A 142,650-nucleotide genomic window follows, 5' to 3' on the forward strand; every position below is an offset into this window, starting at 1 on the left:
ATTTCCACCTCTTTTCTTTCTTTTTTGTTTATTTATTTTACACCACATGATAATCATATATCGCTGGCACAACCAGCTGATATGGATCAAATAACTTCCATTTTACAACTTGTTTAAGTTCATGATAATCTCTTATTTCGGCTGCAATTTCTTGTTTTATATATATATATATATATATATATATATATATATATATATATAGATATATGTGTGTGTGTTGCGTGTTGCCCATCCGTGTTGTTTTTCTTCGCTCAATATATATATAATTGCTCATTGAGTTGATAGCATTACGTATCTTCGACCTCCTAACCGCTCCTTCAAATATTCGATTTCGGATAACTTCTCTTCGTGTAAAATATATATTTCTTCATCACATGGTTCCCTCCATTAAAATCTCGTGGTGTATAAATCTCCTTTCAAATCTTGACTTTATAACAAAAAATCAAAGAAATCAATCAATCTAAACGCTTCAAATCAATATAGAAGTTATCGTCTTAATAGTGTTAGCAAAATATTTCAATAAAAATATAAAAAACGAAATGAGAATATATTGATTGTTGAATCCAAAAAAAAAAAGATACTTTATAGCATAGCAAGTTCATCCATCGAGGACCACACATGTGTGAACTATGTATGCTATTTTCCATTACGTCCTCATGCCGGAATCTTATGTTGACAAGACATGTTCTTGACAGATAATTAGAATTAACATCTAACAGCCCGGCCGGGAAGCCACCATGCTGTATATGGTCCCCGACACCTTTCCACACCATCAAAATTAAGGTCACTGTTCGTCATTTTCAATATTTACGAAAGCCAGCATAATATGAACCCGAAATAAATCGTAATTATTTCTTTATTGTGTTTCATTAGACCCATTAAGTTTAAAGAATCCTAAGTTTATTGATATAATAAATAAAAAAATGTGGCTTCGAGTCTTTTAATCTTTTCTTCCCTCGTACGTAGATTCTTATTGATAAAATAAAAATACATAAATAATTCGTTGCCAAAATTTTCATAGTCATGGGATGTTCATAATATAGTCAGATTCTTGTTTTTTTTTTTTTTTTTTTTTTTTTTAACTCCAGGCCCATGAGTTTATACAAACTTGAGAGGTTCAAGCTGGGATCAAGTGTGTAGTGATTCAAACTCGAATACTCAAAACCTGAGATGATCCAACCCAAACCTGTCCAATTCAATATGATTATTACAAGGTCTAACCTTATTAATTTGTGTGGAGGGACTCAAAATCTATTGCAAAATTAAAATGGGAGACTTTATAGTTAAAACTCAAGGGCTACGTGGGGTTATTTTTACCCAAGAATCCTATGCTGTTTTCCATCAAATTAATTACGGTAGGTCGCAACTAATTACTAGATGGGTCACTACTTATTTGACCTCATAAATGGGCTGCCCTAACTAACTAGTGGTTCGATTATTTTTCTTGATAATGAACCAGTGTTTTAATTTAATTCAACATTTCCCAGGATCATTTCAAGAGATAAGCTTAGAGCGTGGGTTTCTCATTTTTAATTTGGTAGGACTTTGGATAAATTATTTGATTATGGCAAAGTTTGTCAAAACGGTATTGGTCGGCAGCAAAACTAGCTTCTTGTGCCCACGTGGCTCCACGAGTTCCACGGTTTTGTCCCCGTGAGGTTGAATTTGGACTGCAAATGGTATTTCTTTTATCTTATTTTAAATGCTCAGCATTTCCGTCCAAGTACAAGACACGCAAATTAAATAAAAAAAAATTATTTGCTAAAAAAAACCCTATAATTTTTTATATTAATTTCATGATTTAATGTGTATTTATCACTGTAGTAATTTTTATAATCATATTTTAATAAAAAAGTAACACTTTAATATTTTCAAAGCTATATTTTAAAATATAATAAGGTTTTAACTTAGCCACAAAAATAAGGTTTTAAATAAAAAGTACACTTTAATATTTTCAAATGATTTACATGATTAAAGGGTGTTTGAGAATGAAATTCAACATGTTTTTTTTTATAAATTAACATTTTAAAATTGTTTTTTATTTGATATATATTAATGTTAAAAATAAATTATAAAAAATAAAAATATATTATTTTAAATAAAAAATATTTTTAAAAATAATTATTACCATCCTATCAATCACTATTCAGAGGTCAATGACAGGAGCAAGATTAAGTAGGGATATCTTAGTCATTTCATACTCAATATAGCCGAATTCCCACTGAATTCCAAAAATTGCACCAAAAGCAAAATGTGACCTACATGGGCCCAACTTATTATCCCCATCGTCGCCATCTACAACTAGCTGTTGCCCCTTGCTTAGGGTGTCGATCATATTTTGCTTTCATATTTATAACTATTTTATTTTGTATTATTTCTAATTTAATTTTCTTTTCTAATAATTCTCTAATTTTATTTATTTATACGCTTCTCTCTCTATACATGTGTATATATGGAGAGAAAGCCCATTTCACTGCGTTCCTTTTAACCTGCTAAATGAAAAGATTACTGAAGATTCCGCAGCTTAATACTTTAGGAGAAAAAAAAAAACTACTCCCAATATTCACTTTTTTTTAATGTAGATTGACAGAGCGATCCCACCCAATTAAAATAAACAAATTAACCACAGAATATCTTCATAAAATCCTCACAAGAATTCACCTTCTTTCCTATATTTTCCACCCCACTTTTCTTTTATTTCAGATAGCTGTGATTGCTAGGAGATCACTCCATGATCGGTGATTCAAGTGTGCAAGCAACCTCTAGTGATGTTGCGGCCACAGAGACCAGGGTCGCCACTGAAGGTGGCGAGGGTGGTGGTGGAGGTGGTTTTGGTTCAAATTCAGCTGAAGAAGATAAGACTATGGGGGTTGATCATGAAGGTAACCGGATGAATTATGGTGCAAACCGGTGGCCTAGGCAAGAGACTTTGGCCTTACTGAAGGTAAGGTCCGATATGGATGCAGTGTTTCGTGACTCAGGTCTAAAAGGTCCGTTATGGGAAGAGGTTTCCAGGTGATGACTTGTTTCTCTTTTCTCTTTTCCTTTTTCAAAGTGTCTGGTTAAAGCATAAGTTTAAAACTGTTGTTTAATCAGTTCGTGCATGGAGATCTGTGAAGTAACTTTTCGCTAAATTCTGTGCACTCTCTTGGATCCTTCGCACAATGACATCTTACAGTTTCTCTTGGTATTTGGATTTAGATTGATAATGTTGGTTGGTTCACTTTGAGGGAATTCAGTATCAAGAAGAGGAAAAACTAATGTTAATTCTGATGCTCTACGAAGAAATTCTTTGCAGTTAATAATAATACACAGTTCAAGGTTTCTTTAGTTAATATAGGTTTTTTGTTCTTTCAACCGTTCTCAAAAACTAGGAAATCGACCTATTCAATTCCAACATGGTAAGTGTGATTCCCTGTCGTCATGGTTTGTTAGAATTTCTCTCATATATGTTGGGCTTTTCTCTTCTTCCTTCATCTTAGTTTTGCTTCTTCTTTTTTTCTATCTATAATATGCTAATTTCATGTGTCAACGCATTTTTAGATCTTGTAATTCTATGATAAATTCAGAAGATGAAGTTCTTGAAATCTTCTTAATTATCAGGAAACTAGCAGAGCTTGGTTATCATCGGAGTGCCAAGAAATGCAAGGAGAAATTCGAGAACGTGTACAAATACCACAAGCGAACCAAAGAAGGCCGAACAGGTAAATCCGAAGGAAAATCTTACAAGTTTTTTGATGAATTAGAAGCTTTCCAAAATCATCCTTCAACACAACCGCCAACATTGACGCCGCCGCCGCCGCCACCAAAAGCTCAAACTGCATCTGCACCAATTACCACATTGCCATGGACTAATAACACCGCTATCGTCTCTCATGCTACTGTTCCATCAAGAACAAACCCTATGGATATCGTGTCACAAAGCATTGCTACACCAACCAACAACCATACAATTAGTCCGATGCCAATATCTTCAAATCCCATAAATCCTTCTCAAAATGCTTACCCATCTTCTTTGCAAAACCTCACTACACATCTTTTGGCTAGTTCCAGTCCATCATCAACAGCATCAGATGAAGAGTTCGAAGTAAGTTATAAGAAGAGAAAGAGAGAGAGCAACTGGAAGGACTTTTTTGAGAGGCTAACGAGGGATGTCATCAAGAAGCAAGAGGATTTGCAGGAGAAATTCTTGGAAACGATTGAGAAATACGAGCATGAAAGAATGGCACGCGAAGAGGCATGGAGAATGCAAGAGATGGCAAGAATCAATAGAGAACATGAAACTTTAATCCAAGAACGATCCACGGCAGCAGCAAAAGATGCTGCAGTTGTTGCCTTCTTGCAAAAGATATCGGGACAGCAAAACTCAGTTCAAACACAAGAAATCCCACAACCAACAACAACTCCAACAGCACCTCCACCACAGCCGTTACAGCTTAGGCCACCACCCACCAGTCTCGCACCGGTTATAAAATTGGAGGTTCCAAAGAGGGATAATGGAGATAATTTTACTGTATCAAGCTCTTCTAGATGGCCAAAAGTAGAAGTTGAAGCTCTTATTAATCTCAGAGCCAATCTTGATATTAAGTATCAAGAAAATGGAGCTAAAGGGCCTTTATGGGAGGATATTTCAGCTGGAATGCAAAAGCTTGGATATAATAGGAGTGCAAAGAGATGCAAAGAGAAATGGGAGAATATAAACAAGTACTTCAAGAAAGTAAAAGAGAGCAACAAGAAGAGGCCTGAAGATTCAAAAACATGTCCATACTTCGACCAGCTCGATGCTCTATACAAGGAGAAAAATAAAATGGAAATTACAGTCAACTCAGATTATGCTGTCAAGCCCACTAGCACAATGGAGCCACTAATGGTACGACCGGAACAACAATGGCCTTTTCAACAAGCAACCCAGCCTCAGACAATCATTGAAGATAACGAAAGAAATATTAACATCGATCACAATATTGAAGATGATGATGATGATGTTGTTGTTGATGATGATGATGTAGATACTGATGAAGAGGATGAGGCTGGTGGCTTTGAGGTAGTAGCAAACAAATCAGCTCCATTGGTCAATGGTGAGTAATTCATTGTCATGGTTCATACAAAAGGTATAAAATTCTCAAATTCAAATATTTACTGGAGATGAATCAGACTTAACCAGTACTAGTCAATTAACCTGGTAGATCATTCAGAACTGAATTAAGGTGCAGCAGAAGAATTGGTGCTCATGACCGATCGATGAGAATACAGGTTATCTAGTTGCCATATGAATGGTGCCTACTTTTTATTTTATTTTTGCCCATATATGTACACATGGATTCCATTTTATAGTGGGAAGACATTTTTCTTCCTTTTTTTTTTTATTATTCAAGTTATAAATAATTAACATTTTTAGATGGGCTGGCTGCAAAGAATAGATATTTTACGTGATGTTCGTCAGCATAGCTAGCTGGGTAGATCGATAGAGAGCTTCGTGCACAAAGCAAATATTTCGTTCTGTTGATTGGTTGTAAATGAAAGAAATCATAAACACAGTACTAATGGAGTCTGTGACTTCGGATATGATATGATATTCTCATAAAACCACTCTCAAACTTTAGCCAACAACATGAGAATGAGAAAGCATTCGTCTGGTGCTGTTGAGGGGCTAATAATTAATCAGTGCAAGAGACCATAATATAGAGGAGGACAATTAATCGCCTTATCTTTTGCGAATTAGGGCCCTCCCTAACATGCCTACATCACATGAAGGTCCTGGTAAGGTCCTACCAGAAGGAATCTAAGTTATCTCTTCGTGTATAGTATTGTTAATGTATCGATCCCCATGTGTTGACTTTAATTCCACCAAGTCATCATATCTATTATACAGTTCTAGATGATCAACCATACCTTATCATTGATCAGAAAGTTGAACATTATACGGTAGATGGATGTTGTAGTAATTATTTCCCATTTACCATGGTCCATTTCCTTTTTTACCTGTGCACGCATCATGATTTTTTTGCCCAGTTTCTTTGGATCGGAGGATGGATTATTGCACTGCCCATTAAAGGTGAGGGTCCACAAATTGAGTGGTCATGATCTGTATGAATTTAGATGTTAGGGCATTTAGATTTAAAAGCTCCTGTAGCTATCATTGCATAGGCACAAGACACAAGTCTATCTTTATCCTCTGTAACATCGATCTTCATGGATTGGATAAGAATCTAGCTAACTGAACCCACCATCGTTTGGTGCTGTGAAGTTGCAACTATGCTGGTGCTTTGCTAGTTTAATTAATTATTCACACCTTATTCAAATGGATCTTTTTAGCCTCTTTTTCCAAAAAAAAAAAAAAAAGGACCTTTAACCTTTCCCCGACCAATAGAATATTGGTGTCAGATTGACCGCATAGGGATGTAATTCTCAGGTATAAACTTAAGAGTTCATGGTAAAAACGTAAGCCGATCTTAGGCGTCGAATCCATTGGCCAGCTAGCTAGGTATAATATAATCTCCTCTAATTTTATGTGTTAACTAGGACAAGGACATGTCTTGGGGAAGTCAATATGCAAGTTTCGTTTATATATATGTCTTATATGTTATTACAGTACAGGTATATAGTCTTGCCCCGTGGCAAAATTCTTGCATTAGAGATGCCGGCAACATATATGTATATATGTCTGCCCTAGGTACATGTTTGAACACCCCCGCAAAAACTATCAGAATGAAATCCTCTACCTTTATCCCTAAAAGAAAATCCAATTCTCACCCACCGAAATTCAAAGCATCTGCTTTCTCAAATGAAAGCACTTTTATTTGGTCTAAATTAGCCTTTGAGCCTTTGTCTCGGACGATGACAATGGCAAGTGTTCAATTACTGGTAGCAACATCAGTTCTGGCTGTCCAACAGAAAACAGGAGAGAATATTTCAGCATGAATGTTATGGAAGAAGAGATGAGAATAAGAGAGAAGCTAGCAAGGGAGATCGAGACAGAACTCGAACGAGAAATTATGGAAGGCATACTTCTTTTGGTTCGCCGGCTAAGTATTCTCAGGGCAAAACAAATAAATAGGGCTTTAGAAGACTTGAATTTGGATCAGTACTTGAGTGAAATATGCAATTCATGTAACCTGTGTAACGCCGACGTCGGAGATAATGTCAGTCGATGGCATTCAAGGGTTCAGTCACCAGCAAGTGAAAAACCTCGCGTGCTGCCGATGACTTTGCCAGAGAACGGCTATATAAAAAAGTGTTCGGAGATGGAATCATAAATCAATGGTAAATGGCATTGGTTAGAGGATATCGTGCTGGAAAGAGAAGTGTTGGAATTAAGATTATGGCAACAGGCACTTAACAGCTTGATTTTGTGTTTTTACGAGTTTCCAATTTAATCATGATTTAATTTATAATTATCTAATATAATTTTAGATGATTTGCAAGCACAGATGGTAATAGATGGAATTGAAATGGGTTTTTCCTAATCGTAAGCAAAGTACCATAATATTATGAATTAATGTGTTTAATGATTTGATCAATCAGGAAATGTCTGATGATTTTCAGTTATATATATAATGATGGGTGGTTTTTTCCCAGCTTGCTTGATATTCTTTTTTTTTTTTTATGTAAATGAATTTTGTTCATTAATATATTATTATTGGTTATGAACAGTTTTTTTCTTTTTTTTTAACACTGGCAATGAGATTTTTTTTAAAGCCAATATACATTATTGGTGCAATTTAAAAAAAAAAAAACATTTGATATATATTAATGTTTATTTGTTGAAATTATAAAAGAGGGGAATAATACAACATATATGAACTAACCAAACTAGGAATCAAATGAAATATGAAAACAGAATTCACGAAAAGGCCTAACAAGAACCCTAGAAACTCTACTTTTCTTCCCAGATAAAATTTTTGTGTCAATATCTATCTACTGTAGTTTAAATAAATCTATCTCTCGTCTACGGAATATAAAGAAGTTCAGTTCCTCCGGTTGATAGAAATCAAAAGTCTACAGTGGGCTATTTTAATATATTTTTAAATAAAAAATAATTATTATAAAACTTACCATGAAATTCAGAATGGAGTATACACTAGTACACTTGTAAATTGACTTGGAAACTGTCCTAGGCTACTGTGCGCAAGACGCATGTACAGTGTATGGAAATAGCCATGTCCTCCCGACCCCACAATCTTGAATTCCGACTAATTATTGGCAATTGGGTTCATAAGAACCTCACATCCGGTGATTTTCTATTTTTCTTTGGCCTATGGACCACATCACGAGAAATTATTATACGAAGTAAATTTATCAATGATTAGTTTAATAATAAATACAAAGTGTATAGATAAAACACCTAATGATCATACATGTATTTTCACATAATCTTATCTATTTGTTGATCTAATCTATGAATAACATAATAAATTTAATTTATATAATAATTTATCTCACATCACAGCCTTTAATTTGAATTAAAGCGAATTAAAGAAGAACAACTAGGGTTTAAAACCTAGCTATATATAGTTCGAAGACTAAGCAACCAAACAAATTAAGAAATTAAAAGATCACACCAAATGGTCGTTGTTTTTTCATTTCACAATTAATGACCAAATCTTATACACCGACTGATCGATTCTCCTACCGTTTGCATGCTAAGTTATAATAAATTGTTCTATATATATGTGTGTGTACGTGTATGTGTGGGTGTTTAAATAGAGAATACATTGAATGATGCTGGATGTTTTTTTTTAATGATTTAGATGTGTGAAGATATATTAATCGATTATAAAAAAAATGCAATAAATAAAATTAACTGTTTTTTCAATAAATAAAAAAGCATCTTTCAAGTATACACAAAGCAATGAAATGTCACCTGAACCTTAATTAACAGTACTTCACGAATATATTGCTGCGTGGTGTGTTCTACGCGTCTTCAACATTTTTTTATCCTGGCTAGCTAGTTTCTGCAGAACTCGTCATACCATGTTCTTGTGTGCTGTGAAGCTCCGATGTGTGATCGCAATCAAAATATATGGTCGAATTTCCTTCTAAATGTCTGACAAGACTTTTCATTTATTTGGACTCAATATTGGTGATAAGTTCAGCTGATGCAGTCCACCGTGTGTACCTCAGAGGAAGAAAAAAAACAAAACAAAAAAAGGCTACGATGTGATGGCAAAAGGAGCTTTTACTGTCTTAAACTGTAACTGTATAACAGAAAACCAGCTCCTATAAATAAATAAATATCTAGACCAATCAATACGTGGGGGCACATCTTTAATGGACACCATTTGCTGCATTTTTTTTTGCATCTAGCTGGACAAAATTGTAGGGCATGCTTACAAGTCAAAAAGAAACGCATCATAGTGCCAAAGAACAGCAATGCTTTGCTTTAGAATACACATATTGTGCCCATTATTTCAGAATCAAAATTATTGCCGTGCTATCGGACAGCCACTCATAAAATAACGATCACAAAAGCGCTAAGATTATAGTGCTAATAGTAGCACACAGCACATCTGCCTCCACATGCATGCCAAGAAGAAACAAGAGGTGCCCTTCAGTGATTAGCAGCAGTAATGCATTATTTTAACCCCCTCGCGTTGTGTTCTTGACTTGCTTATGTCTGCTGATGGTTTTATAAAATGGTCGAACGCTATGAAGTCACGACCATTACTTATATGGTCTGCTCCATAACCTTTGGTTTTGAAATGGAATGTGGATCGGTCTTCTCTTGGTAAACCAGGTCCTGCAGGTATTGGAGGTGTTCTACGACGTGATCATAATGGATTGCTGCTAAGACTCTTTTCAATCCCTGTTGGAATAAAAGATTCTAATGTATGAGGCAGAATTATTAGCTGTTGTTAAAGCCCTGGATTTATCAACATTGAAGGAAGATATGTTTGGAAAAGAAGTGATGGTGGAATCGGATTCTAGAAGTGTAGTCAATTGGATGACAAAGAAGTCTATCAGACCATGGTTTTACCAAAATCTCTTCACCTTGCTTCACGATTCTCATCATGTTTGGGTCCTGTAACTTATATTCATACTCTGCGAGAACCTAATCATAATCTTGCGAAACAAGGTGTCAGTAGGTATGGTGAACTATTACCATGGTTGTGATTATTTGTTGCTCAATGCTCAAAACTTAAGAACAGACATCAGACTTTCAACTTCATTGGTGGAACTGGCACTTGCCCAACATCACCTCATGGAAATCCCTTCTGCAAAAGGTGGAAGATAGTGGTATAACTCTCAAAGAAGTTGACTGATGCTGGGGTCCAGAGATTGCTACGGTAGGGTCAGGTTCTTTGATTACTTTTTCTCTTGTGCTATCCAGGGCCTTGTGTGCATGGTTCGTGTAGTTTCTTGCTCTTTTTGGCTTACAGACCCTTGTGGTTTCTTGTTTGCCTTTTACAGGCTTATTCTGCTTATCCAAAAAAAAAAAATGTCATAACTTTTTTCCTTGGATAAAGAAGAAAAAAGCATGGCGAATTAAAAGCTGCTACAGCTTTACAATGGGCTAATCCGTTGACGGTAATTTGAAGGAAAATCATTGTGTAAAACAAAATAAAAGAGGAAAAGAAGGATTGAAACATTTCAGTTTTGGATAACATAAAAAAAATCATTTATATAAAATGATTAATGGATTCTGAAATTAGAGAATGGTTAATTATATAGTAAAAATTTAAGGTACGGATGCTTGTTTAAAGTAAAATTAATCATTTTATTTACAGATGTTATAATAATATGCTAATATTTTTTATTTAAGAAAAAAATGTGATCGACATATGATTGGTAATTGCCTAATATCGATTAGTTTCAGCAATGGACGGAGTTCTTAGTGCTAAAATTATTACGTCGTATTTGACATATTTTCTCTATTTTATATTTTGTTTTAATTTATTGATATTGGGTGATTCTATTTGTAGTTAATCCAATGTCGGGGACATGTAGGGTTCAGATTTTACCGGATTGAGGAGGGATATTGCAAGCATGTTATCATAATAATGTTCATACTTTTCAAACCTAGGTATTCGATCGGTAAATTAAACACCATTCAAGGTTTATACATGGCTTCTCTCTATATTTGAACAGCTAGAATTTTTTATTTTTTTCATTTTGCAGCTACAAAGTAACAATAAACAATCATTCCTGGTCGTTTTATGGGCACTGACTTCAATGAAATAACGGGAACCGAACAAGTTCAGAGAGATTAAGAACTGTGCATTACGTTATTTCCTTGGATTAACAACTTAGAAGATTCCTCTCAGTGGACCCTGTGGAAGGTCCACGAGCAGCATGACAGCGGGTGATGTTGGCATGTTGTGGGAAGGGTCCCCAGTCGGAGCCAGGGGCTTCGTTTTCTTCTCCTCCATGGCTCCATTTTTAGGTTGGTTCTTGTCCATGCCCTTATCCTCTTATTCAATCTGCCAACAAGCATATGCTGAGCAGTAGAGGTTTTTATTTATTTATTTAACAGACGTGATTAAATAGGGAATTTATTTCCCTTCATTGGTTTTGGAGGAATATTACAATATCTATTAATTTACACGCACGAAGGTGTAATGATTTCTTCATATCCAAGTATTTCTATCAATAAAAAGTCCTATATATCTTTTGATAAAGTTTTTTTTTTTTTTTTGCCCTTCTCGATGATCAAATAGCACACATATCTTGGTGAAAAACCTGAAAATAAAGCAAACTCCTGTTACCATTTCTGACATTTACACTACCATGAACATGAACAAAGCTACAACAGTACTGGTCTCTTTTATTTATTCTTTGGAAGCTGAACCTATCTCTCTTCTTCTTTCCCACTCCCTAGCCTTATTAATATTTCAAAAAAATTAATAAATTATAAAAATAATTAAACATATGATCCCACGACTATATTCTACAACCCTCCCCGCCCCTCAACTCATCATGTGTCCTCGGTTACAAATTAATTCAGGCTTCAGAGCCCGCCATTCCGATTCAAGGACGCCAGAATCCGACGCTCTTGCCAGTATTCCTCTGAATACTCAAAGAGTTAATTTGCTTCTGTGGACTTAAAACTCTCACCCGGCTGTGTTCATTGATGTTTGTTTGTTTGCTACAATTTCATAGCCACTAGCTTCATCTTCATCTTCATCATCCAAACACTTATCATCTTCGTCCTCCTGATTTTGATTATCCTCACTTTCTAAATCCTCCGTCACTGAATCAGGTCTATGTTCTTGTTGAGGGGGAGGCCATTGTTGCTCAGGGAGTACCATCAAAGGCACTGAATTTTGAGGTTTCATATGATGAGTACTATTGGACGGACCATCAATCTTGTTTTTCTCCTTGTATAAAGCATCAAGTTGGTGAAAGTACGGACATGTTTTCGAATCCTCAGGCCTTTTCTTGTTACTCTCTTTCACTTTCTTGAAGTACTTATTGATATTCTCCCACTTCTCTTTGCATCGTTTTGCATTGCGATTGTAACCGAGCTTTCTCATCCCAGCTGAGATCTCCTCCCATAGTGGCCCTTTGGGTCCATTTTCTTGGTACTTGCAATCAAGATTAGTCCTTAGCCCGATCAAAGCTTCAACTTCTACTTTAGGCCATCTTGAAGAGCTTGCTGACATAAAATTCTGATCCCCATTATCTGATTTCATCATGTCCGGATTGGCCACCGGTTGAGGTGGTGGAAATTGTGCCACTGGCGGTGGCGGCGGTGGCGTAGGTGTTGGTGTTTGCTGTGATATCGGAGGGAGCGCTGGTGGCGGCTGTGTTGGGGGTGGATTATTTTGTACTTGACCCGGATTTTGTTGTTCAGATAATTTTTGCAAAAATGCCATTACTGCAGCATCTTTAGTTGCTGCTATGGATCTTTCCTGGGCTGAGATCTCGCGCTCTCTATTGATTCTGGCCATTTCTTGCATTCTCCAGGATTCTTCTCTGACCATTCTTTCGTTTTCGCGTTTCTCAATTGCTTCCAAGAACTTATTCTGCGTCTCCTCTTGCTTCTGGATCACTTCCGTCATTAGCCTTCCAAAAAAGTCCTTCCATTTCCTTTTCCTCTTACGACGCCCTTGCAGTTCCACGTCCGAGGATGTTGATGAAGAAGTGGAATTGGAGTTGAGATCTGAGGAAAATTTTGGAAAAGAAGATGGAATATTAGTTTGAGGATGATTTGTAGGGTTTGTTGCTTGTGACGGGGGGCAGATTGTAGGGTTTGTTGAAGGAAATGGAGGAACTGCAAGATTTATAGCTGAAGTGACAACGCCTTGAGACGTCTTTGTAGCGAGGGTGGCAGCTGCTGTTGATGGAACAGTATTGTGAGAAGTCCCAACAGCATTAGGAGAGGGATTAACCACAGGCATTGCTATTGTGTTGGCTGGTGGAATTTGAGGCTTGGTTGGTTGTGGCGGCAGCGGCAGCGGCGATGATAGTGAAGGGGGGTGACTTTCGAAAGCTTCTAATTGATCAAAAAATCTGTAAGTCTTGCCTTCTTGTTTACCACTTCGGCCATCTTTGGTTCTCTTGTGGTACTTGTACACGTTCTCGAATTTCTCTTTGCACTTCTTGGCACTTCGATTATAACCAAGCTCTGCTAGCTTCCTGATATATAACAACAGTTGCAACAAAAGCATATATAACTCCAATTCTTGTTTTATCCCATCTTGAATTCAGTAATTAAAAACAAAAGATCTTGAAGAATATTCATACATAAAATAAACATGAAAATTAAAACAGCAAAACAACAGCATAAATCGAGCGAATTTACAAGTGTCAGAAATTTAAATTCTGAAACACTTAATTGTTATTGCAGTGTGCACTAAAACGAAGCAAAAAAAAAAATCACAAATACAGTCTTCAAGATTTAAACTGCAAATTAAGAACTACTAAAAGAAAACTAACAAAAAAAAGGAAAAAAGAACACAAAAAAAGAAAATTGAACTCGCACAGACCTCTATCAATGAACTCCAAAAGCAAAAAAAAAAAAAAAAAAAAAAAAAAAACACCACCGTGTATAGTTCCCCTCATCACAAAAAGATAAAATTGTAATTATTCTAATGATCACCTGGAAACATCCTCCCATAAAGGGCCTTTAACACTAGCATCACGAAACGCAACATCCATATCAGACCGTATTTTTAAGAGTGCCATAGTCTCTTGTCTTGGCCACCGGTTACCTCCGAAACCCCGGGGACCTTCAATAGCTCCTTTATCATCTTCACCTCCAACATCAATGTTGCTGCCTTCATGATGGCCACCGGTTATCGGAGGAGCTTCCCTGTTACCTACTCCTCCACCACCACTAGGAGCAAGGGTTGTTGTTGTGGTTGCTAGCACACTACTTGAGTCCCCTAGCATAGGACTCGCTTTCTTTCCTTTCTAACTCTCAATATTACAGCTCCTTGAAAAAATATACGGGCTAAAAAAATAGAAGAAAAAAAAATATCATCAAGGCAAAAGAGAAGGTGAATTCTCTTAAGGGTTTTATGGTAGATGGTTTGTATGGTATGGTGAATTTATTAATTATTTCTGTGGGATCTGCTTGTCAATGTCAAGAGGTTGTTTCTTTTTCTTTCTTTTTTTAATACAAGTAATTAATTTTTTTTTCTTGCTTTTCTTCTTTTTAGCTATGGACTGGAATCTTTGAGGTTTTCTTTTTTTTCTTTTTTCTTTTTTCTTTTGTTTTTTAAGCCAATGTGGGGTGGTAGGGTTAGTTGGCTAGAAGGTGTAACTTGGTTCTCTAGCAGTAATAACGAAGATGGCACAGAAAGATATACATTATATATAGTGCTACAGGAAGAGATAATAAATATTATTACTGGAATTCATCAACAGCTGCCCATAGAGACGACGGCGATGATTCGTGGGTTCTTGTCTGTAATTTAGCTAAATTTAGTTAAAAGCCGGCACATGTAGGTCAGCTTTTTTTTTCGTTTTTATCCCATTCATTCTTTCTGTAATTAGTGAATCACAGCTACGTGGGTATTTATTATTTATTTCTCTATTATACCTTTGTTGTTGTTTTATGGGTGTACTGAGAAAAATATCAGCTTTGCTTTTTGGAGGGTGTTTCGGTGATCAGTGCCCGGTGGCTAAGATTTGACGTGGAATTGCTAGGATTGGCCTTAAAATGGATCCCATTGACCTTTAATCATTGAAGGGCTGGTTAATTTTTCAAATTTTTTATTCGATCACCTGATTTGTGATCTGAGTTTGTCTCTGTAATTCAGGATTTTCTACACCGGATGGTGGGATTTTTGCTGTGATGCCAGAAACGCCCTGGGTTTAAAAATCCATGTTCAACTTTTGTTGGCCGAGACTGTGCGTGATACAGTGCACTTCCTGTGGCGTAAGGGACCTACTGTTAATTGTGATAATGACGAGTGTAGTTTGACAAATTCTAGTTTTCATAATTGATAAAAGAAAATGTTGCCCCTAAACTTATCTTAAGAAAAAGGGACGTTATGAAGTGGGATCCACTGTTGAATTAAACTCGTCGATGGAGGTCGTATTACTAGGCCAGGCCATTTATGAATTGAAGTAAATGGTGGACATTTCAGTTAGGTCTGCAACCAACCCTATTAATTGGGAGGCAAGGATTTTAATGGCTGTGATCATACAAAATCACCCAAAACAACTGGCTTGGTTCATTTTGGGACCTTTTGCCTCTCTGTTGATCTGTGCTTTAATTGCCTAATTCTGGTCTCTAGCATGGTACTGTCTTACGGCCATGTTGCTGTTATGAAGCTGCAGTAAGATCACGCTCTGTGCTTATTTTTTCTCGTTTTAAAACCGCATTTTAGATTATATCCTTAGGATCTCTATCTAACATGTACTCGAATCAAAACGAATGGAAGAGGGATTGTTTATTTATTATCGAATTAGCAGCCACAAATGATCTTCAGAGTCGTGGTCTCACGGGCTTTTTTCTTACCAGTATTGATGATTTCGAGGGAAGAAGTTCTTCAGGGTCAAACCCAAGAGAAGTACTTCTGTGTGTTATAATTAAAGCCAGTAAACAGGGTAGGATTAATCACCAAGAAAATTGGGGGAGACACGAGAGATATTTCTTCCTCTTCCTCTTCCTCTTCCTCTTCCTCTTCTACATATCATATCTAACTCAGCAACTCAATTATTGAGTCAAAAGAAACAAGCGATGCCCCAAGACATAATGCAAGAGGTGGGTCCGATTAATCAATTGGCCATTAAATGCAAAAAATAATAATCTGAGATAATAATCTCTTACAAAGAAAGTACTCCAATATCATTACGTGTGCACAAATCAAGTGATAGGGATGTGGTAATTGATAAATGGTAGTTGTAATAGTAAAGGAAACACAAGGGGCTGTGAGTTAATAAGGAAAGAAGGAGGGGAAAACGGGGCTAATATGATAGGTAGGTAAGACATGCATCGAAATGAAATGGCACCGTTTCATTTGATAATTTATATTCTAGAGATCTTCATGATAAATGACAATGAGAGTTGCACACAAGTCTTTAGGATTTGTTTTTGCTTTTCACACTGGCCTTTTCGCCTTCAATTGATTATATATAACACTATATTATTATTCTTCGTATACTTTGCTTCCAAAAGTAGGAATTCTATTCCTTCATCCAATGGTGTTCCAAAAAGTGAGAATTGTAATTATATATTATATTCTTTTCCTTGCCACATGCAAACTCAAGAAAATAAAGTCTTCCAAGATAGTTTTTATATTAAAAAAAATATCATTTTAATATTTTTTCAGTTAAATATATTTTTAAAACATGTTTAAACACGGACTCAACCTAAAAGACGACGAGCAAGGTTTGAGACCTATTCATGAGATTTTTATCCGTTAACGAAGCATCATGTTTATAATTATAAGACAGATTGTAAAAACGGGCTCTATAATTAATAATTAGCGGTAGCTGAATTTGTACAGAGAAATTATAATATATTTGTATCTTTTTTCATGGTGGGTGCGTATTGTTTTATGAGTTTTTTTTTGCTTATCTCTCAAGATAGACTTTATACTTACTGGTTTTGTTTTCTTGCAATTGCTTCGCTGGCAAGAACTTCTCTAGCTCGGATGGTATGGATTGATGGATAGATAATAAGATTTAGATGCCTTGTAGAGCTTCACTAGCTGGATAGATGCCTCCCACTATGTTTGCCCCCCCTGGCTATTATTTACAGCCTAAAATCCACTGCTCTCTCTATATATATATATATAAGGTACTGTGGCAGGCTACCGCATCTTGTAATTGTTAGGGAAATAAAAAAAAGAACCACATGGTACAAAAGTGGAGCTTGTGATTTAGAACTTAATGAAAGTCGAGCTAGCTAGAGGGGCGACATCTGATCGATCGATGTTGTCTTAAGCAGGGGAATATATATATGTGTGTGTGTGTGTGTGTGTGTGTGATGTTTGTGTTTGTATATGTGGTGCAAAATGTTTGGAGATGCTGCTGTTTTTATGTTTGAATATGAAGGGAAGATTAATTATATGGTAATTAATTAGTTCATATTTAAACTAGTTACTTGATGCTATATTAATCAAGGCACGATTTTTTTTCAAAACTCAACACTAGGAAAGGAAGGGAAATGTACATGTAGCCTAGTTTTTGTTGCTTCCATCAGATTCTATCCTCACTGAAACGTAGCAAAATTCAATCACTCACCTAGTCCACACAAATTCTTTTATAAGACGGGACAAGAGGAAAAAATCTTGAATAAAAAAAGAAAAAGAATTGATAAGTTTTTCACTTCAATTAGTGAGATGGGGTAAAAACACTTAATACATTAAAAATTATCTACATAGAAAAGAGAAAGAGAGAGAGTAGGGATAATAATTTAATCCGAATATATATATATATATATATGTGTGTGTGTGTGTTAATATTAGCATAAAATACATATATTTGTATAATATTTATTGTTTAATATACATATTTATACTTCAAATATATATTCATACTATTTTATTTTTTATTGATTAATAAATAATAGTAAATAATAACCGATTAATAAATTATAAGAATTGAAACGTTTTTATGAAATTGATAATGAACCGAACACAGATATTAAGAAATGGGATAGAGATGGCTAACTTTAATTTACTGGCCCATATGAAAAAGTTACAAGTAGACAAAAGGTTTACTTCACATGGGTAGGCATGTGATGTGAATGTACACTCACATCTTCTGTCTGTCTACCATGTGGATTCACCTCTCCATTTATCTGTCACCAGCTCAGCAACCACCAAGTTGATTCTTTTTTGGCGCGCTCCCTTCCCTTTTCTCCTTCATTGCAATTAGTAATGTAATCCACGTCACATATTCTCACGGGGAGAATTTTCACATTTTTACAACTTTTTCCTCCTTTTAATAGGCCAATATTCACCCCTTGAATGACACCCGACAACCTCTAAAATAATGCCACAATGGCTCCTCTACCCGTCATGATACTTGTCACTTCTGTACTGCCCTGGTTTACTTGTGTTTTTTTTTTTAAAATAAATAAATAGAACATTACAATGATTATATTCATTAGTGATTGATTATATTCATTAATGATTATATTCATCTTCGTTAATTAACTTGCTGATTATTGTTATTTAATCACCATTAATCGAACCTTCTAACATGTTCATCTACCTCTTTCCATTATTTATTTTCCCCTCTCACTCCAAGAAAACCCCCCAAGCCCCAAGGGCTCTCCTGTATTAAATCTCAACATTAAAATAGTGTTTTGTAATTAAAAAAATAATAAATTTAGTTAAAAATATATTCAGACTGTAAGAACAAACACAACCCTCGATAAAGAGGAGTGGAGGAGTAAAATACAAGCAATATTCACGACCATGTGCAAAGATATTCATCGTGGTTAACAATAATGCGTCAGTGCTTGACGCCACTTAAGTAGAATCATTGGAACATGAAAGCATGTGCATCTGCTGGTAAAACCTGAATGATCCCAAGGCCAATAATAATAATATAAATAAAAGCATTAATTATTAGCATGGTTATTAACCCAAAAAAAAAAGAAATTAAATTAACCAGAAAAGTAGACATTTGTTTTGTAAAAGAAGTCACTGTGGATGGGCCCCATGAAGGCAAAAAGAAAGCACTCAAAAAGCCCTTACCAGGGTGGAGGCCCCATGTGCCCACAAACGACCTCCAATGGGGAGGAAGAAGGGGAAGAGTACGAGCACAAAAAAACACGTTCCTCCGACGTCCACTTCTCTCTGACGTGACACAGAACAAATTGGATAACAGGATAAGCCTTGGCTCCGCTAAAGGACTTCTGTGTTTTGTAATTCTCTGTGGGTATACTTCCAAACGGCTCGCAATCAAGCCGAGATATTATCCTAGCTAGTAGCCACCACTCCATCAATTTCAAAAGCGAGCACTAACGCTCTACCATTAATTATTTGGCACAGTAAAAGGTGCCAGATGGTGTTGCAGATACTAGCTAGTACTAGGAATGATTCGTACTGAGAAAAAAAGGGAGGAAAAATGGGTTCTTCAGCTGCGCCATGAATGCAAGATTATCCGAGCTCTTTTTGCCGATGTGACGGAAGACTCCATGTAAACAACTTACCTCGAGAGCCTACATTTACATCGACCTAATTTATCATCCCCGTTGCACGCTGCCGTCAGCCTTTTCTGTTTCATGGACAATACGATTACCATTTGCTGAATCTGCTGCGCATCTCTCCGTTTTTGTTCTTTTTTTCTTCTACTTGTATTTCCAACCATATATATATATATATATTATCTATATTCTTACAGATATATCTAATTTAAAATATGTTTTAAGGTCTACTATTATTCATGATATGGTAAATTTTTAACTATGGATAATATAGGAAGTCAAGCAGGAGAGTACAAACTGGTTGCAGATTAGGTGTGTTAAGGTGTAACTGCTTGGCAACAATTTTATCTTCGTCGTTCAATAATACGATCTTCTTCAAGAAATCGACTCCATTTGATAGGTTTTAGTTCAAACGGGTGATCTGTAGCTACCAAAAAGCCTATTCCCTACATGCTTTCTTTGCACCTCCAACCCCCACAACCGCTGTTGATGTTGAACATGAGGCCCCAATCCAGGATCACAAACTCCAAAGCATTCACACTTGTTTGCAGCTCTGCACCCCAAAGAGAAATGAAAGACTACAGAAAACATTGCAGCCCAAGAGCTTGGCTTTTTTCAGGGCACCGAGTGATCAAGTAAGCTCCTCAAAGATGGTTGCGTGCCATATCCCAGAACCAGACCAATACCCTTCGTTATACTCTCCACACAGGAATGATTGGAGAACACCATGATGCCTTTAAAATCTCCATAAATTCATGCGAGGAGAAATGTTGCAGTGGTGATTTATATAGAAAGGCACTTTAAGACACGCACAATAATGAAATAGATTGTAAGCATCATAAGCTCTGCAGAAAATTTTGAAGAAAGGCAGAGCTTGGCTGCCATGCTTAGAACACTGCTATTCATTTTCATCTGTTTACAACTCATTCAGACGTGCATCTCCATGTCATTTCCATCTTTAAGCCATGAAAAGACCATACAACTACCAGTTGCAGTTCGTAGCAAAACAGTAGTGGGTCATAGTAGTAATGTTTCCCGGGTGAACATTTGAAACAGCTACATGAAAGCTGCAGTTAAGGGTCTATCGTTGCATTGGCCTAGTCGAATACTGCCATTAAACTTCCATTTAGAAAAAGGCCTTGAAACTAATTCTATTTGCAAAGCAACCAATACCCTGCCATAGTTTAGCATTGAAAAAAATCCAAGTTTGAAAGATCTGGCGAAGAAAAAAACATCAAGATTCAAGGTCCTAAAGGGACTCTAGTATCGAAGCATTTGAAAGCCTCAAGCCATTCCAAAATATCCTTTCCTCTAAATGGAAAGGCACTACCTTGGAAAGAAGGCACGCGGCACCTGATGTGGATAAGAAAATGTTAATCATTAGAAATAAAAATGTGGCGAGAACAAGATTTTACTTGATAATCCTCCAGAATCATTTGACGTATCTTCCTTGCAAGCACTTGGTGAACCATTAAAGCATAATCTGCAGGTATCAAGCAAGACTAGACACCAACTGCTGTATAAATAAATAAATAAACTAAGCAAATTTAGATACCATGAATGAACAATTTATCTTGTACTAATAACCAGTTGAGCTGCAGCTATTTGCCAACTACTCACCAACAAGGTCAAGCCCCGCACCCTCTGGCTTCTCCCAGAGTGAAAAGTCTTCTCTCTCTCTAAGCCTGAAGAAGATAAAGTGCATGCTCTACATGATGGATGAAACTTCATTAGATATGATTAAAGAAGGATAAATCCAGCCAGAGGTCAATACTTTAATTCACAAACTGAGATTCTAACTAAGAATTTAAACACTGAAGTTTCCAGCATTCGCTGAAACAGAAAATGTATCATCTTAATATTGAAGTCCCGTTTTCAGAATCAGGTCCCATGTGGAATACTAAGCAATTTCGCCATCCACTAATCTGGCATGATTCTTACTGTTACTCAACTGCATGTGTCATATACTACCCAAAAAGCAACCTAAAGGGCACACCAGAGCACCTTCACCAATTGCAGCTCACTAATTTAAACATACTTTGTTAAAATCATTCAATCATCAAATCAGAAATGATCACCATTTCAGGCAGTATCTGAACTAAATTGTGTGCATACTTGGGTCGCCTTTTAAACCACATGTTTAAACAATAAAACCATCCAATACTAACCATTTCGTTCAAACAGAACGACCTACAAAACTCTGTGGGTGCTCTCTCACTTATGAAAGGTCATGTTCAAAATCAGCAATTTTCAGTTCTCTATCATTCAAACAAAAATTCACGGCGGCGAAATACAATCTACCACTGCCCTTTTATTTTGACAGTTTCACCTGCATTAAAAGAGTATGGCAACACCATTACAGAAGATTACACCTTACGTTGTGATTTTTAGACTCCAAGTTGGAATTTGCATGCTTGCAGACACACATAGATAAGAAACTAAATTTTATCAAGTCACAGAAAGAAACACAGCAGCCTCCAAATCAATATGAATAAGCATTTCATCACATTGAGATGTATTAAACCACCTTTTGAGGAATATTGGTCATTTCAGCATATCCAGTCAGGTTTTACGTACATAAATATTCCTCATCAAACAAAGGATGTGCGCATTTATTTCTTGACGTGCAGCGTGTTACAACTATATTTATGAACTAAATAAAAACCAAGTTCGAAGAGAAATCCACGAAGAAACCCATACGCATGAAGCTTAAAGCTGTTGTTTTAATTATTTTTTTAGTTAATTTTGAATTTTAATCATTATTTTTTTAATTAGTATTTAGGAATCCTAATGCTACATAAATTCTATTAATTAAATAAATTTTAATTAGGAATCATTTTCTATAAAGAATTTTAAAACTAATATAAATAGAAGTATCTAGTTTATTTGAAGAATATAATCATTATTAAAACTTTTAATAAAATATAAGAGAGTTATCTTTAAATTTCTCTACTGTTTAGGTCTATAACACACCCACCTTGTCAGCTCCCTGCCAGGAAGCTATGAAAACAGAATTGTTTTAGAACATGAACTTTTACTAGAAATTAATCCAAAGAAAATTCTTCTCACTGAACACTGTTATTACTTGGAAGGACATTGTGTTTAAAAGGCAATCACATTACAGCTATGGTCCTACCTTCAAGATTTTTGCATCGAGTGGCTGTCCCTGAAACGCAGACCTGCATTCGTATGGTAGCAAACTCAAGACTTTTTACCATTACCAAACAATGGTCCCTAGTTTATAATGTTCACTTAGAATTCTCAGGAACCCAAGAGCTTCATTTGTAGAATGAGAGTTAATCATACTACACGTGTTAAAAACTTCTGGTTCTTCTGTCCATAAAAAGACGCTGTTTCTAATGCAATAGCAAGATTTTTAGCTTAATGATATTAAACTGAAACTTGATAGCTGATATTCTTAAACACCATGTTAATAAACAACATTTATAATAGCCTAAATGTCTAAGAACATGAACTCAAAACAGCAACAGCAAAAGTGATGGTAATGATGATGTTCAAATATTGTATTCCACCATCACGCACAAAAAATGACTATTTTGTGAGCAGTTTAAAAAGTAAAAACAGCCTCGTGGTAGCCAAAATTTCCACCATTCAACTATCTGTCTAATCCCACCAAAATCCCAAATAATTGCATACTTACAGCACAGATGCCTTCTTATTTATAGCTATCAGTTGCAAACTCTGTTATTATCTCTCAGAAGATTTAGGGTAGCATATGAAAGGATAAGTTGCTGAACTAAAATAAAAATACTAGACAGCACAATGTTGTTGTCTCACAGAAGTTAATACAACCATTAAACAAATCACTGGAAAAACCCTAACTGACAAGATCTGCCCCAGCAAGCTGAGAAAATATTTTTAAGAGGGGAGGCAGGACATGTCACATCTAGTGAATGACAACTACTTGTATATCTCCCATGATGAAAGGACCTTAAAGAACTTGTCCATCATAATGAGAACCAGAGAAGAGAAGTGTAGTTGAACAGGAAAAAAAGGAAACACAGTTATTGAAGTAAAAACCCGCTACAACCAAGCCTCTGACCCTGGGATTGTGAACAAAACTCTGGGAATTTAGACTTCACTGAACACGGTTTGCAACAATCATTAGCCAATACTCAAAGGTAAACACTTGAAGCAAAAATATGTTGCTGGATCATCAAGCTGATACTAGATATTCAAACTTCAACTATGAAAAATACATGACAGGGGAAAAAAATATTGCCACAATATCTTTAACCATAGGCAACGATAATTCTACAGTGTCAAAACAAAGCGATGGGGGACATTATTGTGACTATCCTAAGTTTACACAATATATGCAGACAGAGTAACAATTTCTCAATAGATACCCCTCCTAAATGATACACCAGTTCCAGAAGCAGCTTACCATAAACACAAAATTGATTTGCTTGCAAGTCCAGTTGTTATGATGAACGAAAGCAACAGGACCAGACAATCAATTAAAATCAGCACCCATTTCCTTGCGTTTCAACTCTAATGCCATCTGCTCATTCTCAAGTTTCATCCTCTCATTTTCCATCCTCAACTTTTCTAGTTCACGGTCTCTTTTCTTGCTAAATCTTTGCCACTTAAATCGCTGTTTTTCCAACTCCAACATCTCTTGTTGAATTTGCAGCTTCCGTTCTTCTAACTGAAGAGTGCGGGATTCCATCCACTGCTTCTGCAACCAAACTGCTCTTGAACTTTCAGTTGAGACTTGATTCATATCAACCTGGGCAGCCTGTGGATGATAAGAAGAAGACCCTTTATTAGGCTCCTGAGATGAATTCCCAAAACAAGCATCTTCATGGCCCTGGCCTTGTCTGGGCCTCTTTGCAGAACCCCCTAACACCCCATGTATGCCCCTGCAATCCCCATGTGAAGCATGATTCTCCTCAAATTCATCATGATCATCAGTTTCAATCTCTTGATCATCTTCATCAGGATCATCATGTTGGTGCCTCCTTGCATCATCATTATCATGATCATCTCTACTTCTTAGAGCCAACTGTAAGGAACGCTGCAAAGCTGGATCATGAGGCAGGTGCAACCTATTTCCATTGTGATAGGAACACATTTCTTCATAGAAAAGATGCTTTGAGTTTAATATCTTCCTAACATCATCTTTCTCCTTTTCTGTTAAATAATCTATAACATCCAAAAGTGCAGGGTTTTCCACAACCTGACAAGAAGTGCCCCTCCCAAGCATATCATTGAGCCTTTTATACCTTTTATTAAGGTCATTGAATTTATCCTCACACTGCTGTGGAGAAACATGGAAGCCCCTTTCAGCCATGACTTTTGAAACTGATTTCCACTTTCCCTTTTTCTGCAAAACTGTGAATTTCCTACGCATCCCACCACCACAATCTGAAGTCCCGTCCTCACCTATATAAGACACGGCAGTTATCAAGAGCCTAACCATCTTATCAGTCCACTTGACACGCTGCCACGGCGTCCCCTTTTTCCCTGTGATTGCATCATTGTGACCATCAGCTCCTTCTTCAGTATAGCTTGGCTCATCTTCATCACTGACTGAATTTTTTCCCCTATCTCCTTTATTGTAATCAGTCATGGAAATGTTTTGATCAGAGTTGTGCATGAACCCCATCGTGAGTGGAAAACCTTCTTCAACTGACGTGAGGGTCGAAGATCCTTGCCGATGGAGAGGGTGCTGGTGGTGGTGTATAGTGTGTGGATGCTGTGATTGATGATGAACTCTCATTGATCCTTGCAAGTCAAGGCCTCCAAAAGGAGCCCCGCCTGGAATCATACCTCCTTGTGACAAATTCCCTTCCATGTTTTTTTCGACAACAATTTAGATCGCACCTATAAACCCATTGCCCCCTTTTGAATCACCACCTTGGCTATGCAAAAAAAACAATTGATAACAGTATATGGTTTTCACCTCGAGGAAGCTAAAATAAAGCAAACCCAATTCTTATTTTTTTTCCTTCTTTAACTACCTAGATCATCAAGCACGAATCTTCAATTCGCAGAAGCCAAACAGAATCGTAAACCCATCTCCAGAACTCAAAAACTTCAGAAAAAAAACTGAAATATTCACCAAGATAACCACTTCCAAAATTCAAAATAATGAAATAAAAAAGCACCGGGGCATTCAAGAACAACAAAACAAAACAAAAAAGAAAGCCATGCTTAAGTTTTATCAGAAGCAAAGCCACTTATCTGCGATAAGGAAAAAAAAAAAAAAAACCCGTGAAGCAACAGAGTATGCTGTCCCAAAACCAAGTCGAGAATCCAGGACTTTAGATCTCAGAAGCCTCTCTCCTGTCTTTCTCGGAGTGTCATTGTTTACGATGCTACTACTATGCGTCCAGTTTGCACACAAAAAGTTTTAAGCAGGTTCAAAGAACTCAATTATACTTTGGGTATTATTTATTCGTGTCACAGTCAGCAATGTTCCTTATATATATATATATATATATATATATATATATATATATATATATATATATATATATATATATATTGTTTTTGTTACTTGTCCATCAAATACGTGTTTATATAATATATTTTTTCTTATAATTAAACCCAAAACGATAAAGTAGAAACAAAATATAAGATGATCGATGCCATAACCATGTGTCCTTTTTTATATTTTTTTTAAAAAGAGAGAGTAGAGCCAACAAAATTGTAAGCCATGCCACATAATTGGATCCTAAATATTTTAATCACAATTGGACATGCAACTTGGAGAAATTCATGGGCAGCCTCTTCTTTTTTAATACGAAATGACACAAAAGTGTTGAAAGATTGATGATTATACTCTTGTCTTCAGATGAATTACCAGTGGTCCAGTACCAAGGGAGGGAGGGACCGATTTGTGGGTGGTTCCTTTGTATTTTTCTTAACAATAAGAAAATAGATATAAGATCAAAATACGTTACTTTCGCTGGAAAAAAAAAATGTAAGAATACATAGAGGTCTTCTCAATAATCCTGTAGCTTGTGATTGACCATTCTTTTCTACTATTTGGAAAGGTGGAAGATAGCTGTTATTAGTATCTTTGAAAATTTTAAATTTCTTTTATTTTTTTATTTCAAATTATTATTATTATTATGTTTTTAAATAGTTTTGATGGGATAATGATATTAAAAATAATTTTTTAAAAAATAATATATAAATATATATTTGATTCAAATACATTTTAATTTATTAAAGTTACACAAATCTTCATATCTCATCCACATTTATTGGACGTACGAGAGACTTATGCATCCAGTTTTTTAAGATCAACTCATGAACAATATATGTAAAGAAAAAAAATAGAGTTTCGCAAATAGTTTCTTAGATATACTATTTATTTATGTCGTCATAAAGTAGTTATGGTATAATTCAAAACACCTGGTTTTTGCCCCACGCTAGTACGAAGGTCACATCAAGAAAAGTTTGAAGGTGAGAATATTGTTTATGCTGCAATAAGCTATTTGCTAATTTTATTAAATTCGATCTTGATTTTTTTTTTGACTTGGCTTGTTATTAAATAAGCTATTTGCTATTTGTATAGAATGTTTTTACATGACATAATTGACTTTATATGTCCAGATATTAGTGGGATAATTAATAAAATACATAATTTAATTTTTAAAAAATACATAATAACATTGCTTTTTTAATAAAACTAGTGACATATTATATTAACTTGATTTTCATAGTTTAAACCATCACACTTGTTAGTTGGATCATGGGTTCTATAAGGTTTGGACAAATTTATTTTTTTTAACTATGTTTTACTTAATAATATAATAACAATAATAGACACTCGTAAAATTACATATCAATCAAATATTATGATGTGTTATTTGAAAACTACAATAATCTTGTCAAAAATTAAAATAAATTATAAAACTCAATTCAAAATTAATCAAATGTTGAAGGATAAATTTTTTAAAAAAATCAAATAGAATTCAATAAAAAAAAGAGAGAGGAAGATGAAGTTTTAAAATAAAGAAATTATCCACATATTGTTATTAAACTCAACTCAACAAGTCAAACTTTAAATCTTTCAACTTGATTCCTTACCTAATCCGAGTTTAGAATTAATCATGTAGGATTTGCCCCTATATAACATTGCAAGTCTAAAAGCAACCTAGACCATCGGTAGAAGTATGGTTTGGTTCTAAAAAAATTCAAGATGGTTTTTTTTCTTCAAATATTAAGAAAATAACATTATATCAACTCAAACTTCGAGGTATTACTCATCAAACTTGCAATCCTAACCATGGACTCTATTGATCTTAATTACTTTATTTACTAAACTATTTTTTTTCTAATGATATGATAACAAAAACAAATTCTTGTTAAATTAAGCATCAATTAAATACCATGATATTTGTTTGAGACTGCAATAACCTTATAAAAAATAAATTAAAATAAATTATAACAATTGATTCAAAATTAATAAAATATTAGTGAATGAAGTTGAAAGGAAAAAAATTAAAAGCATTTAATGGAGAGAATAGAAATCTAGAGAATATAATTTTAAAAAAATAAAAAAAATAAAATTTTATCCACAGATAAAGACAAAAAAGAGAGAGAGAGGAGAGAAGTCCACCTCCCATCAACAACGATGTTGGTGGGAAAAACCCAGCTTTTTTAAGTCCAGTTTGTTTTTATTTTTGTTGTTGAAAGTGTTTTTATAAAAAAAAATGTTTAATCTTGTTTTATATTATTTTTTAATATTTTTATATTGTTTTTACATGCTAATATAAAAAATAAAATTTTAAAAATAATAAAATATATATTATTTTAATACATTTACAAGTAAAAAATATTTTAAAAAACATATGTTACCATAACATGACTCTTAAATGGTTTATTACGAACAATGAAGTTGGTGGGAAAACCCAACCTTTTCAAGCCCATTTGTTTTTTGTTGTTGAAAAAAAATATTTTTTATTTTAATTTTTTTAAAAAAATTTAGATATTTTGATGTGATGATATTAAAAATAATTTTTAAAAAAATAAAAAATATTTTAATTTATTTATAAGTGAAAAATACTTTAAAAAACAACCAATATCACAATGTAAAACTCTCTTTAATATAGCTATTAATAATTATTTTAGCACAGCAGATAATTTTTAATTCAATTGCAATCTTTTTTTCATACAATTAGGTTTAAAAATATCAAAACAAAAGGGAAAAAAGTTGGCTTGTTTTTTTTTAAAAAAAAGAGTTAAAAAGGCACCAAAGTAGAAAGAGAAAGAAATCGAAGGATCATTTTTTTTATATAAAAAATCAACAGAAAAATATGAGGTATTTCATTGTTCATATAAAAATTTTGCATAAAAAAAGGGTAAAGGGATCTCAAAATTATTAGGGTTACTCCTTGAATAATTCTTCTTCTTGTTAATTTCTTCATTCCAATTCAGCTGCTATTATTGGAACGAGAATTCAACGTCCCAGCATTTTTACTCGGGAATAAAACAACAACAGCAGCATTTTTCTTTTGCAGTAACGATGTCAAACAAGGCATGCAAAACCCCTCGCGTTTTTTTCAAGCCAGCAGCCAAAGTTTAATAGTTTTCTTGTCAAAATAACTTTTCCAATACTACAAGCATGCTTTAGCAGCAAGGAAAAAAAAACAAGCGGCAATTTTTATTTTTTAAAAAATTAATTTTTATTTTTATTTTATTATTTTGATGTGTTGATATTAAAAATAAATTTAAAAAATAAAAAAATATTATTTTAATATATTTTAAAATAAAATATACTTTAAAAATAACAACTACCAAAATATCAAATTCTATTGAAAACATTTCAATTTGTCACCTTATTTTTCTATTTCTTCTTCTTCTTTTTTTTTTTTCTTTTAAAAATAAAAAAATTACTTACGAGGATACTGGGCCCGATTTGTAAGGCAATAAGCCCAAAAAGGAGATCGAGAAACCTGGAAGCATAGTGGGTGAAGGGCCGAAAGGCTACCCAATGAAACCCCAGAGAAAGAAGGATTAAAATCCTTTCAAAGAAAAAAACGGGCAGGCGCCCAAACATTAATTGGAGCGCTAGACCTAAAAAAAACACAGAGCGAGCTAGAAAGAAAAAGAATGGCAAGCGAAGAAGAGAGTGCGGTAAAAGAGCCATTGGATCTCATCAGACTTAGCCTGGACGAGCGTATCTACGTCAAGCTCCGCTCTGATCGTGAACTTCGCGGAAAACTCCACGTATGAGTCTCTGCTCTCTTCTACATGTACCCCCATTTCTTTTTATTTATTTATTTATTTATATACAACAATGTCGTTTTGGAGAATTTAATTACAAGAAACATAGATTCTCGATTCTTTTTAACGCCAACGGCATATTCTCAATTCTCGTTGTGTTGCTGCGTGGACTGTGGTGTTTCTCTTAGGGTTTTAGCTACATGTTGTAATCTGATTTTGCAGGCGTATGATCAGCATTTGAATATGATTCTTGGGGATGTTGAAGAAATTGTTACTACAGTAGAAATCGACGATGAAACATATGAAGAGATTGTTCGGGTATGTTATGATTTCACTTTTAAAAGCTTTTTTTCCCCTTAATGTTTGCTAGGTAGTAAACGCAGAACCTGCATGCCTCAGTGTCTAATATTGAATAAGTGGAAGGGATCTTATTATGGTGAGCATTGGAAACTCGAATTGTTAACTCTAGGAATTTTATGGGAAGCAGCTATTATAGCGTAAAGATGATAGGATTCACTTAATATGTGATAGGATTCAAGATAATATTGACAGATTGTATAGCTAGAATCAAGGCAGTAGAATAGCTAATGCTTAGGCTATAAATCAGGAAATTGATATGTATAACGTCTTTGTGATTTACATGACACTATAATATAAATACATCAAATCCAACCCTTAAGTGGTTGAGAGATTCTTCTGCTAAACCCTTTTCTTCTCTATTTCTCTACAATATTTTCTCCACTCTTTCATGGTATCAGAGCAAGACTGCGTATTCACCAATTAATTAACATCTCCCTCTTACAAAATGACCACTCCAGCGTCATCATCGTCCTCTGTCTCTCTCACTTCTTCCAATCTTCCCATCTCACTTGCTGCGTTAACAAACAATTTCTCAACCCATCTCAATTCTGATAATTATTTGCTCTGGCGAGATCAAATCACTCCTCTTCTCATCTGCAACGATCTCTATGGCCATATTGATGGCTCTGATCCGCCACCTTCAAAAACAATTATTAATGAGGGCGTCGTTACCCCAAATCCTGATTATACCCGTTGGTTCAAAATAGACCAACTTGTTGTGGGAGGAATCAAGAATACGCTGTCTTCAACCGCTTGCGCGGAGGTCCTCGGTAAACACGTTGCCAAAGATGTTTGGGACACACTTGAAACACTCTTTCATCAGCAAACTCTCTCTCGTGCTGATATTCTACATGATACTCTTCTTGATACATATAAGAATGATATGTCCATTGAAGCCTACCTTGCCAAAATCAAAGGCATCGCAGACCAACTTGCTGCCATCAGCCAGCCTGTTCCAGACAGTGAACTGGTGAAAAGAACACTGCGTGGTCTCCCTCACACACTGGAATACCAGCCATTTGCCCAGGGTATTGCCAACAGACACACTCCAATCACCTTCACAGAGCTTCGTGCGCGACTTCTTGTTCATGAACAAGAGCTTGAGCGTATTCGTGGACGTGTAGCTCCACCACTGTCCTCACCCTCACATCATGCTTTTGTTACACAACAGCACTATCAGCAGTCCAGTAATCCTCACCATGGAAACTATCGTCGATTTAATCGACCAAAACAAGGTACTGTGTCTCAAAATTTTGGGAATTCCTCTGCTAGCATACTTGGTCAGTACCCCACTCAAAATTCTCCCTCTTTTGCTGATTTCTCTAATAAATCATTCAATAATAATGGGCAACATGGTAGAAATCGTTTCCAGAATGGAAACAATTATGGGAATCGACCCCAATTTGGCAGATCACGCTATCGTGGTCGCTGCCAAATATGCAAACAGGAGGGACACTCAGCCTCCAATTGCAATTATCGTTACACACGGTCTGATTCCACCAATTCTGATAATTTATCTGCTCAGTTTGCTGGTGTTCATGTTTCTGACTTGACAACACCAACAGAGGGCACTCTTGATTGTGTATCTCCACACTGGCTTGGAGATACCGGTGCCACAAATCATATGGCATCTAACACTGATTTGGTGCAGCAGCCTCTCCCCTTTAATGGCACTTCAGGTGTGTATGTTGGTAATGGTGCTTCTCTTTCTATTTCACATATCGGTAACTCATCAATTAATCTGGGTTCAAAATCATTATCTCTAAAGGATATTCTTGTGGTGCCGCAATTAAAGGAAAATCTTATATCTATTGCCAAACTCACCAAAGATAATTACTGTGTTTTTGCTTGCTTTCCATGGGGCTTTGTTATAAAGGATTTGGCAACCGGGGTGATACTCTTGAAGGGGCCAGTTAAAGACAATCTTTATCCAATACCAGCTCATGCACTGTCTGCAGCCTTTCGCAAATTATCATGCCATAGCGCAATTGCTCGCACTGCTAAAATTGCTCCGTGTTCAACATGGCACCGTCGACTTGGACATCCGGGTTCGAAGATATTGCAACAGTTGGTTACCAATAATTTAATTTTTACTTCGGATAAACTTTCTTCTATGATGTTTTGTGATGCTTGTCAAGCTGGTAAAAGCAAACATTTACCCTTTCATTTATCTGGAAGAATTTCTAGTCATGTTTTGGAATTGGTACATTGTGATATTTGGGGACCCTCTCCTGTTATTACTGCATCTGGTTATCGGTATTACATTATTTTTGTTGATGACTACAGCAGATTTTGTTGGCTTTATCCCTTGAAACAACGCTCGGATAGTCTTGCTTGTTTCACCAATTTCAAAAATATGGGTGAGAATCAATTTAATCAGCGTTTAAAATTATTCCAATGTGATGGTGCTAAGGAATTGATTGAAGGACAGTTTCGTTCCTTCCTGGATGCTAATGGTATTTCTCTAAGGGTGTCTTGTCCTCATACTTCGCAACAGAACGGTATAGCCGAAAGAAAACATCGGCACATTCGGGAAATTGGCTTGTCTCTCTTGCATCAGGCATTTCTGCCAAAAAGCCTCTGGCTTGAAGCCTTTTCTACTGCTATATTCCTCATTAACAGGCTGCCAACTCCAGTTCTTTCAGGAATATCCCCTTATGAGGCTTTATTTGGTACTCGCCCAGACTATACATTGCTCAGGACTTTTGGTTCCTCATGCTACCCTTTTCTTGGTGATTACGGTCAAGACAAATTAAGTCCTAAGTCCCGTCGCTGTGTTTTTATTGGATATAGCACTATCCATAGAGGCTATCGATGTTTAGACTCTACTAGTGGCCGTGTCTTCATCTCTCGGCATGTTGTTTTCAATGAAGCCGAATTTCCTTATGAATTGAAGTCTGTCATGCCGTCTGTTGCTTCACAACCAGCTGCCACTCCATCTCTTGCTGCAACCAAGACTCCTTTGGCTATAGTTTTTGAACCTCTGCTCAGTCATTCATCATCAATGAATGACTCTCCTACTACATCCACATGCCAAATGGCACCCTCATCTTCTGCAACTCCAACTACTTCGACTGCTGATTTTTCACCCGTTCTCTCATCAACTGCTTGTGCTCCACCCGATCAGCCTACACTTCCATCTACTGCCTGTGTTCCCACTCCTCCACCAGCTGCAATTACTTCAAATAATCACCCCATGATCACTCGTGCCAAAGATGGAATTCGCAAACCTCGTGCTCTTTGTGTAAGTAATTATCCACTACCTAACAAATATATAGCACTGCTTGCTACTTCAATTTCCCGTGAGCCTGCTTCTTTCAAGGCTGCCAGCCTTGATTCCAACTGGATTGCTGCCATGAAGGATGAATACCGTGCACTCATTGATAACCAGACATGGTCCTTAGTACCCCGTTCACCTTCAATGAATGTTGTGGGATGTCGTTGGGTTTATAAACTCAAAGAACGTGTTGATGGTTCCATTGAACGACACAAGGCACGCCTTGTTGCAAAGGGGTTCAACCAAGAACAAGGCGTTGATTTCACAAACACCTTCAGTCCAGTGGCAAAAGCAACAACAGTTCGTATCCTTCTCTCTCTTGGTCTTTCTCGGCAATGGAGTATTCGTCAACTTGATGTCAAAAACGCCTTCCTTCATGGTGCTCTAGCCGAAGAGGTTTACATGTCACAACCGCCTGGGTTCATTGACTCTTCATGTCCTGACTATGTTTGCAAACTACATCGTTCCATCTATGGCCTGCGTCAAGCTCCAAGAGTATGGTTTCAAAGTTTCAGTCAAGCACTACTCTCCCTTGGCTTTCAATCTAGCCAGGCCGACAACTCCCTCTTCACACTACATTCATCTGCTGGTTCAGTGTTACTACTTGTTTACGTTGACGATATTATTATTACAGGTTCCACAGATTCCCTCATTAATCACATTGTCAATCAACTTTCTCGGCGCTTCCATATGAAGGATCTCGGTGATCTACATTACTTCCTTGGCCTTGAAGTTCATCGGTCTTCTGGTCACCTTCGGCTCACACAAACTAAGTATCTACTTTCTATACTTAGTTCTGCCAATATGCTTGACTGCAAACCTCAGCCCACTCCTGTCACCTCTGGTCGCAAACTCTCCATGTCTGATGGTCTTTTGTTACCTAACCCGCATGAATATCGTCGGCTTGTTGGGGCTCTTCAATATCTGACATTCACAAGACCAGATATCTCCTATTCTGTGCAACAAGTCTGCCAATTCATGCACTCTCCACGTGATGCTCATCTACAAGCTGTCAAACGTATTTTGCGTTACCTCAAAGGAACACCTGGTCTTGGCATCAACTTCTCTGCCAACTCTCCTTCCACTTTATCCTGTTTTGTTGATGCTGATTGGGCAGGATGCCCTGATACTCGTCGCTCCACAATGGGACACTGTGTCTTTATTGGCCACAATCTCATCTCTTGGAGTGCAAAGAAACAGATTACAGCTGCGCTTTCTAGTACTGAGTCCGAATACAAGGCACTCTCTCATGCTTCTGCCGATCTCTTATGGATTTCTTATCTTCTTCGTGACATTGGCTTTCCTGCACCTCTGCCTTGCAATCTTTTCTCGGATAACATGGGTGCTACTCAGCTGGCTCACAATCCTGTCTTCCATGCTCGCACCAAGCATGTTGAATTATCTTATCACTTTGTACGTGAACTTGTCTCCAAAGGCTTTCTTCAGGTCTCCTTCGTTCGCTCTAGCAATCAACTTGCTGACATCTTTACCAAAGGATTACCTTCGTCCCAATTCTGCTACTTTCGTGACAAGTTGATGTGGCATCCTCCCCATCACCTTGCGGGGGGATGATAGGATTCAAGATAATATTGACAGATTGTATAGCTAGAATCAAGGCAGTAGAATAGCTAATGCTTAGGCTATAAATCAGGAAATTGATATGTATAACGTCTTTGTGATTTACATGACACTATAATATAAATACATCAAATCCAACCCTTAAGTGGTTGAGAGATTCTTCTGCTAAACCCTTTTCTTCTCTATTTCTCTACAATATTTTCTCCACTCTTTCAATATGAATGATGATGGCTTGGCTAAGTGGCGGCGACGGCTAATATTTCGAAGGCTTGCAAGTTGTATAGGGTACTGGCTGTTTATCGATGTCTGTTGGTGCCTTTACATCAAATAATAAAGCTTTCCTTCGAATCACATCTTTTCATTGAAGATTGGAGGCTTGTACCTGTATATCATAAATGTTTACATGCATTATCGGATTTGTGAGAAGGCAGATATGAAATGGATCTTATAGTTACAGATTCATATTGTAGGAAGAATTGTTATTAGTATTTGGAGGACGCCTGCAAATTCTTCATCAGAAGGCATCTCATATTTTCTGTTCTACTATGCACAGGCACTTTGATACCACTTTATTAGCTTTTACAGCTCACTGGTATTCTTAATAGCTATCATACAAAGCAACCTTTGGGTAATCGTAGAAACACCATGTCTCCATGAGGCGCACATTCCAAAGAAGTGGAAAAAGTCAACTTTTGAATGAAAAATTGTAGGAACTACGCTAAAGATTGGAATATCTTAAAGAAAACAAAAGATGTAGAAACAGGGTTGGTTCAAAGGAAATTAAGCGATACTCGGAGCTCCGAAGTTCAAAATAAAAATGATATTACAATTTCATACGAAGATTCTGTTTATAAAATGAAGTATAACTAAGCAATGAGGGGCCACTACTTCTGACTGCTAGTAATCTATTTGCTATTATAATACTTATTCAGGTGCCTGCCTTTTTTCTTTTATCTTCTGTTTCAGGCTACAAGGCGCACAGTGCCTTTCCTATTCGTTAGAGGAGATGGTGTCATATTGGTCTCTCCTCCATTGAGGACAGCTTAACTTCGAGGATGAAATTCAATGTGCAATCTTCAGGAAGAGAAATCTACCTTCTTCATCTGTTGAATACACTGCCATTGCTGTACTTTAGAACCTGCCCAAGCTTAGTTTGCATCATATTATTAACGTAGTTTGGGGTAAAGATCGCGGAATAGCCTACAATTTTAGATCGTTTTGTAATTGACATGACTTATAAATTTGGACTGATTTGTACGAGTTGACAAGCTGAAACTTTATTCTAGGGAAATATATATTATGGAGCAACTTTGTCAGAATCTAGCTACTCTGTTTTAACTTCATTGACTCGAAGCTGATTTGACCATCATTCAGTGGATCTGACGAGCATACTGGCTACCAAGATTTAGGAATAGGGCCGCAACAGTACTTCAGGTAGACTGAATGAATCAGATGCTCCAAGTTTGGTCTTCTTTCTTCTGTTCCTGTTTATGGTCTCGGTTTTGCAGTTATTTTAGGTAGAATCTGATGGCAGTAACCTTTTAAAACCTGGATTTTTAAGCCAAGTAGAGGTGATGATTGTTTTGTAAATTATTTTTTATTTAAAAATATATTAAAATAATATATATTTTTATTTTTTATAATTTATTCTGTTAATATTAAAATACTACAAAAAATAAAATTATGAAAAGCATGGTTGGAACAAGAAGATAAACGGTCCCCGCCAGTGCTGCTGCGTCCATTTATTTTCAAATGCAAGATCCTCAGGTTTTTGTTGAATGGAGCTTGAACTGGATTTTTCTAGATCCACTGCGATGACAGTGATTGTGTCAACAACAATAAGGTCTATTCAAGGAGTATTATAGATACAAAACCGACAATCAATCCTTAGTTTGATTCCCTGTCGGGACACCTTTATGATCCGGTTGATAACAATATCCACTCCGAATATTCGATCCTGGCACACAATGGGGATCATATCCAACCTGTTTTCTTCTTCACTTTAAGATAATTCGTGGAGGATTTTGACACGTGGTTCTTGAAGGCTCCGAGTTTCAGTCATTGGTGGCAATTTAAAAGAATTCAATCGAGATAAGAGAATGGCAACAGGGCTTATTTTACTATCTTGCAAGCCAGGGATGAAACAATCAACGAAAAAGGAAAATAAAGGAATAGAAGGAAAGGAAAGGAAAGGAAGGGTAGAAAAGACATTCAGTTTCTGGCTTATTTTACTATCTTGCAAGCCAGGGGAAGAAAAGACATTCCACAATCAACCAAAAAGGAAAATAAAGGAAAGAAAGGGTAGAAAAGACATTCAGTTTCAGGCTCCAGCCACCTTTCTAAACACCCGTCCTCCGTTAAAAACGTTAAGTTCTGCAGTCAAGTAGCAATAACCATGGTTTTATTCCAATAGTAGTAAAGAATCATAATCCAAAACTTAACTAGGAGTTGCGAAATGTCAGAAAATTCACGGAGCAATACAATCCGACCCCACCCCACCCCACCCCAGAAATAAAGAAGAAAATGAGAAAGACAAGCTCATGATGAGGAACTTACAAATGGAAAGAATAAGGGTTTCTCTCTACTAAATATATTACAACTACAATACATCAATTGCACATGCACAGAAAATTTGAAAAACAAAACTTGCAATCACCAACCACTCCTGACTAGGTCATCGACGTCTGTGGCGAGAGAAACCAGGGGAACCCATTGCTTGTGAGCCTCTATAGTTTCTTCCGGGGGAATCCATGTAGCTTCTGGGGGAATCCATTGATCCTCTATAGGCATAAGCAGCTTTAGCTGATTCTGGTACCGAGTCCAGGGGAATCGACTCGATAAAACATGCTGTGTTAATACGAGTCCTCTCAAGCTCCGATTGAAGCAACTCGGAGCTGCACTGCTCAGCAAGAGCCTAAAACCCAAAAAGAAAATAGAAGAGTTTAACTGAATGAGCAAAATATAACAGACTGGATGACTAGGGTTCCCACAGTGAGGATCCTATAGTGCCAATTTCCTAGTCTGCATATACACCTTTTCCATTGAAATGAAATATAATTGCTCCATTGCTCTTCGCTCTAGAGCTTTCAAACATCAGCACATCACTTTATCATGCCAAATCAATACCAATAAGCATTACAATGCACTCAAATGATTCGGGGTAATTTCAAAAGTTAGACTCGCAAAACACACTGCATAAAAGGTACAACGAAAAATACAGTTCTTACAATGAGGTCATCTGGGGACACAGTCATTCCTTGCAGCCTATCATCTGCAAGTGCATCTTCACTCCCACGAGTTGGTCTGCGTTGATGCCCTGGATTTTCGACAGCTTCAGTAACATTCTCAGTGGCTTTCTCCAGCAACACCCCTTGTAAGGACTTAAGAGACTCCCTTGCATCGGGTGTGAGATAGGGATTTAATATGGTCTCGAAATATTCCAGCTGCCAGAGAAACATGTCAAAGAAACAAATGTTTACTCAGTTGTGCAAGACATGACATCTAGATGAGAAAGCTGCAGCCAGTAGATTTACTAAGCAATTCTATTGTCTATCCTAAAACTGTCACCAAAAAAATTACAACTCCAACCATCAATTTTTTCTATTTTTATACACATGTACCTATGCGATTTTTTAGTCCTTTTTCCCTTTTGGGATGGAAGGCATTATGGGGCCAGCAAGATGATTATAGGTATTATATATGGTGTCTCTGAATGCGTTAGAGGAGGAGAAAAGCTCAACAAATAAAAGCCACAAGGGAACTTGGAAGGAAATATCATTCATTACACAGCATAAAACTGCAAAAATTATATGGTTTCAAGAGAAAGTTGCTGGATTCAAGAATTTGCCATTGGGAAAAATAAACTATGCTTTACCTCAAGCATGAGCTGACAGAAGCCATTTGCATCAAGTGACCGAAGATCCTTGCTTTTGTTTTCATGGAAAAGGCTCAGAAAAGTATCGATAAGACCTTCAACAAGAATACCAAGCGTCTTGTCCAAGAGGGGCTTAGCACCAGCAAAAACCTGAGATGAGCAAATTAATACATCTCAGGATACATTTGATTGGGCAATAACAATGAAGGTTAGTTATCAAGAACAAGACCGTTCCCTAAACCTTATCAACACAAAATGCAGTCCTGGGTGCAAAGAACATGATTCTAAAGCAGTCAACTTGTCATGATTTCGTGGAAGTGTAGCCCCTCAACACGGTTGAATTTAAATGAGCAATTTTAAAAAACCCATAAACTCAATTTCAATGATCCAGCTAGAAAAATATGAACAAGATTGATGCACATATAAAGCATATATACTCCAGGGATAAAGATGATGTACCTCTGAGTGCACAGCTACTAAAGTGTGCAATAACTCCACAGCCGCATCACGTATACCCTGCAAGGGATTAGTATTCCATGTATTGTTGTTACAAAATTGTTCTCCCTGGAGCTATCTTGGAAAGCAGCGAAGCGAATAACCAATTATAAAATCCATAAATTCTTACTTTAACTGCAGGTGCTGCTCCCCATTGAACACCAGAGTTCAGCAAATAGTTCATAGCTGCTGTTCTGATCAAATTTGCCTGGCAGAAGACACAAAATTACCTATTTATCAAGCCAAAACAAATGATAGTACTTGCACTCACATTTAGAGTCAATTCCATAAAGTACCACCAAACATATATACATCCACTCTTGGAAGTCCCAAGTACATATATTTCGACTGTACTAAGTACTAACCACCTAAAAGGTAACTGGTCCAGCAAAAGGCCCACAGGGAAAAAAAAGTAGGAGATACTCCCAAATCAATTTCCTCACACTAGCATAGCTATGAAGTACTCTACTTGTGTTTGTATACTAACCAAATAATAGGTGATTCTGGTCCAGAAAAAGACACAGAGGAAGAGTAAGCTAGAGCTAACTTCTATATCAATATCCTTGCAGCAGCATAGCTACATGTTCTAATCTCCTTGTGCTCGTGTATGAACAAATACTAAATTAAAACCATGCTAAGTTATACCTTTGCAAATGTATACTGGGCAAGGACCTTCTCTTCGAGTCCAGAGAAAGACATTACAAGATCTTGAATATCACTGCCCTCTTCATCCTTTTCCCTAGATTAGAAAATAAAAGATAGAACCTTCATAATAGTAAGCAACAAGTGGCATAAAAGAATGCATATGCACTTTCAAACATACATGATATTTCTGACTTTTGAGGAAGAGAGAAAAAGAGGTCACTACCTGGACTGCAACCAAATGGTTTTATACTTGTTGAACAACTCATATGAAAGTTCATCTTTGCAAAATCCAATGTTGCTCAACACTAACAGCAATTGTTGATGTGAATCAACAACACTTCCTTGGAGATTAGATGATATCATTTCTTCTGATTCATGAGAATATCCATTCTGTAAATGCAAACTTTCCTTGCTTGATTTGTTTTGGGCAAGCTCACTCCCAATTTGTTCCAAATGGCCTGGCCAATGAGGGGCACAGACAAAGCATCATAAATTAATAACTAGATTAGTCCTACTTCCAAATATAAAATTGGAATAAGTTATTCATTTTACCAGCAAAATCTAGGAAACAGTTTAAGAAGGCAAGTCGAACAGATTCTTGAATTTCTTGTAGCAGAGCAAACATATCTTCTGACCTTCCAGCCTCACTCCTTAAGGATTGAATCATTCTGCAAAGAAATATTCCCAAGAGTCAAAAACAATTCAAAAGCCGTATATTAAGAACACAAGATAGTTTAAAGCGCGGAGCATTCAAAAGTATTAAACCTATATATATCCTTAAAAAAAAATAAGGAAAAGCAAGAATTCAGAGAGGCAGAAGCAGAAGGTACTTAATAGCATGAATTACAATAAATATGATTGATAGACAATGTGGCTCTCACACCCAAAACATGTTACCACTGTCCACAAATTACAGGATTTCAGCAATCAAGCTCTGCAAAAGGGTTAAACCATTTTTCAACTTTTATCTAGCAATAAAATAGTGTGAAACACCTACACTAAAAATATGACATGATACACGAGACGTTCTTAACTTCAAACCTTACATTGAGGCTATTGGCAAGCTCCATAAGTTTCTGCTAGCCTATGAATCAATTCCAAAGGCAATAACTAATTCTTTGTAAAGGTAAGCTCTCACGACTTACTGACTGATTTGATCCATTGCAGAGGCAATAACTGAGCGGAATGCTAGAGGCAAGAAAGAAATTGTGTAAGGAGATTTATTCCTTTCAAGAATAGATACTGGAATCCAAGTTTCTTCTTTTGATATCTCTTCTGTCATTGCCCGCATCCAAGAGCAAAGCCTAATTATGTAAATCTTTGTAATCTCTGCCTGAAGGGTTCTAAGTGCCATCACTGTCACAAAAAGATGAAACACTCAGAATTTGGAAACTGAAGAAATGATTGTTAATGATAGAGATTACACACCAGCAGTAGGTGGAGCTGATTCTTTCACTTCAAAAGCTTGGCAGGCTTTAGATATTTCCTTTATAGCATCACTCATATAAGACTGGAGAATGTTTGATTCCTCAAGATCATGAAATGTGTTATGGACCTGCAACAGAAGGAAAGTCATTTGGAATGACCTGCCAAACTAACTGTCTAAATTGACAAAATCAAGAAAAAGGTCAAAATTGCCAAGCAGATGCATTATCAATGCCTCATTTGATTATCTGCCAAAGATAATTTCAGCAGTATCATTAAAACACAGGTCATAAAACTTTCAAAAATAAAGTCTTTCCAGCAAACCAAGGTTATCAAAACCTAACCAGACTTGCTTTAAACATGATCATCTGGGAACACGTCTGGATACAGGCATACAGCCTCACTGACCCCTCAAACCCAGAGGTGGTCAGGCACATGACCAGCTGGGAACACGTCTGGATACAGGCATACAGCCCGACTGACCCCTCAAACCCAGAGGTGGTCAGGCACATTCAAGAACCAGTTAACCTGATTGAAAAAGACACAACAGGCCGTGATCTGGTTAAAGATCGATAAGTGATCTGTTTGTGAAGTTACAGTTTGGATTAACTATGAAAAGTTTCTCCACTTAAATCCCTCATTGCTTGCACTTTGATCCTCAGTTACCTCTAAAAGCTTAAGAAGCCCTCTCTGTTTTTTTTCTTCTGATTTTATAGAACATTCACTATATTTATACATTTTACTTAGCAATCCTGATTTAAGTTCAGTTGAACCTTCAATCTTAATCTGCTCCCTTCTCAAATTCCATAGCTGAGACAAATTTGAAACCTTGCTTCCATCAGATTAGAAAAACAAATGACTTCCATAAAACGCAAACCACTTCTATCTGAATTAAAAAGGTTTAAAGAAACAATGTCCAACCATAAATTAAATGAATGCATGATGCATACTCACCTTAGTTTCATATGCAGATATGGTACCTCGTATCATACCAGCAACTTCATCGAGAGAATGAGTAGAGTACCTCCCATCTCCCACCTTTTCCTCGCTTTTAGTTGCTGAAGCATTAACATTTGATTCAGCAGAAACTTGGGAAGACTGGAAAAGTAAGATCCACAAGATCAAAACCAAGGCTGAAATTAACTTTTACCGAAGAAACGAACAGATCTTCATATGATATCAGAACTGGCTTTAAAAGATAGAAAAACCAACACAATTATTTTAATGCATGGCTTGGAGAAGAGGTTGCCACTGCATTTATCAAGGCTAAGAGATAACAAAATTATCATTTTGCTCCTTTGTTTTACATTTTTAAGAGCTTCAAAGCCAATCAATTATAGCAAGCAATTCCAATAGGAGGGGGATGCCACTGCCTGAATCTTAGCAACAAAACCACTATTGTCTTAGTAGCAGTAGAATTATTAGATTCTGCTTCATGTCTTCTTTCTTACTTTCCCTGAGCATAGGCACTCTTGTCGTGTTAGAGGGACTTGAACCCTCGCAATTTATAACGTTCATGGATTTTCTTAACTATAAATTTCTTTGTTGCCAAATATCGCTTATTTTGGTGTATCAATGGTGCTATACAATACATGCAAAGGGTCCTGTACCCATGTTTCAAAATTTCCTTACTAAGCTTGAAAAAGATTTCAAGAATGAATTCTCAAATAAAACATCAAATGACGTTTGACTTCGGATTGGATTTACATATGGGTAAGAGAAATCAAGGTTGTCAAGGAAGAATACTATAATGGTGTAATGTTCAGTGAGACTCTAAAAGAAGGCTACTTTCTGTTTAGAGTGACTCCTCAATGTCATCTGATTATTATAATTTCTTGAAATAACATCGATGCTACAACATAAATTGCTGCTATTAATGGTGGATCTGCACACTCTGAATATAAGGTTGCAAAGAGCCTAACGACACTGTCAAGGACTATATGTCATAACCAAAAATTTTAACCCAAATATTGGCTTATTCAGCTTCTCCCTGTCCATACAAATGGCCAGTAGATGATACGTTAGAATATCTAAATCGATTCTTCATGATAATGGTACCAAAAAAAGTACACAAAACTGAGAGATGTTAAAAGTAAAAGTGTAGACGGCAGAATGTAAGTGTCAGCATGAAACAGATGTCATAAAAGCTCGATGTGCCATTTTTTTATTAATTTTAAAAAGAATTCATCAAAGACAATTAAAGTCCATGGATACAAGTTCGTATCTAAGAAGAAAGACAATATCCAAAATACCTTTGCAAATTTCCCACTGAAAACAGACAGAGCAACTTTCCAGAAGGCTGGTATGTGATGTGTAAGCACAGCAGTCAACCTTCTGATGTACTTTCCTCTAAGAGCATCAACTTCTTCACCACTCAAATCTACTGGTGGAGGGATGTTCCCCAGCGTAAGAGAATGGTCATCATCTGACTGCCAGTAATAAGAGATAATACAAAGTAAAATCATTGTTCAGCACCAACCCATGAATGCACAAATGTAACAGAATAATATCTGATGAATGCACGTACAGAGTGATTCAGATTTTGTTGAATTTGCCTCCACTTTGCATCAGAAAGAGCTCTTTCACGCATCTCATTAAGCAAGGTTTCCATTCTTGCTTCATGATCTAAGGTGCACTTCTCAAGCAATCCACGAATTCGGTGATTCTGCCAAAGGGACAAAGCTTGAGAATCCATAAATTGGCCTTTCAATTGTGTTTAAATTAGAAGTTACAAAACCTGTATATTTCTGTTAATCGGACTTCTCAATTACATGCATTGCATGTCATATGAGGATTGGTTTATGGATTCACTAACCTGCACATTCAAATAATGCCACACGGGATCTGACTCAGGTTCCAGCTCCAACAACAGCCTCACTGTGTTTTCAAGCTAAATAAACAAGACAAATACTTCAGTAACCACAAAAATAAAATAGGAATAATTAATTTCATACAACCAGAAGTTCCACTCGGGCACAACATAGTCTGTTTACTGGTTATGCATAACCAGACCAGACATACCACCCAACCACGTACATTGGTATCCACAGCTAAGGCAACATATCCGCTTGGGTTGTTTCACTTAAATGAATTTCTATTAAAGCACATATAGTACAGTCCGTAAGCTTAGTGGTCAAGGGTGTGATCATCACTGTGTACTAGATTATAATGTGATTTGCTATTGCACAATGGTTTTTCCAATATGTGATTGTTACCACGGTGAGCCACCAAAGCAAACAAACTATCCAGTATATAATTATACTTTTCCTCTACTCAAACCGAAAAACAAACAACAAACCATGATCTTATGCATCGATATGAAAAGGTTTATATTAGTGGGTCATCCCATTACCGTATTACTGTATCAATAAACTAGAACAAGCAAAGCCTTGGATCAGTGTTGATTTTGTAATTTCCTGTACAAAAGATGACTTTGCACTGTAAAGTTAGTAACCTTACGTTTGTAAGATCTATTTGTGGATCTTCCATGGACTTGTAAAGTGTTCCTTTGAACTCATTCATCACCTTTTCAACCTCTTCTAGAACACGTTTTAGTATGTTCACCTGAAATTGACATAAAACAGTAAGAATTTGTAAGGGAAAAAAAAGCAAGAAGGAAAAGAACAATGTTCTATAACTGATTCAAAAGAATAGGACATTCAGACATTGTTTTAAAGATGTTCTGTCAAAAAACACATGCTATGGGAATTAGCTGTATCTAAGATCTTTAGATGATGCAAAATAGAACTATGTAAGGACATACTTAGATATAATGGAGTAAGGTACTGTTATTTATGTGAAAAATCCACAGGAGAGGACATTTCATGTTTAAACATGGATGTCAACAACAGTCTCACCAAATTCATTTCATTTTCTCACCCAGAAGATGCTCAACCTTATAGACCCTATCCCACAAAAAGGACCTCCCATAACTAAGGCCACAGCTCTCAGATATCAGATAGTTCTTACAGTTTATCAAGCAGATCAAATGATGAAATGATAAGCCCAAGAATACTCATTCATCTTTCACAAATGACCAAAACTTCCTGATTTTGCTTCATAGTTCATAACAAATCAAGTTTGGAATGAAATGCAGCATGAAGATTATGGCTAGGATGACTATGCTCTACCATACCTAATGGGAAAATACAATGACTGGCAATTGCAAGAGGAGTGTACGATGATCAATGCATTAACAATAACTGAGATTACGCATGTCAAATTAGATATAAATGGTAGAACATGCTCCAAACAGAAGTCTTTTAACAGTAAAGCTTTCAGCATTACCATAAATCAGGAGAACAATAAACGTGTACAAGAAAAGTTCAACAGTAAAACCCTTGAAGCCTAAAGATTATACTTTGATGCATCTGCCTCAACCAAACAATATAACAGTAAATTAACTTTGGATTCTTGCATACATGAGAGGGTAGAGCAATTGACTTCGCCTTCTTGTATTCCCGAACTGCTAGGTCATATTCACCCTTACCAATGCTTCCACGAATTGTACTAGGCAAGTTAAACAGTGTTCGAAATCTCTGAAGCATTCCTTGCACAGATCTTATCTTCTCAGCTTGGGCCTAGTTTTAGAAACAAAAGAAGCTAAGTGACCTGTGATGCATCAAAAGGTATCAAATTCAACCAAATTATAAATGTTATTTCTCACAAACCTGTCTCTCAAATAGAGGCTCAAAAGCACGATTAGCAAGTGAGCTTACTCCTTGCATGCAGTTATACAGGTGAGAAGTCCCAGAACCTTCAGGATCTTCTTCAATCCGTCTCAATTTTGATTCTATATCTGTAAATGAATTAACGATTCCAACATCAAGATCAATACAGCACTCAGCATATCATTACAGGATAACCTTGCATAGCAAAAACCATGCCCACTCAAAGCTGGGTGTAAACAAAAAATCTGCAGCTCACTTGACATGGGTAAGAGTCAATCTAGCAAGCAATGCAACATGATGATTGCATACCATCAATTGTAGTCTTGCAAGAGACAAAGCAGTCAAAATTGTCTTTAACCAACTGCTTTCTCTGTTGGGTCCGTCCTTTGAGATCAGTTTTTAAAGCAAGCGCACCAGCCTCCAACTCTGCTGCACTTGTATCTTGATGTATTCGGGATAGGAATAGCTTTGCATCAAAGTTTTCAGAGAAATACAACAACTTCTCTGCAAATATAAACATTAAAAAGATGTAGCCGGACATCATAACCACTAAAATAAATAGCCTAAAAAATAAACATCTATTGCTGCCCTGTGAATTAAATCTATCAAGTTCTCAAAAAGGCTTATGCATAATTTATAGCAAAAGTTTCGTGGAAGACAAAAAGGCAAGCAGCTAATACACCCATTGATTAATTCGATAGGAATATCACTGCTGAAGGATAAATTCTATCAACGAAACTCTAAGGATCTTAAGACCTTGCCCCTTCTCTCATGGCTTTGAGAATGTCATTTCATTTATTGATTGCTGATAAGTGGAAAACATGAAGATCAGCGCAGAATTTAAATAACTTATTTTGATGATAGTACATGATACTATAATGAGAGAACAAATTATTTGGTGATGCGGAAATGTATATTATTGAGAGCAATGATGTGTAGTTATATAAAATGAACCAAATAGGTAAGATGAATGGAGGAAAAGTGAGAGAAAGGGAAAAGAGGAATACCACGAAGGATATTGTCCAGGTGATCTCTATCAGATTTTGATGGAGAGCTTTCTGATGAATCAGTGATCAACCTTAATGATTTGTTATCTATAATCCTGTAAGTTCACAACAAACTCGGGATAACACTTAGCATAAGTGACTTTGAAAGGTAAAATATAAAGGAAACCTATACTTCAGTCTCCTAAAGGATAAAATTTTATAGTTCTATGTTTGAAAGGGAATCCATTAGCATTTCCACTTTTGAAATATCATAAGCTCTTGTTCTTCAAGCTTTGACAAATGTCTAGAAATTTGGAATCCTCAAAATAATCAACTAGCGCAATCCATGAGCCAAAACAAGCCTCAGAAACTGAAAAATGTTGCTTATCAATGAAAATTGCATGCGAGAAGCTTACCCTAATCCAAGTGGATCAATGCATTCCATGCCACGGGGAAATGATTGCAGAGTGTTGAGCCCCTTTCTAGCCAACGCTGAAGGCTTCCGCTCAAACTTTTGAGCCACTGGTGCAGTTCTCGACTCTCGCATGTCACGAACCCTACGAGCAAGCTGTCATAAGAGCACAGCTTCAGCACCTTCAATAAACTAACCATTTTAAACTAAATTTCACATATTATGATTCTTCCTGCATCATCAGTAATGCCTAACATATCATTCTCCAAAACAAAGAATCAAATCAACACTGTGTAGTTACCAAGGGTTTCTATAATCATTCACATCTATGATTCAAAATATAGATACATTGATAAAAATTGAAGAGAGTTCTGTGTGTACCTCAGCTTCGTCAACTCTTTTCCAACAATCAGGCTCTTCGCCATCCCACCCTCTCTCCTCCTCCCTCCCTCCGGCGCCACGTCCACCTCTCCCTCTCGCTGCCGCACCTCCTCCACCGCCACGGTCCTTACTAACCTCCTCATCACCGCTCGATATGCTCAGCATTTCCACCTCCGAATCATCATCATCCTCCACTGCTATCCTATTCTTCGTCTGATTCGCCATGTTCTTCGTCGGCGCCGGCCTCTGCGGGGGAGGCGGTTGCCTTGGCTGCTGGACGAAATTGACAACCGGCTTGCGCTGATTCGACGGCGGGCGCTGGTAGTTGAGATCGCGTTGAGATTGTTCCTTTAATGCCATCTGGAGAAGCTCGTCTTCATCGTCGCTATCGCTTGACATTTTCGTAATTTAATGGAGTTTTAGGGGTTTTTTGTTTGGGGGTAGATCTGGTCTGCTATAACTGATTATTTGGTATTAATTGAACGTTCGAGGTGGGGAGAGAAGGAGAAGAGGAGAATATATCTGGTGTAGTTTACGGCTTGGTATGAGTGAGTGGATTTTAAGACAAGTGGCGCTTGAGAAGGAAAGGTGCGTAGGAGGACCGTTCCTATTTGGCAGCTCCTTTTCTTTTCCTTCTTCTTGGTGTTCTATAATTGTAGATGATTAACTAAAATTATTTAATTTTTGTAATGCATTTTTTTCATTTTTTGAATTTTTTAAGTGTGGAGTTATGATGATGGTTAAAAGTTTGTTAGGAAAGGATAGCTCTTTTGGAGGGAGTAATTGTGATCATGTAAACATTTTTATTTTTCCTTTTCTTTTCCTTTGTGCGCGTAGGGGTGTGGTAAAAAGAGATTGAGAAAAATTAAAGTGCCGACAGTAAACTTCTAGACGTTCGAGCTAGCAAGTAAACTCGCGTTCTCCGAGAGTTCTAAACATTGTTGTTGCTAGGAAAATTCAAAGAAAAAGTTTGCTTTTTCTACGAGCTTTTGTAATCGCGACTATGGTGTTCGGAAGACTTATAATATTTGTAGTTTAAAATATATTTTTTTTATTTTAAAATATATTAAAATAATATTTTTTATTTTTTAAAAATCATTTTAAATAATAATACATCAAAATAATTTTAAAAACATAAAAAACTTAATTTTAAATTAAAAAAATTAACATTTTTAAAAAATATGGTGTGAACCATGTTCCCGAACACTGCTTTCCTTTATGATAAATCTTTTTATCCCGCAAGAAGCATTATCATGCATTGAACATGGAAAAGAACTCATGTAACGCAGTTTGCTCGACCAAACGTCAAGAAAAAGGGTTTAAAATTAGCATTATTGCAGATTTTTGTCATCATTGAAACGAATGTGAAACAGATAACTTCGGCAAGATGAAATAATATATAAAAAAGACCAATCAAATGAACCATGCAGTGATAGCAAAGGGCCATTGCAAGATGCGCAACATGGCATCTGGAGTATTTGAAACTTTGAATTAGAAAATGATAAGAAACACTCATGGAAGCACAAAAAGGAAAAAAACAAACAATTGCCCTGGAAGTAAAGCGAAATCACTCCGTGCCATGATGTGGTGCAGCGCCGTACCAGATATAGCCACATTATCGGTGTTTACTCTTTCTTCTCCTCAGCATTATAGAGTGCTTTGATTTCCTCGACGTCATCATAGCTGCCAAGAAATATAGGAGAGCGCTCGTGTATCTTCGTTGGAACTAAATCCAGTGCCTGCCGAGGAAAATGATTACATCAGACGCTATAGAAAAGGAACTTCAATCACCCCGGTCATTCTTTTTTTTCCCAATTACTATTAACTATTTTTTTTTCCTTTTGTTTTTTTATTGAAATGGCGGAAGCTAGCTTGGATCGTGCTACTGCATATTAACATATGAAATTAATATATTACCAATTCCATGCAGCTTCAACTATAAACTACGTACCATGTCACCTTATACAAGTTCAAAAAACAATGCATCAAATTTAGAGCAATATAATTAATATAGTCTATGGTCCCTTTACATGAGGGCAGGACAAACAAGCAAGGAAACAGCTTGCTAACTTTAAATAGAAGCAAATTTTTAAATAATAATAATGGTGGTGGTGTGGGTGGTTGTTGAAGCACAATGAATACTAAGTTTCATAAATCTGAGTAGCGAAACAGCTCAACAACAAAAACAACGAAGTTAGTACCCGTTGCTTGCCAGTAAAAGCCTGCCCTCCTGCTTGTTCCATCAAAAAGGACATTGGGAAGACTTCATATAGAACACTAGTTTACACAAATATATCCACAATGAGTCCCAAATTAGAACAGGTAGAGACGAAAGGACATTATACCAGAGGCTTCATCAAACATTTTAGGAGAAATACCAGCACCAAGAGTACATAAACGTACCGCAGTTTCCCATTGGGGCTCTTCTTATCCGCAAGGTACAAAAATATACCCCCATAAAGTAACGTGCGATGGACATCAGCTACCATGCTGTGTATCATACGAAAATGTCATAAAAAAACTATGAATCTCAAATTGAAGACAGCAAAGCCATATGAAAAGAGACAGATATTGTCGGTTTTCTATATGCAGAAAATAGTCACACTGGAATATTTGATTTCATGACGAACAGTAGCAGTCGTCAACTGAGTATCAATACTCCTGTAAAAATAAACTGGAATATATGACCAAATAATGAATTGTTCATGAAGTAATTCAAAAAACAAAATAATTAGTTAGTTGGAGTTGAGGCTTTGCTAATAAAACATCTTCGATATGCTAACTTTTGACTGTATCCAAACAGAACGATGAAATGGGTGATGTTCTCAGAAGTTAGATACAATAATCTGAAGAGAGGCTGGAGCTGTAGCCATAACCTAAATACTGAGACTACAATATTTTCTAACTTCAATCCTGTTCCTTACAACTTTGAATGCACCAGAATGGGATAAAATTCAGATTCCAGTTGGACTGAAAAGATTTCTAGGTAGAAAGGCATATTGTGATTCATTTTACTTATATTTTTCGTTCAACAATCAAGTGTGTATTTTGTTGGGAGTAGATAGCCTCAAAAGGTAACTGCAGTAATTAAATGACAATGACTGATCAAAAGAACATAAAATTGTAGTTGCTAGAAAGAGAATCAAGGATACCTTCCAACGTATCTTAGAGATTTTGCTGAGGATCCATCCTCGGGGAACTTGCATTTTTCAACATACCTAGAGTTGTAAAATACCGGTAAACTACAGCAAATAATCACCGGAAATGTAATAGATGATCATAATGAATACTGCATACTTACTTGGCTGTTGGACCATCCCAATTAATTGCATTTCCTTCATTCACTGAATAAATCTTTCCTTTCTTTGGAATCTGTCCATAAAGAAATGTGAGAAACAATTAATATTTCTTTCCACCTGTTTTCTTTTGTGTTGCAAAAACAATTTTTAAAAAAAAAAAAAAAAATTTTTTTATTAATTTTAAATTAATAATTTTTTGTATTTTCAAATTATTTTAATGTGATGATGTCAAAAATAATTTTTAAAAAATAAAAAAATATTATTGGCATTCATTTTAACACGAAAAGTTATTTAAAAAAATAATTGCAACCACATTCCCTAACAAACTTAATCAGTTTTATTTAAATAGTAGCTATTTAAAAAGAAGATATACAGTATCCATGAGCCTGCAAAGAATTTGAGTTTGGTTGTTATTTCATTGTAAAAATAGTTTATTGAAAAGACAGCTGAATAATTTTAAAGTGGATTTGACTTCAAAAAAAATATTTATAAATAAAAATAATTAATATTATAATTTTAAAATCTGATTCGAGAGTTTTCAGGCCATGGATTGACAAAAAAAAAAAAAAAAAAAAAAAAAAAAAACTCTTAAAAAAAATAAGTTTCTTTTAACTCTTGTTTTATCCCGGGGTGCAGATTGACTCGGGTTTTTTACCTAGTAGGTGAGGTCAATCCTACCTTTATTTTTTTTAAACCTAAGCTAATTCAGGTTTCGAGTCAACTCATCAGAGCAGTCCACATTTTATAACAAGGGTTATTATATTTTAACACTTAATATAAATTAAAATTAAAAAAAAAATCTAATTATTTTTTAAAAATAGGTAAACTTGATTGTAATATATATTAAAGATAAAATAAACTTTTTTATATTTTATTTTATTTTGTATATTATAATCAAATATGATACAAAATAATCACTTTATTTTATACACCATTATTAAATATAATTTGTATCTTCATCTTCTATTTATCATGTATCTTCTATCTTTCCCATCTCTTTTATAATTTCTGTCTCTTTTATTCTATAACCATAATCAAACACTACCTAAAACACACTTAACTGCCGTCTGCAGTTTTGGTCAAGGATAAACATGCGGTTCTTGCAAATAAAGAGGATGGATTGAACTCCTCGTATGTGCAGCTAACTACAACACGTAATCACACAATTAAACTGATTGCAATTCCGCAATTTACTGATGAAAGTATGATTTACCTTTATTTCAGGGTGAGTAAGTATGAACTCCCCAAGGGATGGATCCAGGGAGAAACCATTAACACCAGATCCGGTGCTCAAAACAAGCTGCCAAATCATACGATGATTAATCAGTAGATGTCATAACAAAGTGCAAGTCATGGTGGTGGCAGACAAAGAACCTCGTGAACCATCATCATCGTACCCTAATCAAAAGAATTCAAATTTCTAATTATACATACAGACACTTCTCAAATCAATAGGGTGATGTAAAGGGATATACGACCTGTCATCTTGACAATCCCAAATGATATTTAGGTTATGATTGTTTTTTAAAAATTATTTTTTAAATTTTTTAATATTTATTTATTATTAAAAAAATTAATCAACATAAAATACTTTTTAATTAACAAAAAGTACTTTTTGGTTAAAAAAAAATTAGTTTGGTTTTTAAAAAAATATTTTCCTTTTATTTTAGACAAAAAACACTTTCTGAAAGTTGTGAAAAATTTAGAGATATCATATTATTTTCTGATTATATCAAATTTGGTCCTCAAACATTTTATTGTTATATATATTTTGTTTTGAATATTTTTTTTTTCAATTTCATCCTCTTAGAATTTAATTTTTATATTAATTTTTGTCTTTATTTTTATAATTATTATTTGTTTTTTCCCTTATTATTTTTTAATTGAAATTTTTTATCTATCAAATTTTATTCTCATTCTTTTTATTTTGATTGTTACTTATTTTATTTGAAGTAATTTATGAAATGTTAATTATTATCGTTTTAATTTCTTCATCTTTTAATTTTTTTTTATTTTTTAGATATGATTTCTATTATTTTGATTATTATTTATTTTATTTAAGATAATTTATGAAATTTTTTAAAATTTTTTTATTATTATTGAACTTTTTAATTTGTAAGATTTGTTCTTCGTTATTTTAATAAATTTTAAAAAAATTAAACATTAATAAGTTATTTTTCCAGCATATTTTTCATGACACAACTAAATACTAGAAAGTATTTTTCAATTTATTTTTTATTACACTATCAAAAAAAATAATTTACTTTTTTAAAATTCACTTTCTCAAAATTTACTTTTCAAAAAAAAAAACTATTTTCACAAATAAATAGGCCTTTAAAAAAAAACAAAAAAGAAGAAGAAGGAGGAGGATAGCCTTTATACGAAAGGTGATTTATCATACCATGCAAGAGCTTCCATACATGCAATAGCCAGCTGCAAGCATATTCTTCCCAGGTTGCAACACATCATTTAGAGTTGGTTCATGGCCATCTTTCACCATGTAAATCCCAAAAATCTAGATGAAGGAGAAGGCATTCAAAATGTAACTGCAATATCAAGTTATTCTGTAACAACAATCACTCCTCGTCTTGTCAGTTAAGTGTTTGAATTTAAAAAATAGAACAACGTCATGTTTCAGAATTAGACATGATACCGTTCCAATAGAAACACCACAATCAATGTTGGAGGATCCATCCAATGGATCAAATACAACACAGTACCTGCTCATATATCAAAACCGATACCATGTGTTAGTCTAACAATCCAAAACAGACCCGGCTGTAACAAATAGCGAAGAAAGGAGAATAGCAGCATACCTCCCGCGCCCGGAAGGCTCCACAAATGTTGCTTCATCATCTTCTTCCGAGACAAGGATGCACTGCCCCAAGATCCAAAATCTTACACGAATTCCAACAAATTCAGTTCATAGATACAAATAGATTACTCCATTACTTACTGTTCGGCCACTGCTTACTAGGGCCTTAATGAACACTTCATTTGACAGAACATCAAGCTTCTTTTGCTCTTCACCCTTTTTCCAAAAAAGTGAAATATAATCGAATTAGCCATTGTATTTATATAACAATAAATAGCTTGGAGTTTGGACCCGGCCCTCGACAACTTGCCTGAACATTGGTCTCCCCAGCAAGTCCAATAAGTTTGGCTAGACCCGCCTGCACGAGTAAAAAAATGGAGACGAATAAATCTTACTTATAGGACCTATAAATTCAAAGACAGGCATTTCATTTTTTCTTCAGTAATTTATTCAGCCACCACGGGTGATAGAATTTTTTTTTATAAAAAAAATATGATTCTAATTCCAAATAAAACTCAAATTTTACTCCATTTAAAAAATTAAATCCACTTACAGACTCTTGGTATTGGTAGAATTCTCATTTCATTTCATTTCCAATTCACCGGCATCAAAGGTGGCTAAAGAAGAAGTCACGTTTACATTTTCGGTTAAAAAGAATCGAACACGCAGAAAGGAACCTACCTTATTAACAGCAGAGCAAACGAACTTGCAGCCAAGAACAATGTGATTGAGCAAAATAGAGAAATCACCAAGAGACTCAGGATACTTGGATTGCTCGTTCAACACGAACCTCGTTATAGTCATCAAATCCGTTCTGTGAGCATCTGCTGAGTGATCCATCTCTCTTTCTCTCTCTACTTATCTTTCTCTCTCTAAAACTTGAACAAGCCCGTCTTTTATTATAGTTCGGGGGGGATAATACCAGTGCGAGTGCATGTGTTGGCCTTTTCGAGGCGAGGGGATAAACATGGGAGCGAGGAGAGAGAGGGAACTGGGATATTAGGGCTATCCGGAGTAAGCGGAGGTTTCTGATGACACGTGGAGACAGGAGAGTGAGGGACTGAGGTGTGTGGCCGTCGATGCAGATAACACCTTTCGTCGTCTATCTCTGATTTCGACGGTTATGAGGTTTTTGTTTCGTCTGTGTTTTGAGGATGACGAGGTCGTGGTGCACTTGGAGGTCGTTTTATAGCTTCCGTACTTGTACTCCTGTTTCATTTTCTTTTATTTTTATATTTCCTGTCAACTGAACTGCCTTTTTTTACGTGGTAGTAAAAAAAAGCTCAAGGGGAAAAGAAATTTACTGAAACAGAATCATTTTACTACAATTAAAATTATGTCTTTAGCCTTCTTAAAAAAAATTGATTGTCTTTAAATCGTGGATATTTTTGTTGTTTTTTCACTCGACGCATAGTTAATTATTATAGGTTTATTTAAAAGTATTTTTCACTTTAACTTTTTTAATAAACAGTAAAATAATAAAAATGTCTCCGTGATAAAAACAAAATCCAACACTAATGGACAAGTGCAAGTAGTTTTTTTTTTCTTTTTTTATATGCAATAAAATTACAAATATATCCTTGAGGCAAAAAATCCTGGAAGACTTTTTACCGTGAGTTTTTTTATAATTATCCATTTGGTCAAGGGTAATAATGGCATTGTATATTTAATTAATATTATTTGAATTAGAAAAGTTGTTAAAGTGTGCTATATAGATGCCAACAAGTAGGTTTTGCTCACGACCCTCTAATGGTGAAAAATAAACTTTTGTCATCTCATTTGATTCTCTAGCATTTTTTTCTCTTTATATGGATGGTGCGTATAAGCTTAAAGTATCTACTTTATAACAGACGGATCTTTCTTTTATTTTTTTTCTTCACTTCTCTCTTCTATCTTAAAATTTAACTTTAGTCCTCATTTTTATTGATGTTTCAAGTTATTCATTTTGATTTTGGTTTTTTTTCTATTTTATTAAAGTTTTATTTATTTTTAATTTTATTTGTTATATATCATTTTCATACATGTTAATAACGATGCTAATGATAGTAATAGTAATAATAACAACACCAATAATAATGTTATTGGTGAGGATAAGATATCAGTAACAACAACAACTATTGTGGTGGTGATAATAGTAGTAGTAATATAAATGACAGTAACAATAATATCACTAGTGGTAATAGTTATAGTAATTGTGATAACAACAACGACGATAATAACAATGCTAATAATAATGATGGTAATAGTAATAATAATAGTAACTGCGATGATGATAATAACAACAACAATAAAAATAAAAATATGGATAAGAGTAATAAAAACAGCAGCAGTGGCAACATTAATAATAACAACAATATCAATAATAATAGGTTATTATAGTGATAGTAATAGCAACGTTAATAGTACCAATAACAATGGTCATAATTACTAATGACACGTAATGGTAATACTACTAATAACAATAGTAATAATAATGATGATGATAATAACAATAATAACAGTGATAATAGTAATAACAATAATAGTAATAAATATAATACTAGTAATAATAGTAACAGTAATCGTAAAAAATCAGTCATGACATTACTTATTAATACTAGTGGTAACAATGATAGTTGTGATAATAATGATGATGATGACAACGACAATGACAATTATAACAGTGATAATTTATTATTTAACATTAGACTTGTCATCAATTGCATTTCATTGTTTTTCCATATGTCATGATATTTTTTGTTTAATAACTTATATTACATGTTTGAAAAGTTGGCGTGGCTTAACATTCTCTTTATTTTTTTCTTGCCTTGATTTTTGTTTCCTTGCAATTTTATTGTTCAATACTTTTAAAAAATAAAAAGGCTTTGTGGCCCTTCTTAATAATAATAATAATAATTGTGACAACGACAACGATTATGACAATAACGGTGATAATAATAATGTTAGTAATAATGATGGTAATAAGAACAATAATTATAACAATAATAGTAACTATAATGATATTCGTAATAATACAAGAATAGGAATATGAATAAAAACAATAACAACACTCGCAATAGTAATAACATTAATAATAATAGTAGTCGCAGTAATAATATTTTATTATTATGGTAATAATAGCAAAGTTAATATTGTTAATAATAGTGGTCATGGTATTGATACCAATAGTGACAATGAAAATAAAGTTAACAGCAGCAACAACAATAATAATAGTAATGATAACAATAATGGTAGTAATATTAACAATAACAATGATAACAATAAAAATAATGATAACGGTGATAACAATAATATTAATAAATATAATACTAATAGTAATAATAAAAAATCATCCATAACATTACTTATTAATAATAGTGGTAGCAATGATAGCTATGATAATAATAATAACGATGATGACAACAACGATAGTGATGACAGTGATAATTCATTATTTAATGTTAGATTTATTGCCAATTGAGTTTCATTATTTTTGCATGTGTGATACTTTGTGTTTAATAACTTAGATTACAAGTTTGAAAACATTCTCTTTCATTTTTTTGCCTAGTTGTTTATGTTTTTTTTACAATTTTATTGTTTAATATTTTTTAAAAACAAAAAGGCTTTGTGGTCCTCTTTAATTTATTCTTTATCAGGTTAATTCAATTTCATAATTTGGACTATAAATTTTGAAGATTAGTACAAGTTAGCTCACTTTTTATTACCTAACCGACATATTTATTAAAATGCTTCAAATTGACCCAATTCTATTTTCCTATTTAATTACATATTTTCAGTGATTTTTTTTTCAGTTATCATGATTTTTTGTTTGTTTGTTTATTGTCATTGTTAATTTCTTATTATATAATTAAAATAAAAAGAATTTATTAAACCTGATTAGGCCTCATTCGCTTTTTTACTTTTTTTTAAAGTTCATGCAAAGATAAATGCAAACCCACACCGTATCGCGTCCCATATTCTAGTTTTTTTTTATTCTTCTTGCCCTTTTACGAGGAATCAGAATCCAATGGCTGACATGTTGATATGTTGTTCTCTTTATCCATCCAAAATCATAATTTAATTCCATCTGGATTAATAATGATCTGAAATGGCTGAATGAATGAGTGTTTTATTTATTTATTACTAGATAAATTATAGATACTATAAAGCTCGACTCGAAACTTACCTTAACCTAATATAAAATATATATTTTATATTATATATTATATATGTAATATTTAAATTGTTTTTAATACAATATATATTGTATTAAAAATGATCAACATGGATTTTGCAGACTAAAAAGATGAATCAAGACTATTAAACAATTATCTCTTGTCCTTTGACAGAGAGAGGGACAGGAACAGATCAGTTCAAGTGGTGAAACTTGTTGTTTGATGTGGGCGTGTGACTCTTGTCTCTCGAAGCATGTATTTTTATCCCTAATGGAAAACGTTGATGTTTTCCTAAGAAAAAAAAAAAAAAAAACTGACGGGTTTCGCTTACTACAGGGTCTCAAAACATTGACATTTTTTTATATTTTTTGCAGGTGCTGCTGGCCACCCCTAGACCCTAGTTACCTTACCAGCAACAAAATTAAAAAGCACAACATATAGCCAACCATTCCTCGTGAATTTAATTAAAAAATATAAAAAAAATTCAACAACAAAATTAACACACAATCCACTCGTCAATGTCCATGAAAAAAACAAAAAACAGATGGAAAAGTACATATGAACCAAAACAATTACAACCTACCCTTACCGATTAGCTCAGAGCAAAACCAAACAAAAACAAGAGATTGCACGTGGGAGATCGACTAGATGAATCCCAAAGAGGAGCTATAACAACGAATGGTAAATTATCATGTTGTTTTTTTTTAAATAGTTTACTATTGAATTGCTTTTATGTGATTGGAACACTGTATACGGGATTCACCATAACTAGAATTCTACATTATTTTAATTTAAATACAAGAACATGGATTTAAAAAAAAAATCTTTGATTTGTCATGACAAATTCACATATTTCATTAAAAGAAACAAGGAGCGAGTATACATTCATAAGAAAGTGGCGTCAGCTGTCATTTGCATCGTCATGGAAAAATAAAGTAGACCGTACGCGTTTACCATTCCTTAACTCTCAAGAATCAACCACGCACAAGAACTTGGCGTGCTTATTTTTCATGCTCACGTCGCTCCTTTTATTTCACAGTGAAGGTGAATGCCACCTCATTGCATTGATAATTAACATGTTAAATGTTGACATACTTTGCTTATTTTAATATTTTAAAAAAACTTGTTTTAGTTCCAAACTTGTATATTTATTTTTTATTTAATTCTAAATCTACAGTTTCTATCATTTTGATCTTGAATTTTCAACCCCTTTATATCGATATTCTTTGATATTTTTCTCGAATTTCCCAACGTTTTAAGGCATAACCATTGACCCATGGCCACGAGAGGTGGAAAAATACATGCTTATAAGAAAACGAGAAATGGGATGATAGTATGCCATAACATGGCAGTGCAATACATGCCAAAGGTTATTATTTCCGAAAAAAAATAATTCAAATTCAAAACAAACTTTCGTCAGCCTCCTTTCCATGCTGTTTATAATTAATTATCTACTATAAATGAATTAAATTATAGTATCAAAATTGAATTTATTGGTAAATAATTAATCGAGTTTGTATATTTGGAAAAAATACTATATTATTAAATTAAATTCATTTTATTTTATTTTCTGTATTATTCTCATCACATTTATTTTTATTCCAAATCTATTCCGCTATAATTACCACAAATAACCCATAAAATCAAATTCATATATATACCTTTTCCTAAGGTCTTATTTTCTTAAGACTATACAAGTTACAAAAATGAGGACAAAGAATGTGACGAGAAGATAAGTAAATAGTGTCTTGCTGACGGTGTAGTTGAGTTTTAATGGTGGTGCATATTCACTATTGTCGAGAGGGATAAAAGTAAAAAATAAATAAATGATTAGATGGATATTTTAAAGAATTTATTTTTAATATTAATTTATTATATTCAGTGTAGTAAATTAGAGGGGTTGATTTTCAATTTATTTTTATATTATTTTTTAAGATTAAATCTCATTTAAAATTTAATTGTTGATACTTAAAAATAATTGCAAACATGAAACTTCAATTAAATTTAGAGAGTTACATATAGCTAGGGGTGTTCAAAAAAACCGAATAACCGAGAAAACCGAAGAAAATTTAACCGAGAAAACCGAACCGAGGTGAAAAACCGATTAAACCGATTTGTAAAACCATAAAATCTTGCCGGTTCGGTTTTAAAACTGAAACCGATGAACCGAACCGACCCAACCAAAAAAATAAAAGGAGTATAAATACTGCAATTAACCTAACCCTAACAAATTGCCCCGCCCTCCACTATCCATCTCAAAACTGATAACACAAAAAGCCGCCGCCCTCCACTTTCCATCTCAAAACTCAAAAGCTAAGTCATCCACCCACATCTCCATCTCTTTGGCTTCTCTTTTTATTTCTGTGCACCATCTTCATCTCTTCCGCGCAAGCTGAACAAAAACACACATCTCGATCTCCTTGGCTTCTCTTTTTATTTCTGTGCATCATCTTCATCTCTTCTGCACAACCCATATCTCTTCTGTGCAAGCCAAACAAAAATCAACATCTCCATCTCTTTGGCTTCTCTTTATTTCTACGCAAGCTGTCATCAAGATCTGGTTCGTCTTCTTGTTAAATGGGTAAAGAAGAATAGAGATAGTCAAAGTGCTTTTGATATTTAGTGTTGTTTGCATTGGCTGCTGAGCTAAAAAAAAGCTTTCATAGCAAAAATTAATATTAATTTTATATGTGCAACTTTGGATTGGTGGGTGAAAAGTGTGATTATAAGTTACAATCGGTGCTCATGGGAGAAAGCTAGCCTCCACAATCTAGTTTGTCCTTTTCTTTTGTTTTGTAAATTTCTTTATCAACAAATATTCTTATTAATCGGGATGCTAAAACTTTTGAGGCTTTGCTTTGCTATATTTGCAGGATTTGAACAAGATTCTGGCTAAACCGAACTGAAAAAAAAACCCATATATGATAGGATTGGATTTCTCGGTTTTATGGAAAAAAAACCGAATTTCACCGAACCGAACTGGTCCGGTTTGAACCGGTTTTCGGTTCGGTTCGGTTTAAATTTTTCAAAATTTAAGTTACTCGGTTCGGTTGGTTTTTGTAGTCTGAACCGAACCGAACCGAACCGTGAACAACCCTACATATAGCTGTATTTTCCAAACAAATTCTGTTTATGTATTTAGCTTTTAAGTATAAATATTCTTAATTGGGATGATCAAAGAGAATAAATATACTATAGTTATTGGAGGTTTATATAATTATTAATTTCACGATTTATACTTTATAGGATTAGTTAAAGTGTGTGTAAGTTGATCCGAATATTATATTAATAATATTTATATATATACTGATTCAAATATTGGTACGAAATAGCTGGGCGAAAATTTTGGCAAGTCGTAATTGTTATCGTGTTTTCAGCAATAGCAAAATTAAGATTATTACCACAAAAAAAAACTAAACGAGCCCAGTTATTTACTATGCTTTGCGAGTGAAAACAGAATAGGTTCAGACATTATATTAGCCGTTTTGCCCTTTGTTACATTTACTAATTGTCCCGGCAGTCATAGTTAATTTGAATTGAATTTTTTATTTTTAATTTTGATTGTTATTTTTTTTATGACTCGGTACATCAGTTTTGATAATAAACTCGATTTAAGTTCAATATTTTTATAGTATTTTTAATTATTTTTATTATTATTTGACAATGAATTATTGATTCATAAACTTCATGATTTGTTATACTTTTTTTTTTTTGATTATTCAATCTTATATCTTGAATTGCAAGTTAGTTGAGTTTGATTTGGAATGACTCGATTTTTTTTAAATTGATTTTTTTATTCTATCTTTTACCATTGAAGTATTGATTTTTTAGCGTGTTTTATTAAATATTATTTAAAAATAGATACACACATCAATGTATGATGGCTTATCCTAAGTATGAGGTAGTCAAGTTAACCCAAGTTAGCTTGTATTTTTTTATTTTTTTTATTTAACTTTGGTTTTTTGTTTTTTGCCAGGTGCTTCTTTAGAAAGTCTTATTTTTTTTCTTGATTTTTTTTTATATTTTTTAATTTTATTGTTTTGCATGAAATAATTTGCCTTTGAGCTTTGTTATTTTTTTGCTTTTCTTTTTGTTTGGTTACTTGGATGGCAAGTTAGTAAAGATAACCCGGGTTAGCCAGGGTTTTTTTTGTTGATGTTTTTTTTTTGTTAGGTATTTATTTTGAATTTTTTTTTTATCCTGATCTCATATCATGGATTGTGTGTTTGTTAGGTTATGTTGAGTTAACTTGAGTTTTTTTATTTAACATTATATTTTTTGATTTTTTTTTATTTATGACATTAAATTATTAAATTTTGAACTGTATATTTTTTTTCATTTATTTTAGGCCGTTTTGTTTTATATCCTAAATCACGATTTAGTAAATTCAATTCAATTTGTTTCACTTTATCATCGTTTAAATATTATTTTTTTCTGATAAAAAAATATGAACCGGCCTGCAGCGCAGCTAGGATGACACACACACATCTATATATATTGTTCACAGCAAAAGCGCTATTTCAGAGCCTGTACTAGTGGTCTGGATTGGATTACTGGATCAAAAGGAAGGCTGACAATAGCAGATCCATCATCAACATGCCTAGCCATAACGTTTCGCCTTAGAGGGCGACTTGCAGCAGCATGTGAAAGATTGTGCGGGGGCTTCAGCGCGTTCTTCCACCCCCTCTCAATTCTAAACGTCCTTTTCTTTTTCTCTTTTACAAATTGAAAAAGAAAAGCTCAAGTCCATTTTATAGGTTACCATTGTCTACTCTCAATCCCTCTTACCCCGCATTGACAAGAAAAGACTTTCTTCCACCTCAAGGACTTGCAATCAACATCAAGCGTTCGTCCTCAAACACTCTCACATCCGATGGTTATAAATCCATCATGAAAATAAGCCTACCTGTCCAACCATAACACTCAATCAAATCCCAGTTCCAATTCTGTCAAAGATTCTCTTCAGACAACTAAAGAAAAACGCTTTGCTCTCCGAGGAAGAAAAGAATTAGCCAGAGTGCCAGACAGGTCACTGAATCACACACTCATTAATTAAAAGATAAACCAAATGTTCTAAATTTAGAAATATATTAATATATTGTTTTTTTTTTAAAATTTGTCTTTAATATTAATATCTAAAATCATATAAAAAATATAATTTTTTAAAAATAAAAAACGTTCAAAATCACTTCTTAAACAAATAAACAAAAACACTCTTGATGAGCTACCATGATCCTTCATCCAAAGACACCCGCAACTTAAACAAAAACCCGTTTGAGATTGCATTTGAAAAAATACTTTTTATAAAATTTGAATTTTTTTTTAAAAATTAATATGTTTTAATGTTTTCAAATCATTTTAATATACTAATTTTAAAAATAATTTTTTAAAAATAAAATAATATTATTAATATATTTTTTATGAATAAAAAATACTTTAAAAAATAATTACAATTAAATTTTCAAACACGCTCACTAAACAAGGTAGAACGTATCATCTCGTAGATATCCCCAACAAAAAGCGTACAGTTGATAAAGCGTACGACATCGTTCAGGCACCTGCATCTTCGTTCTCAGATTAATCCTCTTTCCGTTTTTGACCCTATCCAGAATTTAAAATACCAATCCTACCATCGTTCATCTCGTCGAAAATCAAATGTCTCTTCCCACACACAAATAAAATCCAAATCCATTCACGTACTAAATAAAAGATCTCAAACCCTAATTCACTAGGGTTTTTATAATTACAATATTCTTTGATATCTTCATCTTTAAATCAAATCTAATCCTCTTATCCATTGTAATTACTGGATTAAATCTACCTGTATATACGTATGAAACCCTAAACTCGCCAAATTGCAAGCCATTTTGGATCTGCGATTCTGATTCTGATTCTGATTTTTTCTTCAATGGCGGATCAAGAAGAAGAGGAGTTGAGAGTGGCTCTAAGAATGAGCATGCAAAACTCGCCTCCTGAACCTAAGCGGAGCAAGCCGAGAGACGCTGGAGCTCCTGCGGCGTCACCAGAGGAATCGAGGCGGATACAGCGAGAGCTCATGGCAGCGGCCGCTGAGAAGCGGATGCTCGCGACGAGAATTGCCTCCCCTTCTCCTTCCTTGTCGCATTCGCCTTCTCCTTCACCTTCGCCTTCACCGTCACCTTCACCTTCGAAAGCAACAACTGATAGAAATCCTGGTAAAAGTGCGGACTGCGTTAGAGAGGAGGTGAATTTTGCTGCGAAGGAGGGGAATTCGGGACTGGAATTATCGAGTGAGGAAGTTAATCAGTTGTTTTCGATGGTGTTTGGGAGCGGAGTTTCGAAGGACATTCTTGCTCAGTGGAGTAACCAGGGCATAAGGTATTGGATAATGTGGTGACTTCCATATTGCAAATGGTTTTACATGTTTAGTTATGACACATTTTGATGGGTCATAATACTGAATTTTAGCAATTTGATTCTTGTTCAGCAACTGAAGTGGAGAAAAAGTGGTCTTATTGGTTCAGTGTAGTGATGAAAGGGTAGAGCTGTGTGCTTTTAAGGGCTATCCCCATGGGGATCCCATAGGAATTTGTATACTAAATTATTTGTCTTACAACTTGTTTGAGATCTGGTTCGTTTTCAAAATCATGATGTTGCAGAAGTTTCATTGGCATACCCATTATTGGTTAATAACATTTTGAACGTTCATATAGGTTTAGTCCTGATCCAGAAACATCTATGGGCCTAGTGCAGCATGAAGGTGGGCCCTGTGGCGTCTTAGCAACTATACAAGTAATCCCCGTGATTTCTAACGATGCTGTTTTTCTGTTGTTGCTAGTATCTTTAATCAATTTCTACATGATGTGTGTTATATCGAATAAATCAAGGAGTGGTTTTTTCTTTGTTTCTTTCTTGTGCTATGGGAAGAAGGGGGGTTACCGACTTACTGTCTGAAGGGTACAACTCATGCGTCCCTCTCTTTTAGTGAAGTGGGGTGCATGTGCATTTTATGCTGCTCTGCTTTTTGCCCTTGGACAAAGCTAATTAGACTTTGGATGTTTTGATGTCATCTTTTTTAAATTTTCATGCTTTAGGCAACAGTCTAGTCATTCATAGAATTGATTTTTAAATGGATGTCTATGCCATTCATTTTTAGATTTATTTATAATCAGTGTTGTCAAAGGTGAAAGGCGCTAAAAAGAGTCCAAGCCTATAAAATGTTGAGGTGCATGCCTGAATGAACCAAGGCGATATGCTATAAATTAAAACAAAATTAATACTATACCATACTATATTATATAAATCTAAAATATGTATCTTCCCAATTAAGATTAGATCATTAGAAAATCAAAAGAAAATATAAAATACCCTAACATAGTCATGTAAAGTTATAACTGATAGTGGAATTTATGGGGGCTCTTGGCAAGTTGAAGTCATGGGCGCGTGAAAGAATTTAGTTAATTATCAAAGAAGCCAAATGCAGGGTGAGGATGGCTACAATCACTGCTGCAGCAAAGATGAGAGAAAATGCTTTGAATTGAACTTGAACATGAACATGAACATATTTAATCCTGGTAGGAGTTTACTAGAAATTTTGCTTGAGGTCAACTAGACAACAGGAGCCATTGCCAAAATATTAGCTCTATCCGTTGATGTTAAGTTCTCTTCAACTAACATTTTCAGACTTCCTGACACGAAGATTGGTTGGATTCATCTAGTAGTCAGTATTAAAAATGGAGAAAGGCTGACTAAAAGCTATCTAATTGCTGATAGTTTATAGTAAATTTAGCTTTAATAGAATTATAATATATAAGAATAATTCATGTGATTGATCATAAACTACATTGGGTTTAGCAAAGTTGAGAGTTTAGTTATTGTGTTATGTATCCATTCCCTGTGTTTGTTGGTGATAATCTTTCAAAACACTAGCTAACACATGTGATTTTGACAATCTGTTGTAAATCAGATGATTATTTTAACTATCTAAATATTTGAAATAATTGTTATATCTTTTGACTTTGTGGTTATTGCAAAAAACTCTAGGCATAGCCCTTTTCATAAATTTTTTATTTTCAAATCTATGGATTGTGTATCATTAAGGGTTTAGATAATTTTAGGCTACCTCAAGCTCAAGGTCCATAGGCCATAACCAACCAAAGTAAAAAAAAATTCACTTCATAATGGTATTGAGCCATTGGCCTGATCATTTCACAATGCTATGGCTGGTTTTTTGAACTTCTCCAAAATGGAGTAGGGTTGGAGTTTGATTTCTTACTTGGAAATGGGTAGCCTATGTTTTTTGTATAAGGTAGTAATTGAAGTTATATAACTGTATCAATCATCATTCCTTTGAACCAGGTATTGGTTGCAATGTAAGTGTGCAGTTCTTAATCTCCTTATACCATTTCATCTTTTATTTTAGTTTTCTTGGTGCTATACTGATTTGCAGTATTCATAGCTTCAGAATCAGTTCAAAATCCCTATTTCTTACATTATTTTGTGGGGTTGTGCAGGCATTTGTTCTCAAATACCTTCTTTTCTTTCCGAATGAAATAGGCATAGTTACATCAAATGCACCACAAAATTTGGGCCCTGGAAGATTGTCTAAAGGTCAATATGTTGCATCGGATAATTTTGGTTCTCTCACTGAAGATGCAAAAGCAAGGTGATTATAAACCATCGGTTAAATATCACAATGGAAGACCTTATGCGCTGAAAAATTTACCACTTATGGTTTCACATGGTTTTCCTCCTTCCTGTAGCCTATCCTTTTTTTCAGTTGTATTTAAAGCTTGGAGCTCCATTTTTTTTTTTGCTTTCATTTTATGCTATTATTTATGATCCTTTGATTTACAAACAATGAAATTGTGGTATTCATTCCTGAGATGTGCTCAGTTGCTTTTTAAGTGCCGTGAACTGGTTTATTTTTAAGTTGTCACAGTTTAATATATCTAAGGTTTTTCCATTGTTCTCAAGTGAGTTATTTTCTGCAATGATATTCTTTATCAGTGAATTCTGATTTATATGTATGGTGGGTGTCATCAAGTTATTGATACAATGTTCCTTGAGTTTGTGATGGAGTTGGTTTCCTGGTGATGGATACCATATGAGCTGTATATGCTTTTTCCTGTTTATGCCACTTGATCTTTTGTAGAATATTCAAACCTCTTTGATCTTATATTTGCATATGTCATGAGCAACTCAGTCCCGGTTAAAGTTTAACTTTAATAGCTTATGTTCTTGTGTACTTGAGGTTTTTGAATAATTTGCCACTGCATATATCTAGACTAGTGGGCAAGTTTTAACAGCAAGTAGTGGTTTGAAAACTTATTATACCCTTGATTAACTATCAAATATGTGTAACTAGCGTTCTGCCTGTTTTAGTTGGAAATGAATGTTGGGATGCGTTGAAAAATTAATATGGTTCATGATCAATCTTTTATAGAAATTCATTTATATTTGCTCACTTTTCCATTTCCATTTCATTTCTGTAATTTTTTCCCATTCACAGAGCCCTGGTCAAAAGCATGGGCGAGATATTGTTTATGTGCGGAGATAATAAAAGAGCTGTGATTGCCACTTTGAATGTTGTTGGCCTTGACACCAAGGGCTTTGCAAAGAACGAGGTAAGTTGGTTTAGGTTTGATATCAATGTACTTGCAATAATAAGTTTAGAGATTGATTTAATGGAAACAACATGATTGTGATGACTATTTTGCACAGCTGTTTTGGATATTTAATTGCTGATAGGGGTTGTTTTCTATCTTGCAGATTGTTGCAAAAGCACTTGAGGGTCTTTCAATTGAATCTGCCTTTGATTTGCAAAAAATTCTAAGAATTGAAACACATACATCACAAACAAGTGCATTGCAGAAGCTCCATAAGGCGCTTCCTGTTTTCCAATCTCGTATGGGGGCACTGCTGTTCCTTATTTCTGCATTACTGTCCCGGGGATTGGTATGCTTACAAAGCTATCTCTTCATTTATATGCCCTTTAATGTTTTCCCATTTGAGAGTCTGATCTAATCCTCATCATTTTATGCTTGGAAATGGGGGCATCGATAGTCCATTTCAAAACCTATTCCTTTTGTGGAAGAGGGTAGGAGTGGGGTGGGATTGAGGTGTCTGAGATTTTAATTTCAAAGCCTTTTGAAATGGGAGTTTTGAGCTCTACTTTGGGGTTATGTTATATTAGTCGGAAAAAAAGATGGCTTCATCTTTCTCCAGTCTTATGCTGTAGATCACTAGCAGCCTTTTGAAGTTTCCTTGTGAATTAGTGGTTCTCCCTTTTTAGAATTGGATGCTTATGCCACTTATGCTTGAAAAATGTCTCTTCTATTCAGGACTCCATTCAATCTGACAGGGACGATCCCAGCCTTCCCCTAGTCACTGCTCCTTTTGGGCATGCTTCACAGGTATAATACCCACATATTGATCTAGGTTGTGTTATCTCGTCCCCCTCTGCTTTGATGGTATCTGTCCTTTGGTTAATCTTTGAATAATGATTGGATTTTTCTGGGATGATATCATTTCTTTTGAACATTGTGAAACAGGAAATTGTGAACCTTTTGCTCTGTGGACAGGCTGTCCCTAATGTATTTGACGGTAGGATGGACTTAGGTGGAGGCATGTTTCTAAAGGGCATATTCACGAGTGTGGAAGTTGGATTTCTCACTCTACTAGAATCCCTCAATTTTTGTAAGGTTGGCCAGCATCTAAAATGCCCTAAATGGCCAATATGGGTTGTAGGAAGTGAATCCCATTATACAGTTCTATTTGCTCTTGACACCACTGTTCAAGATGAGAATGAGCTGGAAGAAAGGGAATCACAGATCCGGAGGGCATTTGATGCACAAGATCAGAGTGGCGGCGGTGGCTTTATCAGTGTTGAAGGTTTCCATCAAGTCCTTAGGGAAGCAGGAATTAGACTTCCATCCGAGAAACTTGATCACCTTTGCAGCACTGGCTTTATTGTATGGAGTGAGTTCTGGCAGGTTATTTTGGACCTGGACAAAAGTTTGGGAGGCCTTAAGGATTCAAGTGGGTTAATGGGTAAGAAGGTGTTTGATCTTTACCATTTTAATGGGATTGCAAAATCTGATTTAAATGGAAGCCACACAACCTCTGGGGGTGAAACACCGGTTCAGAGACCTAGGCTCACAAAATTGAGGGTTTCAGTTCCACCAAGGTGGACTCCCGAGGAATTCATGGCAGATGTGGTAGTGACTTCCGGGCCTGTTGGGAATGAATCAAGTGGTAAAGACACTGAGGTGACAAAACCTGAGCCTTCCCAGCATGCACCACTGGTGGACTGTATTAGAACACGCTGGTCGCGTGCAGTTTGCAATTGGGTGGGGGATCCGCCTAGTATAGTGTGAATGTTTACCCTTTTTGTGATCCTTTAGTGTGCTCCTGTCAGTGGAAACACAGATGCCATACAATCCAAAAACAATCACAAAAACAATCAGCGTAAGGCATCCTCTTTTATATTAAGCAGGGGGGGTGGGGGTGTTAATGGTATTATCTTTCGCAGGTATGTGCAACACCATTTTCTGCTGTGGATTGTTGTAGCTTGCTCATTCTAATTCAATCTTGATAATGTTAGATACTCAGAAAGGGAGGTATACTGTCATGTTTAATGACAATCTGATGTGTAAAATTCGTTTATATTGCCTTTGTGTTGATTTGGAACGCCTTTGGCGAGGGATTGTAGGAATGCCAAAATAATCATGCATGTTCTTGCGGTTGAATATGTTGTAACAGTTAAACTCTGCCCTGGAGGAACGCAAAAGGGCAACGGAACAGAGTTCTTATTGGAGAGTTATTAGATCTAAGGAGAGATCCTGTTGTCATATTTTTACTTTTTATTCATAATATTCAACCATGAATTCCAACAAAGAGAATGGTTACTAATTTTTCATTGCTTCTATGGAACCAGCCTGGCGGATCCGGGGGGGAGTCTGGAGGGGGCAGCCAGCCTCCTATTTTTTTTGGTTGCTAGGGCATATATGATATAGGGTAATGACTGCCCTCTGCATCGAAACAGAATTATATAGACAGACGCACGCCCTATTCTATATATATCTAAATAATTTTTCTAGATTGAACTTTACATTTATTTGAGAATAGTTTGACACTTGTTTGAATTGAAAAGGATGTTAATTATTTTAGAGCATACCAATGTTTGGAACAATTAAAAAACTATTTGTACTCCTACTAAATATGAAATTAATTGATAAGTTTTGTATGATGAAATTATGTTGGGTATAATTCCAGATATGCAGTGGAAGAATAAATAAAAGAACTTAGTAAGCATGCCATGCTTTGTGTTTCTCATTATAAATTTATGAATGTTCATGGTTAATAGATTATTTTAATATATTTTTTTTGAGGAAAAACTTAATTGTTGTATTCTTTTGCAACTCCCGAAGCTAAATTTTTATATTTGTCATGTGTCTACAGAAAGTTTTATAGTTGTTGATGATGACTGTGAGTCATGGGCTTAATGTTGTTTAACTCAGTACGTTAAAGAGAAGTTTTGGGTTCCCAGATGATAATTTGACAAGGATTTTGTCTAAATACACTGATATGTTGATGCTTGTTAGTCATAGCGGGAGAAGGAGATCAACGGGGATTGAATCTTTATCATGGAACCTTGATTTGACAATTTCTGCTGTTGAAATCTCGGCTAGAAAACAGGGTTCTTCTAGCCTTGTTTTAGTGGTTCTTTGCCTTCGACATGGGTTAAATCATGGGGGAAAGGTTTAATGAATTTAACGCTACTCTTTGTATCTTTCCTTTATTTATACCTCTCAAGGTTTTATTAATTGATTTTCAACTTTTAACACACTTTTTGCATACAAGGCTCTTTTTATTTATAAAAAAATTATAAAATAGACTCAAACTCTTTTAATCCATTAAGGATTTTAAGTGCTACTTTACTAAGGATTCTGAATCCTTTTCCATCCAGGACTCACATTCCTAGCTTATATAGAAACTTGGTGAAAATAAAATTATTGGTGTAGGCAAAGCAATGGTGACGTCGTGGACAATTAGAAGGCTCTGTCTGCTGGAAGAGGTGTTGAAGGTTGTGGAGTTTGATCTTTCCATTGGCTTGTCATTATAAACTTTAATTGGCAACGACAAAGATTTTGCTTCTTTAGCTGATCACTTCCAGATCCCATCATCATCAAAAATAACATCTCAACATATGATCATCCTTTTAGTTTCTGGATTATACAGTTTATAACCTTTTGTCTCATTACTTTAATAAAAAAAGATATATTTTTCTGACTTGTTATCAAATTTCTTCCTTAACACATTGGGAACATGAGAATAAGCAATCCAACCAAATATCTTGAGATGAGATGACTAATATTTGGTTTCTTTTGACTCCAAGCTTCTTGAGGAGTTATATCATGAAAAAAAATGTAGGACACCTGTTCAAAACATAAAATATCACAAGCAACTGCTTCTTAAAAAAATCTAGGTAATTTTTTATAATGTAACATCTAATTATGTCCATCACAATTCTATTTTTCCTCCCCGCCATCCCATTTTGCTGAAGAGTGTATCTAGCATTCAATTGATGCTGAATACCGTACTTTTTCAAGAAATCATCACAAACATTATATTCTATAATTTTCCTATGAAGTAGCCATTTAATTTATTGCAACTTGTCTGATGCCATGTTCTGCAGAGTGAACAATTCAGTTGCCTTGGCTGCTCCAACAATACTGGTGAAAAGCTCTTTGGAACTGCTGGAGGATTGAAGCATGACAGCACTTTGTGTTGGTAGGTTGAGGCAATGGATTATCGAGCAGGATCTGAAGGATCGGTTTTATGACCATCCACACGTTGGGATTGAAATCATAGAAAGCGTGAGTCCCTTATTGGGAATGAAACGGGAGGAACCAGTGTTTGTATCTGCATGACCCAATGACACCAAAAGCAACTCCAACTAGCATTTTTGGTTCATTGGTTGCACTCCTGACCCAAAAAGTCCTAGTTGGAGTTGCTTCTGAGATATATCTTCTCCCTTGTTCCCAGTGTGGGATTGCGGCATTCAAAATATCAGCAGAAGAGAATGCTTTATCAATGCTTGCTTCTTAGGAGAACGTGCGTGTGCTCTGGTTCCATGCCTAGGTGGGGACTTGCGTAGGATCAACTATCAAGTGAGAATAATCTCCTGGTTAGTGAAGTGAAGCATCAGCAACAAGAAGAGCACAAATATATCAGAAAATGAATACTTGACTGTCTCTTTGTGTCTTCTTCAGTTTCATATTCATCTACCTATCTCAGAATCCTGTTACAAAGTTAAAGGAGAGTTACTCTCAAAAAAGAAAAAAGAAGGAAAAATTAAAGGAGAATTATTAGAGTCATGATGGGAAGTGCAAGTATGCTTTATGAGCTACTGAGTGCAGAGAAAAGCCTTTCTTTGAGGTAGGTTGTATTAGCAAAGTTGATTGGAGCTTCAATGCTTAAAATGAAGACACCAGGGATCCTCATAGCTTCCTTGTAATGATGAAGATTACGGAATATATCTGTCCCAGGTATGTTTCCCAGAACCAGAGTCTTTGGCCTTGTGACTTGAAGAAGGATCTTGAATATTGATATCCCTACCTGTCCATCAACAGCATCTGGTTGTTTTGTATCATCAATGACATGAAAGCAGGAATCACTTTATAGTGTCTTTTCCCAAGATAATTGGAAAAAAGGAAAAGCAACTTAAATCCTAATTAATAAGTAATTCCTGTTTACTTTTTCAAGCCTGTACAGGTTTAGTTCTGGTACCATTATCTAAAACTTGAAAACCCACCACAATGGCAAGGCCGTCCTGGACAGAGACAAGAATAACACCAAAGAAAGCACACAACATCACAACAAAATCAAATTTGTCGATCTTCCATATCTGGCAAGCAGCTGCGATGTCTATGAGGCCATTTACTGCTGTTACTATGATGGCACCCAATACAACATTGGGGGTGTACTGGAATACAGGCATTAGGAAGAGGAGGGTCACCATAACTGTCACTGACATTATAATGTTGGAAACTGACGTTTTGGCTCCTGCATTGTGATCGACAGCAGAACGAGAGAAAGCTCATGAAATTCGAAGTTCTGTCTTGATACCATGGATGTGTCTTATATTTTGAAGCACTTAATAGCATAACAGCAAAGAAAGAAAGGATAGTAGACTGTATATGTTAGCACCTGCTGTAACACAACAGGAAGTGGCGGAGCCAATCACATTCATTAACCCAATTGCCATCATTTCCTTGTTACCATCTACCTGGTAGTTCTTCAATGCAGCAAAAATATGTATACAAGTACAGTGCAATCCAAGATTAACCTTCCTCCTTTAATGATTCATGTATTTCCAGGGAGTATTAAATTTATTCTTCATATAAAAAAGCTGATAATCCCAAAGTAAATAAGATATATAAGAATAGTAAAAAAAAAAAATACAATATTTTTAGGAAATTGTAAAAAAGAAAGAAAGATATTTTTTATGTTTTCCTTTGTAAAATTTACCGGTCGAAATGACCGAACTGAAGTGGGTCAAATTAGGGCCCTTTATGTAGTTATAGTCCAATCAATGTTGCAGGCCCATTACACCTCCCAGTCCCAGTCCGAGGTCTTCGATTATAAAAGTAAATCTCACAGGACCAGCAGTCGCTTCGTCTGCGTCAATCTCCCGATCATCGTTTCTCCAACTCTCCCGACCAAGGTGCGATTTCTTCTCCTTGTCACGTTTCTCTTCTACTTCCCTTAACCACTCCTATTTCCATCTCTCATCGTCCATCCTTTGTTTTCAGTACTCTCTAATTTGACGGTTGGTTTCGTATTTTTAATTACAAACAAATCACCCCTCTCCAAATATTTAGGTCTCCCTCGCAGTTTTTTCTTCTTTTTTTTGCCTTTGGATGTCGTTAACAATCGAACCAATCCTTTCCGATGATTGATTTCAAATAATTGCAGGGAATTCGAGAACTGTCGTACCGTGATTTTTAGTTCTAATACATGTGAGTGAGTATTCTGTATTTTATTCAAATGTATGTGATGAATCTTAAGCTTATAGCAATCTGTCTTTTCTTAATCTTATCTTTTTTGTTCACTTGTTACATTATGTACTAGTTGACGTGACTGAGATGTGGGTTTTGGATTTACAATGGAGTAAACAATTATTGTGTTATGGACTAGAAACTGCAGGGCAACACTGAGTGCTCCAATCTAATGGGTCTATTTGTGATAAACTGGGACCTCAATCAATAAATTTTGTGCGCGCTCGTGTGTGTGGGTAGGCGAGGTTCCTTTTACATGTATTCCTGCTGTTTAAGTGAGTGAGATAAAGATAGATTAGATACGTTTCCTGGTTTTCAAATATGTAATAAAATCTCCTAGAAGGTGGCCATGTTGTCTAGGTTCTCACTTTTTTTGGTTTAGGTATGATGTCTGAAGGGTCCTGATCATGAAACTGTTTTGCATAACAATGGAATGACTATGACTATCTTGTAGCACCATTTGGGACAATTATGCTTAGAAACCATTAAAGGCTTGTGTAAGCGTGTTTGTTCTGGCTTAGTTATTTTGTTATGCAGATATCGTTTGTTGGATCAGTTTTAAGCAACAACTTTGTTTTGCTGTTTGTTAAACTAGCATTTTTATATTTGGAGATATGTTTGTCACCATGTTCTTGCAAATGCATTAGTCATATGGAGATGTGCTAATAATACCTTTGTCAGGGAAGATAAAGAAGTTATATACCCGCATGGTTTTGAATATATTTTTGTATTTCACTCTATTCTGTTTCTCACCTATACATGCATTTGCTCCCTTTCAATTAAACTTAGGGCGGACGAGGAACCTGTCGATCCGAAGAAGTATCTTGAGGAATCTTGCAAGCCTAAATGTGTGAAGCCTTTGCTTGAATATCAGGTAAAGCATTTTTATATTCATACTTGTTTATAGAATGCGTGAGTGAAAATTATGGATTGTTTACATGTAGTTATTTTGTTTATCTTTTCATTTTTCCAGTATCTAGATATCAAATGAATGTGGTCTTCGTTCAGCGACTTCTGAAATCTGACGTCTTATAAAATTTAAAAAAAAACTCTGGGTCCATCAAAGCACCTTTTTACTTCATTTTCAATCCTTCGCTGCTTGATAAGATATAAGATCCTGTTTGATAACTTGTTGGGAAAATGTTGATCATCTCCTTGTTGGTGCCATAATTTTTGGCTATATGAATTTTTGAAATCATTTCTTTGGTAGTTACTACTGAAAAATCTTTTCTTTTACTGGTTTCTTCCGAATGGCTATTTCTTGAGCTTGGAGGATTTGATTTTATGGCCAAAAGCATATAACTTCTGTGGCACTTATTACAGGCATGTGTTAAGAGAATTCAAGGTGATGAGACTGGCCACAAACATTGTACTGGACAGTACTTTGATTACTGGTCCTGTGTTGATAAATGCGTAAGTTGTGTTTCAGTGTTTCAAATTTCGTCAAGATTTTGATTCAGGTCATCAACTGAATTTGCCATTTTGGACAGGTTGCTCTGAAGCTGTTTTCGAAACTGAAGTAGTAGGGATGCTGTTAGGGCACTTTCATTTCCTGTTGTATCTTTTGAAATGTCAGATCATGGGCTCGTTTCCACTATCTGCGGCACCTCTTTTCGATTTGATCAGCAAACATTTTTTGAATTAAAATAATGGAAGATGTCTTAAATTGATTGCTTTGTAACTTGTAAGTTGTGAAGGTGATATATCATGCGAGGTCATGTTGAAAATTTTAAAGATGGAGGCTATATATCGCTTCAGGGTGGATTGATTTTGCAGTTCAGCTTCTTCTTTTTTTAAAAAAAAAAAAAAAATGATTTTTTTGTGTTTTTTAATCCTTTTTATTTATTAATATTAAAAATAAAATTTAAAAAATAAAAAAATATATTATTTTAATATATTTCTAAATAAAAAACACACAAGGAACTAAATATATCACAAAATCTGTATAACTATGCCCATGCCTTTCTATAACACTGCTAGAAGAGATGATGCTTCCGATGATATTTGTTCAGATACTGTTGTGTTGATATATACAATTCAATTCAATGTTTCGCTTCATAGAAGGTATTAGCTGTCTAAACTTATAGATGATCGGACCGAATTCTTTGCTTTTTCTACATGGCAATCATTTCAGCGTCCTATATATTCTGCAGTCATGCATGATCTCTGCTCGCTCGCTAGATTGACTTGTTTAGACTTTTCACTGCCTTAGGGCTGTAGAATCTCAACGTTTGTTTATGTGATATAAAAGTGTTTTTTGAAATAAAATGAATTTTTTTTAATAATTTTAAATTGTTTTAATATATTGATATTAAAAATAAATAAATAATTATTTTAATATATTTTGACTAAATAATATTTTAAAAATTCTTATAGAAGGTTTTTCAGTTTGAATTTGTGAACCTTGTGATTCCAAAAGGGTTCATTAGATCCCCAGCATTCTAAGCTAGTCAAAAAGTTAATCTTCCTATAAATTATCGTTAAACAAATTTTGTTCATTATTTGATATCCTGGATTTGAGATCATTTTTTGAACAGGATGTTTCGACAAGATCATTCAAAAAAGGGATTCAATCTTGATTGATATATAGATATATTCAAGGATTATCACTGAAAAAAAAGAGGCTATTTTTTTTAATTTCAGTAGAAAATGGTAATGAAAGTGAAGGAATAAATTTGTTAGAAGTGAAAAATCTAAAAGGCGGCGGCTAGTATTAAAGCCGCAGAATTCAATGTGATTGAAATCGGGAACCAGTGGGACTACGGACTACCTAGTCCTCCGCCATTATACGGTGTATCCTCCGCCCAAAACGGGTTGCAAACCAGACCTGACCTTGTTCATTTTTCAGATGCGAAATTGTCGCCTCAAACACGGAATGGATAGACTTCGTCTTTATCGTTTTCACCAACCAAAAAAGAGAGCCCAGTTGTGGCCCAACAAAACTCAGCCCAATCTCAGGTCACAAATCTCTGCCAAGCATCCTGAGATCAACTGTGACATAGTTTGCATGAGTGAACGATCTCTGTATCCGTCATTAACTCTAATCTAAGGTACAGTTCCTTGTCTCTCATTAACTCATCAAATCATCAAAGTCTCCTTTGTTTTTTCGTTCAATTTCTCCCTTATTTTCGTATTCTGATTTATAATAAATAAATAAAGCAGCATTTCTAAAATTCAAGGCTCGCCATTAATGCCCGTATCTAAAATTAAATTAATCGCCGTCCTCTCTGCAGGGAGCACCGCAAATTATCATATCGTGCCTTTTTTTAGCTCTAATACATGTGAGTATTAGGCTCCCTCTATCTTGTTAAGCTACTGCTAATCATAATTGAATCTGGGTGTATCAGAATTTTGATGGGCTTTTGGCTCGCCATGCTGTGGTGTTGCACAATTTCTGATATTATCTAGTTGTAATCAATATGGAATTATCTGTTAAGTGTTGTTGTGTTGGTTTCAGGTTTAAGGTCGTTTATAAGGATGGGTGCATTGGGGAAACCAATTGCTGTCGTGTTTTGTATGGTGCTGAATCCATGTAATTAATGGGTGTAATTGTGATAAACTGGGATCTTGGACCTATAAAAAATATTTTTTTTTTAAAGAAACCATGAAAGGCTGATTTGTACATCTTAAGCATTCTCAATCTCATACTGGTTTTAAATTTACTATTCGAAGGCAAAGATTTATTTGTTTTTAAGCAAGATTTTGATCCATAATAAGAATTTTATCCATGATTGGATATTGCTTGGTCCCAAGTCCCAACACTATCATGTTTTCAGACACAAAAACATGGATGCTAAGATTAAAAACATGCTTATACCTGTGGTAGAGTCAGTAATGAACCTTATCTGCTCGCATGGTTCTGAATTTTATTTTGCATGTCATAGTTTTTTCATGTCTTACTATGCATGCGCTTGTTGTTTTCATTTAATTAAATTCAGGGCGGACGAGGAACTTGTTGATCAAAAGAAGTATCTCGAGGACTCTTGCAGGCCTAAATGTGTGAAGCCTCTACTTGAATATGAGGTGAAGCACTTTCACAATTTAACTTGTCACTTCTTTTTCCTTGCCTTCTTGTTCTCTAAACATGCAATGAATATGATTCTTGACTTTATGTCTTCTGGCCGTTGACTTATATCCAATACCTTCCTAAGCTATTTGATGTTATACTCCCTTAGATTTCCATAACGGAATTGTTTTATGCGTATACAAGTACTTAAAAATCTTGTCAGGAACTAATAGAAATGACGCTGCTTATTGTTTTATATGGCACTTCATCAGTCTTGGGTCGTGAAATGATCAGTGTGTGTGAGAAATTTGGCCTCAGTTAACTGTTTTAACTATATGTTCAATCTTTTGCTGCTTCATAGGAGGGATACATTCTGTTAGTGGTATGCGGGTATGCTTTACATTGAACCCTGTAGGTGCTAGAGTTTTTGGCAGTATATAGATCAAAATTCGCTAGTCACAGCTGAATTGAAATGCTGTCTCAGTTGGTTGGAAGTATACGTTTTGCCACTGGAACTATAATTATATTCCACTTATTACAGGCATGTGTTAAGAGAGTTGAAGGGGATGACAGTGGCCACAAACATTGTACAGGGCAGTACTTCGACTACTGGTTCTGTATTGATAAATGCGTAAGTTTTTCTTTCCACTTCTTAATGCTTTCTTAGATTATTATTAGTCTGGATCATCAGCAGCATTCAGGATTTGGGATTATGCAGGTTGCACCGAAGCTATTCTCTAAACTGAAGTGACAGGGAGTGCTGTCAGGACACCACTTTCATTTCCTATTCGAGTTTTTTGCTATCGTAGTTGAGTTGTGTCAAATATGTCGCTTGTCTGAATATTCGTGTCAACCCTTTATCATTTTTACAAGGAAAACCTTTTTAGTTAGAATAACAGAGAATGTTGTGAATTGATGGATTTGTAAGCTGCTGCAGCAAATATTATGTGAAGTCACGATGAAAAAATCGAAAGACTGCGTGATTGGGTTTATAATATCAGTAGTTCTGCCCTCTTTTTATATAAAGAGGTACGGAAGAGTGTATCGAATCTAGAAAAAACAGTGTACAAAAATTATTCTTACAACTTCGTGGAATTCAGAACTAAAACAAATAAAAATATTAATTTTGATTAATACCAGAATAAATTTCTTTTTAATTAACTTTGATCACAGATTAAGTCCAAAGTTTGTTTTGCTAAAAATCTCTTTTCTCTGAAAATTTTGAGTGCTTCTTTTGAATCTTATTTTGACATTTTATATATATTCTCACTGCATAAATAACAAGCAAATTTTTTTTGTCCACGTGAAATAAAAGTTTTTAAAAAAGTTTGAGTTTTTATAAAACATGTGAACTAAAAGATTTTTTAAATTAATTTCTCGTTCTATTCGAATCATATTAATCTTTCTTGTAAAAAAACTCGTTGAAAAATAAATTTTGACAAAGTTTTAATGTAGAAAATAAATGAATCTCAATTTTAATTTGATTTTAAATATATCTATTAACCATTTTTTAATTAGATTTTCCAACAAATATAACACAAAGTAAAAGATTAATAGACCTCACAAGCGGGGGCATTCCTTCGGTGTGATTACAGCTAAATATTCCCTTCACAAATGTGAGTAGTGAAAGAGAGAGAGAGCTCTTTCTAATTTACAAGCATTTGATACTTCAAACATTAATCCAATCACTTACACTCCCCTCCCCTCCTTGGGTTCTAATTCGTAATAATACAACAAGCCAACTTCAACGTCCCATGCATACATGCGTCACAACGGCCAGATAACAAGGGAAAGGAAAGAACTGAAAACAAACTAGACAAACAACTTGGTTACTGCACGAAAATTGCTTGGGAAAATAAAAGACCTAGAAGGGAGAGAGTGGCAAATTAATTCACAGTCCACTTGATCCAATCAGCTTGGTAAGACCAAAGGTGATAGCCATAGCCAGCCATCCTCCAACCAGAACCCTAAGCGATGACCTAACAGCTGGTGCCTTTCCCAACACAGCCCCTAACCACCCAAAGATCATCAGAGCCATGGTCACTGCCGCAACCACAACTCCTAGCCTCACCTTGTACCCTCTTATGAAAGAAGCAGCTAGCAATGGCACTAATGCACCAACTGAAAAGGCAAGAGCTGAAGCTGCAGCTGCTTGCAATGGATTTGGCAAACTCTCCTTGCTGGCTCCCTCTTCTTGTTCCTCTTTTCTTCCATTATTTCTTCTTTCCTTTTCTCTCTTCATTTGGGCCAACTCAATATCTAGTTGTGAGTGGACAGACACAAATTCACCTATTGCCATGCTACAAGCCCCGGCTACCAAACCGGCAAACCCGGTTAGTATCATGACCTTAATGTCTTGTTTCACAGCCCCCACACCCATCATCAATGATGCGGTGGAGACCAAACCATCATTGGCTCCAAGGACTGCAGCTCGTAGCCATTGTGCTCGTTTTGAGTAGTCAAAGTCTTCGGTTTCAATCTCTAAGGTCGCTTGTTGCTCAACATCATTAATAGGGAGAGCAAATTTGGCATCATTGAGGGATGTTTGGTTGCTAGCCATGGAAGAAAAGTAGATTGAGAATTATGGAGATTTTGTTAAATAATCAGATAGTAAGAGGAGAAGGTTTGGAGAAGTGTGGATGACACACGCCTTGAAGAGGTTATATATAGATGAAGATCTTCGCTAATGGTGGAAGGCAAGGCAAATTGAAGTGGGAATGCCCACTAGGGGAAGAAAAAGCTTTTATATAACAAAAGATCCTTGTAGTTGCCAATTGTATGCGGTCTCACAATTATTGCGCTTGTATTAGTATGTATATATTTGAGGAAAAGTAGGGGTAATACTTTACCGTACTCAATATATTAGTAATTTTGAAAAATTAAAATTGCCAGAGAAATTAATTAATCAGCAGTAAGATATGTTAGATGTTAATTATGCAACAAAAATTTTACAAAGAATAATTGAAAAGGAGAATTTAATTTCATTTATTAGTCATGGCTCATGATCGATGTGGTTGCCACAGTGCTTTTAATGGTGGGTTTGCCTACGAAGAATGAAATGAAATGCAAAAGCTAAATGAAACTAGGGGAAACTTTTATTTGTCGAAAATAGTGTTTTTGTGCGTATGAAGTCATTTGATGTATTACCCTCAATGGCCCTCACAGTAACCTTATCACCATAGCTAGAACTCATCCATTGATATCAAGCAGGAAAAAAAAAAACCATGGTCGATCGAGCCCCAAGAACCACCCACCATGCACACACGGAAAATATATAATCCAACCTTTTGTCTCTCCAAGTAGTACTGTGCTCCTGAAGAAATTAAAAGAAAAGAAAAGGATTATGATTCGATTAGGAATACTAATCATAAACAGTCATGAAAGAATGACAAGTAAGAACAAAGAAAGAAAAAGGGTGAAAACTATTTGCCAATGCAGGAAGAGAGAAAACAACTCCAGTAATTCCTCCTAGATATAGATATATACCCAAAGAAGACGACGTTCACTTTTAGGCAGTTAACTTGGCCCAGAGACAGGAAGTCATGACTAAAGCATGACTGTGGAAGCAGGACAAACAACTATCTTAACAACGGCAAGCATATACATGGAAACTAACATAAGCAAGCGTTTCAAAGCTTCGGTTTCCTAAACTCTATTTGCACTCTCGAGCATTCTATTCTAGTCAAATTCTCAGGTCGGAACAAAAAAAAGGGTAGTCTGCTATTTAATTATAGGCATAGGGTATTTTCCTGAATATAATCAATTAACATATTATGGATCTACGTTCGAAATCAATATTTAGGGCATTTTCATGAATATGATTAATTAATTGATTGTGTTGTGTGTCCAAGACGACTTTCCATCATTCCATGTGATCTTGAAGGATTTTCATTTGTTAAAAGATGATGTTTAATTAAATGCGGATATTCAGAAAAATATATATATATATATATATATATATATATAAAAAAAAAAAAAACATCATTCAATTTTCAATATTATTTGGTGTATTTGATCCAGGTAGAGGGTTCTGGATAATTTTCTATCTTGGATTAATTATTATTTAATTATTTACAATCTTTTCTTTTTAAATTAGTAGTTGAATGATCTTAAAGATGACCAAATATGAGTGTAGAATAATTCACCGAAATAATATTTTTAGAAAAGTCTAATTAAGTACTTACGAAGAAAAGATTATATAACCAACCTGCAACTTTTTGCCTTTTAACTTGTTCTAACGTTTTGATAAAGCAGAATTTGTCTTGATGAAGGCAACTCGATCGCCTTGAAGATTGTTTTTTCATGCTTCGGCTCATTTATGATTTCTATCTAGTATAAGACGATGATCTAGTCAAAATGCAACACGAATTTTGTGCCCTAGCACCTAACCATGAAAATTGAAAGGCTAGACCCCCACCAGTTCCATATGCATGCATGTATGCAGCTCATTTCCTTTTCTTTTAGAGATGGGCCAAGGCCCTTAAGTAAAATTCTTCTTCATCTTCTTCCTTTTTTTGTTTGACCTTTTGTTCTTGTTCAGGTGATAAAAGCAAAACTGGAACTCGAGACACAATTAATTTCCCTGAGAAGAATATCATCAACGCCCTTTTCAACAGCGAAGCTCATGTTTACTATACGTGGTAATTACCCGTTGGTATAAAAACCCACCAACATATATAAGCCATCCCAACAATTTCTTGCAAATCATTATTTGGACTGTGCTCTAAACTCATAAATTTAATGGAAGATCATGGGGTACAAAATCATAAATCCCAATATATATATTTGTGATACTCCAATTATGATGATTTCAAAGGATCAAGTCATATACGTGGCCAGGATTTTTTTTCCTAGCATGTAACATTCATAATGGATTGCTGAATCGGAAAGCACTCGGTATATAGTTGAGAGAGAGAAGTGTTGGCGAATACGATAATATTAGGAAATGCAAGGAGTGTGCTTTCCACACGAATGCCACCTTCTCTCATTATTTTATCAATCAAAAACTACTCTTATTGGAAGTCTTTTTGTTGTCCTAATTTCTCTTTCGACATCCCACTCAGGCAAACTGGCCGCTGCTATCACTGTGCTTTCCATCTTCTTTAATGGAACCCCTACGACTTTAATTATGCGTGACCATTTTAATGGTTTTTGTCTATGTTCATGGAGTATGCACAGAAGGATTGGCCTTTAATCCTTCATGCATAGAAATTTAGTGATGAAAGATTTAGTATATATAATACTTTTATACCGCAGAAGTCCAGCTTAATTATTATTTAAACATGGCAGTCATTATCAGCAGGTTTCTGGGCAGCTAAAATTAACTTCTAGGAAAAAGTATGAAATCCATTTTTATAAATTATAAATTTATTACTAGAAGATGCTGTAAATCAATACCACAAGTCCGTTCATCATGATAGGTTATGCCTGGCAATAAAAAATCTACACAACTTTTTCGGTGGATGTTGCACTACTAATTAAACTTCTATTAAGTGCCGTCTATACTTTTTTTTTTTTTTAAAAAAAAAAAGTGCCATCTATGCTAGGTCTAGATTGATTCATCATGTATGGTGGATTCCTCGAGAGATTCTCTTGCTCGAATCAATGCCAGCTCACAAAATAAATATCCCTCGTGCAAAAAACATCTGTAATTGGCCAATATTCTGTATCTTCTACTTAACCAAGAACGTACGTGATCAATAATTAAAAATAATAATTTGTTTATATTTTTGTAATTCTGGGGTAACATGCCTCGTGAGTACTGCATTTTAATTGGAATTATTTGTGGGGCCATATAAAACCCGAAGAACTTGATGTAGCCATTTGTGGCTACATTAGTGGCATGGCGTGTAACAACAATATTAAGGCGCAGCTGGAGACTGAAGAAGCGATGGTGGGATGAGAATGGGAGGCGGCATCATGTTCAATTTGGACAAATCAAGCAATAATAAGTACTTTCTTGTCTTAAAAGGATGCTCTGTGGGCATCCATTGCCTCTAGAAAGCCCAACTCTGTCGGTGGTGCGTTTTACAGGATAGACCTGATTCATATCTTGTCTGTTTTGTTTGTTTTGTTTTGTTTTGGGATATTCGGGAAAGCACCCTAAGATGGCAAGGGACCTGAGAGCTCAGAATCGAAGAGAACAAATTCTGAACGAGCTGTCTTTCATTTCTTCCCCTTGCATTATTTTCTCCTGACAATTCCTCCAAGAAAAAAAAAAATGGAAAGGAAAGGAAAAGACAAAACTAGGATGCTGATCTAGTCTCAACGAAATCCATAATTTTCCAATAATTTAGAGATGAGCTTTGTCCCTTGTCTCCCCCCAGCAGCCACTTTTTTTTTCTTTTTTTTTTTTATCTAAGAAGAAGAAATAGGGGAATCCAGTTATTCACAAAAACTTTGAAGGCCTGAGTTGTTTATAGGCTCTCTGATGACAACTGGATCAGTAACCAGGACAATGTTCCGAATCTTCCGATAAGCCTTAAGAGAACAACGGCACAATATATACACTCGCAATCCAGCCCAACAGTTGCAATTACACATATTTTATACACAGCTTATTAATCTAAAAGGGTTCACAAGATAGGGTGATAATCTGGTATGTATAAACTTGACAAAATAATAAGTCTGGCAATGTAAATCTAGTTTTTTTTCGGACTCAATATTTTTATACTTAGCTATGTGATAGTCTTAAATATTCATGACTGTTATAAAATGTTGGATTCAAATTTTTTAGGCTCAGCTTCACACCGACCAAAGCATTTTTATATATATAACAAGATGTTAAACTAAACTCTTTTGTTAAATTATTTTTATTTTATATAACTTCCTCTAGGATTTAAATAATAGATAATGATATAAATAGTGTGAGTGGCTAGTCTTATTTAGGAAGAAAAAAAACAAAGAAAGTAGCAACTATTTTTGCTTCCATATATAATATATATATATATATATAAACAATAATATTAATAAAATACTTTAATTATATAATATTATTAGAAAACACAATATTCTAATACAAAATATGTTATATTATACAATAAGTATACATTTTAAATAATATAAATTTTGTTATAAAATTAGGATACCGTAGAAAAAAAATATTTTAAATATTCTCCAAACAAAAAAAATAGATATATGTCTATAATATTATATTTAAAATATTTATATCATATTAATAGTTTTATTTTACAAAATAAATTATATATAAATATATGATATAATAAAAAACAATTCAACATTAAACTTTTTATATCTTATTCTTCTATTATAATTGGTCAAATAATTAGATTTAATGTTTTATGTATGTTAGATAAACTTGATAAAAAAAATTAAAAAAATTATTAAGTAATTTCTCAACTTATTTTTTATGATATAACAAAATACTAAAAAGTATTTTTAAACTTATTTTTTATAACATTGTAAAGTATTAAAAAATAATTTATTTTAAAAAAAATCTATTTTTTAACAAATAAACAAGCCTTTTAAGAACAAAACCGATAAAAGACTTGATTAAAAAGCAATGAAATCCTGACAAATTTAATAAAACCCGACCATCTGACTGTTATGGGTTGACACTAGAGACAGGAACTTGTTATTTATATTTTATATGGTACAAATAAGTTTATATTGGATCGCTGAATCATTGATTTAATTAGTGGATCAGTAGTCTTTATTTTTAAGTTCTAGTTATATCACAATTAGTTTACCCATAGTTTAATTTATAGTTTAATTTGTCCAACTCATAGCCCAAGCCTTTTATCTATATAATGAACTGGGGCATTTTTCAGAATCATCAATTGAACTCAGTTCTTGGGCCGTACTTGGTCGTAGAATCAGGGCCCATATTAGGATAAAGTGCATCAAAAGCTTTAATTTCCATGTTATGCTCCATGTAAAGATAACAAATTAATAACGAGCATGAATGAAAGAGACACTACAAATTATCAATAAACACGACGAGAGAATCAAAGATGTTTTCATGTTACACAACAAGTTGTAAGCAATACCATTTCTTCTCTTGTTTCATTCCCATGGCTGGTTCTGGACAATGGCAAGTGCGATTCTTCATCCCGAAACACTAGCACGAAAATATATATAAAAAAATCTCATTCGAGTGATTTTGATGTTTTATAATTGTTCATTTGGAGATAAAAATATATAAAATAGAATTTGCGAGAACTCTTTTAGTTTTTATTAGATTTGTAACGGTCGCACCAGCTATTTTTTTTTTTATGTAAAAAGGAATGTTAGGGAAAAAATTCCGAGACTAATCACTAGTTCAATTTATAATTTAAATAGTATAAATAAAAAATACAATGATAATAAATAAGGTTAAAAAAACCTAATCTAAGCTCTTCTAAATTATTAAATTTAATATTAAAATGTAAAATTAAAAATATAATTTAAAAAAAAAACACAATTAAATCGATCAAACTCCGCGATCATGGATATAAAATTCTCTTAAACTCTAAGCCAGGATCATTCCCGCTCCCCTTTAAGGTTCTAAAGATATTAACGATGAAGTCAGTTATAAGATAATCTCATATAAAAAAAAATAAAAAAAAAAGATCAATTCCAATCAAATGATAACTTCATTTGAAAAAAGATAAAACTAAATTTTAAATTAATAAAATATTAAAGGATAAGAATTGAGTAACCAAAAAATCTCATTCTCAAGTACACACTTGGGATCAATGACAAAACATTACTTCCAGCTTCGATGGGAAGACTCCGTTGTGTTACAGAGGAAAGGCAAGGGAATGCAGAATGGTAATTTTAATCGGATGCAATTGGCATAATTAATAATCGAAAGTTACTAATTATTTTCTTTTGACTGCAAGAAGAAAAATAATGTCGAAAGTACTCTGCGAATAAATGACAATTTTCGAATGAGACCCTCTAGTTCCTGGTATGAATCATTCGAAAAACAGGTCGATCAATTCATGATATCAAACCATGACTTTCCTTCGCCTGATTAGATCGGTGGTTGAACTATACACTGAGAAGACATTCCAAAAATAAAATACCGACAAACATGATCCTTGCAAGATTCACGAGCAAGAACTTGCCGATCAAGCTTTTTGTTTTCTTCTCCCATGTTGTTGTTCACAGATAAAATATCGACAAACATGATTCTCTTGGAGGCTGTTTGGGGGTGGTAATAATTGAAAGAAATAATTTTAAATAAAAAAATTAAATTTTAAATAAATAGTGTTCCACAAACACGTTCCAAACAGCTTTGAGCACTCTCTATCAGATTGGATGTTGGGCCATGAGTGTGGCTTTTTACCTCTTTTCGAAGGGACGAGGAGCAAAATGTCAGCCGCAAGATTACAAAAGCCTAGAGAAGGAGATAAGACATGTTGGAAATCATATCATATGCTACATGTCGAGAAGATGATAAGACGCAAGGGAGAATGACTGATACACTTCATGGAGACAAGTCAAAGGTGCTCGAATTTTCTTAGTGCTGGAGCCTTTTTTGATGTAAAATGTCCACCATTTTCCACTTCGTAATTAGTACTCTTATTTTGTTTCAAATAACAAGAAGTAGATGCGTACGTGGATCCATGTAACCTATGGTTCAGATCAAATATTAAGTATAAAGATAAAAGGTAGGGCGCCAAAATCTATTATGACTGCGGATTATAATACTAATTTATATTTTTATTATTATTATTTTGCATGTTGATCCTTTTTTTCTATGGTTATTGAGTTTTTTTTAACTTTAGTTGTGTGTATATGGATTTAGAATTAAGAATTATTTTAATTTTTTTTTCATATTCTTATAAAAAAATCTCAATATTGATTTGATGTAAGATTTTATGATTGCTTATTTTTATTATTGTATAGTTAAATAAACAGTAGTTTAGAAAAAAAACAAATAAGTTATCAATTCTAATGGAGTCCATTATCTTGTTTGCGTGTTTGATGACTCGGGTTACCCGATTCACGGGTTTATCAAGGTTTACTAGTCAAACATTATATGTTTATATTATATCACTCTTCTTTAATATTGGATTGGTTAGGAAATGAAATTCATGGTTTATTTTTCTTCTATTTTTTACACGGTTATCATGATCTCAATAATGTTTTTTTTTAGGGTTGGTGATCAATTCTGCAAGCATGTAATTTTTTTATAGAATAAAAATTAAAATAATTTACAAAAACAACAAAGTTATTAAACTCATTGAAATCCATGACTCAGGTCGCAAGGTGACCAAGGTCAATCCAATATGTCATTGTCTCAATATTAAAAAAAAAATATTATCTTAAAATTTTTTAAAAGTTATGTCATGTTTTTACTGATCATTTAAATTGTTTTTAAACCTGTTAAATTGAATGACTCACTTTGAATTAGCTCTCACATGATTTAATTTGAAATTTGAGTTAGGCAAGGAGCTTGGTTGGCAAGTTTCAAAATCGAACCGCTTCATTGGATTTAATGATACTACCAAAAAAATCTTCACGCTCTTAGTATTTTTTTAAGTTTAGAAAAAGAATAATCTGATTCACAGCGGAGCGCGGACGAATATAATAGTTAAACTAATCCTTGGGTTAAAAGGTATTTGTGTTATTTTTTGTTGTTTTTTTTTTTTTTTTGGTAACTAATGAGTCGGGTGAGGTCATTTAAGTATTTTAATAAATAGATCAAAATTAAAGCACGTCAACTGCTTTGCTGTCTTAGGACAGGGCATATGGCTGATTTAGAATGCTAAAATTATCTTTTTCAAGGTTTCTTTTCGATAAGTCTTAGCATGTTCTCCATGAAAAAAATAGTGTGCATATATAAGTTCTTTGGTTTGTCACCGATAGCCATTTTTTTTTTCTTCTTTTACTTTCCTCTCTCTTTCTCATCTTTATGCCTGGCCCTTCAATTTTTCAAATCAACCATCAAACTTCTCTTTCTTTTTTATTTAGTTCATGTTTTTTTTTGTTATTATTTGCTTTATTTTAAAAATTGAAAATTTAGAATTTTATTTCAATTTCGTCCTCATTTAAGTTGTTGCTTTGTCATATTTAGTTCTTTTAATTTGTTTGAATTTTAGATTCTTGGTTAAGCCTATGTCTAGGAATTTTACAAGTAGCAAGATTTGAAAATTAACCTAGTTTTAGGGTTTGTTAGGGTTTTACTTGTTTTATTTAATATTTTTTAAAGCTAATGTTTTTTCGATTCTATAATTTGATATTCATTTAATTATATCGAGCTCTATTTTTTTCCAACTTTATATGTCTTTGTTTATTTATTTGATTGAGTTCTCTTGAGTCTTTTTATTTATTTTTTTTTATTAAGTTTATTTTTATAAATAAGTTTTATTCTTTAGTTAAATAGAATTTAATGGCTGACTATAAATGAATGATCACTCCTTTTTTTTTTTTCTTTTTCCATGAAGTTACTCTAGCAATCCATGTGGCTTCTTTTAATGTCTTTATGTACTCTTTTGTAGTGATGTGTTTAGACCGTCTCACCAAGATGTTATGATTGTAGGCAATGTCCATAATTGAATGATGGTGAATCTTTAAATTTTTTCTTTATTCTCCTTCCAATATAATATTAGTAATTTATTTGTTTTAATTAATTGTTACCAAAAAAATTTATATAGTTTGTCAGCTATTATTTTTTCTAATTTAAATTAGATTATTATATTATTCAATCATATAGTCAAGTTAGTGACGCTAGCATTATATTTTTCTTGTTTTTTACGAATGGTTGTCTAAACATCCACATTGTATATTAAAAAAAAAAGGATAGGAATGCAGGCGGGTTAGGTGTGTGTATTACTGATATAATAAAGGACATACGTTAGCCGTAGTAGATTTCTTAATTATCCCCTGGCCCTAGTTTTGAGAGTCAACTTGCCACCTTAGTTTTAGGTTTTAGCCTCTCTGGCTATGATGTATAATTTTCTAATGGTCCCTTCGCCATCCATTCTCTGTTACACTATTAATTAACGGGACTTCCCTTTCACGCCTCAGCTGCTTGCCGACAATTACTTCAATTTTTTTACGGCCAACATCTTTGGATTTTTTTTTTTTTAAAAAAAAAAAACCCTGATTACGTGACTGATTGCCAGGTGAGGATTCAAGTGCTTAGCACGGTGCTCCAAAGAGTAATTCATTTAATTATTAGTAGAACCTGCCCGCTTTGTTAGCTGTCATAAACACTTCTTCTTCTTCTTCTTCTTCTTCTTCTTCTATATAAGAACACTTTGTTAGTTAATTAATTCCAGTACTGCAAGTTTATGCTACATAAAATATCCTAACACCATGTGCTAGCCATGTGTGAAGATGCCTTGCTTTCTCCATAGTTTAGATATTGAAGTTGAGCTACTAATTATTTGGATTTGCCAAATGGCATGAATTTGTTAGATAATTACACACTCCAAACTCCAAAACACTTAACATCCAATTACTTTGCATCATTCATACATAAACTTGCAGGTTTCTGACGATACCATCGGGGGACATAAGAGCCACCCACTTTGAAGGAGACGGCACTCAAAAGGATGACGGGATTTGGAGTGAAGAGTCTATGTTAATCTTTGACCGAAAAATAAAAGGAACAAGAAGTCCCCGACCAAAAAAAAGGGGGTCACTATGATTTTGCACAGATTAAGTGATGACCTACCAATCCTTAGTTCTCGATTAGCTCATTGCCTCGCGTTATATCGTGCATTGGAGTATTTTAAAAAAAAAAACCATGAAAGAAAAGTCTATTTATTGTTAATGTGTCTCTGAAAAATAGATTTAATCATAAATTTAAAATTAGTTATATATTAAATGATATTTTTATTTAATATTGAGATGGAAATACATTGAATCTATCTACGTAAATTCAAATTAACATGCAAAACTTATCAAAATAGTCTTGAAAAAAATAAATTAAAAAGTTAAAATCTCCAACTAATTCAACATTGAAGGATAAAATTGATAAGAAACAAAAATCAATTAAAAAAAATATATATATGTAAACTCAAGTCAACCAACCAATCTTGTAATGCAAGTCATGCACGCCATTTGATTCAATTAATTTTTTTTCTCATAGATTTTTTTTCATTTAATAGATTTATATGATAATAAAGTGTCTTAGAATTTTTTTGTATGAAACATTTTTTTATAAGAGAAAAAAAAATCATGAGAGTTGTGTGGGACTGAGATAACAAAAGCATATTATTGATAACAAAGAGTCAAATTGCAGTTTCTTGGTTTTAAGTTGAAAAAAAAAAAAAGATTGTCTATAAAAAATAGTAAAATTGTATTTTAAAAAAATTGAGGGATAAATATGCACTATACAAACAAAAATAGATTAGATATTATGACTTAACCTGTCGAACTTGCAATTTGAATCATGGACTCAACTGAGTTCCATTTTTTTATTCATAAATCTATAATTAACCTAAATACATTAAATAAAAAAAACACAATTGAAGAATAGCCCAACAAAGTAGGCCTATGGCCAAACCCTTAGGTTTGTGAAATGAAGAGCTCAGGTTTGTGGGCCTTCAAGCTCAGGCTCATACATCTAAGCTTGTAATATTTTTTTTCTTCTTTAAAAAAAAAAGTTGACATGTCACCTGCTATGGCAAATGATGTGCATCCACAAGCCTAAAATTCAATCACCACAGTGGTGGCTGAAAATCATGTTCATGTGTTTTTTATTAAAAAAAAACTTGTTTTTTTAATTTATTTCAACCTAATAAACTAAAAAGGGGTCCAATTTACAAAATCAACTCAAATAAAATTTTTCATTCTCAACTTAGATCTGGTATTTTAATCAATATTGAAGCTCAAATCAATCACTGTAAAAATCTCCTCGTTGAATGAATTTTGTTAACACTAATTTCAATCATTTTAATGGATAAAATAGATACTAATAACAATTTTTTCTCTTTACACAAGATTTCAACGAGTGTCTCTCTCCCTCTCTAAAAAACAATTACAACATGAACTAGTTTTTTTTAATTAGTCATATTTCAAGGGCAATTTTATGTTGAACTTTGTGCGATTTCCATCAAAGGAGATGGCTTGACGAGCAAAAGATCCATGGCGATTCACAGTCTTCACTTAAAGTGCTCAGTCGCTAAACTGTCGATCAAATTAAGTATAATTTGCAGCAAACAAAAAAATTTGAAATTTAAGTCCCCGAAATATTGTCTTCAAATTTACAAGTCCTTCCACTCCCTTATGTAAATTTGGACGCAATCGACCAAAACTGAAACACTAGATTGCAAGCTGACTTTTCAATACAAACCGAATAGTGAAAATATTCTGTTTGTTTTTGTTACATTTATTCTCCGTGGTTCTATCGGTAAATATGTTTTCCAATAAAATCAGTGTTTAAATATCTACAAATATTCCTTCGGTAGTACTAGGATAATAATGAACAAAGCTGGCTGGTAATGCGCTTGAAGTAGCCAAATGAGGAAGGTGACACTGACATATATTCTTCTTGCAAAGGAGTTATTTGCCGTCACTTTTAGCTTTATAAATGTGATTATAATTATTTTTTAAATAATTTTTTGTTTTAAAATATATGTTAATAATTTTTTTAATAAATTATTTTTGATATCAACATATTAAAATAATTTAAAAATAATAAAATATATTAATTTAAAATTAATAAAATAATTAAAAAATTTTAAATTTCTTCAAAAATATTTTTAAAATACAGAGACATACATACCTTTGCTTTGCTTGATATGTTTTACAGTCGCATCCTTTTTATGGCAACAAGGAAATGGAAGCATTCGGAACTCCAAAATTTAGCTAAGCCATTGAGAACACGAACATCGTAGTTGGTCGCTGGTTTTCCTGGTGGGATCCACTTCTCCTGTATTAATTTCATCAGAATAATACTTTTTTTTATATAAGTATAATTTCCATACCTTTTAAAATGGTTCTTGCAAAAGAAATAATAATAATAATAATAAGGAATTACCTGTTACATGGCGCTGTTTTGTGTGTTGTGGTTATACCGCTTAGTTATAAAATCAAATATATTAAATTGTTTGGGTATTTTTGGTGTGAATAAAATTATTTAATTATTTTAAAAACTAATATTTGTGGTATTTGTATTAAATTTTTCATCAAGAGATTTTTAATAATTTAAAATGAATTACTTAAAAAACATTGGTGCTCTCATCGATGAAACAGAATGTTGTAGATAATATAAGCAACACATAAATAAATAAATACGAAACAAAACAATCAGTAGTCTTTTAATTGAGTGGAAATATTATATGATTTAATTAACTAAGATCCATGCATGACTGTTGGTATTTTTTTACTTGACATTTTTCATATTTTTATTTATTTATTTTAGTGAAACCTTGTATACATTTAAATAGAACCATCCAGCTCTACTTTCAACAATTAGCAATAAAGTAGGTGTAAAATCCTCACCGAATTCTTATTTGCCGGTTTTTTAATTGACAATAAAGTAGGTGAAAGCTGAAAATTATGGAGCAAAACAGACTTCGTGCATGGATTCTTGTAAACTTTCTAAAAGTATTGCCAGGTTCGATTTAATGAATAAATGGAAAGCAATGATACACTTAGGGGACAACACGTCTGTAAGGTGTTGATAGATATACATGCCCATAAATCCGGTCAATTAACCGGGTTTTGGGTTATACAATTTAATTTGAATTAATTTTAAAAATTTTTAATTTTTTTAAAAATATATTTTACATTGAAAATATATTATGTTAGTATACTATCCTTTTAAGTTGAAGTATTTAAATAAAAAAATATTTTTTATTTCATATTGAAAAAAACATAATTTTTTTTATGAATATATAGTATTTATATTAAAGAGTTTCAAATTTTATATTTGAAAAATAAATTTTTTATTGTGAACATTTTATATATATATATATATAATATTAAAGAATTTCAAATCTCAAAAAATAAAATATTTTTCTAGTATTTATATAACGAACTTTGAAAATAATTAATAATCGAACTAAAAAATATATATAAAAAGGTATCTGATTATGAAAAAAAACACATTTAAAAAAAAAATTAAATTTCAACCAGGTTCTGCAAAGTCACCTGGATTATGAATCAACTAGATTACTTATTATGGTTTTTATCTTATCCAGTTCGGGTTTAATAATTATATACACATGTTCTTTATATATATACACACACACATATATCAAATCCTTGTCTTTGGAGTTTGAATAGAGCAAATTATTTTATAAAAGCTTGTCGTAAAAATCAAACCTTGAATGTTAAAGTGGAGAATAAACTACTTAACAACTAAATTAGGCATCGAAGAATAATATTTTTAAGCAAGAGCCATTACAGTTCACAACATATATAGTAATTCGCAACCTTAAAATTTAGAAATATTTTTTTTTATAATCCGAGATTTCTGAATGAGTTTACACATATTAATTATGACTAATCCTCAAACTCACTAAACACATCAAACCCGTCCTTCCCCGCCCGGCCACGACCACAGGTGCTAATTTAGAAACATTCTTATTGAAGAAAGCAGAAGTTTGTACTGAATAAAAACCAACAACCAATGACAATTTACTTGTGTTATGCAAATTTAAAGCAATCCGAGAGATAAAATCCAAAGACATAAATATTCATTTAATATTTAAAATACCAACGAGCGTTCAATTCGAGTGACAGTGCTGGATTCATTATCGACGTGGCGAAAACAGCATTGCGCGTAACAAAAGTCTTAGCTCCAGAAAGAATTTGAACGCGTCAAATAAACTTTTTAATATAAATGGATCATAATTTTTTATCTAATTAATGGATCGGGTGGGATTTTTGCTAAAACGTTTTGTCCACATGAAGTCAACTTTGTTCGAGAACATGCCAAATTTGACTCAAGAGTTCTTGCCCATGATTTTCTTTGTTTTTATTATTGTATACTGGGATTTTATTAATTATGATATTTCTTCTTAGATTTAAGCAGTCTTGAGGGCTATTTTTTTGAATTTTTTTTTATTGAATTAAGGATTTTAAAGACATATTAGAGTTTTATCTATTTATTTTTCTATAATTCAGGATTGTAAACTTAGGGTTTAAAAACTTTAATTTATAATAATCCATAATGGTCTATTTAAGATCTCTATTTGATAAGTTACTAAATTTGAAGATATTTTTTTTTTTCTATGGGAACTTTTTGAAGAAAGACTTTATTGGATGGTCATTAGAATAGAAAATTTATTTTTATTTGAACAAAATTTCTAATTATCAAAAAAATCATGAGTATATTCAAAGCCATTTCAACATTATATATATTTGCTGTTCAAAATTTAACAAAACAAATTGCAAAATTATTTGAACAACAAATAAATCACATTCAAGGATTAAAATCAACCTTCACGAGTCGGTGGAGTCACCTCCACTGAAGATAGGAAATCGGAGGTCAGAGAGTTACTTCTGTGCTGCTGGATTTTTTTTGGGCAATTCAGCAACGTGTAATATTTTTTTTTGTTATTGTTTTCCTTGTCTATTTTTGCTATTTTCTTAGGGTTTCTTTTCTTTTCGTTTTTGGCAAAAGTCTCTTCTTTTAATGTACAGGTTTGTCCCCATCTATTTCTATTGTATGAGATCCTTTGCGGGAAAAAAAAAATTAAACTGAAAAAATAATATTAAATAATTATATTGTTTTATTGTTGATTACGGATTCATAATTAATTATTTTTTTTTAATGTGTAAGATCTTTTGCAATAATTTTTCAACTTTACTTGATCTTTCTATGTATTTTTTTTCTTTTTTTAAAAAAAAACACAATCTCCCATTATTATTTTTTAGTCCATACTCTACTTAGTTCCTTGTTCTCCTTTTCTTTTCATTTCACCCTTAAACTCTCCTCTCTCTCTCTCTCTCTCTATATATATATATATATATATATATATATATATATATATATATTAAAAATTAAATTGAACAAAATACATAAAAAAATCGAGGTAAAAAATAAGTTATGATAAAATTCATTATAAATAAATAACTAAGATTATATTTAAAATATTATTCCATTAATACCATCCAATTTTACCTTTGTTTCAAATTTGATCACAGCATTTGTTTTTTGTAATTTTTAGCAATAATCCTGTTAATTATTATTTATTAACCTAATATGCAAAAAAAAAAAGATTTGTGGCAAAAAATATTCAATAAAAATAAGATTTATATTTTTTATTATAAATATCTTAGATATTTTTATTAGATTAATTATTTTTTAATAGTATATGAAATATGGAGGCATGATTTTCAATATTTTATTAATATTTTTTTATATAAGTTTTTTTATTTAAAAGACAACGCTTTTAATTAAAAAAACATGTTTCTATTAATAAAAAAAAGTAGTTTAGATTGAAGGGATTCATATTTTCCTATTTATTTTAAATTATTGAGATTTAAAAAAAAAAGATATTTTAATTTCCTTTACTTTTTATTCAAAATACTTGTTAGTATAAAGAAATATTTTAGTAAAAAAATGTATGTATAAGAAAATAATAATTCATTTTAAAATAATATTCTATGAAATTATAAAAAAAACTTTAAAAATAGATTTTAAAACCTAATTACGCGGGTAAATAATTAGTTAAAACACTGCATTGCATTGCGAGCTTGAATAAAAATTATCATACTTGGAAAGGAAACGACGACGACAACGAAGCGAAAGGTAGACGGTGTGCTCTGATTAGCGAAAGCCTGCGTAGAGTGTGGGCGGTTAAAAAAAAAAAAAAAAAAAGTTATTTGTGGAGACCGCGTAACAAAGCAAAACTAGACAGCACATAATCTCTCAAATCTCTTTACAAACCCTCTCCGTCTCAAGTGGAGCAGTTGTCTGTAATCTTACTCAACCAACACAGTTCACCAAAACCACCGCTCTAAGTCCAACAATGGACCCCACCAAGTTCAGAGGAAAGCAGCCCATGACGGTTGACATTGAGCAGATGCCGGAGACACCTTACCGAGGGAGCCACCACAGAAGGGCCCACTCAGATACGTCCTTCCGCTTCGACGACCTCCTCTTCTTAGATGCTTCTGACTTCGACCTCTCCTCTCTCGACGACCTCCTACTCCCAACACCACCACCACCACCCACCCTCCACCTGCAGCTCCCATGGCCGTCGACTCCTTGTCCGATGACTCCACATCCAACGGTCAGAATCAGAAGCCCAAACCCGTCAATCACCTCCGGAGCTTGTCTATGGACTCCGACTTTTTTGACGGTTTGGGTCTTGGGGCTGCCGGCGGTGCAGATGAGAAATTCGACGGGAAAGCGGTAGCGGGAGAAAAGAGGGCCGCGAACCCCCACCACAGGCATAGCTATTCGATGGATGGGTCGTTTGAGGTGGATTCTATTATGATTGATGGTGTCAAGAAAGCTATGGCTCCCGATAGACTTGCAGAGCTATCTTTGATTGATCCCAAAAGAGCTAAAAGGTTTGACCTTTTATTTTTATTTTTATTTTTTATTTAAAATTAATCTCTAATGATTAATTCTACCTGTTCCTCACTTGCTTCCTAAGCTATATATATTATATGTGTTAATTATTATAGTACTTCAGTAGAAAGATGGAGAAGTAGTGGTGGGTGAGGGTTTTTTTAACGAAATGTTTGTGTTTTCTAGGATTCTTGCTAATAGGCAATCCGCAGCACGGTCAAAGGAGAGGAAAATCAGATACACCGGCGAGCTAGAGAGGAAGGTGCAGACGCTTCAGACTGAAGCAACCACCCTCTCCGCACAGGTCACGATGCTGCAGGTATATGTTGGTTTTGTTTTGTTTAATGATTTTATCTAACTTCCTTGAGAATATAATTAGATTTGGTTTCTTTTATTGAATTTGTGCTTCATTGCCCTGTGAAGTTATGATTTTTTTCTGTATGGGAATGCATGGAGCTGCAATATTTTGTTTGTGATGTCTCACGTGTGAATAATCGTTGGATCTATTGATTATGACTTTGATCTCTTGATGGAGTGATTAATGACTTTTGTCTCATGATGGACAATTCATTTGATACCATTTTGAGATATCTGTTAGAGTTGAACAGGATGGAAAGCAAGTATAGAAGCTATGGTACTTTACAATTTGGCTATGGCATGTTGAGGCATTTACCTTGATATACTGCCTTATTTGTTTTAAGCTATGTCCATCCCATAATAGGAAGTTTATGTTCAATCAAAATCTCTTTTAACCTTTCTTGCATTTGTATAACCATTTTTCAAGACCGTGATTTAATAACTTTTTTCGTGTTTTGTTAAAAAAATTCTTTCCACATGCTATTGTTTTAACTGAGGCATCGTATTTTGTGGTGGACCCATGTAATTATGCATGGAACAATGATCATTTTTGGTGTTTTATTTTAAGCATTGCATTAAATGCTGGGTTAGTTCTTGATTTGAGAAGTTTCAGTTCTTATGATGGCAAACCTGACTCGCTGATCAGATTACTATGTTAAGGCCACGCACCTTGCTCTGTATCCTTGAAGGAAAGAACAGTGTAGCCATATAGTGATTAATAGTTCTTTTACTGACATCAAAGCGACTTCTTTAATATAATAGCATGGCGTCTTTCATGCGTCACCTGCACCAAGCAGCTACATGCCTTTTATATTTGAGGCATTAACCCCAACACACTGTCTTGTGTGTTCCATAATTGGAAGTTTAGGTCAACCATATTTTCAATTGTGAAACCATTTATAATATTTTGACATGTCAATTCTGTTCAAGTTTTATCTAATCACCGTTTACAACCGCTGACTAATCATCTCATTTGGTTGTGAATTTATGAGATTATGCACTAGTATTATCTTCTAGTGTTCTAATTTAAGCATTGTGTTGAATATTGTGTTAATTCTCAGTGAGAAGTTCTGGTTGTTATGGTAACATACCTGACACAGTAATCATATTACTATTTTTGTTGTGGCCACGCAATTGCTCCTTATCCTCGAAGGAAAGAACTGTTGTGTATATATCCTTTACAGTGATTAATAGTTATATTTTAGTGATATCAATGAAGTTTCTTAAATAGCACGATGTCATCTATGCGTCAACTGCAGCAAGCTGCCTCATTTCATATTGTCAGTGGCCATGATAAAAAGGAGATACTTGGGCCTGTCAATTTGAGCTCAGTCAAACTGGTTACTTGCGTGCTGTCACTACCACATCATCTTATTTATAGAACCCCTGATGATGAACCAGATTTAACAGGATTAATTGACCTCACTGGACTTGAACTCTGTTTGAGCTGCACTTGCACTCTAGAAGGATTTCATAGAAGATATTTGAGCAAGAGCTTTTGATTTCATGTTGAAGCGTGGAAGAATTGAGTGATGCATCAATCATTTCAAAACTTATAGCCAAAAACAATGAGTTATGCTTATTGTCCACACGCTTAACTCATTCCATCTTCTGAAGCATGCACCATACTGTCATTCCAAAATACTGGATATAGTTGTTCTCTGTGTTATCATGCATAAATGAATAGTGCATGTGGACGCTCATGGCAGTTCAACTGCAACCCATCCAACCATTCATGCAACCAGCCCTGTTTCTGCACGCCCATAAATGCTCTCCAATGAAAGTATTTATCAGCCTTAGCTATTGAGACATGCCCCCAGAAACTTTACTAAAAGATTATCTGTAACTTTTTTTAACATTTATTTTGAAATGCAACAAACCTTGTGAGATTTCATATCATCTTAACTCCCACAATGGCTGTCCATAATCTCAGTTGGAACCTGTAGCAAAGATTCTAGCTATCTTAGATGGTTTTGTCCCTTTGGCTTTGTATTGAAGACATGAAATTAAATCCTGCAGTCACCATGCATGGAAAGTAGGCTGCAAGCTCTGTTTCAAGTGTTGAAATACATTTAAATTTTGTGTGAAAGTGGAGACCACATTAACACCTCCCTGAAATCTGGATTATTTTTCTTAAAAATATGCTTGGATAAATCACTGTTTGGAAAGTTATCTAAATTTCAAGTTGATTGGTGTGCTTTTGAGACTTGCCTACAGACAGCTTTACTTCAGATTCTTGTTTACACTCTTATCCAGTTATTAATCGGCAGAACATTATTTATGTTTCCTAATATAGATTGTGCAATTCATTGATGTGTTTGTGTATATTGACAAGTATGTCCTATGCTTTGTATTAGACAGGTATATGACTTTTTGTAAAATGTAGGCTCCTATTTTCACCTTGGCAAATACTTTCCATATCCATGGATTTCCCAAAAGATGCAATGATATTTGTTGAACATATTTAAGTTTTGGGCTGCATGGGTTATATATAGTCTAGTACATGTTGCTATATTTCCTTTTCCACCTGCGTGCTTTTTTGAATTTGTTTTTAGATGATATGGGTATCTTGTTCAAAATTGTACTAATTTATTCCGACTTGTCTATATCCTTCCAGTAACCTGGATGGCACTCATAGAGGCTGCTTTAGCTAGTTCTGGCAAAAAAATCAGTTAGGAAAAAACATACAGAAAAATATGGAGGAAAGCTAATGTTTGTCTATATTCTTTTTATGGATGCAGAGAGACACCACTGGGTTAACTGTTGAGAATAAGGAACTGAAACTGAGGTTACAGGCTATGGAGCAACAAGCACACCTTAGAGATGGTACGCTTTGAATAAGAATGTTTTTCTTTTTCGGAGGTGTAATAATCACATTTTTCTATTTGTTTGACATTTTAATGTACTTGCATAATCTAAGCACACCAGGTAACATTATAATGTACTTACATAATCTAAGCACCCCACCTGGTATGTGAACATCGTCCTCTTTTAGCATTTGATGGATGTGATATGCCATAATTTGCCACATCTTAAACAGTGCCTGGGTAGGTTTGGGTGTAGGTGTGTCTGTAGAGTATAAGTTATAGCATGTCAGCATCATTTATCCAAAGGTATTATGTTGTTGCCATGCTTTGAAATTATTCTTAAAATGGGAGAAATACCTTTTATCATTTCCATATGAACATTTTTTTTTTAGGCATTCTGCCGGAATGCTCATGTTTGATTATTTTAAACATGTTCACCTGCTTATTTTTCATCAGTAGTTTTAGGGGATGAATCTAGAGTAGTCATGAATTGGTTTTTTGTAATTTTCCATGGTGTGCAGCTCTGAATGAAGCATTAAGGGAAGAGGTGCAGCGGCTTAAGATAGCAACCGGTCAGGTTCCGGCTGTCAATGGAAACCCTTTCAACAGAGCTCTACCTCCTCAATTCTCGTCCCATCAGGGCTTACAAACCTTTGGCAACCAGCAAACTCAGCAGCAGCTGCACATGCCACAGCCATCCACCACTGGCCAGACTCATAATGGGCAGCCACACCCTAGCTTCTCAAATTTCAGTCAAAGGGTCTAATGTCACCGGCGGAACCTCATTTGCTGGAATGTAATGTTGCAAAATAGAAATTAGTTCGACCCTCGTAGCATCTTGTATATGTAAGCATGTATATTGGTTGCAGGCACAGGTTGTGAGAGTACTTTCTCGTAGCTCCTGTCACGTCAGGCTATGTTATCCTCAGGACAGATTATATTTATCACATGTTGCATAGAAATTAGGCCTTCATTAAACAATCGAGTGGATGACTACTGTAATCTTCTATGTGCAGAATAATTAATCTCTGGGTTCGGCAGGACGAAGCACCACACCTTTTCCTTTGAAATATGTTTTTCCTTCCCTGGTTTCAACCAGCTATGAGCGCACCTTGCTCAGAAGTTATCCCTTACGCCATTCACAATTAAATGACGAGCATGCAATTTTTAGACATCAATAAAAGCCTAAAGGGATATAGTTTACCCCTCCAGAATACATGGATGAGAATGGCAACCGGTTCTCAGTCCTTTCTTTCTAAAGAAGAGAGGTTTTGGAGGCGGTTGGTGACTGTATTTTGCAGGTATCGTTGGCCCAACCATTTGCTATTCTTGATGGAGAGGACCTTCTCACTTCTCAGTTCTTTTTTATTTCTTTCATCTGCCTGCCATCACTTGTCACCGAGCAAGATTCCCTCCAGATAAAAGGACACTGTCAAATTGGCTAAGTAGCGCTGCCGAGAAATGTGGCTGGAGAGACATGATGGACTGATTCTGGCAGCGTCTGAAGATGGCAGAATGTTTAGTGGGTTTGTGGAAAGTCTAGGTGCAGACCCGCCAACAAGATCGCATTGCCTTGACGAAGCCAAGGGCATTGGCAGCTCGCAATGCAGAGGGGCTGAATCCGGCAGGCAGGCAGCGTGCGAAGACTTTCGCTAATATCGATATGTTATGTAACTAATTATAAATGATATTAATTATATATATATATATATATATATATATATTCATCAAATAATTAATTTATTAATCTAATATTTGATTAATTAATCTAGAATAAAAGTATAATTTTTTAGACAAAAATATTTTACAAAATTTTTTTATAAAATTGTTATAATTTAATATCTTTATTATATTAAAAATTATTTTTAAATATTTATGATCAATGCTTTGTTAAAACTAAATATTAATTAGAACTATTGAGATTAATATATATTATGTTTTTTTATATATATAATGTCGCACGTGTGCGGCATCGCGGCGAAAAAATTAGTAGTGTTTTTCCCATTTTCTTATCTACAATGTAAATCTATCTATATCTATGGGGATACAAGAAAATATTGTCTTTTGTGGGTGGAAAATGGAATGGAGTCGCCACTAGTATTTTGGTTACTAGGAACCCTATGGTCTCAAAGATCGGGTACGGGGACTGGTTGCGTAAAGGGAAGGTATTAGCACCCCAAATAACCTAAGGTAAGCTGCATTGTTTTATTGTCTGATAAAATCTAAGGTATATTTTATGTTTTCCTAGTAGTTGGTATGTCTATGGTTCAAGAAAAATCCTCCTCAGTAAGAAGGTCTTTATCTTATAAAAATTCCTAACCGTTCTAACGTCCATACCAAAATTTCATTAATAATATTTAGGAATACGTTTTACGTATAAATTCGTAATCCCAAATGCTAAAAAACAAAAAGATTTTTTAGAATTTTTATATTGGCCTAGTTCTCATGACTTGAATAAATATTAAAGCCAAAATATGTTAATACATATATTGAAAATTTTCTAGACTAGGCCGTATTTTAAAACAAACAATTATTATTGCCTAAGTAAATGCCTCTCTCCATTTAATTTATCGAATTTAGCCCTCTACCCTTGCATTTTTGGTTTTGACCTGACCATTTGCTGAGCGCTTTCTGCCTCCTGTTAAACCTCCTTCAGCTATTTAATTTATTTCAATTATATGGGAACTATTGAGATTAATATATATTATGTTTTTTTTTATATAAAATAAAACAATTTTTATTAAACTGAAGTATAAAAAAAATATATAGAATTAATATATAGCTGCTTATTAAATAGTATGTATATTGAACGATATTCACGGTGAATAGTTTTTTAGTGTATTTTTTTTTAATTTGATTAAAAATTAAAAATTAAAGGTTAAATGGTTGTAAGAAAATAATTAAAGGATAAAGTGTTGTTAAAGATGTGTAAAAATTATATATACGTACGTGGGTGGGCTTTTTCTATTTTTTAAAAATAATAAAATCAGGATAAATACCTAATTAACATTTGATTCTTACGTGAAAGATAAATCTGCTATAGCAGATTAATGCTACTATTTTAAATTATATTTGAAAATAATTGCAAACTATGGGTTACTAGTTTAGCAATTACCAAAAACCGAGTATATTTTATTTAGAATTAAATAATTCTTTTGTTTCGATATAAAGTGTTTATAGCCTTAAAAAAGGTCTTAAAATTTTCAAATCAGAACCATATAATTACTCATATATTTAGGATCTAATAAATTTTAAATCAATGCTTAAATTAAAGATAATAAAAAATATGTATAATAAACTTTTGTGTGGTCTAATTCAAAAGGAAAAGAAAATCAAACAAGTGGATGATTTTATATATATATATATATAAAGCAAAAATCTAAAGAATTATCCTCCCTTGACATTTTGTCATCACCCCCACTTGGGTTAATACTTGACATTTTTTAAGGATCAAGTGTTAGCCCCCTTATTTTTTCCTTCCTCTCCTACTAACAATATACCAAACAAGGTTAAAAGTGAATAAAAATTATCCTTTATCCCCTTCAACATAAAACCAAACATAACCTCTAGATTGTCGCACATGTCAACGTTTCTTGCAAGCTTATGGTTGTCTTGTAATAAGCAAAGGTGACGAATTCTTCTCCCTGTTGCGCATTGATGTTTGATTTGGTGGGCTGATAATACAATCAGTTGGATGAATGATGCCAGGTTTTTTTTTTTTTTTTTTCCCTTACAATAGAAAAAACCCACCCTCTTTATATATATATAATTTTTACACTTCTATCAAACATCCTTAACAACACTTTATCCTTTAATTATTTTCTTACACCCTTAACGTTTAACCTTTACATTTACATTCAATTTTTAATTTTGAATCAAATAAAAAAAAAATACACTAAAAGGTGCGGGGAAAATATTAGAAGTTGCAACGGAGGAATTTAGAGAGTAAAGATTGACGTTAATTACTAAGCAGTGGTAATGTGGAAGCGGCATTCGGAGGGATTTAGAGAAAAAAGATTGTCCCTAATAAGTTCCAACGGTCTTAGAGAAACGACGACAGCAAGGAGAAGAAATACCGGAGAAATCAGAGCTCATCATCCACATATATATATGCATCAAATACTGTTAATTGTTAACTGAATATATATTTGGTGCAAGCTGTGTAGTGGGATCAAGCGACTAGCAATGGAACTGAGCATCTTGCTGGTCTTAGTTCTCATAAGCATGCTTGTATTTTCAGCTTTCTTCTGGCTACAGTCACGGATTTCACCAAAAGAAATGGAGGTAATCCCAGGTAGCTTGGGTTGGCCAGTTGTTGGCGAAAGTTTCTCTTTCCTATCCGCGTTTTCTAGTGCAGCTGGTATATTCAGCTTCATGAAAAACAGGCAGCAGAGGTAAGCAATTTACTTCTCAAAATCTGTCTTATTGTCCGAACGGCTACAGCTACTAAACAATTTGATCTTTGTTTTTCTGTTCTATTGAAACTTTTTCGTAGTATGGAAAGGTTTTCAAGAAGGTTCACTGTATTCATGACTGGAAGAGAAGCAAGTAAAATCTTGTTGACAGGAAATGATGGGATGGTGAGTTTAAACCTCTTTTTTATACAGGGAAGCAGGTGCTGGGCCCTACCAGCTTGCTCCAAACCACCGGAGAAGCTCACAAAAGGCTTCGGCGTCTGATCGGAGAACCCCTGTCAGTAGATGGCCTAAAAACGTATTTTCACTTCATTAACACAGTGGCTACGGAAACATTAGACCAATGGTCTGGACGAACAGTGCTGGTCCTTGAAGAAGCTTCTACAGTTAAGTCTCTGTTGCTCAATCAAAGAGATTGCTTCCCACCCAGGTTGTACCGTTGTTTTTGGGATGTTATTGAAAAATCTTTCGACTTTTGCAGTTCACTCTCAAAGTAATCGGTAACATGATAATGAACTTAGAACCCGCTGGAGAAGAGCAGGAAAAGTTTCGATCAGATTTCAAAATCATTTCTTCTTCATTTGCATCACTGCCATTTAAAATCCCAGGAACAGCTTATCATAACGGTATCAAGGTATTAATTCTTCTTGCCATGTTGTCAAATTAATTCTTCATGCCATATTGTCACACTGTAACGTGAGATATGAAGCAACTAATTAATCTTTGGAAACGGAGGACAAAATCGAGAACATAATTTCTGACAACAATCCATGAAGAAACGAATATTTTGAGATGTGCTCTGATAAGATTCTGCACCTGATCATCAGGCTCGGGATGGGATGTACGACATGTTAGACTCAATAATCGCGGGGAGGAGAAGTGGCAAAAGCATCCAACAAGATTTCCTAGAATCCCTGATAATGAAACATAGCAAAGCAGAAGGTGGAGAAGATCAGGAGGACAAACTGACAGACAAACAACTGAAGGATAATATATTAACTCTGCTAGTTGCAGGTCACGATACAACAACCGCTGCTCTCACCTGACTTATGAAATTTCTCAAAGAAAATCTGTAGTTTTAGAGAAACTCCGAGTAATGATAAATTCAGACTTCCAATTATATTTTATTTTGTGAGGATGACTTCCGGATGCAGCCTGATATTAGACTTGCAGGAAGAGCATATAAACATCCAATCAAAGAGAACGGATGGAGCCAGCCTCACATGGTCCGAAGTTAACAACATGCCTTATACTAATAAAGTGAGGGGGGGATTTTTTTAAAAAAAATTCATCTGCTAAAATCTCCCCCTTATTTGAATGTTTGGTTCTTCCATTATGTCCAGGTAATCAATGAAACTCTCAGAAGAGCCACAATATTACCTTGGTTTTCAAGAAAAGCTGCCCAGGACTTTGAAATTGACGGTATGTATATCCACAAAACCTGATGTCAAGCAGCAATATGAACATAGTGGTATTAATTCATTTCATAATATCGCAGGATATAAAATCAAGAAAGGCTGGTCTATTAACTTGGATGTTGTTTCCATCCACCATGACCCTGAAGTTTTTCCCGACCCAGAAAAATTCGACCCTTCCAGATTTGATGTGAGTAGCTCCAATACAATCCATTATCATCAGTTGATATGCAGAGTGAAGTAATTTTGAAATCAATTGCAGGCACCCGTAAAGTCTTTCAGCTTTCTTGGATCTGGTAGTGGACCGCGGATGTGCCCTGGAATCAACCTTGCCAGACTAGAAATCTGTGTCTTCATACACCACCTGGTCATAAGATACAAGTAAGATGAAAAACCATATTGAATTGATCGAATAGAAAGGACAAATTTATCACTTGTAAGAAAAACCAGTATAGATTGCATGGTACTATACTTTGTATCATGAGAGCAGGATCCAGAGGTGGAATCAAGGGGTGGCAAGCAGGGCCCAGGCCCCAGCAAGACACCCTTATAAAATATTTAAGATTTTTTTTATTTAATATTTAAATATAATAAGTAATAGGTTATCTAATAATTAATTATTATTTCATTAATTAATTATTTTTGAATATAAAATTATCTCTTTGTTCAAGTTGTAAAAAAAATATATAACTTGTTCAATTTAATCATTTTTTACTGTTTTTTATCTTCTTTTTTTAGAATCCTAATCAAAAAATATAATAATACAAAGCAATGTAGAAAGATTAAAATAAAGTTGCTAATTAATTTATTGTTCATCAAAAATAAGGTAATTAGTGACCCAAATTTAAAATCTTTTGTTTTTTTATGTTTGTTAAGAATTTGGTGAGGTTTTTATGTTTTTATATATAATTTTGTTATTTTTTCTAGTTTTACCATCTTTTTATTTTTTGTTATAGTAAATGTTTTTTTTCTAATAAATTAGATATATTTTATAGGTTTGTTTTGATTAAGTTTGGATTTTTTTATGTTTTGTTTTTAGCAAAATTATCAAAATTACCAATTTTTTCTCATATATACTTTACTATCACCAGGTCCAATAAATTTGACATGATCTTTCTAGCCAAATTAAATTCTTTAAAGAGCACATACTTGACATTAATTCAATTTAAGGTTTTTTTTTATAAATTAATAATCTTATTTTTTATGTTAGATTTGCTTTTATATATCAATTTTTTTTAATATATTAATTTTACTTTTATATATTAGTGTGATTTATATGTAAAACTTTATACTTTCTTATATTAGTTTTGACCCTCCCTACTAAACAATCCTAGCTCCGCCTCTGGCAGAAACATTCTTGCACGGAGAGCATGTTCACTTCATCCAATCTCAACCTTTTGAAGCTTTTTTAATTATTATTGTTATTACTATCTGTTTATAATTCTGGTATCAATAACAGGTGGAAACCTCTTGACAAAGATGACTCTGTCCAGCCAACACTTGTGCGGATGCCATGAAACAAGTATCCAGTTATTGTTGAGCTTCTATAAACTGTGAAGCATCCACCTCCTAGGAACGTATGGATGGATAAGAAAGAACAACTTCGAAGCATTTATGAGTTAACAGGAATAAGCATCGAGAACTTTTTAAACCAATGTATTTTCTCTTCAACAATGATGTAATTCATGATAACAGGACTCGTTTTGTGTCTTCTGCTGTGCAACAAAGTTCAACTTTGCGCTGCCACAAAAAACTATTCTGAACCATTTCAGCGTGGTGAATTAAGTTTGGGTCTGAAACTCAAAAATCCGTAGATGGTAAGGTTCACATTATATGTCATTGCCAGAAAACTAGCCTTCCATGCAATACGAAAAAGTAAGCCCAGAATCCATTGAAAGAAGAAGACGCTGGAACGTATCATAGCGATGGAAGGAGGGAAAAGGATTCTATTTTTTCTGGTGAAGCGTAATAAAGAATCTAATTAACCACCCGACCTGTCAAGCCATCATAAAACACGGAGGGGGGAATTTTCCGCTGTCCAGCTGCAGGAAATTATGGATGACCTTGGTTTAACCATGATTTAGAAACATATAAAAAGGGGAAAATCCTCAAAAACATAACTAGGTTAAAAAATGATATCTGTGCTGTGACATATTAAAACAACTACAGTGGAGTGGATTTATTATCACTCATGATAATACTTCATGATACGGGATAAAAGAGATTAAGTTTAACAAAAGAGAGAGAGAGAAAAGAAGAAGCTAAGAAGAAGCCAAAGAAAGCAACGGGAGAAAAAAGTTGAAAAGAGAGAGAATGGGAATTGAAAAAGTTGCATCTTTACACTTTTTATTCAATTCATCAGTGGTTTAACATTTTTTTAAAAATATATATATACATAGGTTAGAAGCGCTATGTTTAGGTTAGAAGCGGGATGGGTCTGTGTTAAAGATGAACAGCAGGGTTTTTTTTTACCCCTTATCAATTGTAAACAGAAAGATTAAAGAATTTTTTTTGAGATTTTAAGCTGTAAACAGAACGATTATTTTTTTTCTGTTTTTTTTTTTACTGTTACATTCTGTCATTGTTAATCAAAGTTTCCCATTAGATCTAAAGTTTACAATGGTTTTTGAATTTGAAGATCTAAACAAGCTCATGCATTATTTAATTGTGAAAAAAAAAAAGGTTCTAATACCAAAATTGACATGAGGCAAAAGGGATTTAAAGTTGAGAAAAATAAGCCAAAGAAAAAAAAATTAAAGAGAAAAAATAGAAGTTGTAAAAATCTGCAACTTTATAATTTATCAACAACTGTATAATATTTTAAAAGGTAGTATAAATACTAAAATTCTAACAAAGAAAATGGACTTATAACCCAAAACAAATATCTAATAATAATTAAATTAAACTCAACAAATAAAACCTGATTAATAAACTCCAACTAAAAATTTAAATAAATTAAACCACACATAATCTAATTTCTCATTTGAGCTACCATCCATTATCTAAGACTATTATCTATGATTATTCAAGTGATAAATTTTTAGTGTATAGTGTCTTCACCACTTCACTTGTGCAAATCACAAGAGCAATTCTGACCCCCTATATCTGCTGCAATACAAGGAGGCCGAACCTTTTCATCTTGATACCAAGTTGAACGTTTTTCAACCAGCTCATTCACGAAATCATCGAGCTTCTCAATTGTAACGCTGGGCATAACCACAACATGGGCAATATTCCCTTGGCAAGCTAGCTGCCACCTGCGAACAAAATCCTCATCTATAGGCCGCTCAAATACAACTGTGCTGCTGAGCTCATTCAACATAGCACTAATCCCAGCATCACGCAGTCGGTCCTTCAAGTAATAAGCATTTCTGAGACACTTTTGCACTTCTTTCTGGAACCCTTTGTATCCTTTTCTGTTGAGCGTGTACCAAAGGAAGATAGGGGCGTGACCATTGCGGCTCCCCATGATTGTAGCATCCCTTGAAGCAAGGTACTCGACGTTGCTTGAGAGGACATTAATGTGCTCCATCCTTGTTATCTGCACGCCACATGGCATTGGGCATCCCACAAACTTGTGGCCAGAGACACTAACGCTTCCAATGGGCTTTTTGAAAGTAACCTTCGGTGCCTGTTTACCACCAATGAAATGAGCTACACAGAAAACCAGGACCACAACGCTAAAATAACAGGTACTTGTATACTTAACGACCCAAACAAAGAAAATTGGAATACGTGACCGCAACATACTAAACAGCTACAGGGGAGACAGCAAGGACAGCATGACATCTCGCTAGCATAATGGAATATGGCTACTTCTTGTTCTCTACAATTTGTGCACATGAAAATAATATTTTGCTTCTTATGGTTCCATCAATGATTTTTATAATGTTCAACAGTTGTATGTATCAGCGTGTCAAAGATACTGCCAACAAAGAGGAGGCGCTCCAGAAATAAAACCACCATAATGAAAGATTTGAGATTGTTCCAAGTGTATAGGGGCTGGTGATGCTACAGAAACATTTAGATCAGATGATTCAGCCCTTTTGTCAAATTTTGTTAAGATGAACTACTTAATTCCTAACATAAGAGAAGCAGAACAAATCAGTCACTCTAATAGATGGAGACCAACTGGAGAGAAAATAAAATAGGATTGATCCTCATGAAATTTCATGAGTTATTCAGATTTGGTTGATCCAAGAGCCTTACAGAAAACACAAGAACTATTACCTTCCCATGATCAATCAAATCATCTTCTAACAGGAGTCATAAGAAATCACTTACACGTTTGACAAAAGGCATCATAAGTCCAAATAAAGCTCCATCACAGTGAATATAGAATCGATCTTGTGAAAATCCACTTTCTTCAAGGGTTTGTATCACAAGATCAAGATCATCAACTGCTCCTTTGACAGTCGTGCCTGCAATATGAATGGTCCATTGAAACAAATTAATGATGCTCAAGCAGACATGGACATGTGTCTGCATAAGTGTGTGTGCACATAAGAGAGAGAAGGATACCTATATTAACGTTAATGATGGCTGGTTTGTCCTTGTTAGCAAGTAGTTTAACTTTAAAATCAGCACAGTTAATCTCGCCAGATACCAGACAATCAACCTTCACACAACCCATTCTATACATTCGAGCAGCTTTGAAGACAGAATAATGCGACTCTCGAGATGCATAGAGAATTCCATCAGGAAACACTTCCCTCCTGCACAATTGAAATGCATTAGCAATTCACTCTTTTCTAGCACTTGATTCAACTCCTCCATATTCAAAAAGAAACATGAAAAATCTACTAACCCGACTAGAATCCCATGAAGATTGCCTTCTGTACCACAATTAGTGATGTAACCCCAGTATTCACTTTTCTCAATCTCCCAAAGACGTGCAAACCAGTCAAGAACACCAACTTCAAATTGCCTTGAATGTACACCATAGTTACTTTCAATGAACGGATCACCAAGATTGTTGATGGAGAAATGTTGCAACTGCCCCAAAGCACCATAGTCGAAGTCCAGATTATAAGGATAACCTATAACAGATAAAACCATGTGAACGATTCGAACTCGAAATAAATAGATTCTACAGACATGGAACCAAGCAGACTCTTCCAAACACCAGCAACATAATAAATTTTAAAAGCAATTATACCAATCAAATTGTATGCATTTCAAAATTAACAATGACCAGATCCCGAGCAGTGTTAACAGATTCAATTCCCGCATTGTGGAAGAACAAATTAATAATAAGCAAAATTCTAAAATTGAAACATCAACACGAGCTATTAAGAAACCAAATTAGACACTTACGATAAAAAAAAAAAAAAAGAGTAATGATAATAGTAATGATGAAATTTAGTGTTACTATTGGTGTTCAAAAAATTGATCACCTAAATGATGTTTAGTCCTTTCCATTAAGTTCTTTCGGTAGCGAGCCAAAACGCTTGCCATATAGGCTTCTTTATCTCCGGTAGATTCATCGTTAGCCTCCGGCTCCGTGACTTCGAGGCAAGTGGTGTGCACGTTCCGCCCTAACACAATCTCTCTTCCATTTTGTTTATCTCCGCTTTCCGCCTCCACAACCGTCAGATCGAAGTCCTCGATCGCAACCTTCCCGTTCAAGTGAACCGGCACTGCATCGACAGCTTCCATGGTTTCTACTGCTACAAAAATAGCCGTTAAGAAAATGAGAGGGGAGGATTAATGTATCGGTTGCTTGCTTTAATGAGGAATGATTTTAATGTAACCGTAGATCTGAAACATTAAAGGGAGGGAAAACGGCACCTGAAGAAAATGAGGAAATGGAGTGGCGGTGGCTATTTGCTTGCTTGAATGAAGGGAGTTGATTAGAGAGGGGTAAATAGAAAATAATTGGTTGGTTATTTATAGAAATATGGCAATAGTACTGGTAAACCTAAACAGAACTTGGATTTTTTTTTTTTCATTTTCATTTCTTTTGGCCACCACGGTCAAGTGATTAATTACAATTCAAAATTTATTTTTTATAAATAATTTATGAAAAAATAAGTTATTTTTAAAATATATTTGATAAAAATCAATTTACGACAGCTTTTTTAAAAATAAATATAATAACATAGGATAGAATTTATAAATTAATAGTTCGTTTAGTATGATAAATAAAAAAAATATTTTGAATCAAAATTTCAATTTTTATAAATAATTCATGACAAAATAAGTTAAAATAACTTTAAATTAGAGATATGTTGATAAAAAATAAATGCAGTACACCTTTGAATTCATAAATTAAAAATTAAAAGTTTTAGGTTTTAATTAAATTAAATTTAAAAATAAATGCTTCTTTTTTTTGAACGAAGGACCACTCATTAATATCAATTTTATTTAATATAAAGCGCAACACGATTTATTTATCAAAAAAAAAAAAAATCAAAGATACCAGCCAGGCTTCACAGCTACTGCAAACCACGTGCGTGGAGATTAATTTTCCTGGGATGACGTCATCGGCCACCAATTTACGAGGATGCTCGGTCGTGTGTCTAAACGTGGAATGCAGCACGGTCTATGCAGATGGCGGGCCAAAGGAACGATACCGTTTAATAGTTGTTATGCGACGTCGTTAATGATGGATTGTTGAGATTCGGGGCAGGAATGAGTGCCGATTGGTGGATAGACACGGAAACACGTGGAGCTTAAAGTTGGACAAACCGACAAAGCACAAGTTTCAGTGTTTCACGCTACAAACTTGGATTTCATTAATAGACACAAACGACAAAAGGTAAAAGGACTGGCAAAAAGCTACAAGAGGAATACTGCTAACAGGCCCTGTTGTGGTGGGAAATCCTCAGCGGCGATGTAAATTCTGGTTTTATAAGAGCATTCCCACTCATGCTTTTTATTTTGTGGCTAACGTAGCTACGAAAAAACTATTAACAGTTTTTTAAAAAAATATAATTATATTTATACTCTTTAAAATAGAAAATCATGAATATTTTATTATTTTTTATTATTCAAGTTATATATGAGATGAATATTTAACTATATGTTATTTCATGTTCTTTATTACTTTTAGATTTTTCTAATGAATTATTTAACAGCACATTTAAAAATTAATATTTTATTATAGCAGATGTCACAACCCGAATCTCATATTTATGATTGATAATGCGAGAATATGTCGAAGTACATTATACCTACACTAAGCCTCACAGTATATCTATTGTAGAGCAAATTATATAAAATTACTTAGCAATTTATAAACTTTCAAAATACCACCTTATGATAAAAACAAAATGAGGGTTCATTATATTATATAAAATTCAAACTTTAAATAAAATAATATAATAGTAAAGCATTTAAGTTATTAAAATAAATTATTTTCCACTTAGTTTTTTTTTTTAGATTTTTTTGTGCATATTGACATGATTATCAAATTTATATGTCTAGAACGCTTGAATGTCTATAATTTTCAACTGTACATACTTTCAGATTTACTGTCTCTTTTATAATAATACGAGTACATTTTTAACGGATTGGAAGATCACACGAAGAAGCACAGCTCGTCCTATTAAGTAGTGATATCATGTAAATGATTTGTCTCTAAAAAACAAAAAGAGAGATGCCGATAATAACTGTTCTCTAATAAAATTGAATGGTTTATTGTGAGAAGAAAAAAACACCAGAAAATCCGAATTAACCAACAACTAATGCTTGTTTGGCTCTGTGATTGAACCTGTATTTGGCCAAATTTCAAATTGTTTTTTTTTATTATTATTAAAATTGAGTGTGGTTTATATTTTTTGAATCGTTTTGATGTACTGATGTCAAAAATAATTTTTAAAAATAAAAAATATTATTAATATGTATTTTGATATAAAAAACTATTTAAAAAACAACCACTACTACATTGTAAAACAAGCCCTGAACCTAGCTGTCAAGAATAAACAAAAACCAGCTACTGCAAGCCACATGCGCAAGAGATACTTTTTTCCTGGGCTAACGTCATAGGCCACCAATGCATGTTGATGCTCGATCGTGTGTCTAGCTAAACGTGGGAAGCGGCGCGGTCTATTTAGACAGCCGGCCGAAGGAACGGTACCGTTTAATGGTTATTATGCAACGTCGTTTATGCTGGACTGGATTGAATAGCATTAGATTTGTCAAGATTCGAAATGAGTGTTGATTGGTGGATAGATACAGAATCACGCGGAACCTTTTGTTTTTTTAGATTTTTTTTATGGTGTTTATTTTTAAATAATACATAAAAAAAATATTTTAAAAAATAATACATTACATTAAATCACAAATAATTTTTGTAATTCACGAGTCCCAATTATTATATGAAATCATTTGAAAGATACAAGATTTAATTAGGAGAGGGGAGAGGGGAGAGGGGAGAGAGTGAAAAAAAAAAATACAAAAACATATCAAAACTCTATAATATATAATTGATATCAATAAAAAAATCTCGATAAAATAATTTTAACAATATCAAAAAAGGTTATAAACGGTGATTCGAGTAGGTTATACGAGCGTTCCAAAAGCAAATGAATCTAACACTTTTATGCCCCATTTTTTTATTATTTATGACATTTTTTTAGTGTTGATAGACTCATATTCTCTAAATTTTTCTAACGTTGCTAATGATGTCGTTATCAGAATTTCAGTGTGCTTTCAAGATTATTTTTTTTCTAAATCTCCTATATTTCCTTTTTAAAGCTTTTGTCTTCTAAATTTTATAATTTGAAATAGTAGTAAAAGACAATCACGAATTATAAAAATTACATATATAACTCTCCAAACTGTGTAATTTATTAAAATATTTTTTCTAATGTATTATTGTATTAAATTTTTTTAGCATGCTAAACTCCAAAAAAAAAAATTTCTTTAATCGTTTGTCGTTTAAGGGCAGGAAGGTCCCAAGTGGTTTGTTCGATGTGGAGCGAACAAGGTGGCATTGACAATGCTGTTTCCTTGTTTATCTTCACATTTTAATTGCTTATGTGTCACATTGCCGACGCCAAAAGGAGACGCTTGCCAATGAGCATCCTCTATGGAAAATCTTCTTCGTCTATTATTCTTCATCTTCCGTTTGCATTGACCAACAACACCATGATAAGAAAAGCATTCTCTATGGTGTTTTTCGGAAATTCCCTTCTCTTTTCTAAAGAGTTTCCCCTCTTTTTAGACTAGTTTTTATTTCTCTCCCAAAACAATGTATTTACTAAACAATTAATTGGAAAGTCTTGAGCACTAAGCAGAGATCGCTTGAATCATGATTGAGTTTCACAAAGACAAAATAAACAATGATGAAATATTTTATCTAAACAAATATATCGAAGTCGTGTAAGAAAAATCTAATTTAATCTGATTTTTTGTTTTATGATATTTTTTTAAGTATTTTAGATTGATAAATTGATTTATTGGTATTTGTAAAGTGTTATTTAATTAAAATGGGTTACAAAATATATTTCTATGGGAGAAAAGTCTATTCTAATTTTCTATCCACCACTAAGATGATCAAAATTTAGATAGATAGATGACACGTTGCCTGATTATTTTATTTAAGAGAAAATAGAAAGGGATGACTTATTTCCACCATTTAAAAAGACAAAAAAATATATATATGATACTTGGGCGCGCAAGCCTAATGCTTTTTTTATAGGTCTATACACGTTAGTCTCTTTTTTAGAGCTTCTTTTGAAACTTTTTTATGTTTTGTTTCGATGCATAATAAATTCAAGGAAGATAAATTATTGGATCTAGTTTTATCCAAGAAATTTGATTCATTAGGGTCAAGGGTATTAGGATATTTTAACCTTGGTTTTTTTTATTGATTGTTAGTTTGATTAAGAGTAATAACATAATTTAGCATTAAAATAAATTTTTTTATTTGAAAAAGTTGTTAGTGCATTGGAGCTGTTGTGCATTTTGGGTGTGCAAGTGGCAGTTCTCGATGGTAAAAAGTAAGCTCCTACTATATCATTTTATTCATTATCACCTCCTCTTCTATTATGAGTGGCGTGTGTCGTCCAAATATGACTAGATTATCGTTGATGATTCTTTTCTCTCTCCTTCATTTCTCTCTCGTACTTTAATAAATACACTATGGTCCTTATTGTTATTGATATTTTAGATTTAGTCCTTTTAGATTTGATTTATGTTTTTTATTATTTTCTCTTTTGTTAAGGTTTTATCTGTTTTCAATTTAATCATTGGTTTTTATTTTTTTTATATAATATTTTTTTATTTGGTCTTTCAAATTTTAATTTTTATATTTTTTTCTTTGCCCCTTTGTCAAAGTTTTCATGGGTTTCAATTTTATCCTTCAAATCAAGTTTTTTATTTTTGTTTTTTCAATGACGATAATGATTTCAATTCAGTCCCTTTTCTTTTTTATTTCTTATTGTCTTCATTGTCTTTTTTGTCAAAGTTTTTATAATTTTCAATTCTATTATTTAAATCAAGTTCATGATTTTTATTTTTTCAATAATAGTGATGGTGGTTGTAACAAAAATAGTAATATCAACGATGATAATATTAATAGTAACAACAACAACAACAACAAAAATAAAAATAAAAATAATAGTGATGTTTTTTATGAAAATATCAATGATAATAATAATAATAAAAATAGCAATGAAAATAATAATATTAGTGATGATAATATCAATAACGATGATGATGATAATAAAAATAATAATAATATTACCGATGATGATAATAATAATAGTGATAATAGTAACAACAACAACAATAATCAAATTAACATTGTTAACAACAACAACAACAACAACAACAACAACAACAACTAAAATAGTGATGATAATAATAATAGCAGTAATAATAGTAGCAACAATAATAACATCAATACAACCACCACTAATAGGGGTAGCTCAATTGGTCAAGTATTGAGTTTGTTCCCTAATGGTCACAAGTTCGAACCCCCCTAAAGCCACTAGAAGCTTACATGATCGTTAATTTCAGGGCATGTGAGATTAGTCAAGGTGTGCACAAGTTAGCCTAGACATCCATGTTAATAAAAATAAATAAATAACAGTAGCGATGATGGTGGTGATGATAATAGTAATGATAATAATAACATTGATGATGATAATGGTAATTTATTATGATGGTAATGACGATGGTAATGATTTTAATAACAACAACAATGATATTGATAGTTATAATAATAATAATAATAATAGCGACGATAACGATGATGATAATTGTAGTAGTAGTAGTTTGCTAGAATAATAATAATAATGGTGATAATGATAATAATGAAAAATATGGTTATGATATTAGTAATAATGGTATTAGCAATAACAACAAAAATAACAACAACAACAATAATAATAATTTAGAACATCATTATTTGAATTGCTATTTTTTTAAAAAATCCTTTTATATGGTTGAATTTTTTTTTTTAATTTTATCTTTTAATATTTATTTTACTGGAAATTAAACTTCATAGTTTTTCTGGATTGGATGCTTCAAGTCTATTGACTTGGATCACATGTCTAAAAAGTCAATAAATTTTTTTAAAGGATTTATAATTTATTTTTTTTTTTGATTGAAATCCCTAATTAGTGTTATTATATATTAATCATAACTGATTTTTTATATTCTTTTATTACCTTATTTTAATATGTAAATATTAATTTTCTGTATAAAAAAATAATTCAATTCCGCTGCTAAACGAAGGCTAGTTGGTATTTAATCCTCTACACGCTTCTTCTTATATGATAATCAAATCTACCCACTACCCAGCTTCTGTTTAGTTGCTTGGCAAATTCATCAAGCATCAATCTCTATAATCAATCAAATCTCTAACATTTTTGAGCTACAAGCCCAAAGCTTGCCTGAACATAGTTTCGGGATCCAACCCGGTTAGATAGATTCGGACTTAAAACTGGATCCATCAAATAGCTGGTCCATTACCAGCTAAAGCCTTGACTCTTCTTGACTCTGGAGCAGTCAACAAAGGCATCGCATGTGGCCGGTGGCCTGCCCCAGACTGTACTTTAACAACAAAACAAAACAAAAATCTCCATTCAATCCCCTCTGTCATCTCTTCCTTTTCTCTCCTCCCTGTTCTCTGCGTCGCCGGTCCACCTGATACCATGGACAACTCACCAATCAACCGTCTACCACAAGACACACTCCACCAGATTTTCTCATCTCTCCCACTTCGTCAAATCATGATTTGCAGATCCGTCTGTAAGTTCTTCAATCAAATGTTGACCTCACCATCCTTCATGGACCTAATTTCCACCCAGCCCCCGCTGCGCTTCCTCGCTCTCCGCCCTCCACATCACCACCACCACCACCACCTCCACCATCAAAGACAAAACAGTCACGTCTCCTCTGTACCTTACCTCCACGTGTTCGATCCAGACCAGAATCAGTGGCTCAGGTTCAGTCTCAGCTTTTTACCTTTCAGGTCACCTCACCCGGTGGCGTCAGCGAGTGGACTCATTTACCTCTGGGGTGAATCACCAACCTCGATCGAGTCGAACAGGTCACTCGTTGTCTGTAACCCCTTGACCCGCCAATTTCAGGTGCTTCCTCAACTTGGCTCGGCCTGGTCACGACACGGATCTGTCCTGGTTGACTCCGTTAACCACCGAGTCATGGTATTAACTGAACTCGCTGCTTTATATTTCTCTAACACAAACAAGACAAACTCGTGGTTAACTTTCTCTGCGAATTTACCATCAAAACCCAGAAGCCCAATTCTAATATCGGACTCTGTTTTCGCTTTATGCGATGTTGGGTCTCCATGGAGATCTCAATGGAAGCTTTTTACATGTATACTTTCGAAACTTAATAACAATTATAACAACTGGGTTTGTTTAGAAAGGCAAGAATGGGGAGATATTTTTGATATTATAAAACGACCACGTTTGGTTCGAGGAAAGGGGAATAAATTGTTGATGATTGGAGGGTTAAAGTCGAATTTCTCGTTGAATACATCGTGTTCGACGATTTTGATATTGAGGCTGGATTTAGAGAGATTGGAATGGGAGGAGGCAGGGAGAATGCCGGTGGACATGTATAGGAGTTTTCAGGAATCGAGTAAGTTGAAGGTTTTTGGTGGCGGGGATAGGGTTTGTTTCTCGGCCAAGAGAATGAGGAAATTGGCTTTGTGGGATGATTGTGATGGTGTTGTTTGGAGGTGGATTGAAGGAGTGCCTGGAGGTGGAGATGGGCTTTGTAGAGGGTTTGTGTTTGAGGCTGGTCGTACTGCATTGCCTTGAACTGGTATGTTTGGTTATTAAATTAGAGTTGGGTTTTATTGCCACTATTGTATTTGAGAAACTTATTGGCTTATTTATGCTGTACCATGTATTTGGTTTATCAATTAAAATGTTGTTTTTGCTTTATGGTACCAGTTGCATATGAGATATTCTCTGGTTGTCTCGCTTCTACTCTGTTTCATCGGCTGAAATTAGTTTGTGTCCTTAGGTCTGAGGCCTTTAACGAGTTCAGATTTGCTTTTGATACACTTGTGAGCAAGAAATTGCTGTTATGAGCATTATGCTGATGGGAATTTGATATTGCATTTACTGGAAACGTGAATGCGATTCTTGTGATGGGACTTCTCGTCCGGTTTCATTTCTTGTTCTGGCTAGCTTAATGTTTTCCTATGGTTTCCTTTTGGTTGAGTTATGCTCATTTCGGAGCCCTTTTTCTATATTGTTCATTTATTGTGTTTACTTGATTACATATGGTTCGTGTCTTCATGTTGGGTCTTCAGATACAGGGAATGGCTAAATGATCATTGTGTTTGTAAGTGAACTGTGTGTATTACGTTCACTTCATTTTTATTTACGAGAGGACAGCAATGGGCATGTGAATCCCTGACCAGTATTCACTCTTGTTATGAATTAATTGCGGCTGCAAACATACTTCAAGGCAAGAAGATATGTTTCCGGGAGTGAATCTACTGAATTTTAAATTTCAACGAGTGTAAAGAATGGATCCATGGAAGGTTTGTCGGGGAAGATTTCTGCCTGCAAAAAGTTTTCTTCGGTTGATTCACCTGTTTCTCGAGAACTCTATATGTGGTTGAATCATGGGGAGATGAGGTTCCAATTACAGCCACAGCTGTTTTCAACCTAGGATGATCTTAAGGTCCTTGTTTTCCGAAATTTTAACGAATCCTACCTGCTACTACTCATAGTAGTTGAACGACCCATCTCTTGTTTCAGTTCAGTGGCATTCACAATGATTCTCGTTTATTGTCCAGCCAGAAATAAGCCCTTTAAATTTATCCCTTTTCTATTTAGAAAAAAAAAAAGAAAAGATTTCTTATATTGGACAGGTGCAATGCTTCTGGGTGGTCGTGGATTATGATGGTGGCTATAGGGCGGAGTTAGGATTATTTGTTAGGGGGAGCTAAAAAATATAATATATTTTTTTAATTTATTATATATAAAAAGTAAAAATAAAATAAAAACTGCTTGATTTAGTTTTATTTAAAGAACGTATTACAAAATATATAATAATCTTTGTACCTATTAAATACAAATATACAAAGTATATAAGAAGCATTAACTAAAACAAAACATTATTTATGTTTAATAAACTTTGAAATAAAATAATAAATAATAATTCTTACATATTTATTTTAATTGTGTTCGTCGTTCTTTCATCGAATAGAAATCATCGATTATCATATCAATTGGGAATCTTTTAGCAATTTTTTTTTTTCTATATAGACAATCAAATAATTTGCAAGAAAATCATCCTCCATCCGATTGCGAAGTCTTGTTTTAACAATCTTCATCGCTGAGAAAGCTCATTCAGTAGTTGCTCTCGAAACAGGAAGAGTCAAGATAAGCCGAATCAACCTGTCAATGAGTGAATAAATTGTTGATTTTTTTGTTTCAACCAATCCTTGACATAAATCTGCAATCGATGACATATTCTTTAACTTTGAATGATTGGGTACATCAAGCTCATAATGTTGTAACTGAAATCTCAAATGAATTTTTTCTTGGTCAGAAAAATCTTCAGGATAGAACTTGTCAACAAGTAAGCATATATTCTCAACATTGAATAATTTATAGCTATTTCTAGGATCTAAAGCTGTGCTCAATTTAAGAAGCTCGATCGCCTGCTCATTGAATTTGTTATTTAGCTCTTGTAATTGCTGATCAATGATAGCTGTAAATATATCAACTCGGTAGTGATGTTCAACTGTTACTGATTTTGTTTTACGACGAGATCGTCCCACATTAGAAAAACAAGTATCCATATCAGGCACTTCAATGTCTTGATGCTTACAAAATGATGTCACTTCTTCTAAAAGAGTTTCCCAACCATCATCTCTTAACTTCTGAATTAAAGTCTTTGTGCTAGTCACCAAATGCATAACATTTAAAATGTCTTGAGATTTTTGTTGCAATGCTTGACAAAGCACATCAGTAATTCCCATAACATTCTTCATTATATGTAAGAAGAATGCAAAATCAAATAACATTAGCAACTTCAATGAAAAGGCCGCATCACCACGTTGAGAATAAGTAGATCCATCTAAAGCAATGTTTTCAAGAACCAAGCAAGTTGCCCCATATATTTTTATCAAACTGCAAATTGATTTGAAATGTGAACTCCATCTGCTATCTCCAGGTCGTTGCAAACCACCTACTTGATTAACTCCTTTACCCGTTTCAATCTCACCAACATCAACTAGATGCTTAATTGTAGCTTCTTGAAAAGCCCGTAACTCATCATTACGCTTGCAAGAAGCACTAACAATGTTAATAATAAAGATCAAATTCTAAAAAAAAGTGTGAACATCATATATTTCTTTAGTTGCAGCAATAAGAACCAATTGTAACTGATGAGCTAAGCAATGTACATAATATGCATAAGGGCAATCATTAATGAATAAAGCTTGCAAACCATTCCACTCTCCAAGCATATTACTAGCGTCATCATACCCTTGACCCCTAATATTTTGAACATCAAGATTGTGATGAGATAAAACAAAGGAAATCTCTTCTTTAAGAGTTGAAGCAGTTGTATCTTTGATATGAACTATATCCAAAAATCATTCTCGTATAAATCCACTTCTATCAACAAACCTAATAACAAGGGCCATTTGCTCTCTTCTAGATTCATCTCGAGCTTCATCAACAATTAAACAAAATCTTACATAACCAATCTTATGACGAATTGAAGACTGAACATTTTTAGCAAAGACATGCAAAATTTCTTTTTGAATTTGATGTGAGGTGTATTTAGCATTTTGTGGAGCATTACCCAAAACAAAAGCTCCTACTTGCTCATTGTAAGATGCTAAAAGTTCCATCATTTCAAGAAAATTACCTCGGTTTTTTTATTCTGGACGTTCATCATGCCCTCTAAAAGCACATGCTTGAAATGTGAGCCAGCAAACAATATCTATTGAAGCTTTAATACGCAATCGATTATTTAGAATTTCTTGAGTAGTTTGTCTCTTAACTATCTTCTCAATATGACATGACTGATTTTTCAAATTCTCCAAGCACTTAGTAGCAAACCTATGAGCTGAATTTGGACCTTTTCCCATATGAGTAAAAAAAACACACCGCTCTCCATCATTAACTTTCTTCCAACAATTAAATCCTTTAACAGTAAATGTGTCTGATCCTGGCTTCCCAGATGGCTTACTTGAAAATAGATAGCAAGAAAAATAAAATGCAGTATTTTTCTTTGAATATTCAAGCCATGGATAACTTTTGAACCAATGAGATTGAAAGCGAAGAGGATGTTTTTCACCAGTCAGCGGATATTCATACATCAAAGGTTGATATGACCCCAAATTAATGTATGCCCTTCGAATTTCATCCTGTTGATTAACCGGGTATTCCCAAATTTGAGGACAATTGCTTGGATCTCTAATTAAATGAGCAATGTCGATTCTAGTAGGAGGTGGTTCACTAGTCAATGCAGGTTCTTCGTAAACTGAAGCACATTGGGGCTGCTCAACCATAACTTCAACATTACACATTGGAGTTGATTTACTAGGCTGTGAATTATCAATATTTTTTCTCTTTTTTCTCAAAAAAGAATCAATTCTTCTTATTTTGTTCATGGTTCAACCTAAAATCAAAACATATATTGTGAGAAAAAATTGATAATTTTGGTGGCTCTACTAAAAACAAAACATAAAAAGAAAATTTAAGTATAATCAAAACAAACCATAAAATATATCAAATTAATTAGAAAAAAAAAACATCACTATAACAAGAATTAAAATTTTTTTTTGGTAAAACTAGCAGATATATAAAAAAAAAAAAGAAGCAAAAATAACATAATTATATAAAAGAAAACATCATCAAATTCTTAACAAACATCCTAAAATAAAATAAAATAAAATTTAAATTTAAGTTATTAGTAATTAATTACCTTGTTTTATTTGATGAAAGATGTAAATTTACTGTCTACTTTAGCTTTTCCACCAACAGCCTACCGTTTATATTCTTATAACTATCTTTTATATTATATTAGGGTTTTAAAAAGTAACGGCAATTTATATTCTTTTGTGTAGGGTTAAAACAAATTCATAACTACACTTGCTAATATATTTACTACGAGGAGGGCCCACTTATTTAAAACAAAACTCATCCATTCTTCTCATGTTTAGTATAGTATCCAGGAAATGAAACAAAATAAATGTTTTGCAGGGGTCCACTTATTTAAAACAAAAATCATCCATTCTTTTCATGTTTAGTGTAGCATCCAGGAAAATAAAACAAAATAAATGTTTTGCAGGGGCCACGCCCCTGCTTGCCCCCTCTAATTCCGCCACTGGCCTGCCTATACAGCTTGCATTTGTCTTTACTTCGATTATTTATGAACTCAAAGCCTGTACCTAATGCCTAATTAGTGACCTTTAGTTTAATTGTTTCCAGTTACCCTTTTGGCCTTTGCTTGATACAAGGGATGCATCGATGGTTTGAATTGATAAATATTGTTTTTATGTATTTGTTTATTCGTACCTTGGTTTGTTCCTTTCCGATACACATGTTAGATAACTATTTATTGAGCATTGAAGCCATCAGATGGTGGCTGCTAATATTCCCGTTTGATCGTTTATACAAACTATTGTGTTGAACGATTGATCACTGTGATGGAAACAAAGTTTGCTACAATGGTCAAAGAAATTAAGCTCCGGATTCTAAGATGCTTTATACACTTGAGAACTGGTAACTTTCTGAAAGCTTGTCCAAGATCATCGAATGGATATTAGAAAAGAAAATAAATCCCTCTTCACTCTCCTCAGATACAGAGTAATATAGAGGAAGAGCTCTTTTTTATTTATTTATTTATTTATTTTATTCCACGTTCCAGTTGGAAGAGCTCGTTTTTGTTTTATATGTATGTTGAAATATTATTTTTGATATATTTTAAAAAATAATTACTATAATAATATCAAACATGCTATGATAATAAACTCTATAGGGGGGATCAAGTATCCCTAAGTCTCACTACTGCATGATGAGCTCAGACACCTTAAGTAAATTTAGTCTCTTTTCCAACTGGAACGTGGAATCGATTACAGAGAGAAGATTACCTGTCATTGGATTTTATTATATTGCAAATCCAGAAGCTCCCTTGAATTTTCATTAGGAAGCAGTTGTTAAAGGCCTTGATTTCCAACACAGACAAACCCTTGAATTTTCATTCTGCACCCAACACCCTCTGCCAAGGAAACCTGCCAATAACTGGGCTTGATTAACATCTGTGGCACTCAAGGGAGTTGGTTTGAAACCCTTTAGCATCGGAAACTTGTCCCTCCCACGACGATCACTTCTCTCTCCCAATCGGAAGAGTCCAAACACCATCCATCCATAATCGGAATCCCCATGTTCTCCTTTTGAAAGAGTGCAAATCCCACACTTCCATGGCTACGTGCAAGTGAATATCAGAAAATGCAGTTTATGATTGTCGATAGTGGAACATATAAGCGAATGACACTAAACATATTCGAGCCCTGTAGTTGCTTATATGATAGTCACTTAAGGCTTATATGGTTGTTAATTTTAGAGTCCATGAAATTAGTCGAGGTGCGTGCGAGCTAGTCTGGATATCCATATTAATAATAATAATAAAAAAACTTTTTTTCTTCTAATATATGATTAAAAAGAACAGATCGTGGTCGCTTGGTCTGGATTATTGTTCGACACCCAACAAATGCTAATGCCAGTATCTCTGTATTTGAAGGAGAGCTCTTGAGTATCACTGAACAGATTCTCGTCAGCTTTACCTAGAAGTACTTCGCTCCTAATGATCTAAGATTCTCGTCAGATTATCATCTATGTAAATACTTTTGTTCCTAGATCATTAGTTGGAGACAAAGGAAGCTTCGTACCACAGCACTCTTCAAAGATCATGTTCTAAAGATAACGTGCATATATCTAAACAAAGTGATTGTTTTGTGATCTTAATTCGTCTAGAAAAGGTGGCCCCATCTTAGTCAAGCTTTGATTTGAAGCTCGTCAGAGCAGAGAGCTTGAATTTCCAGTTCATTCACTTTGGATCAATCTTATGTGTTTGTATATTGTAGCGTGCCAACAAGAGATCCCCCACTTGGAGGAAACTCTCTTGCGCAAGGACAAAAGAGAATGAAAGAATAGAATTAGTTTTACATGATTTATAAACAATTTATGACAAAAAAAAAGTTAAAAGCGACTTTTAAGTTGAGTGTATTTGATAAAAATCATTTAAAGCAACTTTCTTGAAGAATGCTTGTTAGAATAAAATAAAACGACTTAAATGAACTTGAAAAAGTCATGTCAAATAAAATTAATGTGTTTGCAACTGTAATCATCGTAACATGGATTTTTGAATTTTATTTTAAAAATATGTATTTATTATTTTGATGTTAAAAATAATTTTTTTTTAAAAAAAAATATTCTAATACATTTCAAAATAAAAAATATTTTAAAAAATAATATCTTCTATTATTCCAAACACTTAAAATAAATTAATTAGTTAAAAACTATCCTAAGCTAAGCAGGTTGTTAGTGATTTAACTTGTTATATTATGATGTAAGCCGTAATTTTTTTTTAATTTCAACAATGCACTCTCTTGTTTATTTTTTTTAGAGTGTTTGATAGTGTATTAGCAATAATTTTTTTAAATATATTTTTGCTCGAAAATATATTAAAATAATATATTTTTATTTTTAAAAATTATTTTTGACATCAGCAATTCAAAATAATTTAAAAATTAAAGTACAAAAATAAAAACAAATGGTTGAAGACAACATGAACATGTACGGTCGCATGGCTATGTAAAAGGATGTGACGTTGCAATACAACTAGAGCGAAGGACAATATTGCTGGCCAAAAAATAAGGTCACCATTGCTCGCATGTTCATTGGGATGGATCCCTTGAAAGATTCTCGAACCCCTTTTTTTTCTTAGATGTCGTTTTGCAGAATATTGATGCAAATTGATTGAGACCATCTTATCTTGTGAGCGAATGTTTCAACTCTCGCGAAGTTGACCTCTGCTGGGTTGGGAGCATGTACGGAGCTTGTATCAGCGATCGAATCACATGCTTCTCTATAAAGGACAGTCTGCATGGTTGGCATTGATTTTGAACAGACTTCGACCATTTTTTCTGGTGGTGTTATCTGCAAAGACAGCACAACTAGAAACAATATAATATTTTTTATTTTTTTTACTTTTTTTTTTGTTTTGTTATTAGCATATTAAAACGATTTAATAAAAATTAATTTAAAGCTAAAATATTTCAAAAACATAATAGTTAAACGGCGCGCAATAGAAAACGGTAGGTAAAGGCATTCGGCTTTCTCTCTCTGGTGCATCAGAATTTCCCAACTTTAATTTGTTTCGCTGCTTGGGCAAGCTAAGAATAAGGAATCTTGCATTTTAATTTTTTAATCTTAAGCTAGACAGTGTACACGTATATAGTATACTTTCCCATGGAGATCTGAACTGTTGAAGATGGTTAAGGTTAGCCTTTGTTGCTACCATTAAAATTATGTTCTAACCACCACATGCGTTGAATAAGTTATCAGAGATCATGAACTGGACCTTGAAATCCATGCAGTTTTTATTCAGTGCTGTTTAATAATCTAACATTCAGGTAAACTGTGCACATTTCTGTGTAGTGATTACGAGGTGCAAAAATAATTTAAGAACATTAGAAAACTAAGCACGTTTATCACAATAAACAAGCAACTTATTAATCATGTAATTTTACACCACTGCTCTTGATTACGCTCTGATTCTTTGTTGTTGCTTTTGAATCTGTTCTTGAGTTGTGTTAGTTCCCTCTTGAGACATCACTACCGCGACTACAAGGAATTAAAAGAATACAAAAATCTAGCCTTCTTGAAAAGACAACAACGAAAAAAGTCTCAGGCTTGGCTCCCGCAAGCTGCACGACTGCGAATTGAAAAGGAAAGGCGCCTGGCTACTCACAAAGGAAAGAAGGCTATGCATGCCTGTGAATGTTATGACAGCAGTTCTGTTAAGGGTTGCTTTAGTGTCTGTGTTTTGCGCATGGGGACGATGCCATGCTCTAGATCTAGCTAGACCCCCGATCGTCAATGCACCTCTACCTCTGTTAAGGAGCCTAAACCTGCTGGGACTCGAGCTTCTAATTAACCCCAGCAAAACTTCAACTAGGTCAACACAAAAAGAAGCCGTCAACGTTGTCAACAGTTAAGAGGTCTACGTGTTTGGAAGTGTGGTTGATATTGCTTTTCATTCAGAAAAGTATATCAATAATTTTTTTTTTATTTTTAAAAAATTATTTTTGAGATCAGCACATCAAAATAATGTGAAAACATCAAAAACATACTAATTCAAAGTAAAAAAAAAAAAAAAAAAATTTAAATTTTTTTTAAAATATTTTTAAAAAGTACGTCCAAACACCTTCTGAATTATCGGCTACATAGTTATAGTGTATCTGGCTGATATCATAAACAGTAATGAAAACCGAACCAGGATTGTGATTGAAAAACACAGCTAGGCTTCCTTCTAAACTCTTATGATATTTAAGTAGTATAAAGTTGGTTTTAAAACATTTTTTAATAGATATATTTGAAGTCAATTTAAATACAGATTCACTTGTAATTTGGTTTAAAATATTATTGGAAATTGTTTTTCAACACAAATACTTTAACATACATGTTTAAAATTAACTATGAATAAAAAAAATTGATTTCAAATAATCCTTGTTTAACAAACTTTTGCAAACCCCAATTACTTTAATCAAACATTGAAAGACTATAATGGTTTCTTATATGCTGTAAAGTAGGAAGTTGAAAAGTTAAAGATTGAGCTACTAGAATACCGAAACTTTTAGAGAATAGAAGTTATGAGCCATTTAGTTTTTGAACTTAAATCATGCACGAATTCTCTACTCGAGTTTGGATTAAAATAATTATTTAATCCAGATAATTATAAGTTTAGACATATTATTTGACATGAATAAATCTTTTTTAGAATCTAATCTAAATAGACACTTGTTAAGTTGATCACATGATTTTAATTTATCTTAATATAATAAATTCATATGCAATAGATTAAGAACATCATAGCTTTTGTGCAAAACACTCCTCTTATATGCTTTTAGCTCCAATTATATATACTTTCCATCTCATCTTGCATTTTGACTCTGGTGATTATCTATAACAAACCACCTTGAAGAATTGTTGCCTTTTGAAATGTGTGTAAATCGTGATTGGTAGATGCGAACTCTAAGAAAGACAAATTATTATACAAATGATTATTTTAGGAATAAAATTTTCATTTATCAAATTAAAAAGAACTAATTGTTTTTGGGAAAACAAGGTAAACACACAAACTCATGGATATTCGCTATAACAATAAAAATGATGATTTTACTTTTTTTACTAAAATTTCTTGCAATAATTATAGAGGGTATTTAGATATCTTTATAAAATTTATTAGTTTTTATTCAATTAATTAGGATTAATAAGTCTTTTCTAATTTGATAAGTTGTTCAAAGATGATAGGGTTTATTTATCTTTGAGATGTTTTTATGGTTTACTATGATTATTTTTTATGGTTTTATTTAATGTTATTGGATTCGTCTTGTTAATATATTTTTTAATAATACTAGTATTATTATTATTAGAGTTTTGAGGTGTTTTAAAAAAAAAAATTCTTTTATTTTTTCTCCCATTCTTCCCTCTTCTCATTTTATCTACAATTTACTACCCATTTTATTATTTACAATTATCATTGGAATTATCTACAATTTACTTGAAACTAGCGTATCACTGATATTATCTACAATTTACTAACCATTTTATTTTCGTATATATTTTTTGCACGTGTTACTCTATCACCGAATTTTTTATACCATACTCCAGAAATATGCCGCATTTTAGGGTGTAAAGGCGGTCCGGACCACTCTAACCGGCGTTTGGACTCGGGCGGTAAAAGTTCTTTCTGATTGACGTATTCTATTTTTGTCGTCTGGCAGCAGACATGCTAAATAAATTAAAATAAAATCACACTTGTCAAGAGAAAACAATTGAATAAATACAGTGTTTTTAAGTGCAGACCGGAGTGATTGGTTGTTTGAGATTATAATACTAGTTATATTTTAAAATATTTTTTTATTAAACAATATTATTATTTTTTAAAAAAATAATTTTAATTTTAATATTAACATATTAAAACAATATAAAATTATAAAAAAGAATTAATTTGTTAAAAAATCAGTTTTTCTGAAAACAGTGTTTTCAAAGCAATAACAAACACGTCCGAAAACAAATAACAACCTCCCTCACTCCCTCCCTCCCACCTTTTCCTTTTCCTTTTCCTTTTCTTTTCTTCTTGAAGGGGCTGGGACAATCGAAGCTAATCTCTTACCTTTCTTGTGCTATCTGTTTATGTTATTATCCTTTTCATTTCTTAAAGGGAAGACTCACCTTTTTGACATGCATGCATCTTGCTGCGTCGCATCATAACTAGACGTTCGGGGTAGGCGCCCCACCGTCTCCTTCCCCTGTCTTCAGATCTTGAAGATCAGGACAGGACCCACCCTGTTACCAAACTGACCCCACCATTCCATTTATCTGTAGGAGTGGATTTTTAACGTGACATGGACGGCCAACCCAATGGACTGCCATGGGCGGTGGGGCCTTTGATACACAAGCGGTATATACTTTTTAATATATGATCAATAATTATTACTTCAGATATTTATGGATATTTTTACATTTATGCACCAAACTAACAACACAGAATCCAAACACAGACATCATGGATCACAGACACTATGGGACATGAAACAACATATGGCATCTATCAATAATTCGGAAAACAGAAACCATATATGCGGGAACTAGAGAGCTTTATGTATACAATTTGAAAGGCACAGGCACTTTCTTTCCGGTGGCTACTTTTGCTGCAGTGCTTCTCGGCCCTTCCACTTCTTTGCATGGAGCTCTCAGTTAGTTTTTATGGGTTGGCCGGGCGGATTGGAAAAAAATAAATTTAAAATCTCGGCGCCGTGCCCGATCACCAATGAAAGGAGGTGATTGATATATGTGTCAAATGTCATTTATATTGATCACTCGTTAATTCAGATACATCGGCCAAAGAGATATTATTGATGGTAATTTTGATTTTTTGTAACCAAGATTATTGTATTTTTGTAACATATTTGCTTTATATATATATATATACACACACACACACATTACAAAGCAGTGTTTAATTGAGTTATTTATTTGTTTATTTTTGAAATCAAACATGTGGCTTTTTAAAAATAATATGTTTTGATTTTGAATCAAGGTAAGATATTTTGTTTATAACCAAGAATAAACAGTTTATTATGAAGTTTAGTTTATTACTTGATGAGATTAAAATATAAAATATTAAAAGAATAATAATTAATTACCAAACAATACTTTATTTTATGCTACCTTTGACTAATATATCATAACAGAAGTTAAAGTATAACACGATATAAAACATATCATTGTTTTTAGAATCACTGCGATAGCTAGAATCGAGTTCATGTTTTAGCTAGATTTTACACGCTAGGATTATCGGATTTGTTAGGATTTTAATCCTGGTAGTTAGACCCACTTAAAATATATCTAATAGGTACACTTCTTTAATTATCACACTAATTTGAATGAGTATGCTCTTTTAATGAGGAGGCCAATCCCCCATATAATAATTATGGATGCAATCCTACATCGTCGATGTTGTCGAAATCTTACCAAATGATGCTATAAACCGGTGCGATGAGTGGTGACGGGACGTACGGGGCTAGTTTTTTGTTTTGATGAAATAATTATCTTGTTTTATTTTTTCTATTTGATGTTATTATAATTTTCTACTTTTTTCCACACAAATAATTGCAATAACTTTATGGTAAGTACAAATATGAGTGAATAAAGGGTTTAACTTGTAACAATTTTTTTTTTTTTTGTGAAAAATAGAAATCTTTCTTAATTAATTTTATGTTTTGATATTTTTTTTCTATTTAGTATTATTATAATTTTTTAGTTTTTTTTTTCTTCGAAGTAAATAGTTTTCCTAGTTGTTTTTTCATATTTAGTATTATTAGGGTTTTATAGTTTATTTTCATATGAAGAGTTGTGTTTGTCTTTTTACAATTGAAGATTTAGATAAATAAAAATTGAATATTTTAGATGTCTCCATATAATTATGATGTTCTTCATTTTTTAGGATTGTGACTTTTAACAAACTCTATTATCCTTTGCTATTATATGTATCAGTTGATTTTAAAGGTGCCTAATAATTCGTAGTGATTTTGGATGGAGATTGTATAAGACGTGTATCAATTCCTTGTGGTTAGTTTTTCCATATGTTTTTTAAATAATTATAGTTAAAAGAAGTCACAAAACATGGCGTGTGTATGTAAAAAGGAATATGGAGGTTACTGTTCCAAAAATAATGTGTTATTTTTGTTTTTGTATGCTGATGTTATTAAAAATCTTGGTATTAAGATCCACGATGTGCCAACCCATATAAAAATATTGTGCGAGGGATTTACAATGGGGTGACATACATGAATATAATGTTAAGGACTCATGATAAGTTAACACACATAAATATGCTAATAATCCACGATGAGATGAACCACGTATAAAAGAATTTTTATGGTAGGTGATAGTTTCTGATTGAGGTATGAACCCGAGGACGAGTTTCTTCAAACCTGGAAAGATGAAAGTGTGAGCTTTTTTTTTTTTATAGAAAAATAGATATTTTTTCTAAGTTAATTTTATATTTTTTTATTATGTATTATTATAACTCTGCAATCTTTTTTTTTTATTAGAAATGAATAATTTTTTCTAGTTTATTTTTCACATTCAATATTATTATGATCTTATAGCTTTTTTATATATAAAAAAAAATTATAATAGCCTTTTGTAAATTGAGAATCGTAACAAACCTTATTATCTTTTAAAAATAATATGTTTTGATTTTGAATCAAGGTAAGATATTTTGTTTATAACCAAGAATAAACAGTTTATTATGAAGTTTAGTTTATTACTTGATGAGATTAAAAATATAAAATATTAAAAGAATAATAATTAATTACCAAACAATACTTTATTTTATGCTACCTTTGACTAATATATCATAACAGAAGTTAAAGTATAACACGATATAAAACATATCATTGTTTTTAGAATCACTGCAATAGCTAGAATCGAGTTCATGTTTTAGCTAGATTTTACACGCTAGGATTATAGGATTTGTTAGGATTTTAATTCTGGTAGTTAGACCCAATTAATATATATCTAATAGGTATACTTCTTTAATTATCACACTAATTTGAATGAGTATGCTCTTTTAATGAGGAGGTCAATCCCTCATATAATAATGGATGCAATCCTACATCGTCGATATTGTCGAAATCTTACCAAATGATGCTATAAAACGGTGCGATGAGTGATGCCGGGACGCACGGGGCTAGTTTTTTGTTTTGATGAAATAATTATCTTGTTTTATTTTTTCTATTTGATGTTATTATAATTTTCTAGTTTTTTCCGCACAAATAATTGTAATAACTTTATGGTAAGTACAAATAAGAGTGAATAAAGGGTTTAACTTGTAACAAAAATTTTTTTTTGGTGAAAAATAGAAATATTTCTTAATTAATTTTATGTTTTGATATTTTTTTTTTATTTAGTATTATTATACTTTTCTAGTTTTGTTTTAGTTGTTTTTTCACATTTAATATTATTAGGATTTTATAGTTTATTTTCATATGAAGAGTTGTGTTTGTCTTTTTACAATTATAGATTCAGATGAATAAAAATTAAATATTTTAGATATTTTCTTGTAATTATGATATTCTTGGTTCTTAAGAATTGTGACTTTTAACAAGCCATATCACCCTTCGCTCCTATATGTATAAATTGCTTTCAAAGCCCAATAATTTATAATGATTTTGGATGGAGGTGGTATAAGATGTGTATCAATTCCTTGTGGTTAGTTTTTGTATATTGTTAAATAATTATAGTTGAAAAAGGTCACAAAACATGATGTATTTATGTAAAAACGAACATACATGTTACTATTCTAGAAATAATATGTTATTTTTGTTTTCGTCTGCTGCTATTGTTAAAAATCCTAGTATTAAGATCCACAATATGCCTACCTATACAAAAGTGTTGTGTAAAGGATCTATAATGGGGCGACATACATGAATATAGTATTAAGGACCCATGATGAGGTGACATGGATAAAGATACTAGAAACCCACAACGAGATAAACCGCAAATATAAAATTTTTTTTATGGTGGATGATAGTTTTCGATTGAGGAATGAATTTAATGACGTGTTCGTTCAAACATGGAAAGACAAACATGTAAGTCTTTATATATATATATATATGTATATATATATGTATATATATATATATATATAGAAAAATAGATATTTTTTCTAAGTTATTTTTATATTTTTCTATTATGTATTATTATAACTTTGCAATCTTTTTTATTTGAAGTGAATAGTTTTCCTAGATTATTTTTCACATTCAATATTTCTATGATCTTATAGCTTTTTTATATATAAAAAGTTGCAATAGCTTTTTGTAAATGGAGTAATGTAACAAATCTCATTATCTTTCAAGATAAAGGTCTTATCTCATATTCCAGTAACAAACCTCATTATTTCTCAAGATAAAGATTTTATCTCACATCATAGTTCAATCATGTTTTTATTTTTTTTTAGTTTTTAAATTATTATTTTTCTAGGTGTTTTTGGAACATTTTGATTTAACAATATCAAAAATAAATTTTAAAAAATAAAAAAAATATTATTTATTACATTACTTTAAAAGAAAAAAACTTGAAAAAGCAAACTCCACCACCCTCGAAAACATTTCTAAAGACGCTCACCAACCATGGAGTTGTTATAGAAGAAGGGAATCATCACAAGAAAAGGCTAAGGGAATAAGGTCAAGGAATAGTGAATAAGAAAGACTTTTGAGCTCATCGTTAACTGCTATGCTCAAAGCAGTCGTTTAATATATATATATATATTGCCAGATGACATGCTCTATTTATTCGCACAGAACGGCATTAATCTGGGACGGGGAAGGCTTCAGAGACGGACAGCATAAACTTATATATTGCTGTTGCAATAGGAGGGCGACAGACAACTCCGCGATCAAGACACAGGGCATGTTATCTGACGAGTGCAAATTGCATCTTGGATGTGACTCGGACTGCTATAAAATTATGGATTCAGCAAATTCATCAAATAAATGGCCTGCCGGATCGCTTTGAAACGGTCGAACAAAGATGATCAGCTGGGAGTGGATGAAATATATATATTTTTTAATGAATTGAATCCCAGTCCCACCCGAAACCCAGGAGCAAACCATTTCACTCCCAACAAACACGCATATGACTCCAATGCCATCACTTTCTTTTGCATTCTGTCACGAAATCATGTGTTTGGTAAATTGTAAGATATTTAAGAATTAACTATTTTTTCTTACTTCCCCAAAAAATCAAATAGAAAAATATATTCTAATGCAGTTAAAATATTCTTATTATTCCTTTATTTTGTCCTTATTTTTAAAATAAAAGTATTGTACAATTCTCCGTGGCCCCGTCCTTTTTTTTTCTTTTTTTCTCTCCCGGAATGGCTTTTTTCGCGATATACTCAAATCCAACGGCTCCATTTCCAAATCCCATAATTACTCTAAACCATCAAGGGCACTCTAGTAATTCAGTAACTTTATCCAGTTCCCTTGACAAATGAAAATGCAGTACAAGCAACGAAGGCTAATAAAAAGTATAAAAATTGAATTGAAAAAACTGGAAAGAAAACCATACAGTCTCCCTGCTCTGTTCTTCCAGACGTCGAGTAGAGTCTTCGTTTTCTGCTACAGATTTTTTCATAGGACGAAACTGTCCTTGGCATGCCTTCAAAACCCCAATTTCATCCATTTCACCTGTCCTGGTAGATTCTACCAACAGTCAAAGATCCTGTCGCTCTCCACTCACAAAGAAAATCTCCCCTCTCCATGGAACCAGTTGGAGTTGAAGAAGCTTGCTTATAGCGCCAAAGAAGAAAGAAAACCGAATGGATTTAACGGAAGGAGTTGGAGAGAGCTCTTCACCGCCGAGAAGCTTTGGTAGTTTTAGTAACTACGATGTGCGAAACGACGTGTATAATCGCTTCATAGAGAGTGGTCATGAAGAAGCCGTTTCTAATCCTGAGTTGTTTCGTGAACACATCGACTCTCACTTCAATCGCTTGCCTGCTAGGTTTTCTGAATTCTATTCACTTCATATTTGCTCCTGCTTCTGTTCTCTTTGTGAATCTGTTAATTATTTTTATTTTAGTGAACTTATTGTTGCCGTATTGCTTGTTTGTTGTTGTTGTTATCAGTTACGGACTGGATGTTAACATGGATAAAGTGGAGGACGTTTTGTTACATCAAAAACTGCTTGCTATGGCAAAGGATCCAGAAAGGCGTCCTGTTTACCATATCCGTTTCTTAGAGGTACTGCCTTGATTTTGCCCCCCCCCAAGTTATCAGTACCACTATCAATGGCTTTTGAAACTTCTTATTTTGTTGAATGACATGGTTAGCTAAGCTCTAATCTGCTTTATAATTTCGACGGAACTTTCATGGAGAATTAGCTGAAAATGAAGCAAGGTATGAAATGATGAATAAGGTAGTAGTCATTTTCTTAAATGACATTGCCGAGAGGATTAATGACATTGTACTAGTCATTTGGTAAATTTAGTGGTGGAGTGATTAATGATAGGGATTGAAATCAACTGTACTCGGTGGGATACTTCGGGTTCTAGTTTCTTGGATCGATGTTGTTAACATATATAGTTGTAAAACAACGGATTTGACTCTATGTTCCTGGTGAGAAACTTTTATCTTTGCAGATAGCTTTCTGGTGTGTGTGTGTGTGTGTCATCTAAAATTTATCTCGCACCTCATTGCCATTTGTCTAATTTACACAATACGTCTATTACATATCTGACTCTCTTTATGCCTCAAAATGTTGGGACTTTTTTTATTTTTTGGTTAGCTATCATCCTGGTTGTTGGGGGCTAGGGTCAACAGAACACATGGGAGTTTGAACCAAGAAGATATTCCCTCACCTCTTTGAAGCATGTGTGTATTAAACTATAAATCACTTGCACACAGAGCTCTACAAGTTAATTGGTTGCTAACTTTTAGCTTAAGAATCTATTTACTAGGATAATATATCTTGTAGCAATTATTAAGGCCATCTTTCTAGTTCCAAATCCTAAAATTGACACTGAATATTAAAGAACTTACTATATATTTAAAATGATTGTATTACTTATGATTTTGTCCTGCTATTTTGTTTCAGTAACACATCTTACATTCTATGCTCTGTCTGCTTATTTTCTGCTTTTGCTTCTGGGAAGAAACTTCGCACTACAACAGAGGGCAATGGTGAACAACAGTTCATAACTATGACTCCTATCCCAAGGCCAGTGTGTGATGCAGATGATGAAGGAGTTGTGCCATCACAGAAGAGGTTTTGCATCCTTGAAGATCTTATTTATGTGCACATATCAATGAGCTTTGAACTTTTATTTTCTAGATTTAGTGAGCATTTAAACCTCATGACCGTACTAAATTGCTGGTTTGTCAATGCTTTTTTCTTTATTTGTTATTTATGCCTTTTTTGCAAGTAGAATCAAGGATTGTAAGGTTGAATTTGAGCCTTGGTCTAAGCTCGAGGATCTGAATTTGGATGTTAGAAAAAGTTCCAAGGACATGGAAGTGAGGTATCATCCAGGGGATGTTTCCAGAAGGTACTTTCTCAATGAAACTTTGTCACCATTTCTTTTTTCACTTCTTTTTTTAATCCTGAAGAGCAAAATATTTGTTATATTGGATTTTTTTTTTTTTAATTAGAGAATTCAAGAGCTTGCTTTTAGTGCAGCGGGTTCACTCTGTAGATTAGTATAATTGCCGATATTTGTGCTGTTTTGTTTCGTGTTTTTCCTGTAGGAACTAGAACTTTTCCCTCATTACCAACCCATATACTTCGAAATGACAAGCCTAAATGGAAGTGGCAGAAATGCTCTATGTTGTTCCATATTGATCAAATTCAAAAAGAGTTGTTATTTTCTTTCTGATCTTATCATCTATCATAATTGTCTGGGTGTTGTAAAAGGAGTATAGATTTTAATCAAAATAATCCTATTTGTTTTTTCTTTTTTCTTTGGATGCATTTTTTAAAGTCAGTTAAAGTAAGATGTCTTTGTTCTATTTGTAAAAGGAAGACAGATTTGTTGCACAGCCATAGATCTTTTCTATATTTATGAAATCAGGCGAAATTAACATGAATTATACCTAGATCACTAATGTGTTCTTTATATATTTTTCTATACTGGAATTAAGTTGGTTGCTTGGAACTTATTGCAGGCAAGAAGTTTCACATGTTCCAATTCATGAATTCATATTTTCTACTGTAGACAAGCCCAAGCTTCTTAGTCAGGTATGTTTGGGAAGATTTTTTTTTTTTTAATGTTTTGTTATTCTTATGAGTTACACCAGTCCATTTCCGTGATCGGAATCCTTCATTAACTTAAACCACAATTTTTGACATTTGCATTTGTAGAAGTTGAGCTCATATATAATTTATTAAACTGAATGAGTTTTGAGTGGATATCAAATTACCTCAGTAAAAGGGTGGAAAAAAAAACAAGCTTGGAATTTGCTACCATAGTATTTATTTCTCCCATAAAAGTAAAATGAAGCTTGAAGTTAGTTGCATTGGTTTTTTCTCTTCTACGTTCACAAAATAACCATAATTTTATGTGTGCTATTTGAATTTAATGAAAGGATTATTTTATTGCCCTTGTTTTATTTCCAATTGCAATTTTTAAAACACTTATGGGGCCCTTTACTTTTTATTCATAAGCTGTTGGATTCACTGCGTATAGTATGAATAAGACTTCAACTTGTGCAGCTTGTTGGGATTTGCTATTATTCTTCATTGGGAAGGAGAACATGGCATAATTCTTCATATTTACCTGTAGACCCTTAAGTTATGATATTCTCAACATGCCCCTTGCCAGATTTTATGAGAGCTTTGCTAATGCATCATGAAGTCTTATTTTCCAATCTAAAGCATATTAATAAGATGGAAGTTATAACTTATCTAAGCTAATGATGTTCAGAGAATCAGATATATGCTCTACTGCATGGTAAAAGCCATGCAAAACTCAGTTGAACCAATGAAACCCAAGAATTAGGTTAATTTTGGTGGTTTAAAATTGAAAAATGTGAATTTCTTCTGATGATGTTTTGTTTTCTTCTAGCTTTCTGCCTTGCTTTCTGATATAGGGCTTAACATCCGCGAAGCTCATGTATTTTCAACTACTGATGGTTACTCTCTGGATGTATTTGTGGTGGATGGATGGCCTGTTGAGGTACTTGATACTCATTAAGATCTTGTGTCCATATTCCCAATATATTTTTTCCTCACTTAGAGAGTCAGTGTAACTCATTATTGCCACTGAAGGATCTTAATAGTATGGGGGCTATCTCTTTACTCCTATTTGTCGTCTCGAATGTTAATCCCTCATATCTTGCATCATAAATATCATATTGACGTTAGTGATGAATCTCTATGTTTGCTTTTTGTTTAGAAAATTTGCCAGTTGGTTTCTTAAATAAATGTGCTTATCCCAGGACAGTGGCCTCATGTTATATTAAGGAGCATTGTGATTATATCTCTTTATGACAGGAATCTGTGCTGAGTCCAAATGTTGCTGACTTTGCAATGTTGTGGCCAGGATACAGATGACTTGTATAAGGCTATGGAAGAAGCAATTGCTAGAAGCGAGGTAATTCGTGTTTCAGTATGAACCTTTTGTTTGTTTTTTTGGGTTACAGTTTTGCTTTAATCACACTGCTGCCTATAGAAATATCTTGATAAATTCATGGCATCATCATTTTAGATTTTTTTTTTTATCTTGATCATGATCATGATGATGATAGTTGTTTCGGAATTACTATGCCTTTTCAATGGAAAATAAAAAGATCCTGAAAATTGTATGTGTATTTTATGATCAACTTTTTTTACCTTTACATATTGTACCTAGTGGAAGATATTCCATGCATGCTTGTGGAAGGGAATTTAGCCATCCCTGGTAATGGAGGACACAGAAAATGAAAAGCAAATGAGAGTTGCAATTGATATGTGCTGTGAACAAACATTTAGAAATTTTCTCATCTAGCTGGGTAGTTCCAAGGTGTGCTGCTTTTATTGGGGTTATCTCCTGAATTTTCTGGAAAAAGACTGGCTAATTTAGGGGAGAGTTTGTCTTTTGTGTGTATTCTTCTTTTTCATTCCCCAGCTAGCTAATGCTGGCATTGTGGCATAATGGAAAGTGAATGCAGACATGTTAAAAATGTCTCTTATCTGGAAAACTGTTGCCTTATAACTAGAATTAACTTGCAGCAATTTGAGTAACCATTACAGGATATAGTATATATCAACTAAGGCTTTGTATATTATTGCAGCATATGTCTTATCTTTTAGCTGCACAAAAATGTTGCAGATCACTTGACCGTTCACTTTCTTGTCAATTCAGTAAATTTGAATGTCAGATGCGGTTTGTGCACATGTATCCACTTAATTTTTTTTTTTAAGAGATAAAACATATATTGTAATGAGCTTTGCAATGCATGATTGTTGCTTTGTTCCACCAAGCAATCCTTCATAAACAATTTACTTTTGGACCTTGTTTTTCAGCCTTGTGGTGTTCCATTAAGAAGATGTAGCAACCATCTCAATTCTTGAATGCTGACTTCTGATACTTCTTTGTACTGCTGATGCATGTGGTGTTTATGATGGAACTAAATATCTTAGTCTAAAACCCACAATCTGATTGTCAGATGAAGTTGCTGGTTGTTAATGAATGTAGAAGCTGTGCTGATTTACTTTCTAAAAGGTTAACGTTATTTAGTTTAGAGAAGCTTAGTTTAGTGCTTCTCTTTGCAGTGCTTGTAGGAATATTTTTTTAAAAAAAATCATATCAATGGAGTTTTTGAAATTAAATTCCTCTCCATGCCTGACTTATTGAGGAGATCTTGCTCTTCTTCTTGTCTCTATGCTTTTGCTTTGCTGTCACCATTTGACTACTGTAGACTCCCAAATCTTAAACTTGCCCAATCCTTTTTTATTGCACGGGTTTCTATTCTCTGCATTTGTTTCACTAAACAATGAATAAAATATTCTGACTATTCTCTCTGGAAACACAGGGTTCATGGTCTGGTTCTTCACATCCTTGTTCATCTATAGATAAAGCATCAGCAGCTGGTGCAAAACCTGGAGATTGGGAAATAGATAGAAGGTTATTGAAGATAGGAGAAAGAATTGCATCTGGTTCTTGTGGAGATTTGTGAGTTGGGCTTTTCGGATTTAACTAGTCTATTTTTTGGTTATCGTCTCTTTCTCATATGTTATATCTACTGATAATTTGAAGGTACCGTGGAGTTTACTTTGGTCAAGATGTTGCCATTAAAATGTTTAGATCTGAGCAATTAAATGATACTCAAGAAGAAGAGTTTGCACAAGAAGTGGCAATTCTAAGGTGAATAGGCGGAAACTGTAATATTGAAGTTCACTTTGCGCCTTTTAAATTGACTCTTGCTAAATACATCATGTAAAAATGTTTAAGAATTTGACTTCACACTTCAATCATGCGAACTCATTTATCTTCCTTATCTTCCTTAAAGATTCTTTAAATCAAGTTTTATAAATAGAGAGAGCGAAAGTCATTGAACTTTGTTGTATGGGTTGTCCACTCATTCATCAACTCTCATGTGTCTGTAATGTTAACCTTTATATTTGCAAGGATACCTGAGAATGACATAATCTGACACCAATGAAGCTGCCAATAATATTACACTTGGTTTTATGTAATGTGCTTGAGAGCACATCTTTGCAAGTCTTTGTCTTAGTAATTAAAATTTGGCTTATGTTTTATTGTTTTTTAATAATTTATTCACTGAGAAAATTGCAAAACAAAACCAGTGGAACTTTTCTGATATTTTTTCTTTTTGCATTATTTTTTTTCAATTCTAGATATGCTGGAGGCGAAATGTCATTGACAATTAAAATACAGTATATATCATGCGCATTGAAGTCTCCATTTTCTTTTCCTCTTTCCTTTTCTTAAACATACATTTCCTAGTGAAGTGCATGTTTTGATGCAAGCATTGCACTATGCTGCTGATACAGAAAACATATTTTGTAGTTAATATGCCCTGCTGTATGATTTTGACTTAATTGACACTTAAAACGCTTGCATATTTCCTGGAAGAACCTCTACTTCTATACCAAGGACTAATCTCTGTTATTTGATTGACCTGTATTTATTTGTCCTTCAAGCAGCCATGGAGTCGACTTTTGTTTGACCTTTTCAGTCATTTCTTTATTCATTCATGCTGTTTTATTCAATTTTAACAGTATGGGGGAAAACCATGAAAAAGAGGGATGACATTTAACCCTGTTCTGTGTCCAAAGACATGGCT

General features: G+C 33.9%; 15 protein-coding genes and 1 long non-coding RNA gene across 21 annotated transcripts in view; 9 read left to right on the top strand and 7 right to left on the bottom strand.

Annotated features, from left to right (window-relative positions):
* Positions 1 to 2,476: 2,476 nt before the first annotated feature.
* Positions 2,477 to 5,399, top strand: LOC118048364 (trihelix transcription factor GT-2). The gene is made up of 2 exons (XM_035058050.2): positions 2,477 to 3,015; positions 3,604 to 5,399. The coding sequence occupies exons 1-2, from the start codon at positions 2,732 to 2,734 to the stop codon at positions 5,084 to 5,086; spliced, it is 1,767 nt and encodes a 588-aa protein (XP_034913941.1). The 5' UTR covers positions 2,477 to 2,731; the 3' UTR covers positions 5,087 to 5,399.
* A 6,287-nt stretch (positions 5,400 to 11,686) lies between these two features.
* LOC118038451 (trihelix transcription factor DF1) lies at positions 11,687 to 14,476 on the bottom strand. Its single transcript, XM_035047295.2, has 2 exons — positions 14,042 to 14,476; positions 11,687 to 13,578 (listed from the first exon to the last, which is right to left on the bottom strand). The coding sequence occupies exons 1-2, from the start codon at positions 14,332 to 14,334 to the stop codon at positions 12,051 to 12,053; spliced, it is 1,821 nt and encodes a 606-aa protein (XP_034903186.1). The 5' UTR covers positions 14,335 to 14,476; the 3' UTR covers positions 11,687 to 12,050.
* A 9,243-nt stretch (positions 14,477 to 23,719) lies between these two features.
* Positions 23,720 to 25,953, bottom strand: LOC118043057 (uncharacterized). The gene has a single exon (XM_035051254.2). The coding sequence runs from the start codon at positions 25,374 to 25,376 to the stop codon at positions 24,033 to 24,035; it is 1,344 nt and encodes a 447-aa protein (XP_034907145.1). The 5' UTR covers positions 25,377 to 25,953; the 3' UTR covers positions 23,720 to 24,032.
* Positions 25,954 to 29,566: 3,613 nt separating this feature from the next.
* On the top strand, positions 29,567 to 36,295 carry LOC118056247 (sm-like protein LSM3B). The gene is made up of 3 exons (XM_035068441.2): positions 29,567 to 29,764; positions 29,984 to 30,079; positions 35,943 to 36,295. The coding sequence occupies exons 1-3, from the start codon at positions 29,648 to 29,650 to the stop codon at positions 36,021 to 36,023; spliced, it is 294 nt and encodes a 97-aa protein (XP_034924332.1). The 5' UTR covers positions 29,567 to 29,647; the 3' UTR covers positions 36,024 to 36,295.
* A 1,062-nt stretch (positions 36,296 to 37,357) lies between these two features.
* Positions 37,358 to 48,381, bottom strand: LOC118048287 (exocyst complex component SEC5A). The gene is made up of 21 exons (XM_035057928.2): positions 47,865 to 48,381; positions 47,488 to 47,639; positions 47,093 to 47,187; positions 46,395 to 46,589; positions 46,086 to 46,213; positions 45,837 to 45,995; positions 44,875 to 44,979; positions 44,231 to 44,305; positions 43,943 to 44,080; positions 43,668 to 43,844; positions 42,370 to 42,513; positions 41,419 to 41,545; positions 41,136 to 41,346; positions 40,543 to 40,658; positions 40,214 to 40,448; positions 39,991 to 40,084; positions 39,476 to 39,553; positions 39,310 to 39,366; positions 38,851 to 39,000; positions 38,204 to 38,419; positions 37,358 to 37,890 (listed from the first exon to the last, which is right to left on the bottom strand). Exons 1-21 carry the CDS (start codon positions 48,261 to 48,263, stop codon positions 37,651 to 37,653), a joined length of 3,291 nt encoding a protein of 1,096 aa, XP_034913819.1. The 5' UTR covers positions 48,264 to 48,381; the 3' UTR covers positions 37,358 to 37,650.
* Positions 48,382 to 49,242: 861 nt separating this feature from the next.
* On the bottom strand, positions 49,243 to 55,115 carry LOC118041449 (fructose-1,6-bisphosphatase, cytosolic). 2 transcript variants are annotated; one of them, XM_035048795.2, is made up of 12 exons: positions 54,660 to 55,114; positions 54,289 to 54,336; positions 54,120 to 54,194; positions 53,980 to 54,041; positions 53,817 to 53,883; positions 53,565 to 53,678; positions 52,377 to 52,463; positions 51,166 to 51,236; positions 51,017 to 51,082; positions 50,268 to 50,354; positions 50,066 to 50,141; positions 49,243 to 49,603 (listed from the first exon to the last, which is right to left on the bottom strand). In XM_035048795.2, exons 1-12 carry the CDS (start codon positions 54,816 to 54,818, stop codon positions 49,490 to 49,492), a joined length of 1,026 nt encoding a protein of 341 aa, XP_034904686.1. In that variant the 5' UTR covers positions 54,819 to 55,114; the 3' UTR covers positions 49,243 to 49,489. The 2 variants fall into 2 exon arrangements, 1 of the variants encoding a protein (XP_034904686.1); XR_004686328.2 differs by lacking the exon at positions 49,243 to 49,603 and having other exon boundaries at positions 50,078 to 50,141; positions 50,268 to 50,525; positions 54,660 to 55,115.
* Positions 55,116 to 63,739: 8,624 nt separating this feature from the next.
* Positions 63,740 to 69,778, top strand: LOC118043160 (uncharacterized). Its single transcript, XM_035051062.2, has 7 exons — positions 63,740 to 64,489; positions 64,825 to 64,903; positions 66,625 to 66,776; positions 67,623 to 67,737; positions 67,883 to 68,068; positions 68,455 to 68,526; positions 68,665 to 69,778. Exons 1-7 carry the CDS (start codon positions 64,041 to 64,043, stop codon positions 69,487 to 69,489), a joined length of 1,878 nt encoding a protein of 625 aa, XP_034906953.1. The 5' UTR covers positions 63,740 to 64,040; the 3' UTR covers positions 69,490 to 69,778.
* A 2,736-nt stretch (positions 69,779 to 72,514) lies between these two features.
* Positions 72,515 to 73,382, bottom strand: LOC118041459 (probable sulfate transporter 3.3). Its single transcript, XM_073404599.1, has 3 exons — positions 73,325 to 73,382; positions 72,905 to 73,180; positions 72,515 to 72,750 (listed from the first exon to the last, which is right to left on the bottom strand). Exons 1-3 carry the CDS (start codon positions 73,380 to 73,382, stop codon positions 72,515 to 72,517), a joined length of 570 nt encoding a protein of 189 aa, XP_073260700.1.
* A 341-nt stretch (positions 73,383 to 73,723) lies between these two features.
* On the top strand, positions 73,724 to 75,856 carry LOC118041467 (cytochrome b-c1 complex subunit 6-1, mitochondrial). Its single transcript, XM_035048825.2, has 5 exons — positions 73,724 to 73,841; positions 74,093 to 74,136; positions 74,965 to 75,049; positions 75,499 to 75,588; positions 75,666 to 75,856. Coding segments are annotated over exons 2-5 (210 nt in total). The 5' UTR covers positions 73,724 to 73,841; positions 74,093 to 74,134; the 3' UTR covers positions 75,699 to 75,856.
* Positions 75,857 to 76,060: 204 nt separating this feature from the next.
* LOC118056394 (cytochrome b-c1 complex subunit 6-1, mitochondrial) lies at positions 76,061 to 79,093 on the top strand. 2 transcript variants are annotated; one of them, XM_035068696.2, is made up of 5 exons: positions 76,061 to 77,225; positions 77,409 to 77,456; positions 78,114 to 78,198; positions 78,723 to 78,812; positions 78,900 to 79,093. In XM_035068696.2, coding segments are annotated over exons 2-5 (210 nt in total). In that variant the 5' UTR covers positions 76,061 to 77,225; positions 77,409 to 77,454; the 3' UTR covers positions 78,933 to 79,093. The 2 variants fall into 2 exon arrangements, with proteins under 2 accessions (XP_034924587.1, XP_034924517.2); XM_035068626.2 differs by lacking the exons at positions 76,061 to 77,225; positions 77,409 to 77,456 and having other exon boundaries at positions 77,477 to 78,198.
* Positions 79,094 to 79,714: 621 nt separating this feature from the next.
* LOC118041678 (vacuolar iron transporter homolog 1) lies at positions 79,715 to 80,870 on the bottom strand. The gene has a single exon (XM_035049153.2). The coding sequence runs from the start codon at positions 80,739 to 80,741 to the stop codon at positions 80,073 to 80,075; it is 669 nt and encodes a 222-aa protein (XP_034905044.1). The 5' UTR covers positions 80,742 to 80,870; the 3' UTR covers positions 79,715 to 80,072.
* A 16,017-nt stretch (positions 80,871 to 96,887) lies between these two features.
* On the top strand, positions 96,888 to 101,847 carry LOC118032181 (transcription factor VIP1-like). The gene is given in 5 exon segments (XM_035036827.2): positions 96,888 to 97,237; positions 97,240 to 97,612; positions 97,800 to 97,932; positions 100,712 to 100,796; positions 101,299 to 101,847. Coding segments are annotated over 5 exon segments (1,008 nt in total). The 5' UTR covers positions 96,888 to 97,065; the 3' UTR covers positions 101,544 to 101,847.
* A 3,051-nt stretch (positions 101,848 to 104,898) lies between these two features.
* Positions 104,899 to 108,455, top strand: LOC118032258 (uncharacterized). Of its 2 annotated transcripts, none has more exons than XR_012167955.1 (8): positions 104,899 to 105,171; positions 105,385 to 105,578; positions 105,674 to 105,826; positions 106,020 to 106,206; positions 106,366 to 106,452; positions 106,536 to 106,614; positions 106,691 to 106,988; positions 108,067 to 108,455. It is a non-coding gene; the product is annotated as an uncharacterized lncRNA (long non-coding RNA). The 2 variants fall into 2 exon arrangements; XR_004684636.2 differs by having other exon boundaries at positions 106,020 to 106,285; positions 108,067 to 108,454.
* Positions 108,456 to 109,489: 1,034 nt separating this feature from the next.
* Positions 109,490 to 112,512, bottom strand: LOC118031654 (serine decarboxylase). Its single transcript, XM_035036182.2, has 6 exons — positions 112,398 to 112,512; positions 112,004 to 112,273; positions 111,415 to 111,646; positions 111,129 to 111,322; positions 110,892 to 111,028; positions 109,490 to 110,238 (listed from the first exon to the last, which is right to left on the bottom strand). The coding sequence occupies exons 2-6, from the start codon at positions 112,263 to 112,265 to the stop codon at positions 109,672 to 109,674; spliced, it is 1,392 nt and encodes a 463-aa protein (XP_034892073.1). The 5' UTR covers positions 112,266 to 112,273; positions 112,398 to 112,512; the 3' UTR covers positions 109,490 to 109,671.
* Positions 112,513 to 118,552: 6,040 nt separating this feature from the next.
* LOC118031805 (SKP1-interacting partner 15) lies at positions 118,553 to 119,977 on the top strand. The gene has a single exon (XM_035036328.2). The coding sequence runs from the start codon at positions 118,715 to 118,717 to the stop codon at positions 119,849 to 119,851; it is 1,137 nt and encodes a 378-aa protein (XP_034892219.1). The 5' UTR covers positions 118,553 to 118,714; the 3' UTR covers positions 119,852 to 119,977.
* A 15,900-nt stretch (positions 119,978 to 135,877) lies between these two features.
* The window catches only part of LOC118031454 (serine/threonine-protein kinase STY46), a 10,420-nt gene continuing 3,647 nt past the window's right edge, over positions 135,878 to 142,650 (top strand). Inside the window, exons 1-9 of one of the 3 annotated variants that reach the window (XM_073404528.1) lie at positions 135,878 to 136,369; positions 136,494 to 136,608; positions 137,520 to 137,632; positions 137,793 to 137,912; positions 138,529 to 138,601; positions 139,428 to 139,538; positions 139,905 to 139,955; positions 141,376 to 141,515; positions 141,600 to 141,707. In XM_073404528.1, coding sequence (XP_073260629.1) covers positions 136,185 to 136,369; positions 136,494 to 136,608; positions 137,520 to 137,632; positions 137,793 to 137,912; positions 138,529 to 138,601; positions 139,428 to 139,538; positions 139,905 to 139,955; positions 141,376 to 141,515; positions 141,600 to 141,707 — 1,016 coding nt within the window. In that variant the 5' untranslated portion in view covers positions 135,878 to 136,184. Of the gene's footprint in view, positions 136,370 to 136,493; positions 136,609 to 137,461; positions 137,633 to 137,792; positions 137,913 to 138,528; positions 138,602 to 139,427; positions 139,539 to 139,904; positions 139,956 to 141,375; positions 141,516 to 141,599; positions 141,708 to 142,650 lie in introns of those variants that run through there. The other 2 variants (XM_035035980.2, XM_073404529.1) reach the window with 2 other exon arrangements.

This window comes from Populus alba, chromosome 14 (assembly GCF_005239225.2).
Source record: "Populus alba chromosome 14, ASM523922v2, whole genome shotgun sequence".
In the NCBI taxonomy this organism is placed as follows: domain Eukaryota; kingdom Viridiplantae; phylum Streptophyta; class Magnoliopsida; order Malpighiales; family Salicaceae; genus Populus; species Populus alba.

Bases quoted from the DNA above. Each gene is read 5' to 3' on its own strand.
- LOC118041449 (XM_035048795.2), bottom strand. From the start codon at position 54,818: ATGGATCACTCAGCAGATGCTCACAGAACGGATTTGATGACTATAACG. The intron at 54,195-54,288 runs GCAAGTTGTCGA...TTTTGGAAAAAG, and splicing joins CTGGGGAGACCAATGTTCAG to GGTGAAGAGCAAAAGAAGCT. The intron at 54,042-54,119 runs GTAAGTAATGGA...ATCTTGGGGCAG, and splicing joins TAGTAAGCAGTGGCCGAACA to TGCATCCTTGTCTCGGAAGA.
- LOC118041459 (XM_073404599.1), bottom strand. From the start codon at position 73,382: ATGGCAATTGGGTTAATGAATGTGATTGGCTCCGCCACTTCCTGTTGT. The intron at 73,181-73,324 runs GTGCTAACATAT...ATCACAATGCAG, and splicing joins TTCCTGTTGTGTTACAGCAG to GAGCCAAAACGTCAGTTTCC. The intron at 72,751-72,904 runs GTACCAGAACTA...CAAAACAACCAG, and splicing joins TTTTCAAGTTTTAGATAATG to ATGCTGTTGATGGACAGGTA.
- LOC118043160 (XM_035051062.2), top strand. From the start codon at position 64,041: ATGGCGGATCAAGAAGAAGAGGAGTTGAGAGTGGCTCTAAGAATGAGC. The intron at 64,490-64,824 runs GTATTGGATAAT...ACGTTCATATAG, and splicing joins TGGAGTAACCAGGGCATAAG to GTTTAGTCCTGATCCAGAAA. The intron at 68,527-68,664 runs GTATAATACCCA...ATTGTGAAACAG, and splicing joins CTTTTGGGCATGCTTCACAG to GAAATTGTGAACCTTTTGCT.
- LOC118038451 (XM_035047295.2), bottom strand. From the start codon at position 14,334: ATGCTAGGGGACTCAAGTAGTGTGCTAGCAACCACAACAACAACCCTT. The intron at 13,579-14,041 runs GTGATCATTAGA...GTTATATATCAG, and splicing joins TTATGGGAGGATGTTTCCAG to GAAGCTAGCAGAGCTTGGTT.
- LOC118048364 (XM_035058050.2), top strand. From the start codon at position 2,732: ATGATCGGTGATTCAAGTGTGCAAGCAACCTCTAGTGATGTTGCGGCC. The intron at 3,016-3,603 runs GTGATGACTTGT...CTTAATTATCAG, and splicing joins TTATGGGAAGAGGTTTCCAG to GAAACTAGCAGAGCTTGGTT.
- LOC118043057 (XM_035051254.2), bottom strand. From the start codon at position 25,376: ATGGAAGGGAATTTGTCACAAGGAGGTATGATTCCAGGCGGGGCTCCT.
- LOC118056394 (XM_035068626.2), top strand. From the start codon at position 77,962: ATGGATGCTAAGATTAAAAACATGCTTATACCTGTGGTAGAGTCAGTA. The intron at 78,199-78,722 runs GTGAAGCACTTT...CACTTATTACAG, and splicing joins AGCCTCTACTTGAATATGAG to GCATGTGTTAAGAGAGTTGA. The intron at 78,813-78,899 runs GTAAGTTTTTCT...GGGATTATGCAG, and splicing joins GGTTCTGTATTGATAAATGC to GTTGCACCGAAGCTATTCTC.
- LOC118048287 (XM_035057928.2), bottom strand. From the start codon at position 48,263: ATGTCAAGCGATAGCGACGATGAAGACGAGCTTCTCCAGATGGCATTA. The intron at 42,514-43,667 runs GTATTTTGGATA...TTACTTTTCCAG, and splicing joins TCAGTGGGAAATTTGCAAAG to TCTTCCCAAGTTTCTGCTGA. The intron at 37,891-38,203 runs GTAAGAACTGTA...TTTGGGTTTTAG, and splicing joins TGTCCCCAGATGACCTCATT to GCTCTTGCTGAGCAGTGCAG.
- LOC118041678 (XM_035049153.2), bottom strand. From the start codon at position 80,741: ATGGCTAGCAACCAAACATCCCTCAATGATGCCAAATTTGCTCTCCCT.
- LOC118056247 (XM_035068441.2), top strand. From the start codon at position 29,648: ATGGCAAGCGAAGAAGAGAGTGCGGTAAAAGAGCCATTGGATCTCATC. The intron at 29,765-29,983 runs GTATGAGTCTCT...CTGATTTTGCAG, and splicing joins AACTTCGCGGAAAACTCCAC to GCGTATGATCAGCATTTGAA. The intron at 30,080-35,942 runs GTATGTTATGAT...CTTCTGTTTCAG, and splicing joins CATATGAAGAGATTGTTCGG to GCTACAAGGCGCACAGTGCC.
- LOC118041467 (XM_035048825.2), top strand. The intron at 75,050-75,498 runs GTAAAGCATTTT...CACTTATTACAG, and splicing joins AGCCTTTGCTTGAATATCAG to GCATGTGTTAAGAGAATTCA. The intron at 75,589-75,665 runs GTAAGTTGTGTT...CATTTTGGACAG, and splicing joins GGTCCTGTGTTGATAAATGC to GTTGCTCTGAAGCTGTTTTC.
- LOC118031654 (XM_035036182.2), bottom strand. From the start codon at position 112,265: ATGGAAGCTGTCGATGCAGTGCCGGTTCACTTGAACGGGAAGGTTGCG. The intron at 111,029-111,128 runs GTATCCTTCTCT...TTCATATTGCAG, and splicing joins CATCATTAACGTTAATATAG to GCACGACTGTCAAAGGAGCA. The intron at 110,239-110,891 runs GTAAGTGATTTC...GGTGGTAAACAG, and splicing joins TGATGCCTTTTGTCAAACGT to GCACCGAAGGTTACTTTCAA.
- LOC118031805 (XM_035036328.2), top strand. From the start codon at position 118,715: ATGGACAACTCACCAATCAACCGTCTACCACAAGACACACTCCACCAG.